The sequence below is a fragment of the Sphaerodactylus townsendi genome, linkage group LG03 (genome assembly GCF_021028975.2).
Source record: "Sphaerodactylus townsendi isolate TG3544 linkage group LG03, MPM_Stown_v2.3, whole genome shotgun sequence".
NCBI classification, from domain to species: domain Eukaryota; kingdom Metazoa; phylum Chordata; class Lepidosauria; order Squamata; family Sphaerodactylidae; genus Sphaerodactylus; species Sphaerodactylus townsendi.
Genome location: NC_059427.1, coordinates 161657088 through 161764899, shown reverse-complemented (window position 1 = coordinate 161764899; position 107812 = coordinate 161657088). Strand labels below are relative to the sequence as shown.

General features: G+C 47.9%; 1 protein-coding gene across 3 annotated transcripts; it reads right to left on the bottom strand.

Moving 5' to 3' along the window:
- Positions 1 to 46284: 46284 nt before the first annotated feature.
- Positions 46285 to 106369, bottom strand: LOC125429351 (ultra-long-chain fatty acid omega-hydroxylase). Of its 3 annotated transcripts, none has more exons than XM_048490401.1 (13): positions 106271 to 106369; positions 88968 to 89190; positions 84267 to 84411; positions 68218 to 68271; positions 63665 to 63792; positions 60108 to 60229; positions 57563 to 57830; positions 56716 to 56782; positions 55557 to 55686; positions 51950 to 52083; positions 49329 to 49393; positions 47164 to 47240; positions 46285 to 46598 (listed from the first exon to the last, which is right to left on the bottom strand). In XM_048490401.1, the coding sequence occupies exons 2-13, from the start codon at positions 89187 to 89189 to the stop codon at positions 46421 to 46423; spliced, it is 1590 nt and encodes a 529-aa protein (XP_048346358.1). In that variant the 5' UTR covers position 89190; positions 106271 to 106369; the 3' UTR covers positions 46285 to 46420. The 3 variants fall into 3 exon arrangements, with proteins under 3 accessions (XP_048346358.1, XP_048346359.1, XP_048346360.1); XM_048490402.1 differs by lacking the exon at positions 106271 to 106369 and adding an exon at positions 94350 to 94452; XM_048490403.1 differs by lacking the exon at positions 68218 to 68271.
- Positions 106370 to 107812: the final 1443 nt, after the last annotated feature.

Genomic DNA, 107812 nt, shown 5'->3' with positions numbered 1-107812 from the left:
AGGAAAGAATGCTGCTAGAACACGGCCATACAGCCCGGAAACCACACAGCACCCACACAATAGAATTATTGACAAATAGATGGATAAGCTAGTTATATAGTGAGCCGTAAAGATGAGCGAGTAGAAATGATTAATGTTAGATACATAAATGTACTTTAGTACTGTCTCTGTTAATCTATGGAAAATGGATCTATTTGTCACACTGTAATATGATTTCATGTGCTTTTATTGCAAATATTTAATAAAAATATATATTTTAAAAAAGTTACAGATACAGGATCTTGGAGGACATGTGATTTTGGTCATGATCATACAGGGTGGGGGTGGGGAGAGAAGATGTTCAGCTCACATTGTATTTCTGGAAGAAGCTGAGGTATCGCATGACACCGACCCAGACCAGGAGAGTAGAGGTACCCAGGAGGATGCTGCACACATCATAGCTGGCCAAGTTCTGTAAACGACAGAAATCAGTCTCTTGAGGCAGCGGTCAAGTGGTTAAGGATAAACAAACTGAAATTTAGTGCAAACGGGACACAGGTTAGGCAGGTGGAAACGGGAGGCTTTTGGCTGGGGTTGCTAAACCAAGTTTAGATAGAACAGGAAGGCATGCACCCTGAACTCTGGGAGGAAGAAGAAGAAGAAGAGTTTGGATTTATATCCCCCCTTTCTCTCCTGCAGGAGACTCAAAGGGGCTGACAATCTCCTTGCCCTTCTCCCCTCACAACAAACACCCTGTGAGGTGGGTGGGGCTGAGAGAGCTCCAAAGAACTGTGACTAGCCCAAGGTCACCCAGCTGGCATGTGTGGGAGTGCACAGGCTAATCTGAATTCCCCAGATAAGCCTCCACAGCTCAAGAGGCAGAGCAGGGAATCAAACCCGGTTCCTCCAGATTAGATACACGAGCTCTTAACCTCCTACGCCACTGCTGCTCACGGAAGCAGAAAAGGAGCAGGCAGAAAGCAAAAAGTGAGCTGTGCTTTTTGGCGGGGGGGTCTGTCGTGGGGAGAGGAAGGGAAAGGAGTTTGTAAGCCACCTTGAGTCTCCTTACAGGAGACAAAGGTGGGGTATAAATCCAAATTCCTCCTCCTCCTTATATTCTTAAGGTCAAATTTTTTAACTGCGTGCATTTTTGGAGGGTTTGCATGTTTGCTTTTTGAGGACTTGGGAAGGCTTTTGTGTGTGTGTGAGGGTTTTTCTTGGTCCTGGCTGTGTGCTTGCCTCAGGCTTCTCAGAGGTGGGGCTTCTGGTGAGTGATTTAACTGCCATTCAGCTGTCTTCAGCACTCTCACTGAAGTAGTGGTACGCACAGTTTTTTGTTTGTCAGTAAGCAGCAATCTTGGGGGAGATAATAGAAAGATTAATTAGTCTGGACATGGGATAGAGGCTTCAGACACTAAGTCTCATTCCCTGGAGCTCAGTCAACAAGTCCTTGGTTAAATAGGCAATACTTTTTGAAGGAAACACTATTGAAGAGTACAAAATATGGAGAGTCAGGGAGTTGCTGCAGTCACCTGCAATAGCTGCGGAATATTTGGTTTTTTTGCTGGGCGATGTATTTACATCTGCAGCAAGTGTAAGCTAGTTGCTCTTTTGGAAGAGGCTGGACGGTCATCTGTCAGGGGTGCTTTGATTGTCTGTTCCTGAATGGCAGGGGGTTGAACTTGATGTTCCTTGTGGTCTCTTCCAACACTTATGATTCTATGACTGGAGTCCAGTACCACTTTTGAGTCCCAACAAAATTTTCACGGTACCAGCTTTCAAGAGTTAAAAGTTTCCTTCATCAGATGCAAGAATGGAGAGCTAATTCCTGTTTGGGGGCATGTTGGAAAGAAGATCACAGGATGCAGAAGCACAATGTACATAGCAAGAAAATTAATTAGAGCAGAAGGGAAATGCCGGGGGACAGAAAAGTAGCATCTGTAGAGATAACAATCCTATGTCCCTAATCAACCCAGAGAGGCATTGTTCTGGACTTGTGAATAACCATCTCATGTTAGCAGACCAGGTGCTCGGGAGCAGCAGCAGCAGAAGGCCATTGCTTTCACATCCTGCATGAGAGCTCCCAAAGGCACCTGGTGGGCCACTGCAAGTAGAAGAATGCTGGACTAGACGGACTCTGGTCTGATCCAGCAGGCTCATTCTTATGTTCTTATGTTGTAATCTCCCCTTAAATCTTCTCTGTTTGAGGACTGTTACTCTTAAGTCAGACATCGAATGACCTGTTTCCCCACTGGTTTCTGAATGTTGTGGGGGTTTTATGTCAGGTTTATGTCTATATATTCTTTTGCATAGGGACTGACCTGTCTCTCCAACGTAGAGAGTGGAAGGGCATTGCTGACATCTTATGGCCATGGTGGTGAACCTTTGGCACTCCAGATGTTAAGGACTACAATTCCCATCCGCCCCTGCCAGCATGGCCAATTGGTCATGCTGGCAGAGGCTGATGGGAATTGTAGTCCATAACATCTGGAATGCCAAAGGTTCGCCACCACTGTCTTATGGCATTGCAAGATTGCCCTGCAAGATGATCAACAGAATGCATCTGAGATAGTATGGCAGCTATTGTCAGGTTCAGTTATTGAGTTGCCAAAATTGATATGGGCACAGCATCGGCAACTTGGTTTATTGCAAAGTTTTGCTCCCAGAGTCCATGTCCATGTTAGAAAGGGCACTGTTGTGAGAAGGTGTTTAAGGTTAGGAGGCCCTTCATGGGTAACAAAGGATTTGCCTCCCAATGCCCGTGAGAGGGAACTATCGCTGTCCAGCATAAGCTGTAGGTTGGTAACGTATGATGAGCTGATTTATGCTGAGAACGGTATGTAACCACCAGTGGTGTTATATTTGGGTCTATTTTGTAGCAGGTTATTGCTTGGCATCGTTTCGGCTTTGTTGATGTTTGTTAATCTGTTTGATCGGTTTCCTTTCTAGAAGAAGAAGAGTTTGGATTTATATCCCCCTGTTCTCTCCTGTAGGAGACTCAATGGAGCTAACAGTCTCCTTTCCCTTCCCCCCTCACAACAAACACCCTGTGAGGGAGGTGGGGCTGAGAGAGCTCAGAACTGTGACTAGCCCAAGGTCACCCAGCTGGCGTGTGTTGGAGTGCACGGGCTAATCTGGTTCACCAGATAAGCCTCCATAGCTCAAGTGGCAGAACAGGGAATCAAACCTGGTTCTCCAGATTAAAGTACACCTGCTCTTAACCACTACACCACTGCTGCTCCCTGAACTACATATCCGTTGTGGATTCTGCAGATGAGAATCTCTGTCTGAAGGATCAGGACAGATGTGGCTGTAGTGCAGAGTCTGGCTGCAGACAATGGATCATTTGGCGTGTTTAGGACAGTGACTGGAAGCATGCAGATATGTTTGGAGATCAGCTGGTTTCCAGTAGAAGGTGGCATCTGTATGATGGCGTCTAGAAAATGCACTTTTTGTGTGGACTGGTTCATGGCCAGTTTGACAGGCTACCCAGAAACAAGCTGCCAAGTCCTTAAGCCCAGCACCAGGGCTTGCTTGGGCAGAACAAGTCAGGCCCAAGGGCAGAAAAGTGCAATCCGGATAGCCTCAGGAACAGAGCAGACTTGCAGTTTGGCCCAGGCAAGTGAGCCAGCCTGGGTGAAAGAACAATGGCTTTCTGGTGCCATGGGTTTTGAAGGCAGGGAAGCAGAGGAGAAGAGAAGCTTAACTGAAGGGCCAGGTATCAAGCTAGTGCTATAAAAAGAGGAAATAGAAGGAGTTTGGCAGGAGGAGAAGGCAGAAGGAGGAAGGCTGCAGTGGTGTGGCTCGTCTATATCAGGGGGTCCAACACTGGCACTTCAGATGTTCATGGACTACAATTTCCATCAACCCCTGCTGGCATGGCCAATTGGGGCTGATGGGAATTGTAGTCCATGAACATCTAAAGCACCAGAGTTGGACATCCCAGTCCTATATAATGCAGTGTAACCCTGAGGTCGGTGAAATGAACCACACTTTCATGGGTGTAATAAAGTTTAAGAAAGCAGCAATTGGGCTCATGAGCTCAAGATCCCCTGAACTCCAGGCACTATGTTTCCCTGTCCCCAGAAGGGCAGGTTGATGGTGAGGTGGAAGTCGATGAAGACCTGGTGAAATGTCTCCATCAGTGTTTCTCTCCCATTCTTTACCCCTGCATCCTAAGTTCCCTTTCTGCAACATCCCTCCCACTTTCTGCATGGGATCTAAGGACTGAGAGATCTCCATTCTGACTTCTACTTGGTGAAGGGAGCTTTGACTCTTGAAAGCTGATACCCTGAGAATCCTGCTGCGCTCAGAGATGCGACTGGACTCGAATCTAGCTGGGCTACCCTCTGATTGAGATCGGGCGCTCCAGGACCCAGCCTTGTCAATGGATAAAACTGGTCACACCTCGAATTGAGAGCCACGCCCCATTCCAATTCAGCCTAGCTTGGTTAACTTAGATATGCTGATCCATGCTGCAGTCACCTCCAGACTGGACTAGTACGGAAAGCAGTCTCATTCCACAAAGGGTTAACCACTTTCGGCAAATTTGGCAGTGAATGTTCTAGTCCTTGCATTAGTTAACCCTGTGCATTGCTAGCTGTCTCGTATCTGAGGAAATAAGGCAAGATAGAACTGTTTCAAGTAAAGAAAGTAATAATTTGGAGCTACTCCTTTTGCAGAAGAAGCTACGACTGGATAGGGCAGTGATGGCGAACCTATGGCACGGGTGCCAGAGGTGGCACTCGGAGCCCTCTCTGTGGGCACGCACACACAGAGTTCGTCATGTGGGGAGGCAGAAAATCACCCACCCACCCACATCTTGGTTGGCCTGGGCCACTGAGCATGACATGTGTGCACGTACCGCGGTGATCAGGAAGGACTCGGCTGGCGGGCCTGGTGCCTGTGCTCCAGGTGGCTGCTGCCCGGGGGGGGGGGGTGGCGCAGAGGAGGCAGAGATGCTAGAGAGGCACAGAGTGGTATGCGTGGGACTTGCTGGAGGCTAGAGCAGGGTGATCCCTGCTCGAGCGGGTGGGGTGGAGGAAGAGGGAGCCAACCGTTTTTTTCTAAACTGAAACCTTAGCATTCAGGTTAAATTGCCAGGTTGGCACTTTGCGATAAATAAATGGGGTTTGGGTTGCAATTTGGGCACTCGGTCTCAAAAAGGTTTGCAATCACTGGGATAGGGGGTTTTGGCAGCTGAGACGGCAGATCAGAATTCAAAGCATCGGGAGTGTACCCCAGTCTGCCAAGCCAGCTGCTTACCTTGGACTCAATTCCAATCTTCATGATGGTTCCAGAGACGGTAAGGATGTCACTCACAACAAGCAGTATGTACCAGCCATTCACAAACTCCATGCGGTCTGACAGGCAGACGCCCTGGTTGTAATGCTGCTGGAAGAACTGGCTGAACTCCTGAAAACAGAAAAGGAAATGCAGGCTTACCCAAGGGTGCAGAGCCTCTCTCATTTTAGCCTCAAGTTCTTCCTCTTGGTCCACTGGGGAGCTTGGATTTACTTCCATGACCTGCCTGAAGAGTACAGTGAACTAACATGGTAATCATCTCATGTTTTCTTTTCTGTAATGTCATTTTAGTGTTGCTAAATGTATACTACAAACTGAGAGTCCTGAATGTTGTTGTTCTGGTTTCTTTTTTATGCTATAGGTTTTGGAGCGTTCAGCCCCAAAATTATAGCTTAAGGGGGGCGTGTGGAGAAATTGAGTCTATCATTTTAAATTTCAGAAAGGAAAAATAAAGGGGCTTACAATCTCCTCCCCTCCCCCCCACAACAAACACCCTGTGAGGTGGGTGAGGCAGAGAGAGCTCCGAAGAACTGTGACTAGCCCAAGGTCACCCAGCTGGCGTGTGTGGGAATGCACAAGCTAATCTGGTTCCCCAGATAAGCTTCCACAGCTCAAGTGGCCAAGTGGGGAATCAAACCCGGTTCTCCAGATTAGAGTGCACCCGCTCAATAACCACTACGCCACTGTGTATCTTTGAAAGGATGTGAACTTTATAGTTATTTTCTTGGCCTGATCTTCCATATCCGTTTGAAAAGTGCTGATGGACACAATTGAACCCACAGGCACCACACTGGGGACCCCTGAACTAGATGGATCAATGACAGGACTGAGTATTCGGCACCTCATGTTCCAATCTTGGCTCTACGTGGCATCCCGACGTGGCTCTGCAGCCTCATGGATTGCCACCGGAGCGTGGGCTTGCTATCATCGCAGTGCTTACGTGCTGCAGCCAAAGACCTCTGACGACGGAGCGGGTGCACAAGATGAAGGACAGAATGCAGATGAGGAGCACAACCACATCAAAGAACATCCGCAAACCATTGTCTCCTGCAAGGAAGGAGGGAGGCACAGCAACTCATTATCCAAAAAATTCAGAACTATTCAGCGCTCTGTATTGCCAAAGGCTTTCATGGCCAGAATCACTGGGGTGCTGTGTGGTTTCCGGGCTGTATGGCCATGTTTTAGCAGCACTCTCTTGTGATGTTTCACCTGCATCTGTGGCTGGCATCTTCAGAGGCTCTGATAGTGGGAAAGGAAAGCAAGTGGAGTATATATACTGTGAGGTCAATAGGTGAGGCCTATTGGGCAATACAGACAATGCTACAGACAATGAAGTCTGTAGCATGTGAGTAACAATGAAGATAGAAAGGTCAATAAGTGAGGCCATATGAATAGCAGTAGCTGGGTCTTTGTTCCCTTGATAGTATTACTGTCTATAGTCATTCTGTGTTTGTGTGGAACTGATTAGTCACTGTCTTGATTCTAGTGTTTTTCAAAACTGGCAGCCAAATTCTGTTCATTTTCATGGTTTCTTCCTTCCTGTTGAAATTGTCCATGTACTTGTGGATTTCAATGGCTTCTCTGTGTAGTCTGACGTAGTGGTTGTCAGAGTGGTCCAGAATTTCTGTGTTTTCAAATAATATTCTGTGTCCAGGTTGGTAACTTTATCGTGTGTTCTGCTATTGCTGATTTTTCTGGCTGAAATAGTCTGCAGTGCCTTTCATGTTCAACACTATTGAACACTATTGCGATTCACTTGCTTTGCTTTCCTACTATCAGATCCTCTGAAGATGCCAGCCACAGATGCAGGCGAAACGTCACGAGAGAATGCTGCTAGAACACGGCCATACAGCCCGGAAACCACACAGCACCCCACTATTCAGCATGTCCCACACCCTACTTACCCCATGGCTGTTTCCTCTGTGGTAGGGCTTCTCTGGGGTCTTCTGTGCACCCCTGGGCTGAGCCCAGACAGGAACCACCCGCAGACGGCAGCAGTCCCTTGAGCCACCACCTCCCCCTTCTCTGGGCGAGGCAGCCAGCTCTCCGCCTTCTCCAGACCAGCTGACTCCTATCAGTCTCTCTCGTGTCTGCCCCAGCCCTGGCAAGCCTTAGCCCCTATAAGAACAAGCCTGCTGGATCAGACCAGAGTCCGTCTAGTCCAGCACTCTGCTACTCGCAGTGGCCCACCAGGTGCCTTTGGGAGCTCACCTGCAGGATGTGAAAGCAATGGCCTTCTGCTGCTGCTGCTGCTCCGGAGCATCTGGTCTGCTAAGGCATTTGCAATCTCAGATCAAGGAGGATAAAGATTGGTAGCCATATAGACCAACTTCTCCTCCATAAATCTGTCCAAGCCCCTTTTAAAGCTATCCAGGTTAGTGGCCATCACCACCTCCTGTGGCAGCATATTCCAAACACCAATCACACTTTGCGTGAAGAAATGTTTCCTTTTATTAGTTCTAATTCTTCCCCCTAATTCAGCCCCTGTCTTGGAGGCTCCTTGGCTGGCCCTTTTGGGCTCCTCCACCCTGCTCTGCAATGCCTTTTTAGGCAGCACCTTCTGATCTGGACTTGGCTTGGACAGATTTATGGAGGAGAAGTCAATTTATGGCTACCAATCTTGATCCTCTTTGATCTGAGATTGCAAATGCCTTAACAGTCCAGGTGCTCGGGAGCAACAGCTGCAGAAGGCCATTGCTTTCACCTCCTGCATGTGAGCTCCCAAAGGCACCTGGTGGGCCACTGCGAGTAGCAGAGAGCTGGACTAGATGGACTCTGGCCTGATCCAGATGGCTTGTTCTTATGTTCTTATGATCAGTAGCCCAATGAGTGGAAAGAGGAGTGGAAGAACTGCTGTGGGGGCAGGGAAAGGTGGGGGAGGAGCAAGAAAGCCTGAAGAAAGCAAGAAAAAACAGCGTTGCATTCACCTGTAGCTGTCTGTTCATTGAACAGTCCTCAGTGCAGGCACACACGGGACTGTGCGGGCCAACTGCGGAGATTTCCCTTCAGCTTTTCTCTTCAGAAAGTGCACAGTTTTTCCTGCTCAGAGACACATGACCAGGGTGGGGCAGCACTCTCCCTCCAGTTCATCCTTCGCCGCTACGAGAGGCCACCATTTATACCAGGTGACAGCCCACAGCGGGGAAGGGGAGAGGGAGGTGTGCCTGCCCAGAGGACCATTCAATGAAGCTAACCGTTACGGGTGAGTGCAACACTGTTTTTCAACTTCATGACCTCTGTGCAGTCCCACATGGGAGAGTTCTCACACCACTCTGCACCTGAAAGCTAAAGGGTTAAAAAAAATTCCAAAAATAAATTGTTGGAAGCTGTTCCCATGAAGGCCACTGCAGTAACATTGTCCACGGCGTGGACTGGCAGTTGTAGCGGCAGGATCATGTCACCATCACCATCTCCACTGCCACCAGGCAGGTTGGGGAGTTCCACGACATCGTCAAAGGAGGAGTCCGACAACGCATTTGCCAGCGATCGAGATGGAGTGTGAGGCTTTGACAGTAGCGGGGACAACCCCTCAGCAGACCACTGGTGGCATGTAGAGGAGAGACCCCTCAAGTTTAGATGATGACGGTGCAGTGAATACGAGCACCAATGTTGAGCCAGCAAGGCTGAAGTCATTACGTTCGGCGCAAGGAATAGGCAGGACGCAGCGATATCAGGGTCCGGTGGAGAGAAGCCAGCGGCAGGTCAATCTAGCTAATCTGCCGAGCTCTGGTCCCTGGCACCTTTTATTAGGGTTTTCAAGAGGCGGGTTGGGAGGCGGGAGAGTGGGAGAATGTTGCGCAATTCATGGCCTGTGGGGGCAGTGTACGTGCAGGAAGAAACATCTCCGTCTGGGTCAATTCCACATCTGGGTCTTGTGACCCTTTGTCTGGGGCATCTTGTGACCCATGAGTCAGGCATCTACTGACCTGTGAGTCATGGGGGTCTTGTGACAGGTGAGCTCACTTGCCCAGAGGGCAACAGATGGCGCAGGCATTCCTGTGCTCTGTCTGAGGCTCTGCTGGGTTAAGCTGGCTCACCCCTACATGGGCTCCGCACTTTGGTGGCAAAATAGAATGGTAGCGTTGTTCTTGACATCGAGCCGGTGTCGGAGACCACAGGGCGTCCAGTGTTTGCCCGGGTGAAGGCAAGGGGTGGAGATTGTACCCCTTTCAGCAGAGGGGAGCGAGAGTCCACCTTCTCCAAATGCTTGGTCTTTCTTTTGGCTTTTTTTCAGTGTGGGTTCTGAAAATGCCTGTGGTAGCTGAGCCACGGCCTCCGAAGGCCCAGGCAGCTCAATGACTGAATCTGCAGACGATAAAAGTTCTCCCACGTCTCCCTGCTTGAGGGTCGTGCCGGGGCAGTGCTTTTTCGTAGAGGGACAACTTCCATCAGGAAACCCTTTCCTGTTGTGCCTTAGGAGTAAGAAGGCGACATGCCTTACAGGAAGTCACGACACGCCCCGCACCTAAGCATAAGAGGCAGTGGGAGCTTTCATCCTTCTTGCGCCATCTTGGCACCACAAGTGCGACACTTTTTGAAGAGAGTCAACCAACCAATGCAATGTTCAAGCTAAGTCAATATCCCCCCCAGAGGGGGATAGGCAGGAATGTGAAAGTCTCACCAAGAAATGTTTACCCCAATTATGGCTGACATCTGAAAACCTGATCTGAAGAAGTCGATTCGAAAACGGCTAAGGTAGCACATTCCGTTCATCTTACACAGACAGGAGTCTGCACAGACGAGTCCGTCCATCTCTCAAGTGTAGCGTTTACTGATTCAACTTGGGAGGGCAGAGTTTTATCAAATTGAAAGTGCAGTATGCTCATGCATGCATCTCGATAACTAAGAACCTTGTCCTGGAAATATCAAAGATATAAGGAATCGCTGAATATATTAAATGAGAGGACACTGTTGTGAGAAACCGGAAGTGCTGCGTGCGAATACGGACACTTTAACAGTTAAGAATTCTAATAGTTAAGAGCTTTGTCCCCCAGAATACTTGGCACATAGAGTGCAGTTGTATAGATTATTGCACTTGTTTTCACTGTATATATGCATTTTATTGTTTGTTATGCACTTTTAGCACATAAAGCGGTTGATGCAACGCGCGCTGTTGGATGTTTGTGTACTGACTTTTTGAAGAGAGCCATAACGAGAACTGACAAAAAACCAAAACGCAACGTAATACTAACTATATAACTATTACTACACAAAACTAACTACAACTACACTAGTAACTATGGAAATCAATCGCCAAACTTCCCTTAACCAAGAAGAAGAGCTCTTGCCGAAGACGTCTGACTCCCGTAGCGGCAAAGAGGGAACTGGAGGGAGAGACCAGCCCCACCCCCATCACATGTCTCTGAGCGAGGGGAAAAACGTTGCTCGACTACGTGACGGAGGAGGGGAGCACTTACTAGTTGCCTAGGGCTCTACAAAAATGCTGAAGAGAAATCTCTGTGGTTGGCCTGTGGGACTGCATAGAGGCCATGAAGATGGAAAAGCACCTTTCCTGCAAAGGCAGAGGAAAAGTCATGGCTTCCAAGGTTTCGGAAACAGTGGAAATTTGTTTGATGTGAGGTCCAGTGAGTTTGGGAGAGGTGAAAACATGTGTAACTGAGACTCCAACCCAAAGAGAAAGTATGCTAACTGCAAGGGAGACCAACAGCGCACAAATGGCTCTTCTAGACTGATCTTGTGTGAGCAGAAAGCACTACACATTATTATGACAATAACACTGTTTAAGCAATCCTAAAATGTATTCACTAGCCATTGCCAGCAAAGCAGAAGCTGGGAAACAGAGTCCCATGTGCTAAGTAATACTCAAAAATGTCTAACCTAAGGGTATCCCCCCGTTACAATGATTCTAGGTAAGGAGAATGCAGGAAGAAGAGTTGGATTTATATCCTCCCTTTCTCTCCTGCAGGAGACTCAAAGGGGCTTACAAACTCCTTTACCTTCCTCTCCCCACAACAGACACCCTGTGAGGTGGGTGGGGCTGAGAGAGCTCAGAAGAACTGTGACTAGCCCAACATCACCCAGCTGGCATGTGTTGGAGTTCACAGGCTAATCTGAATTCCCCAGATAAGCCTCCACAGCTCAGGCGGCAGAGCGGGGAATCAAACCTGGTCCCTCCAGATTAGAGTACACCTGCTCTTATGCCACTGCTGAAAATTCTGGCATGGAACACAAAGCCTTACTGACATCTTTTTAACATTTTCAAATGCTACAGCTTCACAAAGGAGTCAAATGCCCTCTGATGTTCTAGCACCGACCACCCTGGACATCAAATTTACATTTTTCCAGCACCAAAGCACCTGCCCTCTCCCAAAGACAGCTTCCGCTTTTGGTGAGCAATCCATTCCGCCTCTCATCTGTACCTTTGCCAGATACGCTGGGGTCTTTACATTCCTGGATGTCCACTTTGTTGTCCAAGCGAATCTTCATTCGGCCACTATGTGCTTTATTGTCAAATACAATCTAGAGAACGGGTAGAGAAGAGAAGAATTACAATCTACCTCTCATCCAGACACTGAAGAAAATTTCAGTGTGGAACACAAGAGAAACCTTTAGTTAGATCTTGAACTCTTCCAGATCCCCGCATGGTGGTGGGTCCTTAAATAACAACGAAAGGACTGTGGTGACTCACTGTTATAGAAAAGGTGTAGCAGTCTGGAATTTCGTTGTTGATGATTGTCTGGATGTTGATGGCTTTCAGCTTGAACTGGATAGTGACATTAATCAGCCTGCCAGAAAAAAAGATTTGATTTGGAGGATCAACTCTAGAGATGTTAACTCTAGAGCCTTGGGTTAAAAAAAAAACTAGAAAAATTCAGGAAACACACATTATACCAACAGAAACATTGGAAATTTTGGGAAGCACAAAACATTTTGAATGAGTGGAAGGTTTTTTAAGGATTTATCCACTCACAGTGTTTTGTTCGAAGATTTTGATGCAAGGTCATCATAATTTCTGTAGACTCTGTCTACAAGAAGGAAACAAGAAGGAAAAGAAGAGTTTGGATTTATATCCCCCCTTTCTCTCCTGTTGGAGACTCAAAGGGCTGACAATCTCCTTGCCCTTCCCCCCTCACCACAAACACCCTGTGAGGTGGGTGGGGCTGAGAGAGCTCTGAAAAGCTGTGACTAGCCCCAGGTCACCCAGCTGGCATGTGTGGGAGTGCACAGGCTAATCTGAACTCCCCAGATAAGCCTGCACAGCTCAGGCAGCAGAGCTGGGAATCAAACCCGGTTCCTCCAGATTAGAATGCACCTGCTCTTAGCCACTACGCCACTGCTGCTCCTGGGGAAAGATATATTTATCATTTAATTGTGAACAAAAGTTTCACATTTAATATTCTATAATGTATATTAATGAAATAACCCACTGTATAGTTCAGTTTTTCCATATAACAAAGTTCAACTTGATATCTAAATAAGCTGCTAGTATCATGAATGCATAAAACTGATTTGATTAAAATAAGGTATTTTTTCAAACATTTTTTTCTTTTTTCAACTTTTATTGTTTGTCTCAGGTTGCAACACATACATGCCAAGGGAACAAAGCATGCAGGAAATTTGCTCCCCCTTCCAATGAAGACTGATGCCTATTTAATTGAATGCTTTTCTCTCTGAGAGCTTCAGTAGGACTCTCATATTGCTATAGGATTCAAAATGTGCCAATTCTCATTTGTTATCCTGTGTCATTTGTGCATGTGTCTTGAATGAATGAGCCACTTGCCAACAGAACACAAATTATCCAAGTTTAGGGAGAGAAACCTCTCCTCTGCTGTCTTTTGAACCAAGAATGGTCTAGCACCCTGGTGCAATTTCCTGTCCCCAGCTCCCGTTTCCTGCCAGCACTCTGAGCAACAGCAGGAGAAAAATAAAATTTAAAAAAATGGCTATCAGGCCTGTCATCAGAAGTGAATCACTGCAAACTCTATGATAAAGGTGATTTCTAGAGAGAACTGACTTCACTTCCAGGGTTTTCCCAGATTTGACATAAACAGTCATCCCACCCCCCCCACCCGTTTCCTGTTGGCTGGCAGCTCAGCCCTGGCCATCTTAGATGCATTCTATCCTAAAAGGAGTTTGTTTGTTTGTTTCTGTTTGCTTCATTTATCCCCTTCTTTTCTCACCTGTGGTGACCCAAAGCCCACAGTACCTCATCCCCTCACCTCCATTTTATTCCCAAAACAACCCTGTGAGATGGGTTAGGCTGTGTGTGTGACTGCCCCAATATCACCCAGCAAAGTTCTACTGGAGAAGCGGCAATTCCCAGATCCTATTCCAGCAATCTAACCACCATGTATCACTGGTTTTAAAAGCTAGCTAAAAAAGACTACTGCCCTGCCCTCTCCCCCAGAACTTAGACCTTTAAAATAGAACAGTGGAGCAGGAGGTTAAGAGCTCGTGTATCTAATCTGGAGGAACCGGGTTTGATTCCCAGCTCTGTCGCCTGAGCTGTGGAGGCTTATCTGGGGAATTCAGATTAGCCTGTACACTCCCACACACGCCAGCTGGGTGACCTGGGGCTAGTCACAGCTTCTCGGAGCTCTCTCAGCCCCACCTACCTCACAGGGTGTTTGTTGTGAGGGGGGAAGGGCAAGGAGATTGTCAGCCCCTTTGAGTCTCTTGCAGGAGAGAAAGGGGGGATATAAATCCAAACTCTTCTTCTTCTTCCTGGCAACGTGCAAAGCCGAATGAAGATGAAGGAAAGGATTTAGTGAGAGAAGTAAATGTCAAAAGCACTTGGCAACATGAGCTCCACAAACAATTACTTGGTAGCTGTAGCCAAAACAGTCCAAAGTACTGTGTTTAGGCTGAAACTGCCAAATGCAAAAAAAACACAGCTAGAGTAAGTTTTACAACTGGGAACTCATAGGGGCTTTTAACTTCTATTTTATTAAATTTATACCCCACCCAAGTGCTGGCCAAGGCCGGGCTCAGGGTGGCTTACAATCAATTTCTGTGCCAGTTCTAAAACGTAATTAATATGTACACGGCACGCCAGTTAATAAATCTAGGCCTAAGTATAACCCCCTCGCTTTGTTCTTTATTTACTGAGTGGGGAAGGGGGGAGGGAAGGCAAACACATGAGATGTAAAAAGCACAGAATGTTATGGGTTTTTTTATTTGGGAGGCTGGCTATTTCAGATGTAATATCTCAGGTTCATGGAATGTCCTCAACCAAAAGCCAGATGGAACATCGCTGTTTTGCAGGCCTAGAGGAACTATCAAAGGTCCCACAGAGCCCTGGTGTCACCGGACAGAGAGTTCCACTAGGCTAGAACCAGGGCCGAAAAAGTCCTGGTTCCGGTTGAGGCTGGTGACCACCAGGTTACTGTGAGAGGGAAAAAAATGTCCTCTGTGCACTATATGGGGAGATGTGGTTTTGCATATGGCTCCGGACCGCTCAAGGCCTTTAAAGGTCAAAACCAACACTTTGAACATCATCCGGGATTCAACCGGTAACCAGTGCAGCTGGAGCAAGATAGGTGTAATACGCTCTCTCACTGGTGTCCCAGTGAGGAGCCGCACCACTGTGTTCTGGACCTAACTTCTGAGTCAGTCTCAAAGGCATTCTTAATACCTCCCTCTTTATGGAGGTTCAGGCCTCACAGGCAGCCAGACTAGCATTTTTGTCACCTACACCAGGCTAGGCGACTGGTACCCTACCAGACTTCACCACAGTAATCCAGACTAGGCTTCTGTAACTAGCTCTATGCCGTTGTGACTGTTCTGGAAGGTCCAATTGGTTCAAAATGCAGCTGCTTGGGTTCTGACAGGGACACCATTGAGAGCCCACGTCCAGCCGATGTTCTGTCAACTCTAGGTCAGGGGTCTGCAACCTGTGGCTCCGGAGCCACATGCGGCTCTTTCAGCCTTATACTGTGGCTCCCCATGGCCTCGAGGTTGGATGGTAGTGTGGGTGTGTCCCTCCAGAGCAGCCGCCATCCCCACTCTGCCCCACGGAGTAGGCAGAGGGGGTTTTCCTGCCCAGCACTTCCGCCTCCCAGCGCTGGAAGAAAAGGTGAATGAAGGGGCCGAACTAGAGGCGGCTCCACACCGGCTCGGTAGATCCTCTGAACCGTGGAAAATGGGTCCAAATGGCTCTTTGGGTGGTAAAGGTTGCCGACCCCTGCTCTAGGTGGAGCATCAAATTAGGTTCAAGGGGCTGGCACTAACCTTTAAAGCTCTAAATGGTCTGGGGCCAGCGTATCTGTGGGACCACTCCTCCAAATATGTCCACTGGAGAGCGTTACACTCAGGAAGGAACAACCTCCTGGAGATCCCTGGCCCTAAAACAATCTGGCTGTCCTCAACCAGAGATGGGACTTTTCCAACCCCAGCCCTGGCCTGGTGGAATGCTTTGTCAAAAAAGACCCCAGCCTGCAGGATCCAGATTAGTCCCACAGGGCTTGCAAGGCAAGAGTTTTTCCACCATGACTGTGGTTGACACCTATGCCTGGATACTGGCATAGGTGTCAAACTCGCAGCCCTCCAGATGTTATGGACTACAGTTCCCATCATCCCCTGCCAGCATGGCTAATTGCTCAGACCTGGCCCATTCCAAGGATCAGGAGTTTCAGGAAGAAGAAGAGTTTGGATTTATATCCCCCCTTTCTCTCCTGCAGGAGACTCAAAGGGGCTGACAATCTCCTTGCCCTTCCCCCCTCACAACAAACACCCTGTGAGGTAGGTGGGGCTGAGAGAGCTCCGAGAAGCTGTGACTAGCCCCAGGTCACCCAGCTGGCGCGTGTGGGAGTGTACAGGCTAATCTGAATTCCCCAGATAAGCCTCCACAGCTCAGGCGACAGAGCTGGGAATCAAACCCAGTTCCTCCAGATTAGATACACGAGCTCTTAACCTCCTACGCCACTGCTGCAGGTATATGGGCAACACTTCAGCCAAAGGAGGCTAGTAAAGTTGGGAGTGTGTGAAGCAAGACTAACGGGAAGCAAGTCAGCTCAGACGCTCAGGATACAAACATATCTAATAATATGGATGGCATGCCTATTTGTGGCATAAAAAATTAAGGTACACAAATGATTTAATGACCACTATGTGAGAAGAGCAATAGAAAGAGAATGGAGAATTATAAAAGAAAAATAACAAAAAAACCCCATGAGGTCGCTGTTTCAAGATCTAGTGGGAGTTCTGACTATCTGATATTAAAAAAAGGTAAAGTTTCCGCTTCAGTCGTATCCGACCCTGGGGTACCACTGCAAGCAGTGATTTCATAGGCAAGCCGTTTTTGTGGGGTAGTTTGCCATTGCTTTTCCCGACTATTCTTTACCCCCTAGCTATGAGCTAGGTACTCATTTACCGACCAAGGAAAGAAAGGATGGCTGAGTTGACCATGCCCATGAGCCAGCTGCCAGGATATCTGACCCACAGGGGGCTTGAACTCCTGACCGTGTGAGTGGCAGTGCAAGCACTTAACCACTACGCCATGCGGCTCCTTCTGACTATCTAATATACAGAGATATTTTGGAAGATTGGTAGGCCAACCTAAAATGAAAGAAAGGCTGGAAATAAGAATAAACAGAGATCAAAGTCAAGCAGAAAGAGAATACTATCAGGCTTATTGCTGGGTATTTTGCTCAATACTTGCATCTCTCTATTATGATTTTGGATGCTGCACACTGTCTTATCTGTAGTGCTCTGGAAACATCAAGAAAATAGGGCAGTTTACTTGTAAAACTTGAGTGTGAAAGTTCTGTAGCTGTAGTCTTGATCTCGGTAGACTGGAAAATTTTCTGCAGGGTCCAGTGAAACTATCTTCTTTTCAGGGGGATCCACACCCCGGCACTCTACACAGAAAGCAGACATGGATTAAGAACAATTTCTGAGCCCACAACATCCACGGGGGTTCATGTGTCAAAAGTAACTTTACGGTATCTGTCCCCATTTTCTTCATTCTCTTTTCTCCTACAATGTAATAAACAGAAAACAGCATTTCCAAAATGGGACCTACCCTACACACAAAAAAAATGTTGAGTGAAATCTCCATCTTCCCATACGTTGCAAGTCAAAATAAAACTGCTCAGAAATAGGAGTGCAATTCAGAAAGGCCAAGGTGGGGTACACCACACTATACAGTGTTCACCGTCCTGAGCCCCTCGGGGGAGGGTGATCTATAAGCCCAATAAATAAATATAACATGTCAGGGTTGCCTTTCTTTTAAAACATGAATACTGAACCCAGATTGCTGGACTGGGTGCAAGCAAAGGCAGGCAACCCCTCCCACACACTCTGTGTATGCAGGGCAGATAAGACACCTGCGACCATGAGGGAGAAATCGACTCACCAGTGACAATCTTGGGATCAATGTTGAAGGTGTCGTTGGCTGGGTCGATCCTTCCTTTGCGGTAGTATTGCTGGCAGAGCATGAGAGCTGATTGGTTAGCACCAGCTGCACGTACGTAGGCGTAGCGTCCAATCGTCTCATTCGGAATGGCCAAGTACTGAGGGGAAAGTTGCCATCAGCACGCTGGTACCAGTTATTCAAGAAGAAGAAGAGTTTGGATTTATACCCCCACCCCCTTCCCTCCTGTAAGGAGCCTGAAGGGGGTTTACAATCTCCTTTCCCTTCCCCTCCCCCACAACAAACACCCTGTGAGGTGGGTGGGGCTGAGAGACCTCCAAAGAACTGTGACTAGCCCAAGGTCACCCAGCCGGCGTGTGTGGGAGTTCACAAGCTAATCTAGTTCACCAGATAAGCCTCCACAGTTCAAGTGGCAGAGCGGGGAATCACACCCAGTTCTCCAGATTACAGTGCACCTGCTCTTAACCACTACGCCATGCTGGCTCCTCAGCAGTTCCCTGGCATAGTCCCACCACTTCCACGCTAACACGCCCGTGCCCCTTCTCACCTTATCCACCGCGTAGAAGATGCGATCGTACACATCTGCCTGTGTATAAACCGCATAAATGTCCTCTGACCCCTCTGCATAGTCTTTCAGGAAGAGATGCTTGAATGTAATCGTGTTCTCCTCTTTGAAAGCCACCACCATCTGGTTGCTGAGACCAAAGAGAATGAGCTGCAGAAAGGGAAATCAATTAGCCAAGTGAGAATTGAAAAATCTTCACCTTCAGCCGGCTGACTGATCAAGCAGAATTCCTCCTTCAGAATCAGACCTCTCCAGGGATGCAGCCAGACAATGCACTGTCTCCCTCACTCCAGCCGTGCGTATCACGCTTCACGTATATTGACTTCATTTATAGCCAGCCTTTCTTGCTGAGGCTCAAAGCATACAAATACACAGTAAATACTACAACAGACGACAATCCTACAACAGACTGCTTCGATCCCATTCTTTTAGGGGGGGAAACTGTAAGCTGTTCTAGAAATTCAAATCCCCTTTTAATATACTTATTTTACATTATTTATACTTCTCCTTTCTCACAGGGACTCAAGGCAGATTACACAGAGTGAAACAGGCTCAGCCAATCTAATGGGCAGATTTCAAAAAATCCCACGGCATAGGAGATTATGTGCTTGTAACTCAGGGGAAGTGGACTCTGTATTACATATTCTATTGCATTGTGAACTCCATAAAGGGGAAAGGGAGGTTTTAATTCATCCATTGTTCATTCAGTACAGAAATTTAACTATAGTTAATTCCAATTCAGTCCTTGTGAGAATTTAACTGGAAGACCGAGTTTCTTTTATACCTCAGCAGGTAGCTAAATTCTGTATGCTGGCACATAATAAGCGAAGAATCATGTTAGGACCAAGAGCCAGACCACATGAAGGTGACCGTAATAATTCTACAAGCTGATGATATTTTTTGTGTATAGACTTATACCATGGATTTCTGTACAAATTCCATTTTTTCTCTTTTGCTTATTGTTCTTTCTTTTTCTTGTTCTCCTCTTCTCTTTTTTGCTGGCCTAATGGCCGTAATAAAACTGACTGAAAACTGACTGACAGAGTGAAACAGGACAGCTACAAAAAAAGGGGACGTTCCCTAAACAATGCATTAATATCTCAGAAGTCTGGAACTACCAGAAAGAACCGCAGCAGAGAGCAAGTATTCACGGGATGCACCCAACAGTACAAAAGATTATACAACTAGGATCAATAAAGCAAAAAAAAAAAAAAAAAGCAGTACAGACCACAGTTGTAGTAATGCACTGCTGATCCAGCAGCACCGTGGTAGAACGTTGGGACGCCAACGGACCTACGGCCTTGCTGGTCGCACCGCACCCCCACTCCTCATCCCCCCATGAGTCACGGGTCATGAACTGCCTGGCTCAATCACCGGGCGCAGGGACAATGGTCTTGCCCCCAGGTGAGGATTAGGCTCAGGCGGCTTCACGCTCCTCTCATGCGTAGCCAGATGAGATCATGCATCACATGATGATCTCCCGACCTCAGCTCTCCCGGAACTCCCCAGTCCTCCCTCCTACCGCCCCCCAATAGGATAACAATAAAGGTGCCAGGAACCCGGCAGGCGGAGACTTCGCTAGGAACCGCGGACCTCGGTCTCCGCTGGCGATCTCCACGGAATGTTATCTCCGCCTCGTCGTTCTTACAGCTGACAGCGTGGAGTGGAAGGCTACAAGCTGGTGCGAAACCGGGGAATCACCGAACCTCCACCCTGCTCACGTGCGCCTGGGGAAGGGGCAGCGATGCGAAGTCCGGCTGGATCGGCATCCAGGGACCACCACCGTTCGGTATCGCCTGTCCTCTGGATCGGCACATCCAGAGACCTGCAGCGTCCTGGGACCTCGTCCGGCCGGAACACCGGTGAGTATAGAGCTTGCAAAAGCAGGGCTTATGACAAGCCTGCGTTAGCCGAACTGAAAGCGTTAGCGAAATGCGTAGGGTCCCACGTAAAGAAGGGAGCTGCGCATAAGAATTGGGTGAGGAGATTGAAGCTCAGTGTCCATGGTACCCAGAGGGGGGGGACATTGAATCTTAAGGACTGGGAAAACATCCGGGCACTCTTAGCACAGAGCCTCGTAGCCGATATAAGCTGCTACTGGCGGTGGAGACAATGTTTTGTAGCCATCAGCCTCACAGACCCTCTGGCTCCCTTGCTGTAGGCCGCCTCATGCCGATCTTTTCACCTTCAATTTCAACCCGAATTTTCTCTATCCACTAAATTGGACGCCTGTCCTCCTTCTGCCCTGGCTCCTTCACCCAATTCAAACTCTCCAGCGGCCCAGCCGCCCCTCCCCTGCTCGCCTTCATTTTTCCGAAGCCACTGCACCTCCGTCCAGCGCCCGCGTAATGGCAGCGGGTTTCAAACTCGCCAGAACGTATTAGCCACGATCTGCAGAAAAGAAACCCTGGCGGAAGAGCGATGCGAAGATTCTTGCATTGTGCCCGTCCACTTCACAGATACTGAGGGGGAGGGTGGCGTCATTCGGCGAGTTGTCGAGTACCGCCGCTTTAAGCTATAACATCCTCACTGAGCTCCGCCAAAGCAATGCGGGGCGTAGGAGTCACTAGCCCCTCGTGAGAGGCATGCTGGAGGCCATCGCCAAGGAACCACCTAATGGTTCCAGGCGACTGGAAGACCACCTTTAGCATGCTCCCACAGAGCCCTGCACAATTTGTGGTCTGGGAAAGTGAGTTCCGCCAGCAGTGCTTCAACAGAGCAGCCACCTCGGCCTGGCCTACACCGCCAGCTCAGCTTTCACGGCTTCGATGCCTTAGCCAACCTAGCGATCAGGTTGTCCTGCCTGAGGCCACCCCTTACGGTGCGCCTCTGGAGTCGCCCTATAAGGCATTTGTTAAGGTCCCCAGCGGCCAAACTACCCAGAGTTTCTCCTCCATCCGGCAAAAACCCCAAGAGCCCTATGCCGAGTTTGTGAACAGGCTCCAGGAAGCGCTCAAGAGGCAGGTAGATAGCGAGGAGGCCCAAAACGAGCTCCTCATAAGCCACCGCCAAGGAGAAGCGCCTCCCGCAGTGCGCAGAGGCGATCCGCGGGCCTGGGCAAAAAATCCTGAACTGGCGACATGCTAAAGGCTTGCCAGGACATTCCAGTCCTCCGCCCACCAAGCTAGCCTCACCGCGCGGCACTCTCCGCGGCGGGAGGCAGTCTCAGGATGACTGCTTTAACTTTCGCGGCAGATCCGGACACTTCGAAGGGAGTGTAGGCAGCCCGGTGGGGGGCCTACAACCCGATGGAGGAGGTCCTCCCCAGAAGGAGAAGGCCACCTAAAACCGGGTGCCGCGTTGCCAGAAAGGCTTCCACTGGAGAAAGCGACTGCCCGTCGGGAAACTCCCGCCAGGCGTCTCCCCAGCCCAGGACCAAGGAGGAGACTACTAGAGCAGCCCCAAACACCAAGGCCCCTGCCAAAACCACCCCCACCTCTCGTGGCATCTGGCTCGCATGCACCCAGCCCATCTCCTTTAAGTTCCCCACGAGGGTTCTTGTCGCTAACCCGGTATGAAGCGAGCCTATCCCTACCCGGGACTATTGGGCTGGTGCTGCCAAGGCCTCTGCCGCTGAACAGGGACTGTTCATGCCGTCCCGAGGTGTCGACTCCGCGCGCCAAGGACCCATCCATCTCCAGGTCTGGACAAACATCCCACAGGAGTTGCCTGCGGGCCAGCTGCGCTCAGCTGATCCTCTTGCCCCATGCGCTGCCGCTGCCGACCCAATAAAGGCCTCGAGGCCCCAGCAGCCAACATGGCGCCAGCCCTACACCACCGTCGCCCAGCGGTGGAGGCAGCCTATCGAGGAGCTCCGCCCATACCTGGAGCCTTAGCCATGAAGGATGTAAGTTCAAGGGCCTGGTGGACGCACTGGCTGATGTTACACCGTCATCAGAGCAGCCAGTGGCCCGACCAGTGGCCCGACCCGAGGCTTGCCAGCATCCTGATTGGGGAGACAAACCCAGCGAGGCGGAGCATCCGCCAGCTCCGCGGTCAACAGCCCAGGGCTCGGCGGCAGCTCACGAGTCCGCCCATCGTTTACCGAACATCCATGTCAATCTCTGGGAAGGGACCTCATGGAGTCAGGTTAAAAGCGACTCTGGTCTGGGATGGGTAAAGCCGTCACAGATCACTGATCCCAATCGTGCCTTCCAAAGACTACTTGCTAATTTCCGTAAGGAAACTGTTTCCCTCTCCCCTCCTCTTCTCCTTCTGTTTTTCAACCAGTAGAGGCGGGAGGAGCCCAGTGCTGACTGGCCCTCCCTGGATTAAAATCTGGGCCGATCCTGATGCATGGCACTGTCAGGACAGGCCCCAGCTTAGGGGTTGCTGCAAACACAGATCCACTCATGATTTTGGGTGGGTGGTGTTGCCCAGCTGGCGGCTGTGCAAGGCCAGGCTTCGACGGCAGCCCTAAGGGTGGTCGCCGGCGGGGCGGCAACTCCCAAGATTAATTAGGTCCAAAATTTTTAGCACCATCCAGCTTCCTGCATTAGCCACCAAAGGTCCACGGTAAAGTACAACTCCCTTGCAAAGAACCCACCTTTTTTCCTGTGTGTGCGAGGAATTTGCCTCTAATTGCCTGATTGCTTCATTCCCCGGATGCGCCCATCCCCCCAAAAGGCGCCTCCAAAGCCCCCTTTGTGTTGCTTTTAATGCAATCCTCCTGGGGGCCACCAGGGTCGCCTACCTCCTGCCCTCCCTGTCAAACAACTAAAGAAAGAGGAGTAGGCGGCCCCCAGGAGGACTTACTAAAAAGCTTTAACAAAACTGCAAAACAAGCCTTCTTCCTTCTTATACTAAATTCTAAACACTAAGCTTCGATCCCAATCTCCTGCGCCATCCGGCTCACAAACTGAGCCTGGCGGACCATTCCCGTAACCTGGGAAAAGGGGTGTGTTTCAGTCCCTCTTCCTACAGGTCCCTGTGGACTCGATTCCATGACAGGCCAACCCATGGAATGAAGCCAGGAGGAAACCAACCCCATCCGAGATGGAGCGCGTCTCCTAGAGGATCCGCCCAGCGATCTCAACAGGAGCGCGCCCGTGCGCCAAGCCCAAAGACCGAATGACCTGGGGAGGCGTCAAGGCGACCACCAACCAAGCCCTAGAGCTGCTGCGTAAGCAAGACCACCCGAGACACCCGAGAACCTCTGTGCGCTCTCCCTTGCAATCATTACAGCCAACTCAGCGGCCACCATCCTTTGCCTGCTCTACTGCCTCCCTGCCGATGGCGATAGGCCCACCCCTGGCGAGCTTTCACCAGACCAACATCTGGGAGCAGTTTGCTGCCGCTGCCAGCGTCTCATCCTTCTGCCTGGGCCAGTACCCACAGAATTAGGAGCCTGCTAAGCTCCTGCCTGCTCCCCGTCTGCAAAGCGCCGGAGACTTCCTAGCGGAGTCGGGCTAAGCCCTTCATGAATGCCTCATCCATCAGGTACTCTATGGCCGACTGAGGGACCTGTCGTCCAAACCCTCCGGCGGCATCTCTCTCTTGTCACCAAGACTGTAGCTAACCCGCGAATCTAACACTCGCCCGCATCACGGCCGCGGCCAATGAGAACGACCGAGGCCCATTCATCGGCTCGACCAATTGGAACTGCACACACGGAGGACATTCCCCATGTTGGGAAACATCCTGCTCCCCAGGGCTGGTTCTGGACCTGCTTGAGGAGAAGCGTTAATTACATTCCGCCCGACTCTCTGCGGGAACTCTTTGTTGCCTCAGTCGCCTCACCATGCGTCCTACCAGGCTCCACCCGGGGCCGACGCCCGCCGCCGCCCGCTCAGCTCTGCCTTTCGACCTCCTGGCCAGCGGCGAAGTCTCCCTCTCGGCGAGGAGTTCGTCTCCCTCGCCTTCCTAGTGGAGTCCCGGACTCGCTTCTTACAATCGCTAAGACTATTGGCGGCTGGCCTGTGCCCTTCGCGAAGTCCATCAACTCCCACCTCCACGCTCTGGGCCCTGGCCTCCGAGCAACAAGGTTTCGTCCAGCGACCCACAGGCTGTCGTGCAGCTATTGATTACTTGCTTTGTTGTTACACCACCAAGGTTGTGAGAATGTACATAATATGTGTTGTTTTAATCTAACCTGATGAATTCCCAGTTGATTCACATGAAAGTCGTGAGCTGCAAGAAGTTGTATCTAATCCTGAAGTATGATGTTTTGCCCCATTGGTGGTCAGCCCTCTGGAGCTGGCTGCGGGGAGGATGGTTGAGTGCTATTGTACAGCTCTGCATTGGTTTAATTGTATGCTCATTATAGGATCTTGTTTGCGTTCAATCGTGTCTAATATTGCCTGTAGCGTGTGTAGAAGCCCCTAAATTTCCCTTACCCGCTTGGCCAAGTTCTAATGTTACACAAGCAGCTTGGTCAGCTTGACCGGGCGGAGGAGACAAAGCGTCCCTTTAAATGCGTATGGCGTTTTATTTGCCACAAATGTAAAAGGAGGAGTAGTAATGCACTGCTGATCCAGCAGCACTGTGGTAAACGTTGGGGCGCCAGCGGACCTCACGGCCTTGCTGGTCGCACCCGCACCCCCACTCCTCATCCCCCATGAGTCCGCGGGTCATGAACTGCCTGGCTCAATCACCCGGCGAGGGACAATGGTCTGCCCAGGTGAGGATTAGGCTCGAAGGCTTGCAGCTCCTCTCCGCCGCGTAGCCAGATGAGATCATGCATCGCATGATGATCTCCCGACCTCCCAGCTCTCCCGGAACTCCCCAGTCCTCCCTCCTACGCCCCCAATAGGATGCCGTAAAGGTGCCCAGGAACGGCAGGCCGATTTCGCTAGGAACACGGACCTCCGGTCTCCCGCTGCTGGCGATCTCCACCAGATGTTATCTCCGCGTCTCGTCTCGTTCTTACGCTGACCGCGTGGGTCGACTACACACAGTCCCTAGTCATTTATCCCAGCAAGCTCGTCAAATCATTTTGTGTAGCGAAATCCTACTAAAGGTGAAGATCCTGTGCAAACACGCGATTGTTACTGACCCATGGTGATGTCACATCGCAATGTTTACTAACTCTATTACCTGAACAGAAAAGCACCCTTGCACAGGTCCGTTTGCATAGCCCAGTGATGGCGAACTTATGGCACGGGTGCCAGAGGTGGCACTCGGAGCCCTCTCTGTGGGCACGCACACACAGAGTTTGTCATGTGGGGAGGCAGAAAATCACCCATCCACATCTAGGTTGGCCTGGGCCACTGAGCATGACATGTGTGCACGCACCGCGGTGATCAAGAAGGACTCGGCTGGCGGGCCTGGTGCCTGTGCTCCAGGTGGCTGCTGCCCGAGGGGGGGGGCGCAGAGGAGGCAGAGATGCTAGAGAGGCACAGAGTGGTGCGCATGGGACTTGCTGGAGGCTAGAGCAGGCTGGCCCCTGCTCGAGCGGGTGGGGTGGAGGAAGAGGGAGCCAACCGTTTTTTTCTAAACTGAAACCTCAGCATTCAGGTTAAATTGCCAGGTTGGCACTTTGCAATAAATAAATGGGGTTTGGTTTGCAATTTGGGCACTCGGTCTCAAAAAGGTTTGCCATCACTGGCGTAGCCTGTGAAAGGCCATTAGAGTGCGAGCCAACGTGGTATAAGGGTTAAGGGCAGAGGGCCTCTAATCTGGAGAACTAGGTTTGATTCCCCACTCCTGCACAGGAAGCTTGCTGGGTGATCGTGGGCCAGTCACTGTTCTCTGAGAACTTTCTCAAGGTACCTGGTGTGTGTGGAGACCATTGTAAGTCCACCAGGCTTTTGGTGAGGCTGGCGGAGGATTTGCTGCCCCCTCATGAAGCCCTGCCATATTTTGTCATCCCTGGCAGTGCCCTATATTGGTTTTTATCTTGGGCGCTGCCAGCCCCTCCCTGCCTTAAAACTGGGTGCCACCAACATGAGGTTTCAGACTGTTGTTATTTGTTATGCTGCACCTTGAACTTTAAATGTTTAGATGTGTTTTTAAGTATTTTATTGGATGTTACAGTGTATTGTGAACCGCCTAGAGCCCTTTGGGGATGAGGCGGTCTATGAAATCTAATAATAAAATAAAACAATTTATTAAAAGTCACTTGGAGACTCCCTACTGTAGAGAAAAGAAGGGTTTAAAAAACCATCTCTTCTTCCTCTTCTTTCCTGACTTCCTCAGCCAGGCCGTTCCACAATGCCCACCTGAACATCTCCATTTTGCCCTTTTGGCAGGATGATAAAAGCATGAAAGTCTCCCTGATCTCCTCTGGCAGGCCGTTCAACAAAGTGGGAATCACAACACAGAATGTTCCCTATTTGCAGAGTGGTATTTTCAGAAGGTCTTGTTCAAGGACAGAAACTGTTGCAGGACGGGCAATCTCACAAGAATGTACATATCCAACGTTTGAAGGGCTTTGCAGGTGACATGCAGAGCCCTGAACTGCACCTGTTAACTGTACTGGTAACCAATGGGCATGAGAAGCCTGTTCTGTTCTGTACAGCACTGTAGACAGGATGTGGCATTTTGCACCAACTGGAGTTTCCAAGCTCACTTTAAGGGAAGAAGACTGATATTGACTGCATTATAGTAGTCTAGCCTCCAGGTAACCACAGCACATGGTCAGATCAGGTACGGTGTAGTGGTTAAGAACAAATGGATTCTAATCTGGAGAACCGGGTTTGATTCCCCACTCCTCCACCTGAGTGGCAGAGGCTTATCTGGTGAACCAGATGTGTCTCCGCACTCCTACATTCCTGCTAGCTGACCTTGGGCTAGTCACGGTTCTTCGGAGCTCTCTCAGCCCCACCTACCTCACCAGGTGTCTGTGGTGGGGAGAGGAAGGGAAAGGAGCTTGTAAGCCACCTTGAGTCTCCTTACAAGAGAGAAAGGTGGGGTATAAATCCAAACACTTTTTCTCCTTCATCATCTTCCAGCCTAAACGACACTAGAAAAATAACATTTGGCAGCAGCACTGCCTTCCTTCTTCAACAGAACTGTTGAATCAAGTATAAAGCCTAAACTCCCAAACCCGTCAATACTATTAATTTTGAAGAATTAATCTAAGTCTTTCTAACATTTATCCACTATATCAGTGGTTCTCAACCTTCCTAATGCTGCGACTCTTTAATACAGTTCCTCATGTTGTGGTGACCCCCAACTCTAACATTTATCCATTTTACAGATGGGGAACACTGATGCAGAGTCTTAGGCGACCCCTGTGAAAGGGTCGTTCGACCTCCAAAAGGGTCACGACCCACAGGTTGAGAACCACTGCACTATATCTTCTTGTATTTTTGTTGAAACTGTCCCAGAGTATCTGGATTTCAGTAGCTTCCCTGTGCAATCTTGACATAGCAGCTGTTGGAATTATCAAGAATTTCGGTGTCTTCACATAAGATCCTACGTCCATTTTGCTTTGGAGCATGTTCAGCTACTGCTGATTTCTCAGGTTGTCTTAGTCAACAGTGTCTTTCACTAACACTGTCAATGAGTATATGCAGGCCTACACCTGAAACAGATATAATAATTTTGTAACTTCTGGTCTATATTTGAGCCTAAATGTGCAGTCCCCAAGCCTGAAAAGAAATATTTAAAGGGTTCCCCAGAGTCAGAAGGGGGAGATTAAAGCCACCAGAACTATATCTGTCCTGCAGCCAGACATCTTGCCCAGGACGGACATATTACAGCCAGAGAGATAACTGGCCAAATTATTATTTGATAGGGATTTTTTAAGTAGCAGCCAGATGACCACCTGTTTTAGATCAAGGAAAAGTGCCCTGAATCAATCAGTCAGTTTGGTTCATAATGGAAATTTGGGGCCTCACCGATTTCTGTAACCAGGACAAGGATCCAGACTGTGTGGTGGCCTTCATAAATCTCAGCATCCTGTCAGAATCCATCACAGAAACTAGATTTAAATGATTTATAAATAGACTAGTGTATACTGTAAACTGCTAGTGCCTCAACTACAACCTGTGCCTAATTCAAACAGTACATGACAGATTTTCTCAGCAAATATATATTTGTTGACAACAAAGTCTGAGCCCCTGAAGTCCCTGGAACTGATAATCGGTTGTGATGATTTTGATTGTTTAAAGGGTTCGCCAGTTGTCAACACTTTGTTGTCAACACTTTGTTGTTTGAAATACTTTATTGTTTGAAATACTTTGCAAACGCTGAGCCAGCCATGAACTAGTTGTCACAGCAGCAGCAGCAGCAGCAGAGGAATTTATTTGCCTCACTGCTCTGTAGCACATTCAGACAGATTCAATTTGGTTTTTCAACCAAGTATACTCTAGATCAGGGGTCTTCAAACTATGGCTCTCCAGATGTTCATGGACTACAGTTCCCATCAGCCCCTGCCAGCATGGCCAAGTGGTAGGGCTCATGGGAATTGTAGTCTATGAACATCTGGAGGGACATAGTTTGAAGACCCCTGCTCTAGATCAAGGATGTATAACTCTGGCGCTTCAGATGTTCATGAACTACATGGTGCCAATTGGCCATGGCTGATGGGAATTGTAGTCCATGAACATCTGAAGCGCCAGAGTTGGACACCTCTGCTCTAGATGTTTGTCAGTCCTCTTCAGGTCACTTGATACCCACTAAGCCAAAGTGCTGGATGCTCCCTTGAGGTTGGTAGAGGTCAGCAGAACACTGCATTGGACTTATTGAGAAGGTGTAATCTCTTCCAGTGGGCGAAGTCATCCAGGTTGGTCAGGCCAGGCCTTCATCTGTTCAGGCAGGGCTTTGCAGATCTTTTGCAAGCTCTCCTGGATTACAGTGGGCCACCCCTTTTCAGTGATATACAAACCCTGCTCTCCATACTGTGTACCGAGAACCAAGGCTTCCTGGGCCAATGAGGAGCCACCAGGAGAACTCTTGCCTTTTCCTCCCTGGCTTTTGGTACCACCTTCCCCAGAATGGATATTGAAGGGAATGCAAACAGCGTCCCCCTGAGGCCACCTGCACCTCAGGCCGTCCATTCCCTCTGCTTGTGCATCCTTGAAATGAGAGAACACACACTCGACTTTACAACTGTGTCTCGTAGCAAAAAAGTCCAAGGGGGGCTCCCCAAACCTGTTCACGATGCATAGGAACATTGCGGGATGAAGAGCCTACCTCCTCTGGTTTATCTCTGTGCTGCTGAGCCAGTCTGAGTGACGCTTAAAACACCACTCAGGTGCTCTACCCTAAGAGACGAACATTATTCTCTGCCCACATCAACAGAGATGAGACTTCCGGTTGAAGAAGGCCACCCTTTCAATTGATGTGTACTTTTACTGTGGTGTTCTCTGTCTGCATGATTATTTGATGACCTTTGATCAGGTCGCTGAACGCCAACATCTGACAGCATGTAGCTCTAACCCAGTGGCTCTCAACCTTCCTAATGCCGTGACCCTTTAATACAGTTCCTCATGTTGTGGTGACCCCCCAACCCCAACATTTATCCATTTTACAGATGGAGAACACTGATGCAGAGAGTCTTAGGCAGTGGTTCTCAACCTTCCTAATGCCGCGACCCTTTAATACAGTTCCTCATGTTGTGGTGACCCCCCCAACCCTAACATTTATCATTTTACAGATGGAGAACGCTGATGCAGAGTCTTAGGCGACCCCTCTGAAAAGGTCGTTCGAACCCCAAAGGGGTCCCGACCCCCAGGTTGAGAACTACTGCTCTAACCAACTTATGCTGTTTTTGGCCTCCTGTGCTGCCAATCTGCCTTGAGCCACCTGTCCCAGACAATGTCCCAGCCACCTGTCCCCCCAACTGCCTTTACCTGCATCAGTTGTCACCATTATGTGGTTTACCTGTATGAAAGGGACACCCTTGTTCAGCTGACAGATCTGAGTCTACCACCTCAGCTGACTCTCAAAGTGAGGAGTCAGCAACACTGTTTTTTTTTTGTCATTTCTTTGTCCCTCTAAAAGGGTAACAGTCCACTGCAGTGACCTGGCGTGAAATCAGGCCCAAGTCACAAAGTCTATCGTTGACTTGGTAATGCAGTAATGCAGACCCAGCAATACAGTTGAATCCATTAGAAGTTCTGCAGTTGAATCCATTAGAAGTTCTGCAGTTGAATCCATTAGAAGTTCTGCAGTTGAATCCATTAGAAGTTCTGCAGTTGAATCCATTAGAAGTTCTGCAGTTGAATCCATTAGAAGTTGAATCCATTAGAAGTGCCTACTTCTAATGGAGCAGCAGTGGCGTAGGAGGTTAAGCACTCGTGTATCTAATCTGGAGGAACCGGGTTTGATTCCCAGCTCTGCCACCTGAGCTGTGGAGGCTTATCTGGGGAATTCAGATTAGCCTGTGCACTCCCACACACGCCAGCTGGGTGACCTTGGGCTAGTCACAGCTTCTTGGAGCTCTCTCAGCCTCACCTACCTCACAGGATGTTTGTTGTGAGGGGGGAAGGGCAAGGAGATTGTAACCCCCTTTGAGTCTCCTGCAGGAGAGAAAGGGGGGATATAAATCCAAACTCTTCTTCTTCTTCTACTGGCACACATTTTGTCAGATCCACGGTCTTTAGCTGCTTGTCTGCCAGTAGGTAGACCTTATCCCTGGCAGTGTGTATTTTGGCTTCTAGGTGTAAGATGGACCAGGCAACATTTCTCCCTGTTCACAATGAATCCATGTTCGCCTAGACCAGCGGTTCTCAACCTGTGGGTCGCAACCCTTGTGGGGGTTGAACAACCCTCTCACAGGGGTCGCCTAAGACCATCGGGAAACGGTCTTTTTATATTTTATATATACCAATTATGTGGTGGGGGGGGGGGTCACCACAACATAAGGAACTGTATAAAAGGGTCGCAGTATTAGGAAGGTTGAGAACCACTGGCCTAGACAGTCCAGGGCATGTGGATGGATAGTACTTCCCGCAAGTATGTTCTGATTAATAAATCATCCAGGTATGGGTGAACGTGGATTCCCTGTAAGTGAAGAGGAGCCACCACCTCAACCAACACCTTGGTATAAACACAGGTATAAACACATGCTGATGAAAGGCCAAAGGGGAGGGTGTTGTACTGATAAGTGGAATTCTTTATACAAAAATGAAGGATCTTGACTAAAACCGGGTGGATAGGACCACGGAAGTATGCTTCCTTCAAGTGCAAGGACATCAGGAAATCTGAAGTGCCTGAAGAATTAAGCAGAGGGATTTCATCTTGAATTTTTTTTCTTTTGAACGCACCAGTTCAGTCTTCTTAGGTTATGGATGGCCCTTCACTTCTTACGGCTTTTTCAGCCCCACAGAGAGGTAAGTATACCCCTTTACTGAGGTCCTCTTTTGGCACTTCTTCTATACCCCCTATCTGTCAGCGTGTGCTTAATGTCTGGGGCCTCTCCATTCATTTCTTCTTTCTCACAGCGCTTGCAATGTAGCTAACAGTGGCATCTCTGGGCCTCTCTGCAATGGGAGGGGTAGCCAGATGGCTCTCTATCTTTCCCTAGACCAGTGTTTCCCAACCTTTTCGACGTCAGGGTACCCTTGACCTCACTCTTCATATCTCACGGTACCCCTGCCGCCACCTTCCACCTTCCCCTCCCATTGCCCCTGCTTGCCACACCCCCCCCACCTTCCCCTCCCAGGGTGAAGGGAAGCACTGGGGGTGGTGGTGGCGGCTGCTGACCTTGTGGCAGGCCCTGCCCCATGGGCCAGCTTCATGTCCTTGCTGGCGCCGGTGGGAGACACCACAAAAATGAGGGGGGCGGGCGGTAGTGTTGCCGCGGTACCCCTGGGACATGCTCACGGCACCCCAGGGTACCAGGGAACCCTGGTTGAGAATGGCTGCCCTAGACCTTGGGAAGAGACTTTCGCTTTCCTCTACTTTTCCCGCTTTTACTTTGCGTTGTTGGGGGCAGGAGTTCAATGTTCGTTCCAATAAAGGCTTCTGGTTGATGAAATCCAGAGTCTGTCATTGAAGGAATCACAGACCTGACACTATCTTTATTAAGTAACCCCTATCTTTATTACGCTTCTTGAAGAATGGTCACCCTCAGGTCTTTTGGGTGGGTGGGACGACTGGAGAAATTGTGGGGGATGAGAATTCAATTTGTATCCCCCTTTCACAATGTTCAGAATCCCGCTGTCTGAGACCATCCTCTTCCAAGCCTGAGAGAAGAGGGCCAGGTGGCTCCTGATCTGGCAGTCAGGTGGAGGATGGCTTGTTGGAGCTTCTGTCAGACTTCTCAGAGGTGAAGGATGTTCCTTGGTTTCTGCTCCTGAAAGACTAGTTTTTTGAAGCCTCGAACCCTTTTTGGTCTTGTGAAGGGAAGAGGCAAAAGGATGATTTCCCCTCCCCTTTTGTTTCCATAAGGACTTTGTCTAAAGCTGCCTCACTGAAGAGCAGCCCGGAACTTCTCAGAGCCATGAAAAATGTTCAGGCTGGAAAAGCTGCACCATTTCACTTCAGGGTTCTCTTCCCCTCTGCACCAGTCCCCCTCTTCCTTCTCTTAAGTCGGCTCTAAAGAGCAGCCTGATGCTGCATCAGCTGAGTCTCTGCCTGTTTCAAGTAATCTGAGCGCCATCTCCCGGCCGCTGTTAGGATTGCACCTGCATGGCAGAGACTGTAAGGCACAGGTGTCAAACTTGAGATCCCTCCAGATGTTCATGCACTACAATTCCCATCAGCCCTTGCCAGTATAGCCAATGCTAATGTTGGGAGGGACTGATGGGAATTGTAGTTCCTGAACATCTGGAGGGCCGCAGGTTTGAGGCTTGGGCTTCCTTCTCCTCCTTTCAGAGGTGGGATCCAGCAGGTTCTCACAGGTTCCCGAGAGTAGGTTACTAATTATTTGTGTGTGCCGACAGGGGGTTACTAATTGGTGATTTTGCAACATGATTTTTGCCTTAGTTACGCCCCTCCTCTCAGCAGTAGCGTGCAGAACTTGAAGCAGTCAAGCAGGAGGTGCACCGGCGTGCGTGGCAGCCTGCGCCTGCGTGCATTCGTTTCCCGCCCGAGGACTGGCGCAGCAGCTGCGTCCTTGAAACAGCCCCGCCCAGGAATGCCCCGCCCCCAGAATGCCCAGCCACACCCACGTTGTGCCCAGCCCAGCCCCATTGGCGCTACGCCACAGTTTGAATCCCACCACCATGGGAACCTGTTACTAAAATTTTTGGATCCCACCACTGCCTCCTTTGTATTTGAACCTGAAGGGTGGGGACAAACACTCATGTTGTTACTATGTAACAGACTTCTCTCTGCGATACGTCTCTGAAGATGCCAGCCACAGATGCAGGCAAAACGTTAGGAACAAGACCTACCAGACCACAGACAAGAAAACCTGGAAAACCCACCACAACCTATTTTGAACGTATTTATGAGCATTATTAAAAGAGGCTAAGGAGGCTATGGATACACAGAACAAATTCTTTGTTTTCAGTATGGAAAATACTGGAGAGAACTGCATCTGAACAAAGATCTTCACAGATTCTGTCTGAAAATTAAGTCAAAGAGACCGTTTAAGAATAACTGTCTACCTAATTGTCTAGCAGCAGTGGCTTAGGAGGTTAAGACCTCGTATATCTAATTTGGAGGAACCGGGTTTGATTCCCAGCTCTGCCACCTGAGCTGTGGAGGCTTATCTGGGGAATTCAGATTAGCCTGTACACTCCCACACACGCCAGCTGGGTGACCTTGGGCTAGTCCAGGGGTAGGGAACCTGCGGCTCTCCAGATGCTCAGGAACTACAATTGGCCATGCTGACAGAGGCTGATGGGAATTGTAGTTCCTGAACATCTGGAGCCGCACTTGGGTTCCCCTACCCCTGGAGCTAGTCACAACTTCTCAAAGCTCTCTCAGCCCCACCTACCTCTTTTGAGTTGCTTGTTGTGAGGGGAAGGACAAGAGTTGTATGGAGCCCTTTGGAGTCTCATAAGAAGGAGAGAAAGGGGGGATATAAATCCAAACTCTTCTAACTTAAATATGAAAAAAATTACCAAATCTGGCCAGAATACAGCAAAGAGTTCTTAAAGGAAAAAGAACTCCACAACTTCTAATCAAAATAAACAAGTTTTCACTACTCTCAGCCTTTATGCCAGAGCACTGGAAAATAGCCCATGTTGTGCTGATTTTTTTAAAAAAGGTCTACCTACCTGCCAGCTTAACAGCTGCCCCACGTCAATGGGTAAAAATTAAAGGTGCTCTGTAGCACTTTAAACACTAACAGAGCTTAATCAAGCAAGCTTTCATGAGACACGAGTTCATTCATAAAATGCATGAGGTATCGATCTGTTATGCAGCCGCATCTTTACTAAAAGCTGCAATAATACAAAGACTGGGGAGTTGAAGGAATAAAGAGGCCAATCTAAAACAAGTCCACATTGGTGTGCATGTAAAATTAAAGGGTACCTTCATCGTCAAACACAACAAACCTCCAAAACCCAGGGCTAGCAGGCAGCATAAGGGCAGGCCTTGATTTCTATGTCCTGTTTGCTCTGTAGGGCAACTGGCAGGAGAAAGGAGGATGGATTAAATCAGTGGTTCTCAACCTGTGGGTCGCGACCCCTTTGGGGATCGAACAACCCTTTCACAGGGGTCGCCTAAGACTCTCTGCATCAGTGTTCTCCATCTGTAAAATGGATAAATGTTAGGGTTGGGAGTCACCACAACATGAGGAACTGTATTAAAGAGAATTGACATTAGGAAGGTTTGAGAACCACTGCCTAAGAACTCTCTGCATCAGTGTTCTCCATCTGCTTAAAATGAAGTAAATGGTAGGGTTGAAGTCACCACAACATGAGGAATTGTAGTAAAGGAGGGTGGCAGCATTAGGAAGGGTTGAGAACCACTGCCCTGAAGACTCTCTGCATCAGTGTTTCTCCATCTGTAAAAAAATGGATAAATGTTAGGGTTAGGAGTCTACCACAACATGAGGGAATTGTAAGCATTAAAGGGATGCTTGACATTAGGAAGGTTGAGAACCACTGCCTAAGACTCTCTGCATCAGTGTTCTCCATCTGTAAAATGGATAAATGTTAGGGTTGGCAGTCACCTCAACATGAGGAACTGTATTAAAGGGTCGCGGCATTAGGAAGGTTGAGAACCACTGGATTAGATGGACCACCAGTCTGGCCCAACAGGGCTCCTTAAGTATTACTTAATACAACTGAGCAAGTGACAGGCGGAACTCACTGCAATTAAAAAGTACTGACAGCCAGTACCTGAAACAGAATTTAAGGGGGTTGGGAAACCTATGTAGAATAGATCCATCTTTGGCTCTGAAAGTGAAAGAGGACCTCTGAATTCAGATGTGGCTTAAAGAGACTATTTTTTTTAAAGTCTTCAGGATAAACCAAGAGCCAATGCTGCCAGCTATTCCTCCCAGATTCACACTTTCTTCCATACCTGGATGGTAACTATTAGTATCTTCACACCAGCTGGAGCATCAACTTATAAGGCTTGCGGCCTTTGGCACGAAACTTGTCACAGGGACTCATGAAATAGTATTTGAGGCGCCTGCGGAGTTCCTCCTCTTCTGGTTGTAGTGAAGCAGTCCCTAAGCTCGTTGTGATTTCCCCATCCTGAGACCCGTAGCTGGTGACAGGGGTAAGCAACTTCTGTGTCTCTGTAAAGAAAGAAAAGAACACAGGTCAGTCTGTAAGGCTGAACACACTCAAACAAAGCAGCTTAAAAAAGAAGAACTTTATTGATTTATGTTGCCCTAGGTACAGGGTGCTGGAACTGAGGATTCATGTCCTCAGTTCCAGTAATTAAACTATTTACTAAAACAGACAGGAACCAATCAGCTTTTCCCCTCCTCCCAGTTCCTGGTCTCCCATTGGCTCTGAAGCTCTGGTGGAATGTAGCTTCTCAGTTTGTTTTCCCGCACATTTTCCAAAAAGGCGGGAATTGGTGCATGTTGGGAGTTGCAGTCCTGACACAGTCCCTGTTCCATGCTAAAAGAACAAAATTAACTCCCCAAAATGATTTGTATTAAATGGCTCAGTCCATTCTAACAAACAATGATCTAGGTATAACAGGTAAATTTTAGTGCTTTTATGCCACGGTGTGATTTTACTGTATTTTATTGGTTTGGGTTTTATTCTTATTTTATTGTTGTATTTTATTGTATTTTGTAAGATGCCTTGAATGTGGCTACAGAACTACTTTTAATAAATCCAGACAGCTTCTGATTCTGCCAGTTTTTCGGCAGCCTGCTCCTCCTGGAGCAGGGTACCATTTTTCTTAACACAAGCTTGACATTCCTTTCCATTTTCCAGAATCAAGCAAACAATTAAAAGTTTGACATTTTGGCAAAAGAACTCAGAGAATCTTATTTCCTACTTACCCATCCTGAAGTTTTAGATTCAGCTGCTAGTAGGAAGATCAGCCACTTCACTGAGCCCCTAAAAACAGGAATATAAAAACATGAGTTCATACCTTTGGAGAAATAACATCAATTACGATTGTGCAAAACAGCCAACCACAAGAACTGTGATTACTCTAATTGTGACCAAACTGTAACCAGGTAAAGCAGGCTTTCCACAAAAGGATCCGTTCAGCTGCTTACATGATATAAAGCAGGTCAAACCTGCTGCCACCCAACCCCTACAGCATGGTGGCGAACCTTTGGCACTCCAGATGTTATGGACTACAATTCCCATCAGCCCCTGCCAGCATGGCCAATTGACCATGCTGGCAGGGGCTGATGGGAATTGTAGTCCATAACATCTGGAGTACCAAAGGTTCGCCACCACGGCCCTACAGAGAGGAGTGAAAAGTATCATTACTAAGGAACTGTTTTCAGCCAGACAACCCTCTATTTCTGGTTGCCAGCCCAAGAAGGAAGTTTGACATGCTTTTATCTTCAGATCCTCTGAAGATGCCAGCCACAGATGCAGGTGAAACGTCAGGAGAAAATGCTACTGGAGCCCGGACATACAGCCCGGAAACCCACAACACTCCAGAAACAGTTACTGATGATAGAATTATTAAGCATAAGGCATTAAGTAAAAACAGAGCCTCCAGAGGGGAAATCCACTTGGCTTGCATCATGTGAAAACCTGCCTCACCAACCCTTCGGAATTCTTTGATCAGTCTAATGGGTGCTTCTGCATGGGGGTGGGACAAGAGGGTTGTCACGCATCCAATCCAGACCAGGGCCTTGAGGCAATTTTTACAGAACTACACTTGCTTCTAAAGTGGTGATAGCAGACACAGGATGAACTCTTAATCACCATCATGTTATGTTTGGTTCTTGGTCTTTCAAAAGGCTCTGACAAAAACCAAAGACTTCTGAGCAAGATGACGCAATGGATTAAACACTGTTTGAAATGAACAGTTCTCACAATTAACGGGCCGGAGCAGTGGGTTCCCACAAGAATCAGTACTGCAACTGCTCCTATTTAATTGACTTCTAGATTAGTTGGAATTAGCGGTCAGCAGTGTGACAGCCAAATCTACACATGACAAATGAGTCCCAAGAGGAAAGACAGTCTATAAATAACAATGATGAAAATTTAATAGCCAGTGTGGTGTGGGGGGAGAAGAGAATAGGACTAGTCATACAGGATGGGTGACACCTGGCTTGACAACACTACATGCGAAAGGGATCTGGGAGTCTTAGTAGACCACAAACTGAACCTGAGTCAGCAGAGTGATGCGGCAGCCAAGGTTCAGATTTCCACTTTGTGCCATGGAAACTCCTGGGGTGACCTTAGGTTAGTCACACTCTCTCAGCCTAATCTGGGGGTTCTCAACCTGGGGGTTGAATGACCCTTTCACAGGGGTCGCCGAAGACTCTCTGCATCAGTGTTCTCCATCTGTAAAATAGCTAAATGTTAGGGTTGGGGGGTCACCACAAAATGAGGAACTGTATTAAAGGGTCGCGGCATTAGGAAGGTTGAGAACCACTGCCCTAATCTATCTCATAGGGTTGCGGTGAGTTCAAATGAAAACGAGAATAATGTGGGCCGCCTTGTCTTCCCATTGAGAAGAAAGGTAAAGTATAAATGAATTAAACCAAAACAAAATACGCTGCAAAGTGCTGGAGAATCTCTTTGAACTGGAGGAGTAGGCAACAAGGAAAATGAAGTTTGGTGTTATTCAAGTGGTGATGCACACTGAGACAAAAAATCTTCATTTTAAATATAGAATAGATCTGAATTGGCTGAGACCAAATAGTGCTTGGGGTTGTAGTGGAAAGTTTATATTTTTTATTAGACTTGATGATATGCCTCCCCTCTCCTTTTGAGTTCAGAATGCTGTACAACTACTATAACATACCATAAACAATACAGAATAAGCATCCAATAAAAACATGACAGCTATTAACACGGTGTTATATAACTACAATTCCCAAACTACAACATAACTACAATTCCCATCAGTCCCAACATGAGCATTGGCTATACTGGCAAGAGCTGATGGGAACTGTAGTTCATAAACATCTGGAGGGCCACTGAGTTTGACACCTGTGGTTAAAGGGGTCACTAACTGACAGCACTTTACACACATATAGAAAGAAGGGTATTTTGATGATGATGAACTGCAGCTATCCCACCGAAGGATAAAGAGGTCATAAGTCTCTGATCACATTTTTAGCTGACATTGTGAGGTCCTGTTACCTAAGTGGATATGTGGACAGCGCTGGAAGCGGTCTGTAAGCAAGCCAAGACCCCTCTCCCAAGGTCCATGAGAAAAGAGTATAACTGCCAAGGAGAGACTCTAGATCACTGATACTATAGGGATGAACAAGAACTGTGGTATCATTTTGTGAAAACAAAGTCCTATAGAATTTGTCTCCAGCTATCAGTCTGGCAGTGGCAATCCCTTTTTCCACTTTGGTCTGTCGATATCAACAGTTTTTAAAATGCATGACATAAACCTTTCCAAGTAAGACTTTGCCTAAAGAACAGGCAGGGCTTCATCACCCATAGCTCACATGGCTCTGAAGGGTAAGTGGAAGGCACAGGTAAAAACACGAAGATGCACAGCAGCCAGTAGGCTTCGATACAGAATAGTTCACTGTGGTTTGTTGCTTTGTTTTATTGGGTTTTAATGATTTCTTACATTGAAATGTTTTATTGTATTCAATAGGGTTTGATTATACTCTGCCCTGAGCCCTTCCAGGAACGGGCGGCCTAGAAATCCAAAGTAAATAAATATGAGACTACTGACGTAGCATTTATACTGGTCTGTCACCACTGCCTGCTAGCGAGGAGGAATTGCACTCACATTGAGCAGATCCTGTTTGGATACTACGTTCCCTGGCATTCCACAAAGTAACATAGCATGCTACCTTGCATAGCTCTTTCCACTGCGGGGGGGGGGGGGGTTCCTTCTTTATTTGGCTGCGTCCCCCAAAAGATCTTCCTGCAATTTATGCTTTTAACTGTTTGTTGTCATCAGCCATGCATAAGTACATCCCTGCTGCAACTCGTGAGAGAAAGATCAAGTTTTCCCCATTGGGCTCACATTCTCCATTTGTTTCTACAGGGCTGCAAGGGGCCTGCATTGACCCTGGACGCTGGCAGGGCTTGAGGACTCAGCCAGGCAGGACGCCCGGCTGTGTGTCTGAGTGACACGTTTATTTTGCCGCGGGAACATGCAGGATACAGGCAGCCACATCCCGTGATACTCACGCGCTCCTGGCGGACGACTGGATCACAGGAGCTCCGCTGAGAGTGCCCGCGCCGCCCGAAATCCCAGGACCCCTCCCCCCCCCCGGACGGGGCTGTTTTGAACGGGGCCCCTCACGTGGCGGGCGCGGGGCCACCGGTGTGTGCGTGTGTGAAGGAAGCCCTGCAGCCCCCACCGAGGGCAGTCGACGCCTGGACGCTATCGAGCGTCCCACGTGGGGCCCCCAGCGGGACTCCTTCCCCTTTCTTCCCCCATCTAGAAACCCTCCGGAAGCGGGGATGACGCAGGAGCGCCCCCCTTCCGGAAACGCCGAGGCCGCCCCCCCCCCCCGGCTTGCCCCCGGCGGCCTCTCCTCCCCTCTCAGGCCCTCCACGGACGCCTCGGCTGGGGGCAAGCGGAGCTCAGGGAGACGCCGCCGTGGATTCTCAAGCGGGTCTCTGCTGCCAAACCTCACTTCCGGGCACCGGACCGGAAGGGGCGGGGTTGCCTACCTGCCAATCATGCGCCTTGCCGCCCCCTCGGAGCATCCGCGCCCCTAGAGCGTCCGTCCATGCCTTTGGTTCAATACTTCCGCCTCACGCCCCTTCAAACGTGACGTTACTCTCGCGCGACAGGGAGTGGGGCAAGTGGGGGTCCTTGCAGGGGCCAGAGCCGGCAAACGCGGGCCGGCTCTGAAAGGGCCCTTCCCGGGTCTGCCCCGGAAGCTGCGAAGAGCCCCCAGAGGCGCCGAGACTCTGCGGTTGGAATGGGGTCACGAAGCGGGGCTCCCATCTCAGGCACCGAGTGCAAGTCATAGAATCCTAGAGTTGGAAGAGACCCCAAAAACTCCCTTTTCATAGAAAGCTAGAACATCAGGAAGAAAGCTAGGCGGAACTTTGACAGCCTGGTTTACTGTATGGTAGAAAGTCCCCTTGGCCTCATGGGCTGCTTCTTGCCAAGCGAAGAAGTCTAAATCCAGAAACAGCTTTGCCATTTGGCTGTCCTGAGTAGAGAACCTGGCCCTAAAATGACGGTGCTCAAAAAATACAGGCATTTGTTGAAGTCCTAGGGAATTCCCCTACAGGGTGTGTGGTCCTCTTCATCTTGTTTGGTCCAGTACGACCTTGTACATCAGCGGCTATCAGGCTGGCAAATGGAGGAAGTGGTTGCACTTGCCAACTTTGGGTTCAAAATTCCTGGAGATAAGTGGGTGGATCTTTGGAAGGGTGAGGTTTGGGGAGGGGAAGGGAAGGGAAGGGAAGGAATTCAATGGGGTATAATGCCATAGGACCCATGCTCCAAATCAGCAATTTTTCCCCAGGGAAGTTGGTTTCTGGAATCTAGAGAACATCTGTAATTCCAAGAGCTCTCTGGGCCTTATCTAGAGTTCCTGTCATGCTCAGATGTGTGCAGAAAATAACTGGTATTCGGTGGCATTTGAAGCCAGAGGAATATAGTACTGTGTTCAGTTCTGGGCACCACAATAGAAGAAGGATATTGACAAGTTGGAATGTGTCCAGAGGAGGGCGACTAAAATGGTAAAAGGTCTGGAGTCCATGCCCTACGACAGTGATGGCGAACCTTTTTGAGACCGAGTGCCCAGATTGCAACCCAAACCCCAAACCTGGCAATTTAACCTGAATGCTAAGGTTTCAGTTTAGAAAAAAAAACGGTTGGCTCCCTCTTCCTCCACCCCACCCGCTTGATCAGGGGCCAGCCTGCTCTAGCCTCCAGTAAGTCCCGCGCGCACCACTCTGTGCCTCTAGCATCTCTGCCTCCTCTGTGCCCCCCTCCCTCTCGGGCAGCAGCCACCTGGAACACAGGCACCAGGCCCACCAGCCGAATCCTTCCTGATCACCGTGGTGTGTGCCCACATGTCATGCTCAGTGGCCCAGGCCAACCTAGATGTGGGTGGGTGGGTGATTTTCCGCCTCCCCACATGACGAACTCTGTGTGTGTGCCCGCAGAGAGGACTCCGAGTGCCACCTCTGGCACCCGTGCCATAGGTTCACCATCACTGCCCTACCAGGAGAGACTTAGGGAGCTGGGGATGTTTAGTCTGGAGAAGAAAAGGTTAAGGGGGGACATGATAGCCATGTTTAGATATTTGAAGGGATGCCATGTTGAAGAGGGAGCAAGCTAGTTTTCTGCTGCTCCAGGGACTAGGACAAGGAATATAATGGATACAAGGTGCAGGAAAAGAGATTCCACCTAAACATTAGGAAAAACTTCCTGACCGTCAGGGCTGTTCAACAGTAGAATGCACTACCTCAAAGTGTGGCGGAGTCTCCTTTGGAGGTTTTTAAAGAGAGGCTTGATGGCCATCTGTCAGGAGTGTTTTGATTGATTGTGTTCTTGCATTTGCAGGGCAATTGGACTGGCTGGCCCTTGGGGCCTCTTCCGACTCTAGGATTCTATAACTTGCAAAGTAGCTTGCAAAACTTCTGAGAAATGCTGGAGAGGGGGGCTATTTCTATTCTGGTCCAGAGGGGTAGGATATTGAGCCTTTTGGGGGGTTTAGAAGCAAGGTGTCCAGATACAGAGAAACAATAACACAAAAAGCTTTGCCAGCCTCCAGGTGAGGCCTGAAAATCTCCTGGAATTACAGCTCATCTCTGGACTATGGAAGTCAGTTCCCCTGGGGAAATGGCTGCTTTGGGTGTAGATTCTATGACACTATACCCAGTGGTGGGATCCAAAAATTTTAATAACAGGTTCCGATGGTGGTGGGATTCAAACAGTGGCGCCGCCGCACACACGCGCCTCCAGTCCCTATTGGGCAGGGAGGTTGCTTTAGTAACCCCTTCTCGGCACTCAGAAAAAATTAGTAACCACTTCTGGAGAAGTGGTGAGAACTGGTTGGATCCCACCTCTGACTATACCCCACCGAGGTCTTTCCCTATCCCAAACGTTTCCCTTCACTCTCAAAATCTCCACAAATTTCCCAACCCTAGACTGACCCCAGAGGAAAAGCCTCCACTGGTAATTAGAGGTAGACTGCTGTTGCACATGGAGGTTCTTGTTAGTTGACTTCACACATCATTGTTGAGCTATCTCTTGTCTTCTACCTTTGCGTTGAATTTGGATGATGAAACCATGCAAGAACAACAGGTTCTCAGTGGTTGCTCTACCTCCTTGCTCTCGAGGTAATGCCTGGTTGGAACCCAACAGAGCATTTTTGATGAGGCAAACTCAGTTTTAAAGGTATGATAAACTGAACTGACGTTGGTGGTGAAAGTTGGCTTTGTAACCAACAGCAGAACTGTGACTCTCCCCTCAAAGAACTTTATCTTGCTTTTTGTCATATTCATTGAGAAAGAAGGAAAGAAAGAAAAGAAAGAAAGAAAAGTCTCTTCTAATTTAGAACTACTCTCTCTGGTGGCCTGAAACCAATTGTTATTTGTCATAGGGGAGCAAGTGAGTAGTTATTTACAAGTCTGGTTCAGAGTTTCATTCTCCCAATAGATACTGTACTTTATACTGTCAGGTACAAACATGATTTTTCCTTGCTATTGTGGCATTATTGGAGTGTAGCCTCAGTTGAGGAGTCTTAGAAAGAAAGTCTGTAAAGGTGTGGGGGGAAAGATATTCCAAGAGTTACGAGTTGGCAAGAGGGTTGAAAGATGCCGGATTTGCGGGGCCAAAAGCCCTGCCAGTGGGGTAGGGTCAGTGGCTGAGTGGAAGAGCCTTGGCTTGGCACACAGAAGGCCCCATGTTCAGTCCCCAGTATCTTCTGTTAAAACAGCAGTTCTCAACCTGTGGGTCGCGACCCCTTTGGGGGTCGAACGACCCTTTCACAGGGGTTGCCTAAGACTCTCTGCATCAGTGTTCTCCATCTGTAAAATGGATAAATGTTAGGGTTGGGAGTCACCACAACATGAGGAACCATATCAAATGGTCGTGGCATTAGGAAGGTTGATAACCACTGCGTTAAAAGGACCAGACAGGCCTTGATAGACAGCTGGTTTGGCTCAGTATCAGGCAGCTTCACACGTTCATGTAAGATGAGAACTATAATAAGGGTCAGAACAAGACAAGAACAAGCAACCAAACTGGCTGGATCCAACTGAGAGTACAGAAGCATGTAGAGGGAACCCCTCTTTCTGCCTTCACCATGCTAACCCTCATCTCCCCCCCCCCCCTGATTTTTTCTCTAGTCCAACATTCTCAGACCTTTGGCAAAGTCCCGAGCGCAGACCATATTTGGGGGGCGGATGCCAACCAAGCCACCGTGCAACGTAGAGCAAAAGAAAGGTAAGCAGATGGTACACAAAAAGAGCACCCTGCAGTATGTTCTGCATCAGTCTTCAAATCCTCTGGAGTCCGTTCTTTTTGTCCGATCAATAAATCAATTTCCCGAGCTGGTTCACATCCCCACCACTACTGGTGCTGTTGCAATGCAAGTAAATCAAATGCAGCAGTAAAACAGAGTTCTGTTCTTGTTTCTTTATTTAAAACATTAATTGGCTGCCTTTCCCTTTTAAAAAAATGCAATAAAATGCTCACGGTTTGGCTGCTACTGTTTTGGTGCTGAGCCGTGTTCAAATACATCTTGTTAAACCTCCAACTGCTAAACAGCAGCAGATTATGCATACCCTTTGTGCACTTACAGTTTTCGGTGTGGCTGTGTGCTTCACAGTGGGGTCTCCCGGTGTTTACACACGAGGAGGCCTGATTTGTCCCGGAAATGCTGCATGGGTGGATGGGAGACAGGGAGGAATGGAAAAGCCGAACGGAGCAAAAGGCACACTGGTATGCTTCGCTTTCCCTGTGGAGGGAGGGACAAAAGCCACACTCTGCCTGCTCTCAGAAACTGCAGGGCTTCTCTGATCTGTGGCACACTGAGTTCTGAAGAGGAGGAGACACGTGTGCAATTAAGAAACTGACCCGAAGGTCATGTATGCTTGACCCAAAAAAGACCAAATGTATGCAAAAGGCCAGAGTTTTCTAGTCAAAGCAGCCAGTAACAAAATCAGATTACCTTTGGCCTTTTACTAAAAAGCCCAGAAGCCTTTGCTGCTTAGCTTAAAATTCCAGTTTAGATCAGCAGCCTACAACTGCTTGTTTAGTAATACAGCATGCGAACCAAGGTTGATGGAAGTCTGGAATGTGGGAAGCTGGTTTGCACAAACAGGCAGACACTGTATCTGCTTTTGTAAGCTAGCTCCATGCAAACTGCTATCCAAAATGTTAGAACTGAGGCAAACATAAAATAATGATGTTTAACAAAACATGCAAATCAGTATGAAACAGCATACTTTAGATGAATATTTATTTATTTATTTATTTATATATCAAATTTATAAACCGCCCACCCCTGAAGGGCTCTGATGTATAACAAATCAATCATTAGAGTCTCTGTGCAATTTCTGTATTGTTACAAATTATATAAATGCATTAAGATTTAAGTTCAAATGCATTGCCCAATTCTTGAAATCGTGAGCTAAGAAAACTGAAATGGAGACATTGTTCATGAGCAGCATTTTGTATTTTGGAGAGAACAGTTAGCTCTTTCAATGATTCCACGGTTGTATTGTTCTTTTGTGGATAACCTAAACCAAAGAAATATTTTGCTGACTGAAATGTGGCTCTCAGGATTGTATGACGTATGCCTCCACCGTTTTCAATGTATTGAAAATCTTTTGATTCCTATAGTTTGATTATAAAAAGAGTAAGATTTCTCTGTTAGCCAGTCCTCCCTCTCTGCTACTATGAATGCGGTCTGATTGAATAAAATTAATTAAATTTATTCAAATGCCTCTTGTGTCCTGGAATTCCTCCTTCCCCCCCTTTCCCAGCTGGGAGCCAGCCCACCTTGCCCTTCTGGGATCACAATAGAACGTATGTGTCTACCCTCTAAAGCTGCCTTGTCCAGGTCATTGATCTCTGTAATGTGTAAGGAAGAATCTCTGTAAGGAAGAGAAGATCCTTATGAGAAGAGGCTGCAGCATTTGGGACTCTTTAGTTTGGAGAGGGGACGTCTGAGGGGGGATATGATTGAAGTCTATAAAATTATGCATGGGATAGAAAATGTCAACAGAGAGAATGTTTTTCTCTCCTTCTCACAATACCAGAACCAGGGGGCATTCATTGAAAATGCTGGGGGAAAGAATTAGGACTAATTAGGAAACACTTCTTCACGCAATGTGTGATTGGTGTTTGGAATATGCTGCCACAGGAGGTGGTGATGGCCGCTAACCTGGATAGCTTTAAAAGGGGCTTGGACAGATTTATGGAGGAGAATTTGATCTATGGCTACCCATCTGGATCCTCCTTGATCTGAGGTTGCAAATGCCTTAGCAGACCAGGTGCTCGGGAGCAGCAGCAGAAGGCCATTGCTTTCACATCCTGCATGTGAGCTCCCCAAGGCATCTGGTGGGCCACTGCGAGTAGCAGAATGCTGGACTAGATGGACTCTGGTCTGATCCAGCAGACTCTTTCTTATATTCTTAATGTGGAGGTCAGCTGCAATTCTGAAAGAACTCCAGACCCCACCTGGAGGATCTGTGCTTGGTGTCAGAGAGTGGCTCCAGGTAGGTTCTAGCCTGCCATAGTGAAAACAGGAAGAGTCCTGTGGTGCTTACAGATTGAAAAATTTATTGTTAAATTTAATGTGCCCCTGCTGATCTGTTTTGTGCCCTGCAACTTAGGCTATTGGCTAGGACCAGAGACGTTCAGTCTTAGTGCACTTTGCATCATTTCTTTCTTTCTGATCACAGTCCTGCATGCAGCGGCTCCACCCACAGCCATAGGCCATTCTCTGCACGCATGATTAATTCTGGCTTCCGCCGCACTGGTTGGCTCTTGTCCAGCCGCACTCTGAATCGCAGCAGAGTCAGCGCCAGGACCGCTTTCATCTCTGCCATGGCAAAGTTCTGCCCAATGCAGTTCCTGCAAAGCAAGAGAGGGCAGCTCAGTGGGAGGAAGATGGCTGATATTCCTTGCCCACATCACTGCTCTTCCACCGGGAAGAAGAAGAAGAGTTTGAAGAGTTTGGATTTACATCCCCCCTTTCTCTCCTGCAGGAGACTCAAAGGGCCTTACAATCTCCTTGCCCTTCCCCCCTCACAACAAACACTCTGTGAGGTAGGTGGGGTTGAGAGAGCTCCGAGAAGCTGTGACTAGCCCAAGGTCACCCAGCTGGCATGTATGGGAGTGTACAGGCTAATCTGAATTCTCCAGATAAGCCTCCACAGCTCTAGCGGCAGAGCTGGGAATCAAACCCGGTTCCTCCAGATTAGATTAGATACCCGGTTCCTCCAGATTAGATACATGAGCTCTTAACCTCCTACGCCACTGCTGCTCCAAGAGAGGCACGTGCTGCTTGTAATCCCCAAAGGAAGGCAATGCCTGGATGTCAGAGGTTCCTGTGCAGGAACCCTCAGTGCTCACAGTCATCAAAGAGCCCCAGCATTGAGACCCCCAGAGATTTGGGTCGTTGTGGAATCCTGCTTACCTGGGTCCTGCTGAAAAGGGCACAAAGGACAGCGGTAACTGGCTGGTCCCCGAATCAAAGCGGTATGGGTCATAGACCTACAAGAATAAACACAAATGGTCAAGCCGGACACTGGGAGGACACAGAGGGTGCAGAAATGGGCCTGGCTATTGCTGGACACAACATGGGACCTTGTAAGTCTCCCAATACTTCTCATTCCATTTCAGCGTTGGCAAATTCTGCTTGGCTGGTTGCTGGGAGCAGAGCAGTCCTTGCAGCCTGAGAAATCACTGGTGCCAGTGACTTGGAAGAGCTCCTTCTCAGGTAGTAGTGTGGGAACTGGGAGCTGCGTGGCGTAGTGGTTAAGTGCTTGCACTGCCACTCACATGGTCATGAGTTCAAGCCCCCTGTGGGTCAGATATCCTGGCAGCTGGCTCATGGTCAACTCAGCCAGCCAGCCATTCTTGGTCGGTAAATGAATACCTAGCTCATAGCTAGGGGGTAAAGAATACACGGGGAAAACAATGGCAAACTACCCCACAAAAGCGGCTTGCCTATGAAATCACTGCTTGCAGTGGTACCCCAAGGTCGGATACGACTGAAGGGGAAACTTTACCTTTAGTGTGGGAACTAGGCAGGCAAACTTTAGAGGGGAGGGGAAAGGATAGCAGTTTCATTCATCGGTCAGATTGCCTGTTTTCCGAATTTCAGAGGTCTGGATGTCGTTGTGCCTGAAAAGGCGCTCTGATTGTGGCCAGAGACACTCTTCTCCTCAGCCAAGCAGTGATGGATGTAGGGAGGACGCTCATGCAGGGCGTGTGAAAATGTCTGAAACGTATTTTGTGACCTTGCGCCAGCTCAGCTCAGTTTGAGCCATGAGTCTGATTCTTCCGTTGCTCTAGCTAGGAATGTTTCCTGGACACATTAATCTTGCAGCTCTGTTCCCAAATTTAAAGAACATAAACATCATGAAAACATCATGAGAAAAACTCCATGAGTATTTACTTTGGAGAAATATATCCAAGTATGATTTCATGGCTGGTATTTCGAAGATTTGCACTTTTTGCTATGTTTATTTGTATTGCTGTTGTCTGAGGACCTTCTTCAGACTGTCAGTGACACTTAAGCCCAATTGTGAATGCTTCCCTCAGCTCTGTCCCCTAGATGTATGGTCTCTACTTCTTGACCGCTTTGTATTTCTTTGTATTGCTATTTTGTGGAAAGTGCTTTATTATGTTTTGATGGGTGTCCAGGCCGAAGCCTTTCATACACAGCAATATCCTGTTTTGGGGGGTTTAAGCATCTAAGTCAGTGGTTCTAAACCTTCCTAATATCGTGACCCTTTAATACAGTTCCTCATGTTTTGGTGACCCCCCAACCCTAACATTTATCCATTTTATAGATGGGAGACACTGATGCAGAGAGTCTTAGGTGACCCCTGTGAAAGGGTCATTCAACCCCCAAAGGCAGGGGTGGGCAATTTTTTTTCCCATGGGGCCGCATAAGAAACAGAAAATATTGTGGAGGGCCAGGCCAAAAGGCTGAACTCAATTCTGCATAATAGGGGCTGATAAGTGACAGACAGGTGCACAGATCAACTTGGAATCAGTGGCAACAGTTCTGCATACAACACTATTTGGCACAAAGAATCACAGGCTTAACCTACTTGCATAGTTGTCCACTGTGACAATCAAGCAAGTGGGGTATGACTTAAGTCCCTTGACCTACTTTTTTAATCGACTGGTGCTTTTGAAAGCCCCGCAGAAGCCGGCAACCAGCTTCTGCGGGGCTTTCAAAGTCGCCTCACTCCCCAGCAAGGCAGGCGAGGCGCTTTTGAAAGCCCCGCAGAAGCAGGCAGCCAAGGCATCCAACTTCTGCGGGGCTTTCAAAGGCGCCTCACTCCCCAGCAAGGCAGGGGGGCCAGTCAGGGTCATCCGGCAGGCCGGATGTGGCCCGCGGGCCGTATAATGCCCAGGTCTGCCCAACAGGGTCCCGACCCCCAGGTTGAGAACCACTGATCCAAGTGAACAAAATGCAGAACATGAATGTGGAAATAAAGCAAGCAGGGGTGAGTGTAACTATAAAAGGAGCGGTCCTGCAGGAGCCCCTCTAGGTCTGTGCCCCTCAAATCCCCATGGTGGATCAGGCAAGTCAGTGAAGATAGAGGAATAGAGAGAGGGCTGTACTTCAGGCTCTGGCCAGACAGTGGGGTTATGATGGATCCCAAAAATGCTGAGGAGGCAGATAGTTCCTGTGGAAGAAAAAAAAAGCTCTAATGAATGTAGAAATGCCCACAAGAAAAAAATACAAGGGGTGCCGACTCAAAGGCAAGAATATCCCAAGAATACAGTGGAACCTCGGTTTTCATTGGTAATCCGTCTGAAAAGAATCGATGAAAATCGAAACCGATGAAAACCGAGGCAAACTTTTCCGTAGGAATCAATGTAAATCCAATTAATCCGTTCTAGGCACTCCAGAAAACATACCAAAACACATTTTTTGGTGAATAAACATAGTGTTTAATGCTGAAAACAGTAACAAACAATAACACTAGGACCAGCTTCAGAGCCAGTGGACCAAGGTCGCACCAGAAAGCTGTCCAAAGAGGTCTGGTTCTGACGCCTCTTTAAGATTTGTCTGAAATGGGGCAAGACATTGTCATTAAGCAAGTTGCAGACACAGCCTGCGACAGCTTTGTCTGGGTGATTTTTCTCCACAAACCCTTGCACCTAACTGCAAATTGATGAAAACCGAGGCAAATCGATGAAAACCGAGACAAATTTTTCACTGAAAAAATCGATGAAAACCGAAGGCAATGAAAACCGAGGTTCCACTGTACGGCATTGTCTGAGGATTACCTTCAGACTAAGTGACACTTAAAGCCAACTGTGAATGCTTCCCTCAGCTCTGTCCCCTAGATGTATGGTCTCTACTTCTTGACTGTACAGACACTGCTCCTACATGGAAGAGCCTTCGTTGGGCTCCATCCCTTGCCGGATTTGTTCCTCCCAAGAGCTGGCACTTTATGGAGATGTGTGAGAGTGCTGCTGACTCGCATCCTTCTGTGACATGTGGTTACAAATGTGCTGGTGTTTTCCTGTACCTGCTGTAGAGCAGAGCAAGTGGGCAAGGGAAAGTTAAGTAAAACCAGGTTGTACTCATCATAACTGGTGTCCATCTAGGTCAGTGGTGGGGAACCTATGGCACGCGTGCCAGAGATGGCAGTCAGAGCCCACTCTGTGGGCACGCACGCACAGAGTTCATCATGTGGGGCGGGGGGGGGCAGAAAATCACACACACACATACACATACATCTAGGCTTGTCTGGGCCACTGGGCATGACATGCGTGCACCGCAGCAAGCAGGGAGGACTCGACTGGCGAACCTGGTGCCTGTGGTCCGGGTGGCTGCTGCCCGAGGTGGGGGCAGAGGCAGACGAGGCAGAGATGCTAGAGAGGTGCAGAGCGGAGCCAACCGTTTTTTTAAAACTAAAACCTCAGTATTCAGGTTAAATTGCTGTGTTGGCACTTTGCGATAAATAAGTGGGTTTTGGGTTGCTGTTTGGGCACTCGGTCTCGGTCTCGAAAAGGTTCACTATCACTGTGGTGGTGAACCTTTGGCACTCCAGATGCTATGGACTACAGTTCCCATCAGCCCCTGCCAGTATGGCCAATTGACCATGCTGGCAGGGGCTGATGGGAATTGTGCCATCTGGAGTGCCAAAGGTTCGCCACCACTGATCTAGGTCTTCAATGCTGACACGCATTGGGGATTGTGCCTGCACAAACCAACTGACTTGGCAGATTTCTTTTATCCCTTAGCAACAATAGGGGGGGGTCACCCATGACAGTTCCCTCCCTCCCAAACTGTGACATGACCCAGGGAGGCATGCCTTCCTTTTCTCCAGTTCCCACTTGCCCTGTGCTCTTTGCTCTTTTCCTTTCCTTTCCCTCCTGTCTGCTTGGTACTTAGATAACAGAGGCATCTCTGGTCGTCACGGCCAGATGGCTGCTATCTCCGTCCGGCCTTGGGGATTACTTTGGCTTTCCCACACTTTTCCTGCTTTCGCATTACGTGGGAAGGGAGCAGGTTGGGGGTTGGATTCAGAGGGGTTATGCTGGGGGTGTTTGAATGTTGAATCAGAACTGGCTTCTGTAAAGCCAGGCGCGTGATGTTCAATTCAATAAAGGCTCCTGATTCATGAAATGTAATGTGCTGCCATCAGCTCTGCTGGAGGGAAGATTTAAGAATATGGAACGTTCTAAAATAGTTTGTTCATGTGATATGACTACGGTTGAAACACTTGACCATTCTTTGTTTGTATGCCCTAAATACAATAAGATACGCATGAAATACATGAATTCCATTTTCTTGCAATGTTCTCAGTGGCATGAGTGTTATAAGATACCCAATCTCCTGAACAGCTCTGATGTACTCTTTTGTGAAACTGTTGCAAATTTTATACTGGAAATTAGTAGTTTTAACTGCATTTCTTAACCTTGTTTTGTTTTAAATTTTTGTCCTGTTTTATATGCCAATAAAGATTTGTGTTGTTGTGTTGTGAGTGGATTCATAGGTCTGACATTAAGCCAGTTCTGATCCGACTTCCACATGAATGTGGGAAGCTGCCTCTAAGCCAAACCATTGGGCAATATTGTCTACTTTGGCAGGAGGTCACTCTGATTTTCTGATCCTTTTAATTGGAGATGGTGCCCGGGGACTGAATCCGTCATCCCCTCCATTCAGATCAGATGCTTTATCATAGAGTCAAGGCTGCAAAGAATTTGCCGGAGGATGAGATAGATACCTTTCGGGATCACCTTTCCGTCAGGCAGCTTCACATCCTCAGTGCAGCGGCGAGACAGGACCGTTGCTGGTGGATGGAGACGCAAGCTTTCCTTAATGCACATGGTGGAGAACGGCATCTTTGATAAGTCTTCCCTGAAAACAGGAAGGGTTCTAAACATCACACTACTGGTCACATCTGACTGGTACAGGACTCTTGCTGTATATTATCCTAGTGTAGAGCCTCTCTTCTCTCTTCTTTCCCCAGTTACAAGGAATTTACTGGTATGCCAGGCACACACTGCACAGTGGCAGGGTCATTTTAACAGATTTTGTCACTCCAATCAAGGTACAATCTGCTCCTCCCACCCACCCACCCCCATCCCCATGGGTAGGTCTTGAACAGCAAAACACAACCAACAGTAATACTTATCCTGCTATAGCAGGTGTGAGGTTGGGAGCGGCTTGTCATGCAGAGGTATGAAATTTGAACTGGAGTCTTCTCAAGTCATGGCCAGCTACTATAACAGATCAATCACGTAGATTACCAGGATCCCACAATTTGAGGAAACAGTTAAAAGTGTACTCGACATTGCAAAAGTTCATTCAACCTGATTTTGAACCAAAGCCAACTAGCAAGCTAGTTACTCTTTGGCCGATTATGCACAAGGTGTCCGCTGAGTGGTGGAGGCGAATGTCCGCCACAGCAAGATTTCTTGCACGGACATATTTCCTTCAGCCCACTTTCAATTTCTACTCTCTCCGCGGCAAGTAAATCCACTTACAGCACGACCCTAATCCAGGGGTGGCCAACCTATGGCGCTCCAGATGTTCGTGGACTACAATTCCCATCAGCCCCTGCCAGCATGGCCAATTGTAGTCCATGAATTGCAGCCCATGAACATCTGGAGTGCCATAAGTTGGCCACCCTTGCCCTAACCCCACTCCCTTGAGCTGCTTTACCTGACCTAACAGCTTCCCCCTTGCCCTCTTCCTTGTTGCCGACTTCCCACTTCTTGTCTTGCTGTATCATTTCTATTGCCCATGACCTCTCTGCTCCTGCCTACCTTTAAATCATTAGATTTTTATTTAAAAAATGAAATAACCATATCAATAGATCTTACAGCCTGGAACTACCTGGCAAAACACTATCCCCATTCCCAAAGCCTCCCACACAAGCTGTGGCAGGCAAGCTTGTCTATGACAGGAATGGTTAGTGCTGTAAGTCTTGGTGGGAAGACTGGGCCCAAATACTCTGTAAAATACATGTTCATGCTTCATCTCATTTGCATGTTCATCTGGGTTGGTCTGTGGAGTTTAAGAATTTTTAGTGAATATTTATAAGCCAGTGTGCAGTATGTTTTCCTGTATGCAACAGGCACAGGCAGATTTAAACAGATCAGAGAGATCTATCGCTGGCTACTAGCCATGGTGACCAAAGGGAACCTCTGCATTCAAGGACAGTGAACCTCCGCATCCTAATGCCAGGAGGCATCATCGGGGGGAGGCCTTGGCCTCTGGGCTCTTCTGGGTGCAGTCGGTTTTAAGTCCCCTCCTTGAAATCACTGAAGACTTGCATGTGCGTGCCTGCGTATCCCTCCTCTTCCAAGCCCCATATGCGATACTGGCCAATTACACACAAGGCACCTGCTGCGTGAAGGGAGCAAACATCTGTCACAGCGGGATTTCTTGCACGTACGTATTTCTCAAGCCCCGCTTTCCTTTTCTAGTCTCCCTATGGCAAGCGGGACCACTTGTAGCATGAATTTAATTTTGCATCACCACCAGAGCAGGGGAGTTTCCCAGTGAGCACAGCTTTGCCCCAAACCTCTTCCCTTCGCCCCCGGCCAGCTTGCCTAGCTCACCCTTCCCACTCCTTGCACTGCCGTCCATGTCTTTCTCTTCCATGTTGCCGGCTCCTTCCTGCTTCTCTAATACTCATTTCGATGTATCAGTGTATTGATATAACAGAGTTGGCTTTTGCAAGGAACAGCACAAGCAGGGGCTGTTTCTGGCTCCAGCCCACCTCCCCGCCTCTGCTTCTGCCCTCCCTGATGATCGGGAGGGCTTTTAAAAACTTTTTTCCAGACAAGCTTCTTTTTTTAAAACAACCCTCTGTTCCATGGCAACGGTGAGAGGGAGGCTGGGAGAGACAGAGAGAGAAAGAGAGAAGAGCGGAAAGAATGGTGGTGGTGGGGAGAATATCCGCTCTATAGTATTGGGACTATTGAGTGTTATCAGATCTGTGCCTTGAAGAAGAAGAAGAGTTTGGATTTATACCCCCACCTTTCTCTCCTGTAAAGAGACTCAAGGTGTCTTACAAGTTCCTTTCCCTTCCTATCCCCACAACAGACACCCTGTGAGGCAGGTGGGGCTGAGCGAGTTCTGAGAGAACTGACTGGCCCAAGGTCACCCTGCAGAAATGTAGAAGTGTGGAAACACATCTGGTTCATCAGAGAAGCCCCTGCCACCCAGGTGGAGAAGTGGGGGATCAAACCTGGTTCTCCAGATTAGAATCCACCTGCTGTTAATCACCACACTGGCTCTGAGAGGGGTGAACTGGGAAACAGAGGCCCATTGAGACAAGCTGCAGGGAAGGACTGGGCATGTAAACAGGGAAACAGATCTCTTGCATGTAAACAGAGAAACACATGGAGACCACACTTCAGCCCTAATGCACAGCTAAAAGGCCTGAGGTCAGCATTCCATAAGTAATGGGCCACTGTCTTCCACGTGATAAAATCAGAACCCTGAATTCAGCCTCGATCTCTCTGTGGCATTTTAACTAGTTACGTAAGACTAGCGGCAGAGTCCTTTGCAGGGGAGAGGAAATGGGCCCCAGCAAAGGGTGGGAGAGGAAGCATTTTCCCCTACAGTGGGCTTTACTGAAACAATAGCGGCTCTCCCCTCTCCTGATGTGATGCTTGCCACCTACCTGGTTCTGAGTCTGTGGCTTGGGGGTGGGAGAGGTCAGAAAGGTGTGACTTGGGGTAGGTGGGAAGGTTCTGGATTGGGAATAGTGGCTTGGGGCAGGGGGAGGTCGGAAAAGTGAGGATTGTGGTGGAGGGAGTGTTGAAAGGTGTGGCTTGAGATGGGGAGGGTTGGAAGGTCTCAGAAAAGGGAGGGTTGTGGGGGGAAGGTGGAATGGGGATGCTTGGACAGGAGGGCTTTGCCAGACCAGTGGAGCAGTGGGCACCAAGGTACCCCTGCTCTGCCAGCCAGGATGGCCTTCTGAGGGTGGGGGTTGGGGGGAAGTGGAAGGGCTTTACCAGGTTTGTGTGTGGGGCAAGGGGAATGGTGAGGCGGACAGGAGGCCTGGTAGGAGGGCAGCTTGGTGCCACATCTCCACCGGGCCGAGGTTTGTGTATGGGGGAGGGTGGCTGGGGAATGAGGAGGCGGGCAGCTGGCACCACTTCTCCGCTGGGCCCTTTTGAGCGCAACTGTGTCCCCTCAGCCAACGGGTGCTGAAGAGAGTATCCTGCATGCCTATTGACTGAGGGTTCACTGTTGCGATATTAGCCAATTATACAGGGTAAGATTGTGGAGCTGCAATGTGCAAAACTACAGAATTTGCGGGGGGGGGGGGGGGGGGGGGGGTTGGACGGGTTCCTTTGCTTCCAGGCCATCACCATTCAATCTCTTCTGTCTCTCGGCCTTGCAGCAGATTCTGAATCTCCTCCCGGCACTGGTCTTGATATTCAGGGTGTCGAGCCAGGTTGTACAGCACCCATGACAACCCACTCGCAGTGGTATCATGTCCTGCAGTGAGAGAGATGCCACGTGAAAGCATGCCCCCCCCCCCGTCCTTGCAGAGGCCCAATGCAGCCAGGGCCCTCTGTCATCGCCTACTCGTCCACACCACACACTAATTCTGCAAACGGAACAGCAGATACTTATACCTCATTTGCATGTTCTTCTGGGTTTGTTTTGTGGAGTATTTTAGTGACATTTATAAGTGGGACTTTCCATCAAATATAGGTGCAGAATGATCCAGTCACATATAAGGAGCAGGAATTTGTTCTTTAAACATTCCATAAACTGTTTTGCATAAAAGAAGGCTTTTATGGCCAGATTCAGCTGGTTGCTGTGGGTTTTCCGGGCTGTGGTCTGGTAGATCTTGTTCCTAACATTTTGCTTGCATCTGTGGCTGGCATCTTCAGAGGTGTATCACAGAGAGAAGGATGTTACACAACACACTTCTCTCTGTGATACACCTCTGAAGATGCCAGCCACAGATGCAGGCGAAACGTTAGGAACAAGATCTACCAGACCATGGCCACATAGCCCGAAAAACCCACAACAACCAATTGCATAAACTATTAAAATGGGCCACCCAGTCAGAAACTTCCTGTTCTCAGATTGGAGAACGGTCAACCTGAAAGCCCCACCACCTTAGGAAAGCACGATCCTTTTCCTCCTCCTCCATCATGATCCGTGTGTGAGTGATGCACATCCAAGCACAACTCAGAGCAACTCCTTATCCTCATCCTGATGAGCAGCCAGCAGAGGTGTAGCTAGGTAAAATGGAGCCCGGTGCAAAATCTGAGTTTAGCGTGCGCGCCCCCCATGTCTGCTTGTGTTTTTTGTTTCAGTTTTTAGGCTAGCAGCACCACAATTTCAGTGTATCTTTAGGAGACTCCTCTGATGATACCACCCAGGTTTGGTGAAGTTTGGTTCAGGTGGTCCAAAGTTATGGACCCTCTTTAGCCCCCATCTCCTATTAGCTCTCATTGGAAACAGCCCTGTTCCCACAGTCTTCGTCGCCCAAATCAAGCCACCGTGTCTTACCTCCAAACATGAAGGTCTCAGCCTCAGCTGCAATGTCTTCATCGGACAGGTATTGTCCCTTTTCATCCTGCAAACACAAAGCAAGGTGACATCCAAGGCTGAATATGAGAAAAACTGTGCTGGATCAGACCAATGAGTTACCCAGTCTAGCATCCTACCTCACTCAGTTGCCAACCGATTCCTCTGGAGAGCCAATAGCAGGATATAGAAACTGATAAAAACATCAGAAGATCCCTGCTGGATCAGACCAGTGAGGGTCCGTCCAGCCCAGCATCCCATCTCACACAGTGGCCAACCAGTTCCTCTGTTGGGTCAAGAACAGGGCATAGTGGCTGAGGCCTTCTCCTGATAGGAACATCAGAAGACCCTGCCAGATCAGACCAGTGAGAGTCCATCTAGTTCAGCAACCTGCCTCACACAGTGGCCAAGTAATTCCTCTGGAGGGCCAACAACAGGGCATAGAGGCCAAGGTCTCCCTCTGATGTTGTCTCCTGGCAGAGGGTTGTAGATGTTCACTGCCGCTGAATGTGGAGGTTCCCTTTAGTCAGAGAAGCTGGATTTCACTAGGTGAGACTAGCACCAGCCCCTGTTAGTGATGGTCACCTTTTGCATGGGCAAGAATCTCACATATCTTTAGCCTTCACCACCCATACTGTCCACAGATAACCTGACCCCAACGTGTGTCATTTCGCAAAGACAGGGCCTCTGTTTATGGGCCTTATCTGTGCACTTGGGATGATTTCCTTAACCATGGTCTCCACAGGTAGCCCCTAAAGTGATGGCCCCCACTGCCACAGAGCAGCCAGACCCCAAACGGTGACTACTCCCTCGCTCTCACATCTAGTACCTTGGCTAGCAGTAGAATATCAATGAAATCCATGGTCTTCCCCAGTTTGGAGCGGAGCCAGGCGTCGTGCCCCATTTGCCTCACCACTGCTTGCCGCCGCTGGACCACATCAGCTGTGAAGCTGTGCACGATATCACAAGCACGACGAAAGCGGCGACCGTCTGCTGTCAGGTAGTAAATGCAATCAAAGTGGTGGAGTAGACGATTCTGCCGGCGCACTACAAGAGAACTGAGCTCCACGATGGCTGAGATGTAGTCACTTGGCCTCCTGGAATGTAACAAGTTCACTTGTCAACTGAAAAAATAAAAGATGGCTAAAAGCAGGGGCGTAACTGCCCTGGGACAAACCAGGGCTTTTGCCCTGGGTTCTAATGGCATGGGGTGCACTGACCATCACCCCCACACACACACTGCTGCTTCCACCAGCAGTTTTGTTTTCCCTCTCCTTCATTGCAGCAAGCCAGCCAGAGGACATGTCAGACACATGAAGCACCCCTCCTGCTTCCCTTCCCACACACCCCCCACACCCCCAGCCTGGGCACTTCACTTTCTTTCTCCTCCAGAGCAGCAGGCAGGGTGAGCAAGTTGGAACAGTGCTGCCTCCCTGGCCTGACCCCAGTCTGCGTCTTGCAACCAGCTTGGCTGCTTTCACTTTCCCTCTCCTCAGTCACAGAGCAAACAAACACAAGCCACTGGCCAGAAGCCACCAGCTGGGAGGGAGCTTCAGAGACATAAGGTAGCCTTGCCTCCCGGGCCTCCCGGGGGCATACATTGAAAATGCTGGGGGGAAGAATTAGGACTAATAAAAGGAAACATTTCTTCACGTAAAGCGTGATTGGTGTTTGGAAGATGCTGCCACAGGAGGTGGTGATGGCCACTAACCTGGATAGCTTTAAAAGGAACTTGGACAGATTTATGGAGGAGAAGTCGATCTATGGCTACCAATCTTGATCCTCCTTGATCTGAGGCTGCAAGTGTCATAGCAGACCAGGTGCCCAGCAGCAGCAGCAGCGGAAGGCCATTGCTTTCACATCCTGCATGTGAGCTCCCAAAGGCACCTGGTGGGCCACTGCAAGTAGCAGAGAGCTGGACTAGATGGACTCTGGTCTGATCCAGCTGGCTCTTTCTTATGTTCTTATATAAAATTTGCAAAGCTGGTAAACCATTGAAACTCCCATGCGAAAGTCTTGGAACAAAAATACAGTTCCCAAAGCTTTTTTAGAGCAGCGGACCTTTTTGAGCATGCAGGCACATTTGGAATTCTGACACAGCATGGTGGGAGCAGCAACAAAATGGCTGCCACAAAATGGCAGCCACGTGAGGAGGAGCTCGCCACAAAATGATTCCAACAGCTTAAATTCAGTAACACAGTGTACTGTGGCAGCAGCTGCTGTCAAAGCAACATTTTTAAAAAATCAGCACAGCCAATCAGATCTTCAACAATCAAATCAGAAGCCTTGGTGGGCAAAAGCCCTGCCTGGCCCCGCCCACTTGCTGAAAACATTTGGTGGGTGCCAGAAAAGCCATTGTGCCCAGAGGAACCCCTCTGTCATTCCCTGTTTTAGAGGATTCTATGAGGACAGAACTTTGCAAAAATTGAGCCCCCGTGTGTCATTCAAAGGACCAGATGCACACATAGCTGGTGTGAGCGTAGTGGCTCTTCCTCCATCCCAGTCTGAGGAGGGGTTGTGTACAAATGGTTGCTCTCCCATGAGGGAGAAGACATTCGTCTTGTGAATCTGCCAACAAGCCAGCAAGTTCTCCTTGTCCTGGGTATTTTATTTATTTATTTATTTCTTAGGCTTTTATACCGCCCCATCTCCGAAGGGCTCCGGGCGGTGTACAACATATAGAAGTAACAATATAAGATAGTTAAAACATTTAAAAGCAGCGATAAAACCATAAGAATTAATTCTAATAATTGTACAATAAATCTCAGTAAAATGAAAATATGAGTGGCGTCCAGCATTCTAGTTTTAAAATTCCCTCCCCCCAAAAGGGAGGAATGGTGAGTCTCGTTGGATGACAGATGGCCCAGATGTCAAGGGCCAAAGGAGGGGGTGCACCATCAGCGGCCGGTTCCTCCAAAGGCCCGGCGGAACAGCTCCGTCTTACAGGCCCTGCAGAACTCACCAAGGTCCCGCAGGGCCCGGACAGCTGGGTGGAGAGCGTTCCACCAGGCTGGGGCCAGAGTCGTAAAGGCCCTGGCCCGCGTGAAGGCCAGCCGCATCGCTGAGGGGCCAGGGACCACTAGTAGATTGGCCTCAACTGATCGAAGAGGCCATACAGGGACATATGGGGTGATGCAGTCTTGAAGATACGATGGTCCCAGGCCGCCTAAGGCCTTAAAGGTCAACACCAACACCTTGAAGATGATCCGGAATTCTTGTGAATATGTCCCTGGTTTTGTGAGTCACTACAATGTGGGGCTGAACTTAGGTCACCTGCTCCAAAAGCAGTGAAGAGAAGTCAACCTCACAGTGCAGCAATAGACATCCTGGAAATGAGCGAGCCATGCAGGGCTCTCCCCCGCTGCCATACTCACTCCTGGCAGTTGCTGTTATAGCTGAAGACACATTTCTGCAAACTGTCCAGGGTCATGAGGCTGAGCTGCTCAAACATGTCCAATGAGGCTGCACCACCTGTAGTGAGCTTGCGCCACTTGGCCTGCAAAGGACAAAAGAGACCAGAGTCGTGGCTGCTGGCAAGAAACAAGCAGAACAGAGGACAGAATTTCCAGGTTGTGAACAAAACAAAGGGGGGTATAGATGCCATTGATGCAAAGAGATCAGGGACAGAGAGCAAGTACATAGATCAGCTGGAAACTATTTCTCGTACAGGCATTTCAGTCTGAATATGGATGGATGCAAGTTTGGTTTTATGATTCTCTGCCCCCCCCCACCCCCCAATGTGATGTATTTGTATGCTGTCCTACTTCTGAATACAGAGGTGTACTGCCTAGGGACCTTGGGCACCACCTATCCAGTGATGTGGGGCGGGGCCCCTCAAAATCGCCCCCCTTTGCCCAGCTCTGCAATAGGAAGACGCTGAAGACCAGATAGGTAGGGAGGCCGATGGAGTTTGAGCAAGCGGGGGGGAGCTCCCACAGGTCTGCCTGCAGAGGATGGTGTGGGTTTGGATTTTTTACATTATGTTTTCCTTTATTAATTTTTTTAATTTAAACTTATTAAATTACCAGTTTGCAACCAACACATGCCTGCCCCTCCCCTTTCCCCCCTCTTCTCAGATAATTATGCCATCAAAATTATCTACAGAAAAGTAATCAGTCATTAGGCTGATTTCACCTTACTTCAATTATGCTTCAAAATTTCCTTTTTGGCACAGTCATTAGGTTTAAGCTTATTCCAGTAGTCACCAAAAGGTTGCCAGTTTTCAATAAACTTCTGTACAAATCTTTTCCCTTCTCATCTTAACAGTCCAGGTGCTCGGGAGCAACAGCCGCAGAAGGCCATTGCTTTCACATCCTGCATGTGAGCTCCCAATGGCACCTGGTGGGCCACTGCGAGTAGCAGAGAGCTGGACTAGATGGACTCTGGTCTGATCCAGCAAGCTTGTTCTTATGTTCTTATGTTCTTTTCTTATTTGCAGAGATTTTTTTCCCTTAAGTATACTATACCACATATATATCAGATGCCTTGAATCATGAGAAAAGGGAGGATATGTTTAATTAATTAATTGATATATTATGGATCCATATCAGTTTGGGCTGCTTCTGGTGACTTGTGCCGCTAATATCCTTGCAGCTGTGTGGAAATGCTTGGCTAGATGTACAATCCTACCCAGTATACTATCAGGAAAAATGTTCCAGAGCAGTATTCTAGGCTCACAGGGTGTCCTGGTCTGCAAACTTTGCTTCAATATACTAACTATTTTAGACAACTATTTTCTTATGACTGGGAGTTGTCACCGTTTGTGCAAAAAATGCCCCATGTGCTTGTTGTGGTGCTGGCACTTGCTGCAGGTTGTAGGCATCCTTTTCGCCTCTGTGTCCTGAGTTAGTCACTATCTGTACAAGAACTTCAGTGCAGTCTCTCTGATACTCATGTTAGCAGATATTTTTATAACCTCATCTACTGGATCGGGGTTACAAATAATCCACAGATCTACTGGATTATTAATCTTACATCTGCCTTTTAAAATGCACTTTTGTTATCAGAATTTGCTTATAATGTCTATATTGTTCTGCTTAGCTGGTTGGACTAACACCACCTCGAATTTACCGATTGGATTAAAAATATCTATTTAATTTGCCGACAATCCCTAATTGTAAGTACAGAAAGAAGGGGAATCTAATCTTCCTCCTTTCCCACTGTATGTCAGAAAACATCTTGATCACATGAGCTTCTATAAAAAAAGCCATCATTCTACTAAGGTCCAAGTTAGTTCGAGCTTCTGCCAGTTCCTCATATCTTGTGACTAGCGGGGATGGAAAGGGCTGTCATCCCAATTTCCCAGTATTATTATCCCACCCTCAAACCAGAGGTATTCATTGTCTGAAATATTCATTAGTAGCAATCGTTGTCTACTCTACCCATATAAGGCGCATGTGAATTACCACGAGGCGGAGTTGCTGATCAGGGTGGGGGATTGGAACGAGCCCAGCTGACACTGCCCAGACAAGGGCGGAACTGGAAAGGAAGCCACTATGGGAAGGGGCAGCGTCACAAGAAGTGATCCACCCTCGGGCAGCAACAAACCAGACACATTATTGAAATACATCTCTTGCAGGAATTAAATGATCTGATATCAGAAAACTTAGTACATACCGAAGGCTTCTTAAAGTACACATCTGTATCTGAACCAGGCCCAACTGGAGTTATCCAGATTGTTAGAATAATAACAAAAATGGCAGCCTGTTCCTGGCCGCTTGGGGGCCCTGTTGCAATTCAGGTGTAATCAGGAAGAGGTGGCTTCCTCTGGCAGGAAGGCATCCCAGTGGCTGTTCATCTCACCCAAACACTTCCAAGCCATCAGCAACCACTCGGTCCTGGGATGCTCAAGTGCGCAATCAAGGCCCAATATATAAAAATATATTGAGATTCCAATTGTAAAGTTTGGACAGAGAAGAACATGCAGCTTCTAAACAACATGAAAATAATTTCAAAAAAAAGGTGCTGCATATTTGAACAGGTGTTGGAGCAAGTAATCAGTTGGAACAAGTAATCAGATGGGGCAAGAGGATTGTGTTGTTCTCTGTCACAAACCATGCCAGAAATGACCGCCACAAAACATCCGCAGGCTACAATCACAAAGGTTTTGAATAGTATTTGCTGCTAAATGAGATGTCTTTTTCCAAGTACAAAACTACAACTGGAGCACCTTCCTTATGAGGAGAGGCTGCAGCGTTTGGGACTCTTTAGTTTGGAGAGGAGACATCTGAGGGGGGATATGATTGAAGACTATAAAATTATGCATTGGGTAGAAAATGTTGACAGAGATAATTTTTTCTCTCTCACAATACTAGAACCAGGGGGCATCCATTGAAAATGCTGCGGGGAAGAATAAGGACTAATAAAAGGAAACACTTCTTCACGCAATGTGTGATTGGTGTTTGGAATATGCTGCCACAGGAGGTGGTGATGGCCACTAACCTGGATAGCTTTAAAAGGGGCTTGGACAGATTTATGGAGGAGAAGTTGATTTATGGCTACCAATCTTGATCCTCTTTGATCTGAGATTGCAAATGCCTTAACGTCCAGGTGCTCGGGAGCAACAGCCGCAGAAGGCCATTGCTTTCACATCCTGCATGTGAGCTCCCAATGGCACCTGGTGGGCCACTGCGAGTAGCAAAGTGCTGGACTAGATGGACTCTGGTCTGATCCAGCTGGCTTGTTCTTATGTTCTTATGTTTTTACAACTCTTTGTTCAGAATGTGCCACTTCATTAAAAAAAAGCGTTGCCTGGACAGAGTCTCTCCAAACCATGTCCTTTCAAACAGCACACAATAACCATCACATAGAAAGACTTTTCAGATTCCTCTTCTAATTAATTTCAGTTCTAATATAGATGGAGCGCAGGTGAGGCAATAAACAAGGGAGGAAGGGGACATTTGCAGAGAGTTGGCATACTGAAGGCACTTACATGCATGATATTTGAGCTCTGATTGAAGATTTTCAGGTAGGGCTTCAGGACGTCAACATGAAAGGCTGGGGTAAGCATGCGCCGGTGGCGTCCCCATTTCTTTCCACTACTCAGAAGTAGCCCCTCCCCTAGGACACAAAAAGGTCAGTTAATTGAAGGAGGTACCAAGGAGGTAAAACTGCTGTTAGTCAGCCAAACTCTCAGAAATGTTCATTGTTTAGAATTCACATTGTATTGTCAAAGGCTTTCACGGCCAGAATCACTAGGGTGTTGTGGGTTTTTCAAGATGGCATTTCTCAGAATATTTTCTCCTGACGTTATCACCGTAGGAGCCTGAGCTGACATCTTCAGAGGATCTGATGATAGTAAAGCAAGTGGAGTATATATACCTGTGGAATGTCCATTCCACAAGTATATATACTCCACTTGCGTTACTACCATCAGACCTCTGAAGATGTCAGCCACAGATGCTGGCAAAATGTCAGGAGAAAATGCTACTGGAACACGGCCATACAGCCCAGAAACCCCACAACACCCCAGAATTCACACTGTTTAGAATTCAGCCCATGCCATCCTCACATCTAGTAACCACAGTAACCAGGTTCAGGTTTTCCTCAATCTGAGAAGATTCCACTCACTGTGCCACTGTGGGAGTATTCCAGAAGTTACATATGAAGGATACCCAGAAAAACATCAGTGGGGGTGAAAAATGTCTACTCTGTGTAGTCCTTCATCCAGTTCAATCAGTGACTATTGGCTTTTATAGCCAAGAGGTAGTCATAAGACACCTGGACTGTCAGATCAGTAGACTGCAATAGTGGCATAGGAGGTTAAGAGCTCGTGTATCTAATCTGGAGGAACCGGGTTTGATTCCCAGCTCTTCCGCCTGACCTGTGGAGGCTTATCTGGGGAATTCAGATTAGCCTGTACACTCCCACACATGCCAGCTGGGTGACCTTGGGCTAGTCACAGCTTCTCGGAGCTCTCTCAGCCCCACCTACCTCACAGGGTGTTTGTTGTGAGGGGGGAAGGGCAAGGAGATTGTCAGCCCTTTTGAGTCTCCTGCAGGAGAGAAAGGGGGAATATAAATCCAAACTGTTCTTCTTCTTCTTCTAAATGTTACAAATCACCCGGAGAACATCTGAGTGGCTCCTTTTGCTACGAATCCTGAACCGGATGCCCAAAGGACAACAATATGGTTGGATTTTCTATGAAGATGCCAGTCTCTTTACAGGAGAGAATGGTGGGGTATAAATCCAAACTCCTCCTCCTCCTCTTCTTGTTCTTCTTCTCCTCCTCTTCCTCTCACGGCCTGAGTAACTGTGACCTGGACAACTAGTTGCAGGGGGATGTGCCCCCCCCCACAATGTGGAGCCGCTGCCCCAGATGATCTGTACTTAAGACCACTTATTTTGCACAGAAGGGCAGACTCTCTCTTCTGCTTGGGCACAACCTGTGCGATGCTTTTGCTTCACAATTCTAACTCTTTCTTCGCTATTCTTTGTTCCTCTCCACACATCACTTTCCTGTACTGTTATAGTTTGATTTGTGGGGATATGTTTCACTTCAAACAGGCCTCCGTGATTCCGGGTGCCAGGTCACCCGCTGTTGTAAGCTCAAGTTGTAACCTTGGCCCTCAGCCTGGGAAGTCCAGGACAGGGATCAAAAGGAAGAAGAGGAAAGGGGGTGGGGGGGATGTAGCACCCTTAGATAAAAGGCCATGCAGAACTTCTAGCATGTAGCTAATTTGTTGCTGGGATAAAGGCTCTGCTGCAAACAGAGGTCAGTGGCTGCTGGCTGCCCTTTGCTCTTTCCTGTGCGCAGGGGAGGGGGAAAGCTGCCTGAGTGGAGGTCATATAATCTCTTTTTAAGTAATAGATGCTGCCTCCGATTGCCCAGTCAAAAAGAGGCAAGTGTATATAAGTCTTAACTAAGTTTTGTTCCCTACAAATTCGTTCAGGTTAATGAGGGTTGCACAAATAACACTGGGCTATGTAGACCTGACTCAGAAGTTGCCCCAGTCCAGAACACAGCAACTAGGCTCCTCACCGGAGTGTTAGTGAGAGAGCATATAACACCTGTGGGATTCTGGTTTTGGTTCCAACCTTTAAGGTTCTGAATGGTCTGGGACCCTCTTATCTGTGGAACCACATCCCCCCCTATTGCCCGCAGAGGAAACTTTGGTCCTTTGACAAAAATTGGCTGGTGGTCCCTGGCCCCAGGGATGTTCGACTGGGCTCGACCAGAGCCAGGGCCTTTTCCACCCTGGCTCCAGCCTGGTGGAACTCTCTGTCAGCTGACACCTGGGCCCTGCAGGACCTTAAACACCTCCACAGGGACTGTAAGACAGAGATATTCCAAAGGGATTTTGGTTGTGGCCACTCCTCTAGTTCAATTTTGTCTGCTGGCCTCCAACAACGCATGATCGTTGTTCTGTGCTGACCCTCTTATCAAAAGGAAAGCGTTCTGCCCGCACTCAAACAGTTCCTTGACTAGGGAGCTGCACTGGGGCAAGATGAACAGTTTTTGCATAGGTTTAGGCATGCCATCTGAGTTTTACTATTTTAACTGTTAATTGGTTTTATGTTATTGTTTATGGAATGTTCCAAATATGTCTGTGCATGGCACTAAGCCTGATCTTGGCCAGGAAGGGCAGGATATAAATTTAATACATACATCTATATGTAAATAATAAATAGTGACTAGAAATTGAAATACTTTGCATAAAGACCTAAGGAAAGAATCTATCTCGTTGAAGCATGGAAGGAGAAGACTTTGATGAAACTCGAAATTCTAAACATCAGTATTTTTATAACAAGATGAACTTTTTAAAAAAATGTTCATGCTCTTTTTATTTTTTCCCCTAAACTTTTTTCTCTGATACCTCTCTTTTTTCTTTCTTTTCTATTTTTTGTTTTTATGTTTTAATATTCTGTTACCCACAGCCAGGGGTAACTAGACAGTGATTTCAGAGTGATTTCAGCTTTGTCAGCAATGAGCGATAGTGATTTCAGAGTGATTTCAGCTTCGGCAGCAGTGAGCAGAGGCAGAGGCAGGCTGCCTTCAGAGCAGAGGTTCTTTATTGTGATTTCAAGCTCTTTCCAGGTCAGACTGCCCAGTACAGAACGAAACACAGCCCTTTTTATACAGTTTTTCACCAAAGAGGAGGAAGACAGTCTTTTGTTTTTGCTGATGGGATTAAGTCCCAGAAGAAAAGGCTGCCAATGAATCTTGAGATCCTGGAAGTGGAAACTTCAATAGTCCAATGGGTCTTGAGATCCTAGAAGTGGAAACTTCAACAGTCCAATGGGTCTTGAGATCCTCTTCAGTGAAAATTCAAATAGTCCAATGGGAAGTAGGATGATGTCCTAGGCAAACGCCCAAGGCACTCCTCTTGTAAGATCCAAAAAGGTCTTTTGTTGAGGTTGACAAACTTATCAGGATTGTAAGAAGGAGTTGTCCTTACTTGCATTTTCTGACCTACTTCCTTGTTACCTAGCTAAAAAATAAAACTACTAAAATCCTAAGAGGCTTCTTCTATTAATACAATAAAAGTAAGAAGAATATTTCTAATCCATTTCTACTCTTCTTGTCTATCACTTTAAAAGTAACTTCTATATAATCTCTTAACCTTAGCAGAACATGCTTATATATTGGGGAGAGATAACACCAGCAATACATTTTTACTACATACACGCATGGGTAACAAGCAAAACAATATCAGTATAATATCAAAGGAAACTACAACATAACTTTCAAGCTATATCACACATCATAGAAATGGGATGAAAGCTCTATCTAGGATACATGCAAGGGTTTATATTCAAGAATTAACACAATCTTTATTCTAAAGGAGGTTCACAAACAGTTTGAGGGGGATAAGAAGGGGAATTATAAACTTTACACATTCTTTATTGATACCAACATATATCTCTATTTAAGGCTTAGCCAGGCATATTCCATAGGAAAATGGATTTCTGGGAATCCATGGGTAACAATTCTATATATTGTTTTATTATTGGATTATATCCCTGTACAATAGGAAATGATATTGTTATTTTTATTGCTTTTGGTATAAATTTAATAAAATTAAAATACATACATACATACATACATACATACATACATACATACATACATACATACATACATACATACATACATACATACATACATACATACATACATGCTAACATGTAAATCACATTCTCTATCCTTAAATATGTGTTCTGGGCTACAATGTTGTTTATTTTATGAGATATTAGATTTTAAAGTTTTTTTTGTTTTCAATGTTATCTGGTTACTAGCCTTACTGTAGCCTACACTTCAGTTTCGTGAAGTACCTCAACCATTTTCACATTCCCTGTCTCTACCAAGATGTGAGAGAAGACCTTATTTCCAGGGTCGCAGGGCAGAGGACACTCCTGACAAGCAATCTACCCATTCTTTCTCTGTGCATTCAATCCCCAGTCAAGACTTGATGGAACCATAATAATCATAATATGATTACGGGAGCAACACAGTTCAATGCATCCGGCACTACCAGGGCTTACCAAGCCAGGGCTTCAGGAAGCCATAGAAGAGGTCATCCTTTGGAGCTCTGTCAACTGCAGGAAATAGAGAAACAGCACATTTGCCTTGGCTCTCTCCTCTTTTTAAAAAACCCATTCTGAATCCCCTAAAAACGTAAATCCCTTTAATGCCTTAATCAAACTCGTGGCCCTCCAGATGTTATGGACTACAGTTCCATAACTGTATGCTGGCATGATGCTGGCAGGGGATGATGGGAACTGTAGTCCATAACATCTGGAGGGCTGCGAGTTTGACACCTGTGCCTTAATGGAACACCTAAACTTTGAGCACACTACATCCAAAAGCCTGGGAGAAGGGAAGATCGTTTTCCACTGGAGATTAGAGATCCTCAATGACACACTGGGGAACATCTGTCCAGCTTTCAATTGCCAATTACCCACAGGGCAACTGCCACGCACTGGCAGCTGGAGCGCGTCGGGGCAAGAAATCTTGTCTCGACGTGCTTCCTCCCTGGTGCACTCCAGGAAAGGGAAGCATGGCAGGGCAAAAAATCTTGTCCCGATGCTCTTCCTCCCAACGCGGTTCCTCTTGCCCCACCTCCCTGTGGAAAACGAGAGCACTTCTGGCACGACTTTTGACCCAGAGCGGGGCGATAACAGGGCAGAGTCTGTTCTGTCATTTTCCCTCCTCTATCTGCAAGAGAACAAATGGGTACACACAGTGGTGGGATCCAAAAAATTTTAGAAACAGGTTCCCTCGCCAGCCCCCCCTCAGCAAAGGGGGCAGAGGCGTTCCTCGGCAAACCTGAGCCCTGGGCAAAACCTCAGTTGGATGCCCCCCCATGGGCAGCCGGCCCACCACGACCCCAAAAAATTTTTTTGCACCAGGTCATTTCTAAATCATCATCACATTATAGAAAATGCCCCAACTCACACATCTGAACACAGCAATGGTGAAACACACAGGTTCTTTGATAGAGACTGGTGAGATAAAAGGCACGAAAGGCTGAGAATCCATGAATTGCAGTACCTGAAAGGGATTAACCCAGTTCAGGGAGTGACATTATTAGTCGCAATTGCTATATGGAACCTTCACGTTCAAAGGCAGGATGCCTCTCGGGGAGGCGAGGGCGTGGAGACGGAAAAGCAGACCCAATTAGTAACCCCCTCTCGGCACACACAAATAATTAGTAACCCACTCTGGGGAACTGGTGAGAACCTGCTGGATCCCACCTCTGGGAAATGAAGGTAAAAGTGAAGCTAAAAGTGAAGAAACTAAGCATAGCAGCCTCCCTCTGGACATTAATAGACTTAAATGTTCCAACAGTTCAGCAGATAGGTTCAGGTCAATAGCCATGCTTATCTGCAGTAGAACAGGAAGATTCAAGTCCAGTATCAACTTAGAGACCCACAAGATTAACGCTGTGGGTCTTCGAAGTGCTTCTGGACTCAACTACTGCCCTTCTAAGTGTTGGAATTTCCAGCCTTGCTTTCATGCAGCAGAAGCAGGAGGGAATTCTGGGAAGCTGCATGAACATTCCAAAGGTGACAGTTAAAATCCGTTGATACTGTTCTGTTCCCACACATTCTAGAAGACTCCCTGACTGACTGAATAACTAAGATGTGCTCGGTATACTGTTGTAAACCAAATGATATAGAAATGTGCTCTGATTATAATAAGATACTGTGACACAACCAAATTGTAACAAACCATTAGCCGTGCATGTAACTATTATGTGATACTGTGTATACAATGTAAATATCTCTCAGGTTAAGTAAAGTTCTGCTTACCTTTTCATGAACTTCTGAGGTAAAATGGCTGGTCTTTTGACAGATAACTATTCTGATTTGATGTGCCGCACAATCCACATTTCCGCCCGCAACTTTGCTTGACAGGATTGTATATTCCAAATATACCTGTTGCCCTTCACTAAGTTGGAATTAATGATTTGATTTGACACTACCAGGCTTGGAATCGACAGGGATTAGGAGTGAAGTGAAGTCTTTATTTACGGTCAATGACCAAACACGGGATTAGGAGTGGATAGTTCACTATAGAAGGCAGACATTTTATATTCTGAAAGCTGTACAATATATAACATTTAAAGGGCTTGGACAGATTTATGGAGGAGAAGTTGATCTATGGCTACCAATCTTGATCCTCCTTAATCTGAGATTGCAAATGCCTTAGCAGACCAGGTGCTCAGGAGCAGCAGCAGCAGAAGGCCATTGCTTTCACATCCTGCATGTGAGCTCCCAAAGGCACCTGGTGGGCCACTGTGAGTAGCACAGTGCTGGACTACAAGCCAGCTGGATCAGACCAGAGTCCATCTAGTCCAGCTCTCTGCTACTCGCAGTGGCCCACCAGGTGCCTTTGGGAGCTCACATGCAGGATCTCACATAAAGAACAGAGAGGGATTTATGAATGAAGACTATATGAATACAGATGTAAGTATTTTAAGGTAATAAATATGATAAATATGAATTAAAATATTAATGGAATAATAGTTAACATACTAATGATAAGTACTGTGATAAAAAAACTCATGTGTTAATATATCTGTAATCCATGATGAAATGTAAATATGTAAAATTTATTATTGTGTGAAACACTTCTGAAGATGCCAGCCACAGATGCAGGTGAAACATTAGGGACAAGATCTACCAGACCACAGTCATGCAGCCCAGAAAACCCACAACAACACTGAAAGTGATGCTGTTTGGGTTGTGGGTGGATCCCCCCTTTCAGGTGGATTTGAAAGAAGAATATGGGCTCTCTAGTCCAGGGGTAGGGAACCTGCGGCTCGAGAGCCGCATGCGGCTCTTCTGCCCTTGCACTGTGGCTCCACGAGCCGAGCTGCCGGCCCCATCCTTGCCCGCCCTGCAGGCAGCAGGGCGGGCGCACCAACTGCCCACAGTCGGCTGCGCTGCGCTGTGGGCTTCCCCTCTCGCCCGCCCCGTTGGAGCGGGGTGGGCGCTTTCCTGGCAGCCGGCGAGGCAGAGCCACTGGCTTCATCCTTGCCCGCCCTGCAGGCAACAGGGCGGGTGCATCCATGCGCTTCTCAGAATGAGCGGAGTAAAAGGTAAAAAAAACCTATATACATAGTGTTATCTTTATTTTAAATGTCAAAAATTATTTGCGGCTCCAAGTGTTTTCTTTTCCCGTGGAAAACGGGTCCAAATGGCTCTTTGAGTGTTAAAGGTTCCCTACCCCTGCTCTAGTCTAAACAACATTAAAAGAGATGCTGTTTCAGGGTGGTCCCCCCCCCCCAAAAAAAACCCAGCATCACTTTCAATGTTGTTTAAACTTGGGAACCCTGGGTGTGTTCAGATTTGTGAGTTTGGGCATGTTCTATAATGTGATGGTGACTTTGAGATGACCTGGTGCAAAAAATTGTTCCTTGGTTGTAGTGGGGGAGGGCGGCCTTGTGTCGTAGGGAGGCTGCCCATACGGGGAGGGCGCAGGAGGGGTGGGGCGCAAAACTTAGATTTTGCACCAGGCTCCATATCCCTAGCTACACCTCTGCTTCCAAGAGCTAATCTTGGTATACATTGGTATTAAAGATTCCCTACCCAGCCTCTTGCAATACTAATAAGCAGTCTGCTCTGAGCTAATTTTCCCCACATTATTGAGAGACTGCATCTCCATCCTGGGTAACACCATGAGGACTTGGGATCAGATGTGGACCTAATTCTATCTTGGGAACTTAATCTTAAGGTGTGCAAGGACCTGATTCAACATAAAGAAGTTAAATCCCACTCCCCACCACATGAACTGTTTTCCTGACCTGAAATGGCCTCTGTTTGTCCTGCTGTAGAAACTTACATGTACCATCAGTGTGTGTGTGCTGTGAAGTCACAGCTGACTTATGGCAACTCTATAGGATTTTCAAGGCAAGAGATGTTTACAGGTGGTTTGCCATTACCTGCTTCTGCGTCACAGCCCTGGTAGTTTTGGAGGTCTCCCAGCCAAATTCTGACCAGGCCAACCCTTCTTAGCTTCTGAGATCTGATGAGGGCCCTTTCCCCACTTACCTTAAGCCCCGCGCTACTCTCCTCAAGTAGCGTGGGGTCCCCCGGCACTCCCCACTACAGGGGCGGCGACAACGCAGCCGCCCCGACGCTGCCGTTCTCGCACCCCCTCAGCGCACGGCATCCCTGGCGCTCCTCGAAATGGTGCCTTTTGATGACCCCACGCTCTGGGGATGCCCGGGCATGCGCCAGAGATGCCGCGCGCTGAGAGTAGCGCGCAGCAAAGGGCAGCAAAGGTAAGGGGGGAAACGCCCGAGATCAGGTTAACCTGGGGCTGTCAATACACAGACATTTCTCTATCTATACTACACTTCAACTGAGCAGGATTTCTGCCTTGCTCCAAGCTTGTGAAGGTTTACAAAGCAGGAAAGTTGCTTGGAGCCCGTTTTTTTTCAGAGGCATTACAGCAGTGTTAAATAGTAGTTTGTGTTTGGTCTTTGTTATGTTTCTGCAACATTATTCAGTTGTTGTTGATTTAGATTACGAACGCTTTTGGTGCTGAGGTATGCTTTGATTACACCACTGTTGCTTTAAGCAGTGTCACAGATGGCAACAGAAGGGAACTGCCCTGTCACTTTTTTATTTAGCAGAGTATTTGATGTTAGCTCACTAGGCACAATTAGTGCCAGTAGCACTTCCTTGTATTTTGAGTTCTAAAAAATGTTGTTTTCAGCTCATTATGATTGCTTTTTAAACATGCAGTCTTTAAACTTGATAACTGAGGTACAGTTTTTGTCGGTTTGATTACAATATGTATTAAGGCACAATACATTCATTGATCTCTTTTAATTTACCGTCAGAGTAATTTCCCACAGGGTAACATGCAAAGCAGTTCAGCCACAGAATGCAGGTAGCCTTTGGAAGGGGCATTGTGGGTGCCAGGCAGCAGCGTAACTACCTAGGGACAAGGGGTACCCCTTGTCCCCAGGCGCTACTCTTCTGGCCACATGGGGGCACAACATCAGCCCCCCACGTGACCAGGAAGTCCTGCTGCCTTGTCGTTTTTTGTGCGCCTCAACCCCGTCCATGTGTCACTGACATGGGCAGGGTCAGGGCACTTGAACACCACGAGGCAGCGGGAAGTCCTGCTGCCTCATTGTCTCTGAGAACCCCTGACCCCGCCCATGTCAGTGACACATGGGCAGGCCAGAAGAGACTGCAGTCCCTGGCCTTGGAGACCTGCTTTTATAAGCACTGAGGCCGGGGGGTGGGACTTGGGGAGCAGGAAGGTCAGAAGAGACTTCAGGCTGCAGGCAGAAGAGAGGGGAAGTCAGAAGAGACTGCAGGGGGAGTCTGGAGGTGACGGAGTTGGGCACCCTAAACCTTGCCCATGTCCATGGTAACATGGGTGGGGTCGAGGGCACCAGTCAGCAGTGGGGGGCGGAGCCTGGGGGCAGAGCTTGGGGGTGTCCTGGAGACAATTTGTCTCAGGGCGCCATTTACCCCTGGTATGCCTCTGCAGGCAGGTTGACCAGCATTCTGTGGTGAACTGGGGGGTAAAGTGACAGAATCAGAAACAAAATCAGATTACCTTTGGCCTTTTACTAGAAAGCCCAGAAGCCTTTGCTCCTTTCCTGCTTAGCTAAAAATTCCAGTTGAGATCACAGACCTAAAAACTGTTTGTTTAGTAACACAGCATGTGAACCAAACCAAGGACAAACAGACACTGTAGCTGTTTTTGCAAGCTAACTCCATGCAAACTGCTGTCCAGAATGTTAGAACAGGGTCAGACATAAAGAAATGATGTTGTTTTAACAAAACATGCAAATCAGTATTATAACCACCAGCCCCTGTCCCGGTATTTTGATCACAGAGCAGGTGACAGGACCCGAACAAAAATCATTTTCTGTAAACAGCCCATGTCTGCCATAAAGCTGTAAGCTGTCAGCACATAGCTAACACTCAGCAGAATAGAAAAGAGAACTCCATTGTATTAGGTCATAGAAGTAACAAAACAAAGGTCTTTCTCTAACCAGCTTCTTTGGCAACAGTAGTTTGCAAGATAGGAGCCTGCTACATGTTCCCTTTGTTTCACTATACCAACTGTGTGAGAATGAAGAAGATTCTGACATGTTGAATGTATCCATAAATGTTTTTGCTTGGTACGCATTTTTATTCTTGGCTCGCATCCTGAAAAATGCTTTAAGAAGCCCTGATACTTGTCATTCAGTGTGATTTTTCTCTTGGTGCTGATCGGACTTTGATTGATTTAAATAAATTCTTTAATTTTAAATTGGTTTTGATTTTTGCTTTGACTATCTTATTGTATATGATCTAAATTTGGTATCCTGGTTGTTCACAAGTTTCCTGTCTTACACAGAGACTGATTGGAAACTGAAAGATTCCTGTCTTGCATAGGGACTGATTGGAGCCGAGGTCCTGTCTCCTACTAAGATTGATTGGAATCTGAAATAATTTTTAAACAAAAAAAAGATTCCTGTCTTCCGGTAAAGACTGATTGGAATCTAGGGTCTGTACTAACAGTTTGAAACAGCATACATTTATATGAATGTGAGTTATGAGAAATCAATCTTAGAGTCTCTGTGCAGTTTCTGTATTGTCATGATTTCATATGTATTTAAGTTTACATGCATTGTTTTCCAAAGCTTTTGAAAACATGTAAGCTAAGAACACTGGAATCGAAACATTGTAAGAGCTTTGGGTCAGCGTTTTATGTCTCAGAGGGAACTATTGTTGATGATTTAAACCAAAGAAATATTTTGCTGACTGAAACAGAGTTCACAGGGTATCAATCATGGTAATGACGTAGGCCTGTACTGTTTGCAATGTATCGAAAAAGCTTTTTCCCCATTGCCTTGATTATTAAGGAAGAGTATGATTTCTCTGCTAGCCAGTCCTCCTTCTTTGCTACTAGAATATGCTGTTAAATTGAATAAAATTAATTTATTAATTCAAAGCCTCTCGTCTCCTGGAATTTCTCCCGCCCTCCAGCCAGGACCCTGGATAGCCAGCCTAAGTTGCCCTTCTGGGGTAGCAGGGGTAGCGACCAGCTCACGGCAGGAGAAGGCAACTCCCTTTTCCAATGGACCTATTGCCTTCAAGGTTGGCTAAATGGCCCCAGTCCACCCTTGATTCCTTCAAAACAGACGGCTGCCACCAACAGGACCCAAATATTGCTTCCCAGAAAGGGACCTGCACACTTCTAGATAAAAAAAAAAAGAGGGAGTGGCTGTCTTATGGTTCTTGCCAAGTACGTGAGAAACACACCCCGCCTCCTTTTTATATTCGCATGTCCAAGATAGTGGCCGACTTGAGAAAGTTGAAGGACTACAATCCTCACAAATTTAACAAAAAGAAAGCCAAAGTAGGCAGATTTTATTCAAACAATCAACTTAGAAACTTTATAAGATATTCCCCCTTCAGGCAGAACCCAAATAAATGTGACAAAACCACAAGAGAAACCATCAGTACAGTGTGTTCTTCATGAATTCTTCCATCTTAAAACCCGTTATCTTTTTCCCATCCGCCAGATTCTCCTCAGACAGCAACTGCCAACAACCTGAGCTAACTGACGTCAATCTCCCCATGATGGGAGAGAGAACCACTGGTGGAAGAATTCTGAGTGGGTGCTGTAAATCTGTCACATGTGCACCAAAGAATTCTTGGAGTCTATGACCTTACAGTATCTCTCCTTTGGGTGGGAAAAGGCTTAGACAGCGGCAATCAGACACAGGTTAATTTAGGTGCCCTTATTAAAGGCTGTTAAGCTTCCGGATGTAGGACATCCTCCAAAATACATCTTTCTGGATGACACATCTCTGCTCTAAACCCCCTTCAGTCTCTATTCACGGGGAACTATGAGGTGAATATGGTGCTGTTGGCTTTAGCTGATTATCTCTGTTTGAATGTGGACAACGGCCATGGTGGACCATGCACTGTTACTGAGAGATCTAGAGGTAGAAGGAGATATCGGAGGATGTTCTGTGGAATGGTTTAAATAAGAACATAAGAAAGAGCCTGCTGGATCAGACCAGAGTCCATCTAGTCCAGCACTCTGCTACTCACAGTGGCCCACCAGATGCCTTTGGGAGCTCACATGCAGACTGTGAAAGCAATAGCCTTCTGCTGCTGCTGCTGCTCCCGAGCACCTGAGGCATTTGCAATCTCAGATCAAAGAGGATCAAGATTGGTAGCCATAGATCAACTTCTCCATAAATCTGTCCAAGCCCCTTTTAAAGCTATCCAGGTTAGTGGCCATCACCACCTCCTGTGGCAGCACATTACAAACACCAATCACACGTTGTGTGAAGAACTGTTTCCTTTTATTTGTCCTAATTCTTTCCCCCAGCATTTTCAATGTGTGCCCCCTGGTTCTAGTATTGTGAGAAAGAGAGAAAAATGTCTCTCTGTCAACATTTTCTACCTCATGTATAATTTTATAAACTTCAATCATATGCCCCCTCAGACGTCTCCTCTCCAAACTAAAGAGTCCCAAACGCTGCAGCCTCTCCTCATAAGGAGGGTGCTCCAATCCCTCAATCATCCTTGTTGCCCTTCTCTGCACATTTTCCATCTCTTCGATATCCTTTTTGAGATGTGGCAATCAGAACTGAACACAGTACTTCAAGTGCCGTTGTACCACTGCTTTATATAAGGGCATGACAATCTTTGCAGTTTTATTATCAGTTCCTTTCCTAATTATCCCCAGCATAGTGCCATGCATTGAGTTGACATTCCCATGGAACTTTCAACTAAGACACCCAAATCCCTTTCCTGGTCTGTGACTGATAGCACTGACCCCTGTAGCGTATATGTGAAGTTTGGATTTTTTGCCCCATGCGCATCATTTTACATTTTGCTACATTGAACTGCATTTGCCATTTCTTAGCCCACTCACCTAATTTATCAAGGTCTGCTTGGAGCTCTTCGCAATCCTTTGCAGTTCTCACCACCCTACATAATTTGGTATCATCTGCAAATTTGGCCACCACGCTACCCACCCCTACTTCCAGGTCATTTATGAATAGGTTAAAGAGCACTGGTCCCAAAACTGATCCTTGGGGGACGCCACTCCTTACATCTCTCCATTGCGAGAATTTCCCATTTACACCCACTCTTTGCTTCCTGTTTCTCAACCACCACACTCCACGGCGGGAAAGGAAACCCTGTCCCTCCCCTCGGATCTGTCTCTGAACTGTGCCAATGAGGTTTGTCCCACTTGCAAGCAGGTTCTGCCGGGAAGCGAGATAAGGGGGAGAACGAGTGCCAGAAACGAGAAGAATCCATGTCTGTCACACAAGCAATGGGGAGGTCATCCCTGAAACCTGGTTACTTTGCATCCTGAAACCTGGCTAAGAAGGTAGTGGGGATTTGACCTGTGATTCTGGGCATGGACTGAATTAGGGCCTTTTTATTCAGAAAATTACAAGATGTCTCATTTAGGGAATGACAAGTTTCTCTAATAGTGAGGCAACATGTAATACAGTGCTATCTCTGATCAACAATAACAATCAAGCTTAATGGAAAGCCTAACAGTATGACCATCATTCAAATTCATGCCCCAATTATAGATGCTAAAGAAGAAAAAATTGAAAGTTTTTTTTCCAAGCATCCAGGAAGAAATTGATCACACACCTTAAGAAGTTGTGCTGATAATCAGAGGTGCTGGAATCCAAAAACAGGAAACAGACAGAACCAAATTTTGTTGGCAGATTTGGGCTAGCAGCATGAAATGAAGCAGGAGAGCCACTCATAGAATTCAGTGAAGGCACTGAATACACATTTCAGGCAACCCAACAGACATGCGGATATGTGGACATCACTGGATGGCCAATTACATCATCTGAAGGGGAAGACAGAGTTCCACTTTTCTGTAACTGTTGTTCATTGAGTGGTTTTCTATGCAGGGGTATACAGACCTCTATTGTGTATATGAATGCCAGATTCAGCAATACCTGGAGTGTACCAGTTTGTACTTTGATTCAATAATCTGATTTCTGCAACCATGAGTCTGGTTATTGGGAGGAAGTCAACAGACATGACATTTTGCTGAATCTCTTACTGTGAAGGGCAGCCACAATGTGCTCCACTGTGGATGGCAAGGGACCACCTACCATTCTATACTAGGGTGGTGACATAGGGGATGCTGAGAACAAATGGAATGAGCCACATGACGAAGCCTTGGAGGAGGAGCTACCCCAAGGTAGGATGCTGACAGTGGATGGCCCTACAGGATGGCAAGGGCCGATGAGTGGCTGGAACCTGACCCCAGTTGGAGGCAACTCTGACAGGACATGAGATGGCAACGGGAAGCAAGACACTGGGTGCTCTATGACTTTGGCATAGCAGAGACAAGTCTGTGCTGGAGAGGTTCAGAAATGCTGCCGGGGGAGAAGGAGGCCGTGGCCGGGACTGTTTCCCTAGTGTAGCACAAGCAAAGTGGAGCAGAGTTCGAACTTCTGACTCTGTGACATGAGTTACAAGAGCTCAATGAGTTCATCAGGCCATGATTCACTGCAGAAGACACTCGCAAACTTTTGAGAGAGTCAATGGAGAACAAACAGGCGCTGACACTGGGGCTCCAGCGTAGGCAGTTGCCCAAGGAAGTGATGCAGTGGTGGGATCCAAAAATTTTAGTAACAGGTTCCCAGGGTGGTGGGATTCAAACTATGGCGTAGCGCCAATGGGGCTGGGCGGGGCATGACAGGGGCACGGCTGGGCATACCAGGGATGGGGCATTCCTGGGTGGGGCTGTGGCAAGGACGCAGCCGCTGCGCCGGTCCTTGGGCGGAAACGAATGCACGCAGGCGCAGGCTGCCACGCACGCCGGTGCACCTCCTGCTAGACTGCTTCAAGTTCTGCACACTACTGCTGAGAGGAGGGGCAAAACTAAGGAAAAATCCCGTGGCAAAATCACCAATTAGTAACCCCCTCTCGGCACACACAAATAATTAGTAACCTACTCTCGGGAACCTGTGAGAACCTGCAGGATCCCACCTCTGGGAGATGGTATTGAAACCCGGGGCCTGCCACCAGTGGGGCGGTAAACCACGGCACCACCACAGGTCACCCAGCAGGAACCCGCAAGCTAGAAGTCACCTTCGATGGAACCCTGGGGAAACTCCTATGCTTCCTATCACAGGTGTCAGAATTCATGCAGGAGTGGGGCTGAACTTTCCTGTCTGATACAAGCTGGGTGTTAGAGGAGAGCTTTGGCTACTGCAAGATGTAATGTGTTGCCATCAGCTCTCCTGGAGGGAAGAATTAAGAATATAGAACGTTCTAAAAGGGTTTGTTTTTGTGATCTGGTTACGGTTGAAACACTTGACCATTCTCTGTATGCCCTGAATATAAGATACGCATGAAATATATGAATTCTATTTTCTTGCAGTGTTCTCAGTGGCAAGAGTGTTACAAGATACCCAACTCTTTAATGTGCTCTTTTGTAAGACTGTTGCAAATTTTAGACTGGAAATTAGTAATTTTAACTGTGTTTTTTAATCTTGTGTTACTTTGAAATTTTGTCCTGTTTTGTATGCCAATAAAGGCTTCTTGTTGTACAAGCTGGGGGTGCTACATAGGTACACTGAGGAGGCTGCCTAGTTGGTGGACCTGTTTGATTTGGGGCAGAGGAGCACCATGAAAGCAGAGGCTCACAGTGGGAGAAAGAGCAATGCAACAACAGAGGAAGACACGAGGCCTGGATCTTTGGGAACCCAGCAAGGGAAGACATGAAGCAGCCTAGTCAAGGGTGGACCCAAAGCTGTCCCGCACCAGGGCATGACTGCCCTAAAAGTGGAGTAATGGGAGCCTCCTGAAAAGAACTGGGCTTTTGCCAAGAACTTATTGGGTGAGTGACAAAGCGGCCAGCGGAAAACGATCCCTAAACTGCACTAATGTGCAGGACGCATGAGGAGGTACACCATGCTCGGTGAGTGGTCCAATGGGACCCTGGTGCCTCCTCTTATTTCTTTATAAATAAATATAATAGGTACAAAACAATATTTATTCCTTTCCTTCTCCCTCTATATTTTGCTCTCTCCCAGAATTTAACTTCAAACCGCTTTATACTTTTCCCTGAAATAGTGTGTCAGAACTTTAAAGTAGATTTGAAGGGCTACATGGTCCTGAGGAAACTACTAGTGTTGGATTATAAATAACATAAAATATTATTTATACATGTTCTTTGGTTTAAATGTTTCAAGAAATAATTTACAAAAAATAAAACAGAGGCAACAACTGCTGAGGTGACCTTCACCCCACATCAGTGGCGTAGCGCCCACGAGGCATAGCGTGGCAGTGACGTTCTGGGGCAGCAGAGGGCCAGGGGGCGCGTGTGCGCCGGTGCAGTTTCCCCTTGCTCCACCCCTGCCCCACATCAATCCACACTCTCCTTTCAGTGCAGCATCCCACAGACTGATTGACTCTCAGTTCAGCATAGAATATTTTGTCTCTCTCTCAAGTTCTGCACAGTCTTTGATTCAGTTTAGCCCTTAAGTATCCCATTACCTTCTCCAGGTACCTGTTCAGAATTTGCACACACACCTGTCACAACCTCAGACTTGTCCAATAAACGAATCAGTACTTTTAAAAGCAGAATTTTTTATTTATTGATTACAAGCATAGAAAAGTTGGTGACTTCTTATAGTCAGAACTGAATACAACGAAACCAGCAAATCATTATATCCCCCACAGTAGCAACGTCATTCCCACACACACCCTATTCCACCTTGGAGTAGGAAGACACACTCACACACATTCCTTGGACAGTGAGAAACAGACATCCAAAACCTACCCCGCTCCCAGCTGCAAAAGTCATTACAGAGATAAAAGACAGACTGGTACAAGCTGGAATCATTGCGAACTATTGCCAAGGCTGCCCTGTAAGAGTGTCCCAAATGAAATATGGCAGGGCTCTGGCAGGGCCATAACACCACCTTGCTTAGCTGTTAAAGAGAAATAGAGCTGGGTATCATTTACCTACTGGTAGCACCTCACTCCAAATCCTACAAAAAATCTTGTTTAACAATGGCCTTATGTTATACCTGCTCCCTACGCCTTCTCCCACCTCTAGCTACTTGAACACCGCCCAGAGCCCTCCGGGGGTGGGCGGTATAAAAGTCAAAAAAATAAATAAGCAAACAAACAAACAGTGAATGGACATTCTGTGCGTCATGCAATGCAAACTCAAGAAAGCTCACCCTAGAGTAAATTTAGTTAGGTCTTTAGGAACCTACTGAACTCCTGTTTAATGCTGAGGCAACAGATGAATACACCTTTTCCATGGCAGTTCTGCCCTCTGTTGTAGCAGGAAGAAGTCACTGAATAACGCAAAGGGGCCATAACACAAGCCATCTTGGAAGCCTCCCACTGGAATATGTGAAACACAGATACATTTACTACTACTGCTGCTGCCACTACTACTATATTAACACTATGTCTCCTCAACAATAGTTATCTATATATATAAAAAGTTAACAGTGTTTTTGTTGATGATAGTATAACTCAGTAACTGCTGGGCCAATTCCTCTGAAAATTCCCAGCCACTATAGTCAGCCAGGCGAGAGTGTTTTTAGATGTTCACATACCTGAAATTTCACACCTGGCCCAGGTAAAACACCTTTTTCCTGGCACTCAATGATGAAGGACATGCAGCTGCCTGTGTGTAACTGTCACCCTTAGAATGTTCATGATGCTTAGAATGTTCGCTCAGATGTACAGATATGAGCAGTGGAAACAGTTCATAGGCAGTCACTCGAGTGGAAGTGAAACATATACACATGAGGGAGAGGGGAGGGAGGGAGAGGAAAGTAACGGAGGGGGATTCTGACAGAGGGGTGGCATGCAAGGGAAGAGAGGGAGGGAGAGGAAAGTAACGGAGGGGGAGGCATGCAAGGGAAGAGAAGTGAGAGGGGAGAGAGTGAGGGGTGGCATGCAAGGGAGGGGAGGCAGGGGGCCCAACATCTTGATATGACTCACCCCCCTAGCGGAGGGGAAGGGAGGGAGGGGGAGGGGTGGCATGCAAGGGAAGAGTAGTGAGAGAGGGAAGAGAGTAAGGGGCGATATACAAGGGATGGGAGGGAGGGGCCAGGCACCCTAGATTCCCTGAATATTGCGGTTACAGTTAAGAAAACCAGGCATGCATTACTCAGGAGTAAGCTCGGTACAGCAACCGTGACATACTTTGAATGGCTGTGTCGCGCCCCTCAGAGGGTTTCCTCAGAAGCGACACCCATTGCCACCAACCAAACTTACTCCCAGGTAAAGGATCATAACCAGCCAGCCTAGATGTGTGTGAGGAGTACCTTTCCATCCCCCCCCCCCCAAGGAATGCGGGCACACACATCAATGACATCGCACAGTATCAGGCTGCGTGTTTGCATGAGCATGTACTGCTGGCCTCTGCAATTGATTTGCTGCTACTGTTCCTTTCCCATTTCACCACAATAAGCCACAGCAACGTGTGGCCGGGCCCCGCTAGTCTATATATATAAAAAGCTAACAGTGTTTTTGTTGATGATAGTATAACTCAGTAACTGCTGGGCCAATTCCTCTGAAAATTCCCAGCCACTATAGTCAGCCAGGCGAGAGTGTTTTTAGATGTTCACATACCTGAAATTTCACACCTGGCCCAGGTAAAACGCCTTTTCCCTGGCGCTCCATGGTGAAGGACATGCAGCTGCCTGTGTGTAACTGTCACCCTTAGAATGTTCATGCTGCTTAGAATGTTCGCTCAGATGGCCAGATATGAGCAGTGGAAACAGTACATAGGCAGTAACTTGAGTGGAAGTGAAACATATACACACGAGGGAGAGGGAAGGGAGGGAGAGGGAGGGGTGGCATGTAAGGGAAGAGAGGGAGGGTGAGGAAAGGGACAGAGGGGGAGGCATGCAAGGGAAGAGAAGTGAGAGGGGAGAGAGTGAGGGGTGGCATGCAAGGGAGGGGAGGCAGGGGGCCCAGCATCTTGATATGACCCACCCACCCTAGCGGAGGGGAAGGGAAGGGAGGGGGAGGGGTGGCATGCAAGGGAAGAGAAGTGAGGGAGGGAAGAGAGTGAGGGGCAACATGCAAAGGATGGGAAGGAGGAGCCAGGCACCCTAGATTCCCTGAATACTGCGGTTACAGTTAAGAAAACCAGGCACGCATTACTCAGGAGTAAGCTCGGTACAGCAACCATGACATACTTTGAATGGGTGCATCACGCCCATCAGAGGGTTTCCTCAGAAGCGACACCCAAACTTACTCCCAGGTAAAGAATCATGACCAACCAGCCTATATGTGTGGGAGGGGTGCCTTTCCATTCCTCCCCCCCCCACCCCGGAATGCGGGCACACACATCAATGACATCGCACAGTATCAGGCTGCGTGTTTGCATGAGCACGTACTGCTGGCCTCTGCAATTGATTTGCTGCTACTCCCATTTCACCACAATAAGCCACAGCAACGCGTGGCCGGGCCCCGCTAGTTTATTATAATAAAACAGAAACACTTTTTCCTTTGGGTTCTTTACCTCTGGTGTTTCTGTCTTCATCTATGTAGCTAGGATTATTGGCTGCTACTACAATTAGTAGTTGTAGTAGTGGTACTAATAGTAGTATTACCATGGAAAAGTTATATTTCTGAGTTAGCACCTTCTGTTTGAGCCTCAGGACTATTCTCCACCTCCTCCCCAGCACTCTTCCTCCCAGTCAGTTTTCTTCCTATGCTGAGACTCCAAGCTTGGGAAAAAGCTCTATGTCAGTATGAAATATTGAGGTGGATCCAAAAATAGATTAGGTGAATGTCCTTTCCATTCTGGGAAATATGATTCCAAGGGTTTCAGGATCCGTGTGGATGAACAACCATGCAACTGCCCTTTCTGTCTCTTCCAGTTTTGCCCCCTTCTCAGTGCGGCTCCCTGCTTAGGAATCATCTTTCCCAGGATCAGAAAGGGAGGAGAACACAGGAATGCTCCCTAGTCCTTCTACTCAAGGATTGCTTGACCCAACCCACACAATCATCCAAGGTCTGTTGTGCATGCCAGAGAGGGTTCTTACATCTTCTGCTCCCCATCTCGCCATGATTCATTGCCACAGTACCTGAGACAGTTGCAACAGGTTTGATGTAATCAGGATGTACCAAGGCCACGACTGGCAAGAAGGGCCCCATCCATACCACGTAGGCCTGTGAAAAGGTGGAGACGAGCTGGGATACTAGGACCATGCCCTCCTCATTGGGCAAGATCTACAAGGGACATGAAAGAAAAAGTGAGTGCTGATACTAGCAGGAGAAAGTAAAAGGAGTCTGATGGGCATGGTGAAACGAGCAGGCTGAAGCCTGGGTAGAAGAGATGCCATCTGGCCAGGAGCTCAGGCTCTGGTGGATAAATGTCACAACCGGGAACCTCATGGTCTGCCAAGATCCCCATTTGTTTGGGGTGGTGAGTGGGGTGCTCACAGGAAATGTTCCCAGAGTATAAGTGGGTAACTAGCACATGGGAGAATTTCTGCTACTAGCTAATCCAGCAACTTCTTCGCCTCTCCAAAGAGGCAGGGTTACAAGGTGCAGGTTCTGCCACCACTTGCAACCAACTCTCCTTTTAGTCAAGAGCAGAATACAGCCAAGATTTGCAGAGGCAAGGCCTTCAGTACAGTACAGTACAGGCTTTATTGTGAAGCCATAGGCCATTGCAATATCAAAACATAAATTAACATAAGATACAGTGGACGTTTTCCCAACTAAAAATAAAAATATGGACCCTCAGACCCTCAATTCACCCTTCCAATGTATCTGAGCTAAAATCGGACATGTCTTATGCAAAATTTGATCATGGTGTTTCCTTCCATATAGTCTTAGATAGAATCTTTGAGGCTGCCAATGCAAAAAGGCCAACCCTATAGAACATGAAAGGATCCGAATCTGAAAGGAGAAGGTACAGTGGAACCTCGGTTTTCATCGATTTGCAGTAAGGTGCAGGGGTTTGTGGAGAAAAATCACTTGGATAAAGCTGTTGCAGGCCGTGTCTGCGTTTAATGACAATATCTTGCCCCATTTCAGACAAATCTTAAAGGGGCGTCAGAAACAGACCTCTTTGGACAGCTTTCTGGTGCAACATTGGTCCACTGGCTCTGAAGCTGGTCCTAGTGCTATTGTTTGTTACTGTTTTCAGCATTAAACACTATGTTTATTCCAGTGGTGGGATCCAAAAATTTTAGTAACAGGTTCCCTCGCCAGCCCCCCTCAGCAAAGGGGGCAGAGGCATACCTAGGCAAACCTGAGCCTTGGGCAAAACCTGAGTTGGATGCCCCCCCCACCATGGGCAGCCACCACACCATGACCCCCCCAAATTTTTTTGCACCAGGTCATTTCTAAATCATCATCACATTATAGAAAATGCCCCAACTCACAAATCTGAACACAGCAATGGTGAAACACACAGGTTCTTTGATAGAGACTGGTGAGATAAAAGGCACGAAAGGCTGAGAATCCATGAATTGCAGTACCTGAAAGGGATTAACCCAGTTCAGGGAGTGACATTATTAGTTGCAATTGCTATATGGAACCTTCACGTTCAAAGGCAGTATGCCTCTCGGGGAGGCGAGGGCGTGGAGACGGAAAAGCGGACCCAATTAGTAACCCCCTCTTGGCACACACAAATAATTAGTATCCCACTCTCGGGAACTGGTGAGAACCTGCTGGATCCCACCTCTGGTTTATTCACCAAAAATGTGTTTTTGGTATGTTTTTTGGAGTACCTAAAACAGATTAATTGGATTTACATTGATTCCTATGGAAAAGTTTGCCTTGGTTTTCATCGGTTTCGGTTTTCATCTATTCTTTTCGGACGGATTACCAACGAAAACCGAGGTTTCACTGTATCTTTTATCTACATCAGAATACATCTGGGGCATAGTTGTAAACCTGAGAAGGAACTTGGCTCATCATACAAGGGGCAGTTCAACACATAAGTGAGATAGATCCTCTGTTTCACGCTTGCAATTTACTGTTCCAATAGTATTTTGGTGTATCTGCCTTCTAGATACTTTGTTGGCATTGATTGAAAGTATAACTCTGTCAGACCCTTTCTTATATTGTATTGATTTATGCCAACAAGATAAGAGGCTCTGTAATGGTCTTTTTTAAAGAGGTTATACCAGGGGCAAACTTAGAATGTAGAATTGTATCTGTGTCCATGGAATTATCTCCTCTAAAGATCCAATCCCAAAGATCGGGATTAGTATTTTGCAAGAGCATTAAATCATCTGGAACAGTAAAACTATGCAGGATATTATTTAGAGAAGTATCATGTAACTTAGAATACTTTAATAAAGTCTGACTTTGGCTACCAAGCGAAGTAGGCCTTATGGAACTCTTTCTTCACATTTTAAAATTGTCAGTTAAGCGTGGGCTTTAATAGAAGACAAGCAGAGTTCTTCCCTAAGAAGAGCCACTGGTGTTTCCTTGGGAAGCACCAAAATTTGTCTAAGGAAGGAATTTTGGATGGTTTCCATTTATGCAAGACTTGTACATTCTACCCCAGATCTCTGCCGCATAGAGTAGCATAGATATAACTCTAGTTTTAAAGATTTTTAAAGCTGGATCTACTAAGAGACCACCCCTTGTATGACAGAATCTCAGGATTGCCCCAATTGATTTTTGAGTGGCAGATTTAACTACCGCTATATGGGCATTCCAATTTAATGAGGGACTAAATGTTACACCTAAGTATTTAAAATAATTACATGGCTGTCAGGCTGGAGCCTGGCATCAAGCAGAAAGACACGGTGGGGGGTGGGGATGGGGAACTCCAGATGCTGTCAAAATACATTAGTTTTTCCCTAGGTAACCAAGTAGAGGCTCTCAGAGTTATAGACTTTATCTCAGCCTTCTGACCCTGAGTCCATCCTGCATTCCTGTCTTTTGCACCTTCTGTGGTATGGGATAGTATTATGGGTTAAAGAGGGGGGAGGAGGAATGGGGTTTGATATATTGGGGTTGTTTGGATGTTCTGACAGAACCAGCTATCCCCCTCCAGCCTGCGTATTTACCAAGAAAGACTTCTAAATGTTCAAGTTGAAGCGTCTGAATTGCGCTAGAGGTCCGGTGCTCGACATTAAGCTGGTTCTCTCTCTAATCCGCTCTGGCTTCCATGACATTCATCAGTGGAGCTACAGGCGGGACCAACGGGACCGGGTGTAAGGGCCTGTTACCCCAGTCAATAATTAAGACTCAAGATAGGCTCAAGAGCTTTATTGAACTGTGTCAAGACCTGGGCCGCAAAAAGCACTCAACCTTTTGCAGCTAGTATAGTGATGGCGAACCTTTTTCGAGACCGAGTGCCCAAATTCCAACCCAAAACCCACTTATTTATTGCAGAGTGCCAACATGGCAATTTAACCTGAATACTGAAGTTTTAGTTTAGAAAAAGTGGTTGGTGCCGAGGTGTGTGTTACTCGTGAGTAAGCTTGGTGGTAGTCGGTGGTTTTGCTTTGAAGCAATCGTGCAACTCTTCCAATGGGTGAATCACGACCCTAGGAGGGTTTACTCAGAAGCAAGCCCCATTGCCAGCAACCAAGCTTACTCCCAGGTAAAGAATCGTGCTTTAGTTCTTTGCATGAAAATCAGTGGGGTTTAACAGTGCTTAACAGGGTTACCTACACTGTTTCCCCAAAACTAGGTCTTAGGTTTAATGCTAATAATCAAGCCCAGTGGCCCAGGCCAGTCTAGAGGGGGGGGGGGAGGACTCTGTTTGTGCGTGCCCACAGAGAGGGCTCTGAGTGCCACCTCTGGCACCCGTGCCATAGGTTCGCCACCACTGAGCTAGTATATATCTTCAAACATTGCCCATTTGGGTGTTCCCCCTGCCAATTGATTCCCACAATTGCCCAATGAGAAAAGAATAGTGTGAAGACAGCATTGTTAAGGGTTTGCTCATTACCCAAGGCCCACAGCAGGCATCCTCCCTTCTCCAGGAAATGGGAGAGAGGGGGAAGGTTTGCATACTGCACTAGTTACATCAAGCCATAGAAAAACAAAAAGGCCCTTGGGCCACAGGCAACAGCAAGTGCAGGTGTGACCTTGGCTCCAGCCCTGTGATGCCAGCCCGGGCGGGAGCCAGACCTAACACCGGGGATCAGGACCAGGAATATCGTGGATGCTCCATCTATATTTTTCTGGTCTTTTCTTGAACACCATTACCTTGGTTTAGAACAATTAAAAGTGAAGTCCTCCTCTCTACAGTACTCGCCCAGGCTGTATAGAAGTCTTTATAAACCATTCCTTGTAAGTGAGACCAAGACCATGTTGTCAGCCTATAGCAAAACTGAAATGTTCTGCTTTCCTAAGGAGGGGGTAACAAATTCAGGAGGGAAAAGCCTAGGAATTATATCATTGATAAGCAAGTTAAATAGTGTAGGGCAGGGGTCTGCAACCTGCGGTTCTCCAAATGTTCATGAACTTCAATTCCCATCAGCCCCTGTCAGCATGGCCAATTGGCCATGCTGGCAGGGGCTGATGGGAATTGTAGTTCATGAACATCTGGAGAGCCGCAAGTTGCAGAGCCCTGGTGTAGGGGCAAGGAAACAGCCCTGCTTAACTCCTTGCTTTGCCTAACTCATTGTAGGTTGCTCTTCTTCATACTGGCATCTATGCTGTGGAATGGGGTGGCAGCTGAGAACTGTTCTCCCACCCCAGAAACAACAGCTGTTTCTCCATCCCAGGTGTTCCCTCTCTCCCCTGAGCAAGACCAGATACTACCCTCCCATTACATACTAGGCCTTATGCCCATGAATGGCGCTTACCATGCCCAGGTGTCCCAAGAACCAGTGATGACGGGGAGGCTCTGGGAAGCACCTCAGCTTCTGCCAACTGGCATAATAGTGGCGGCAAAAGCCAAAGGCCTTAAGGAGGAGACGGAAGAGCAGAACCAGAAGAGAAAGCAACAGAGTGGAGGCAGCCGCAGCCTGGAAAGTTGTTTTGTCCCGCATCAGACTCTCCAGTGTCCAGTCTGTGAGGAGCAGCATCCTGAAAGGAAAGAGAACACAGAGGAACAGGATTCTTCAGGATGTACACAGACACTTTCCCACCAAAAGATCTAAGTGTGGTCTGTCGTGGTGCGCTGGAGAAAATACAGTAGCATGTTTTCACAGTAGAAAATAGTCCCAATAAGTGTAAGCATTCATCTACAGATCAAAGCAGCACATGCAACAATAGCTTTTGGCTGGAAAGAAAAGAAAAAATGGACAATCCAGAAATGGCTGGAATATATCTGGGAACAAGTGACGCTGGACATTTTCGATATGATAACAAAAAATAAACTGTGGCAAGATAAACAGAGCGAAATTTTGAAGATATGGACAATATATGCGGACTGGATGAAAGAAGCTGGAGTCACTGAGGAGATATGGGAGAAGAGATTACAAAGAATGAACTTACTGCTGTTTGTTTGATAAAACTATGAAGAAAATACAGGGGGGAGGGAAAAAGGAGAAAACGTATTGTTTGAAAAGGAATGAAGAAGAGTATTAATATGAAAAGGAATATTCAAATGATACAATAAAAATTATATATTTTTTTTAAAAGCATTCATTTACAGGCAGGTCTGCACAAAAGGGACGGGCTTCATCTTAACCAAAAAGGAACCAGGCTGCTGGCGCTCAACATTAAAAAGGTGGCAGAACAGGGTAACCCTCATATTGAGGGGCCCGCTGTCCTCCCTCTTTGGGGAAGGTTTTAAATGTGGATTTTCTGGATGCCTCTTATTTAATTATTTAATTATTTAATTTAATTTAATCATTTAATTTAATTATTTAATTATTTAACTGTTTAATTATTTAACTGTATTAACTGCTGTCTATATGGAGTTTTAGTGAGTTTTATTGATTAGTAGTAGTTTTTATCTGATACTGTATGGTTTTTATGCTGTACACCGCCCAGAGCCCTTCGGGGATGGGGTGGTATAGAAATTTAATAAATAAATAAATAAATAAATAAATAAAATAAACTGATCCCTGGGGAAAGCCGACAGGAGCAGAGGTGACTTCGGTTTGGAATACAGTATCCATGGGGATGCAGACAGAGAGGGAGATTTTTCTAAATCAACCACATACAAGCAAGGAACATAGCAATGTGATAAGTGATAGTGTCTACAAAGGTTCCCCAGTTCCTGACAAATCTGAAACCCTCTGCCTTACACCACCTTCTCATCCACGCATTGAGACCCTGTATCTCCACTTGCCTAGCTCGTCCTGCGTATGGAACAGGTAGCATTTCTGAGAATGCCACCTTGGGGATCCTGGACTTTAACCTGTAACAAGCAGCCTAAATTTAGCTTCCAGAACCTCCCGGCTACATTTCCCAATGTCGTTGGTGCCAATGTGGACCACAACTGCTGACTGCACCCCAGCACTGTCTAACAGCCTATTCAGACGAAACGTAACTTCCACAACCTTCGCACCAGGCAGGCGTGATGTGATCATCACGCCTCTCACAAACCCAACTCTCTACATTCCTAATGACCGAATTGCCTACTATGAGGAGCCCCCCCTCGAGGGGTATCCTCAGTGTGAGAGGATAGCTGACCACCAGGTAAAGAAGGGGTCCCTTCTAAGGGAGAATCTTCCACCACGTCAGACTGGCACCCTCCATCCCCCAGACCCTCATTCTCCATGACATCTGAAGAGATGTCACCCTGGGAGTGAGACCCAGCTGTTAGGTCCCTGAAAGCCCTGTCTGTCACCCTCTCTGCCTCTCTCAGCTTCTCCAGGTCTGCCATCTTAGCTTCAAGAGAACGCACATGTTTTCTGAGTGCCAGAAGCTCATTTTCTGAATGCCAGAAGCAGCGAGGGCACACCCATGACTTCTGTCCTAGTGGCAGATAGTCATATATGTGACACTCACTGCAAAACACTGGAAAGCCCCCATCCCCTTGCTGACTTCCTGGCTTCAGATATAATTGTGTTTAGATATTCAAATATTGACTTTAAATGAGTGCCTCCCCCTTAAGCTTTCTATACCCTTTACTATCCCTTAAGATATGTTCTTATTTAGTAAAAACAACTGCGCGTGCCTAATGGCGGTGCAACTGCACTTGGAGTACTGTGTTCAGTTCTGGTCGCCACATCTCATAAAGGATGTCGAAGAGATAGAAAAAGTGCATATAGGGCAACGAGGATGATAGAGGGACTGGAGCACCTTCCTTATGAGGAGAGGCTGCAGCGTTTGGGACACTTTAGTTTGGAAAGGAGCCGTCTGAGGGGGGATATGATTGAAGTCTATACAATTACACATGGGATAGAAAATGTTGACAGAGAGAAATGTTTCTCTCTTTCTCACAATACTAGAACCAGGGGGCATTTATTGAAAATGCTTGGGGGGGGGGGGTAGGACTAATAAAAGGAAACATTTCTTCACGCAACGTGTGATTGGTGTTTGGAATATGCTGCCACAGGAGGTGGTGATGGCCACTAACCTGGATAGCTTTAAAAGGGGCTTGGACAGATTTATGGAGGAGAAGTCGATCTATGGCTACCAATCTTGATCCTCCATGGTCTGAGATTGCAAATGCCTTAGCAGACCAGGTGCTCGGGAGCAGCAGCAGCAGAAGGCCTTTGCTTTCACATCCCGCATGTGAGCTCCCCAAGGCCTCTGATGGGCCACTGGGAGTAGCAGAGTGCTGGACTAGATGGACTCTGGTCTGATCAGCAGGCTCTTTCTTATATTCTTGTATCACGTATTGGAAGTGACTTGACAGCACTCAACACACGTAAAGTTCTAGGGCTAAATCCTGGAATTCTGCCCAAAGTCCCAGAATCACTGCTCCATTGCACATCACTTCATTTCTGTGGTGATTGCGTAAGAAATTCCTGGGTTTTTTAGCAAGAATTATTTCTTTGTTCCTTTGTTTCTTTGATGTGTTTATAGCCTGCCTTTCTCACGGTGGGTTCCACAGATTAAGACAACACATGTAAATAGCACGAGACAACGAACCAGAATTGAAAAAAAATCCAGAACTGTGCAGAAAGTATCAAATGGGGTACGTCAAAGAAAGCCGAGCATGGAATCGCAGAAGCAGAAAACACTGCAGTAAAAGCAGGACAGCGAATATAATAGTATCTATTGAAAGAGTCGGGTTACCCCATTCCAGTTCCTCCCTTCTAGAAGCCTCATTTGCATATTAATCAAGTTGCTTGTTCATCCATTGGGCAAACTGAGCACATTCATTAGGGAGGGGACAGTGCGCTTCACTGCCAGAGAGCCCGGGGCTTCTCTGTGAAGACTTTCATGTTGTATATAGAGGAGGAAGCAGGATTAACTTGTTACAGTATTTATTTGTTTGTTTGTTTGTTTATTATTTTATTTGATATACCCGAAGGGCTCAGGGCGGTGAACAATATACTATTATATATAAAAACATATAAAAAGTTTAAAAGTTTGCATTCTAAAACAGTACCCCACGAAACCCATATGCGACCCTCCCAAGAGAATATTGGGTCCCGATGGTGTTAGGGACCTTATACAGCGGGGGGGGGGGGGCAGAGCAGGGCACCCTCAGCGGCTGGTCTCTCCAAAGGCCCGGTGGAACAATGCGGTCTTGCAGGCCCTGCGGAACTCTCCAAGGTTCCGCAGGGCCCGGACAGCTGGTGGTAGAGTGTTCCACCAGGCAGGGGCCAGAGCCGTGAAGGCTCTGGCTCTAGTGGAGGCCAGCCGCATCATTGAGGGGCCAGGGATCTCCAGTAAATTGGCCTCTGCTGAGCGCAGAGGTCGGCTCGGGACATATGGGGTAATGTGGTCCCGAAGGTACGAAGTAGAAACAAGTAGTAGTAGAAACAAGCCAGATAATCTGGTCCTGTTCTGGGCCGATCCTGTCATGTCTCCCAGCTAGGATGCTGGATCCTCTCTCTAGGATTGTGATCTCTTACATTCCTCTCACTTTTAGGCCTGGGCTAATCTGCTCATGAGGCATCTGCTGGCTTCTACACTTCAAAGTGTTGGGAAGTCAGGGTTGTTTTGCTCTGGTGAAGGCTGTGCCTTTTCCCCATGAGAACGGAGGGGTGAGAGCCAGCGTGGTGTAGTGGTTAAGAGCAGGTGCACTCTAATCTGGAGAACTGGGTTTGATTCCCCGCTCTGCCACTTGAGCTGTGGAGGCTTATCTGGGGAACCAGCTTAGCTTGTGCGCTCCAGCACATGCCAGCTGGGTGACCTTGGGCTAGTCACAGTTCTCTCTGGACTCTCTCAGCCCCACCTACCTCACAGGGTGTTTGTTGTGAGGGAGGAAGAGAAAGGAGTTTGTAAGCCCATTTGAGACTCCTTACAGGAAAGGGGGATATAAATCCAACTCTTCTTCTGTTCCCTCCTTAGGAACTGGGGCTGAAAGGTGGTGATATAGAAGCGGGGTGGGGATGGATTAGGGTATAATCTAAGATGATTTGGAACTTAATCCTTAGTCCTGCCAATGGAAGTCTGAATGCTCAATCCCAGAGGCGTATGGGGAAGGGGGGGAATGGTGTCCAGGGGCAACGCCAGCTCCGGGCGCCCCACCCCCACGCCCCCCGTGGGGCACCTGGAGTGGTGGGGGTGCCCCCCCCTGCAGCAGGCTGCCAGACCCCCTGTCTCTATTGGAGGCTGGCTTCTGATAGAGGTGGGGAGGCCGGCAGAAGCCGATGCAAGGCCAGCAGCCTGCCACAAGCCCAACTCAAGGGGGGCCCGGCGGATCCATGGCAGGCTTTGGAATGTTGTGGGCAATTTTGACCAGATGGGCCATGCCCGGGGACAGGTAATACCCCCTTTCCGTCTGGCAGGTACGCCCCTGCTCAATCCTGATGCTATCTATCTATATATATAAAAATCTAACAGTTCGTTTTTCTCCTGACAAGTGAACTCCCAAACTACTGGACCGATTGCTTTGAAATTTTCACACAACGTCGCACTCACGTGCGACCAGGTTTGCATACTGTTTCCACACATCCTGTTGTGTACATGTCACAACTGTGGCCGTTATTGTGACTCTGCCACAACTGTGACAGTTGGAACCACAGTTCTGTTCCGCAACAGCGCCATCTGCTGGCTGTCAAAGCAACACCCTCTGATACAAGGGAAACAAACATGCCTTCTATTCCAGACTATTCCAGACTATTCCAGCCTTTCTCAAAGCAAAAAGGACTTTCAAATCCCCACAGGCTCACCGTATATATGACCGCCTGGAGTGTGCATTAGTATGTGAGAGAATTCACACCACCCGCAAAGAACTTGCAGCCATAGACAAGGTGTTACTACTTCTCCACATCCACATCAGTCAAAAAAATGAGTAGCCATAGACTGGGACAAAATTGACAACGTCACCTACAGAAAAATGGAGAAAGACATTGCCAGCCACACAAACAGCAGAGGAATTAAGAGGAGAAACAGCAAGAATATTGCGAAAAGCAAAACTTCCCCTAATAATATTGCCACAATACAAAAGCAGCAAAGAAATGCTATTAAGAATCTCTTAAAGCTCAGATCCAGAAATCATCATAATTCCAGCAGACAAGGGAAATGCAACAGTAATCATGAAGACTGAACAATATAAAGAAAAAAAATCAGAGAACTCCTGGATCCCACAACATACAAAAAACTGAAACAAGCACCTGGAACTAAGAAACTCACTACTAAACCATCACATTGATTAAGAGCTCCTCCATTCAACCAGACATTATGCTAACGACTCTGCAAGTCAGAAGCGCTTCCACTTCGGTTATATGGACTCTTAAAATTCATTAAGGAATCCATCCCACCTGTGACCTATTGTGAGTGCTGATTGGTTCCCCCACATATGAACTGGCAAAATTCTTGACTTCACAGTTACAAAGCCACATTGGACAACACACAGCGCACATGTTAAAGACTCAGACCACTTCATCGAAAAAATTAGCAATCTCCATCTCAACCCTAGCTTACAGACTTATCAGCTTTAATGTTGTCTCACTGTTCACCAAAGTTCCAGTGAAAGACACACTTGCACTCATCAGCCAAATGTTTCCAGATGACATCACTGCTTTATTTCAACACGCCTAACAACCAGCTACTTCTAAGGGGACAATGATTATTATGAGCAGACTCCATGGGGTGGCCATGGGAAGCCCCCTCAGCCCAGTGCGTGATAGCCAATTTTACATGGAACATTTTGAGAAAGAAGTCCTCAACACAGCACCCAGGAAATCTGCAACTTGGTTCTGATTTGTGGATGACACTTTTACAATCTGGGAGCCATGGTGAGAGAGGAGGAGCTGCTGGAATTTCCCTGAACCACCTTAACAGCATCCACCCAAACATGCAATTCTACCATAGAAACTGAAAGAAGGTTGAAACTGTCTTTTTTAGATGTCTTGGTTCTTCGCAGACCCAACCACCAACTGGGCCACAGAGTATACAGAAAACTGACACCACAGAGAGACTTGGTATCTAAGCATAAAAACTCCAACCATCATCCACAACAACAGAAAAAGGGCATAACTCAAAACTCTGACAGATTGTGCAAAACTGAATCTGTGAACTCCTATCTCCTCCCTGATGAAATCAACCATCTAGGACTACTGGGCTCTGCAGTGGCTAATGGCTACTCCACAACAGAAATCAGGAAGAGCTTTAAGACTAAGAGAAACCAAGAGGACTAAGGAGAAACAGTTCACCGCGAGAGGGGAAAAATATTTCTACCCATACATCATCAAGGGGAATCACAGATCAAATAGGGAAACTGATAAAAGAAGCATTATCTACAAAACCATTTTCAAACCCACTCAGGGAAAATACAGCAGATGCTACGCCTTCAGCAAAGGACAAGAGAGACTCCCTCACTTCTTGCAGGAGTATATTACATACCCTGTAGCTGTGGAAAGGTTCTACATAGGAACCACAAAACACAGTGCATTCAAACCTTGTATTAAGGAACACTAAAAGACACTGTTGGCTTAACCTATCCTGAAAGATCTGCAGTTGCAGAACATGTGTTAAGCAATTCTAAATTCTGACAATTCAGGAAGCCTACAATGTATGTCAGGACTGCACAGGTGGGAGGCCATTGGAAATTCACAAACACTCAGGACAATTTCTAATAAGAAAGAAGAGGATCTCTTTGAAGATTAGCAGGGCCTGGCTCCCAGTACTGTACCTCTAAAAAAAATGGACTGATAACCCCACCTGCAATACAATGCACTCCAACCACACCTTGTTGCACAGCAAGTTCCACCCAAACAGTTAATGATTGGTTCCCCACCTCTGGGACATGGACAATATACCACACTAAACCTTCTTCCTCCCTTCCTACCTCACTTAGGACCCAGTAAGTGAAACAAACTTTTCTCTCTGTGATACATCTCTTGAAGATGCTAAATACAGATGCAGGCTTAAACGTTAGGAACAAAATCTACCAGACCACAGCCACACAGCCCGGAAAAACAGGGCGACGAGGCAGCCCTGGGCAAACTGTAGCCCTGGGCAAAACCTGAGTTGGATGCCCCCCCCATGGGCAGCCACTCCACCACTAACCAATTTATTTTGCACCAGGACATTGCGCCTGCAGGGGTGCATTTTGTGACATATCAGCACCAAAATTTCAGCATATCATCAGGAGACTGTCTCATGCTACTCCCCGTTTGCGAGGTTGTTCAAGGTCCAGTTATGGACTCTGAAAGGAGGTGCCCCATCCCCTATTGTTTCCAATGGAGCCAATAGATGGGGCTGTTTTGAGGGTCCATAACTATCATCTGAAACTATCCTAATGGGATCCCCAAGTTTGGTGCAGTAGCTTATTTCTAGGGGTCCAAAGTTATGGACCTCAATGGGGTACCCCATCCCACATTCTTTACAGGAAGAATTTCTTTGAGGGTCCAAAGTTGGGGACCCTCAAAGGGTAGTGTAAGGAATTCCATAGAAGCAGAAATAAAAGGCTCTTTGGTGTAAAAGACCGCTTATTCAGACATCTTAGAAAGCTCAAGTACACGAGTGGCGGAATAAGACTCCGCCAGAAACACAGGTTATAACCCTGTCCATCCCATCCCTCCCGATTCCTATGGGGAACGAAGGTCTCATCTCCTTGCAGAGATAAGGTTCCTCGCCGGAGAAGCTGGCCCATCGCCTGGCTGTGGAATAACAGTTGGCAACAGGCGGCTGCCCCTTCATCAACACCATTGAATCCTTTTACACTCTGCCTCCCTTAAAGAAGACCCTCCCCCCCCAGGTTTGCGCGAGTTGCCGTGGAAAGCAGGAAATAAGGGCGGGCCATTATTTTCGAATAAACCGCATTGATTATACCCAGAGGAATACCCCACCCAAGAGACTAAATATTGTGTTGCCATGCATTAAAGCTGCAGAGTCCAGGATGGCGCCAATTTCGTAATGCTTGTGGCCATCAATAATAGTCGGTGGGGCCCTCCGTGGGTTGTGCCAGGCATCGGAAACGGAGCCTCCCTTTGAGCAAACTGGAATGGAAGACAGGATGAATGTTACTAAGAGAGTTAGGCAACCAATCGGCAGTGACCATTAATCACTTTAGTAATCTGGAAAGGTCCCAATCTTTTGCCTAGTTTGTAACAAATTTTATGCATGTCTCTGAGATTTCTTGGTAGACAAATACACCCAGGCCTACACCTAGAGGGAAACTGAAATGCGCTTATCCGCTTGCAGTTTTTGGGAGTCTTAGCCTGTTGTATGTCTTCCTGGACCGCTTTCCACCCCGGCCAGAGATGAAATCCATTGTTGAAACTCTGAAAATCCAATGCTTCCGCAGGTAGCTGGGCGGCACCTGCCAGTTTCTACTCAGACACACCAAGGGGTTTTTTTTTTGTACTGCTATGAACCGCATTGTTATAGGCGCATTCGCGAACGAATTAGCTCGCACTAATTGTCTTGGCGTAGTTGGTGTAACAACGTGAATACTGCTCTAGGGTTCTGTTCGCTCTCTCCCACTCACCGCCACTTTGAACGGTAGGGCGGTAACCGGGCGGCCCCTAACAACCCTAGAAAAGCTTTCCAGAACTTTGAAATGCAATTGGGGGTCATGGTCGGAGACCACCTTAACGGGGCGGAGGCAGACGGTAAACATGCTGAATGAACAGACGAAGCTAACTTAGGAGCTGAGGGGATGGAAGCACATGGAATAAAATGGGCTTGTTTAGAAAATAAGTCCACCACCACCCACAAGACCGTATTAAGGACTTTCTGGCAAATCTGTAATAAAATCCATGGAGATGACTTCCCCAGGGCGGAGGCCACCGAGAGGTTTCAACAGACCATGGGCTTCCTCGAACGGTCTTTGGCTTCTGCACAAATAGAGCAACCTTTAATATACGTCTCTAATGTCCTGGCGATCGGGCAAGTGGCCACTCAGAATTGGACGGCGGCCAAATGCAGAGTTTTGTGCCAAAATGTCCAGCCGAAAGGGTATCACGGTAGGCCTCGAACCTGGCTTGGCGGAGGGGAGGCACGCACTAACAATCCTACCGCCAAACGCCATTCTCCAAACGCATCTGGGAGGTCGCCGAGGCTCGCCGCCTCAAGTTCCTGTAGGAAAGGAGAGACTGCTGGGAATGGGCGGAGAATAGAGTGATGTCTGAGGATCGGGTGACAGCCAGCCCCTAATTGGGAGGGGAGAGAACAGCGCTGAATGTCCCGTAAGCTGGCTCCACCCTCCCGGTATGAGAGCCGCGACGCCAGTTTATTGGTTTTTCCGGGAAAATGGACCGAAAGAGAAACGAAAAGAAATCGGCCCAACGGTTGCTTCATGACATCTTGAGGGGGTGGAGAGGGCGCCGTTCTTGTGGATCCCACCAACTTGAAAGTGTTTAGCCCTCCAGCCAGTGGCTTAAGTGAGAGGCATTTTAATGGCCGCAGTCTCTTTATCCCCACAGTCCAGTTGAGTTCAGCACCGAGAATTTCCTTGATAAATAACATTAACGGAACCAGCCTATCATCTTTATTTCTCTGGCAACAGGGCTGCCCAAGCGCTTTGTCCGAGGTGGCATCCACGGAACCACAAACGGAGATCTGGGTCAGGGTGCTTTAGGATAGGTTCGGTGGTAAAGCAGACTTTAAAGTTGAAAGGCTGGTCTGACACTCCTCGACCAGGAAAAGGGGCCCCGGCTTACGGATAGTGGATCTTTACCCTTAGTGCGCGTAAGAGAGGTCTGTGAGAGGGAGAGAGTCAGTTCAGCCGGTTCGGGGTATAAAAGTCACGAGAAGTTAAAACCTAGAAAGATTGGAGTTCTTTATACAGGAATGGCCATTGAGGACCGCGATCAATCTTTAGCAGGATCCATTTTAGTCTCGGCGAGATCCGTAACCCAAATAGTCAATAGAGGTTTGGTGGAAACAGCACTTGAAAGTTTGGCAAAGAGGAGTTGTTGAGCAAGCGCTTTCAATACTCCAACCAATAATGCCTACTATGCCCTCCATGGTTTGTGAATAAATTAAAACGCCATCTAAGTACACCACTACTCCCCTTGTACAATAAATCATGAGAACTTCGCTGATAAGGGCCATAAAGTCTGGGCCCCACTTAACCCGAATGGCATTATTAAGCATTCAAACTGACCAAACTTTGTGTTAAATGCAGTCATGTTCTATAGCCTTCAGCAATTCTGGACCCTGTAGTAAGCTCTCAAGTCCAACTTAGTAAAGATGCTGCCCTGCCCACGCGCCTAAAAGGTCCTGTGATCAAAGGCAAGGGCATTTATTGGACAACAGGGAGACTGCATTGAGACCTCCTCGGTAATCTGTGCAGACAGAAGACCCATCTTTTACAAAATACAGGAGCAGCATGTGTGCGTTTGGTAGCTCCGTCAGATGAACTCCGCCAGCGAGTTTAGGTTCTTGTCTAAGAAGGCACGGTTCTCCTCATTGGGACTCATACGGTAGATTCTACCTTTGGGCAGTTACTCGGCCATTACGATTTTGCAGTCAGTGTCTCTATGGGTGGTAACCAACGTGATTCTTGCTCCTGAAATTTGGCTAGATCTTGTACCGTGGATGCTGGTAGAATCGGAGCACCGCTGATGAAGCCAGGGGTGGGTCAGGGAGAAGTCGAGTTTTCCCCCAATTCATGTTCCCGCAGGGAGGGTCAGTGAATTCCAAGATCCTTTCTTTCCAAAGAATTTTGGTTCATGTAACAACAACCATGGCATGCCTTGTGAACTATGGAGGTTTAATACTGGCCGAATAAAACTAATTTCTCCTAAATGGTCGGGCGAGCGGAGGAGAACCGGGTTACGCTTTGAATCAATGTCCTTCGCTTCCCCGAGACTGCCGCCCATTTGCGAAAGGTATGGGCTTTAGCCAGGGGGACTTGGTCAAGACTCAGTCTTCTACCACCTGCTGGGGCCGATTAAACAACGGGAGCAGCTTTCAGAATCCACAAGGGTTGAGGCTATAATATTTGTGCATGTTTAGCGGGTTGGCCAGGAAACGCTTTGATTGTAATGGAGCTACTTTGCCCTTCACTCACCGCCTGGAGTCGAACCCATGTCCATCGTTGAAGAAAGGCAACAGCCGTTTCCCCTCTCCTCCGGTCGCCTTCAATGACTGCTTTAGACGAGCTAGCGGCCCTACTTGTATGGTGTTGGCGATGGGCGCGTCAGGAGTGGTTGGCTTCTGTTTTTCGGGCAGTTACGGCTAGATGACCGACCTCCTCGCAGTAAAGACATAATCCCAGTCGGGCGACGGCCGGAGGGTCTCGGAATGTACATTGGCTTGGTGGACGAGGGTCAAGGTTGGCGTATGGCCTCCGGCACGGTAGCCGCATTCGCTTAGACGCCACTTGGGATCCTAATTCAATCCAATCAGCAATAGTGCGTAGAACTAATTAAAATACCGCTTCAATGAAGCCGCCGACAGCATCCGAGAAGTATTCGTGATTTCATGCTTTGTACACTCAGGAGGATTTCCAGGTACGCGACGCAAATTCACGGGCAAATTCTGCAACGAAGCGGTTGCCTGCTGAATAGTTTTGATGGTGCGGATAGCTTCATTTTCCGCGACCGATCTTGGAAGCGAGCCCTCAAGGCTTGAGGAATGCGGTACCGCATGCAGTATCTTCATCTTGCAGGTTCAAAAGAGTCGGCTAAACCAGTCGGTTGCTGCCCCATCCAGGACTGAGCCGATGTCCCGTGATTTTTCGCCAGACCGCATATATAAAATCATAGTCCTCCATGTGTACTGAGCTGTGCATGCGAAGCTTTGAAGGTCCCATCAAAACGTGGGCAGGTATTGGAGGTCTGTAGTAACCCCTCTCCATCGCTCCCGCACTGAAGGGCGGTTAAAGCAGGGTGAGCGGCTTGAGGCAGCGGGTTGCGCAGGGGGCCGGAATCGGGTGGAGGTATCAACGCCGGTGCCGCTGGTGTTCCGGGTGGGGAGCCTGTCCCCTGAAGGTTGACCCAGCAGCTGCCGCCTCTCTGGCCAAGGCTGTAAATTCGGGTGATACAGCTTAGGATTCCAACTTGGGCGCTGTCCTGGTCTGCTGCTTCTTCAGTTCTCCGCAGCCAGCTTCTCCTTGCAGTCAATGCATCCCTGCGCGACGCTGCTTTCTCCGCTCCAATTCTTAGCCAGTTCGTCCCGCTGGAACAGCCGCAGTGTTCCCTTTGTGCACGTTAGCGGCCTGAACACTTTCGCCGACGCTTGTAGTTCAGTTTGGAGTGTTCCAGGACGCATCGTTGACTGATAGATTCTGGCGATATTGCCGCGTAATTTCTTTGGCACGGTCCACCCGAAGTTGGACTTCTTTGGCGCCTGCTGTTCCCCGGCCCTTCAGCAGAGGTTTTCACGCTCTTGCTGCAGCTGTTCCTGCCTCTTCCCATAGCTGGCGCTCACGGCCCATGCTTCTGGCATTCCTCGCAGTCGCCCACTTCCTCATCCCAGCTCTCTTCGGGATGGGAGAGGAACAGATCCGGCTGGGAGTGCAGGCTTTCTCCGACTCCTCGCCGCCTGGACGCTGGACATCGCCCACCGGGTGGCTCACGGGCACCCTGCGTGCAGCCACGGTCCGGGATCAGGGTCCATCGAAGACGGCACGGATACCCTCCCAATCCCCGGTTTAGTCCCAGTGTCGGTCTTCCTGGATGGCCCCAGTGCTGTGCCACGGTGGTTCTTGGGAGCATCACCAAAATACGAAGTCCAGGAATCGCTCAATGGACTCCTGGGTTGCCGATGAAAGGTGGTCAGGCCCGCCTCCGTGACAGGTTGCATCTGAGGTTTGTAATCCATAATTTAAAACGGTAGATATCCGGACCACAGGCCGATCCATAGACAGCTCCAAATCCATGTAAGTCCCTATGGTCGCCTTTCACGCCTCGCTCCAACGTGAGTAGCGAAGACTCGTATTGATACGAGGACGGGAAAGAGTCACCAGCGAGACCCGCTCTCCCGCCGTTCCTCCAGATCCAGAAGCGAGGTCGGAGCCCTTTGGGGCTACCGCGACCTTCCCCAGAAATATCCAAGCTCTATGCCGGTGGATACCAGAGGTCCACTGCACTAGAATATAGATGAATTAAGATTCCTGCCACAATGTGGGTAAATTCAGAAGCAGAAATAAAAGGCTCTTTTAAAAGACCGCTGGATATTCGCATACATCTTAGAAAGCTCAAGTATTAATGCGAGTGGCAGGAATAAGATCTCCCGCCAGAAACACAGGTTATAACTTCTGTCCATCCCATCCCTCCCCCGATTCCCATGGGAACGGTTGGTCTCATCTCCCTCGCAGAGATAAGGTCTCCGCCGGAGAAGCTGGCCCATTGCCCGGCTGTGGAATGTAGTCACAATTGTATGGCTGCCCTCTCATCAATTCATTGAATCCTTTACAGGTAGCCCCCATCCCCTTAGCAAAGAATGTGGGATGGGGTACCCCTGAACCCTGAACCAAACTGCACCAAACCTTGGGGTTGTTATCATGACAGTCTCCAGATGACACCCTGACATTTTGGTGCTGATACATCCAAGAATGCCCTCCCTGCAAGAACATCCCGAAATTTGCCCAGGAATCTTTGTTCTGCATTGAGTTTTCTGCATTGCTGTCAATGGGGGTTGCAGGCTGGGGGGCACATTTCTGAAGGCACAGTCTCAAATCCTTTGTTCATCAGGAGACTGTTCATCGATGTTTCCCCAGGATTTGGTGCAGTTTGTCTCAGGGGCCAAAGCTATGGACTATCAAAACTGTATTCCCATCTTCCCATTAGCTCCCATTGGAAACAATGGGGATAGGCACCCCTTGGGGAGTCCATAACTGGGACTCCCTGAACCAAACTCACCAAACTTGGGGCAGCATAAGGACAGTCTCCTGATGATACGTTGAAATTTTGGTGCCAAGCAGCCTAAAGCTGCGCCCCCTGCAGGCCAAAAATGGAAAACCACTAAAATACCCAAAAACGAACCTAGCATTTTGATGCCCCCCACAAGGTGATGCCCTGGGCAGCTGCCCACCTTGCCCAATGGGCATTACGCCAGTGCCGGAAAACCCTCCAGAACCAACCATGCCTTCCTTGAAAATTGCTGCCATCTGGAATGAAAGGGATGGGGCCCGCAAGAATTGACATGACTCCACCCCAATTCTAGCTGGAGAAAGTTGAGAAGGTGAGGGAGGGTCTGGGATTTGCCGGACCAAACGCTTCTGATAAACGTGAGTTCATGCCTCCCAGTGTGTTTTAAGTTAGGGGTAATTCTCTGCAAGGGAAGGGGAGGAAAGGGACAGGGTCAGCCACCAGACATGGCCTACCCACCCTAGCAGAGGAAGGGAAACGTTAGGGGAGGGATGGGGCGGGGTGCCATGCAAGGGAACGGGAGAGAGGGAGGGGAGCCAGAGGCCCCTTTGCCCCTCCCTCCCCGCAAGCATTGTGCACTATACATGTACTGCCGCTCGGGCTTCCCCTTTTCTCTCTTTTCCACCTCACCAGACTGAGTTATTGCAGCAACGCCGCGGCAGGCCCCGCTTAGTCTATATATATAAATCATATCAGTGCGCTTTTCTGCTTGACAGGTAATCTCCCAAACTACTGAACCGTATTGCTTTGAAATTTTCACACAACATCGTGATTCTCAAGATGCCAGGTTTCCATACTGTTTCCAATAATCTCCTGTTGTGTAGTTACGTCACAACTGTGCATCGTTATTGTGTAAGCATGCCACACACTCAGACAGTTGGAACCACAGTTCTGTTCCGGGCACAACAGCCATCTTCTGCCCGGCCAAAGCAAATAACACCTCTTATACAAGGGAACCAACCAAGCCTTCCTTGAAAACCACCTCGCTCTTATGGAGTGAAAGGGATGGGGCGGCACATCTGCACACGTATTCCAACGCAATTCTAGCGGAGGAAGAGGAAGATGAGAGAGGGTCCAGGGGTTTGCTGGATCAAACGTTCTGAAATTTGAACACAACATAGCTCATGCCTCCCAGCATGTTTTATGCTACATAATTTGCCTGCAAGGGAAGGGAGTGAAAGGGACAGAACCAGCCACCTGCACATGGCCCACCCGCCCTAGCAGAGGAAGGGGAACATTAGGGAGGGACCGGCCAGGTTGCCATGCAAGGGAACGGGAAAGAGGGAGGGGAGCAAGAAGCCCCTTGCCCTTCCCCTCCCTTGCAATCATTGTGCAATGACACATGTTCGAACTGTTCGCTTCCCCTTTTCTTTCTTTTCCTCTTCACCAGACTCAGCCACAGCAACGCGTGGCCAGGCCCACTAGTTTACAATAAAGGAAATCATTTAATCACAGTCTTGTTATTGAACAGTCCAGGGGCACAACAGCAGAGTCTGAAGGCACCTTAAATACTAATAAGATTTTTTTCCCTGTATGTTTTCATGTACTGTTCACCCAATGCAGGCAGTGGGTCTTCAGCAGGTGGACAAACATATCTGAAATTATTTAAAAAAATCAACCCAATCCAAGTGCCACAAGTGGCAGGGAAACAAGACAAGTACAAAGTACGAGTACAAAAGCATTCCTTAGCGGTTGCTCTTGTTTTGCCAAGCTCACTAGCACAGGTAATGAGGCCTGTTTCCTCGGCAACCTCACCCCACCCATTTTATGGCTCCTGGGCTGAGCTGCTGATTACCTTTTCGCACACAAATACCTGCCAATGGTGGAAAAAGTCCCTGGCATAAAAACTGGTTATTCCTTCAGCTGCTTGTTTTTGCAACTACTTCCAGAAGATTTTTAAACACAGATTTCCGTTCTGGCAAGGGTAGGTGGTAGTAATTTTTTAGCCTCATGCTGCCAAAAATTACGCCCCACCCCAGGCTACTCTTACCCATGCGGTGGGGGGGGGGGGAAAATAAGCCTCTTGGTCCCTCCCCTGAAGCTGCTCTTGGTAATTCAGTGTCACCGTTTGTTTTGTCCCGAAGTAGGGCTCTGGCTTAGCTGCCTATTATGGTGCTAGTTTGCAATTAATCCTAGCCCAGAGGAGAGACCACACAGCTCTGAGAAACCCACACTAGATTTGTCAAGCGATAGCTGAGAAGGTCTTCTGTTGGTTTTTTACCTGAAGCACCTGAGTGCATGTTTGATTGGCTCAAGGCAAGGTCCCGCTTTACATTGGCCCCAGGGACATAGGCAAGGGGGGGAGATTCTCGGGTTCAAGCCCCTCCCATTACATGTCCGGCTTGCTTGAAACAATGCCTGGAATGGAACAGCTGGAAAGCCCTCAGTCACCGAACCCACACCATAAGAAATCTGTACCTACGTCACTTGGCCCTCATTCTGCTGCCCCCAGGCCGCCGACCAGGGTCAGGCATTTGTTCCCGTGATTGCTTTTTTAAATTCAGCATTGTCACTTGGCCTTGGGGACAGCAAAGTGGTGGTTCGGGAATCCCCCTGGGGACAGGGGAATGCCACTCATTTGATTAGCCCACAAGTACCTGTAGCCTGCGGGGAAAACGTAATCCCATTATGAGACCCACAAGAAAATGGCTCAGGGCAGCCACACAGACTGAAGCCGGGTGGTGCATGAGGAATGAGGAAGAGAACACTTTTGCCTGTAGCTCAGCAGCAACCTAGACCGTTTAAGGCAAGACACAGAAACCTCCTGCATCCCGCTTCAGCCTCAAAGTGGCCAGGTCTGGCGGCTAGAAGTTGTTCTTCCTTACCCGAAGCACCGTGTCCAGTCTCGCCGCTTCTCTGCTGATTCCAGCTGGTGAGCATGCTCAGAATCACAAGTGCATGTAGGACCGAATGCCCTCCCAAAGTGCCACCATGTAGTTCAAAGATTAAGCGAGTTTGCCCTCTTGTGGCCACTCTCCCTCACATGCTTTAGTGTGCCTTTGGCTCCAAAGCTACTTTGAAAATCCCTGCACTGTAGTTAAAATGTCCATAGATTGTATTGCCCTCAAAGGTTCTTTTTACCGCAGAGCTCCTGATCTCCTAAATTGCTATGGCAAAATGACTTCAGAAGAAGAAGAAGAGTTGGATTTATATTCCCCCTGTCTCTCATGTGGGAGCCTCAAAGGGGCTTACAAACTCCTTCCCCTTCCCCACTCACAACACCCTGTGAGGTAGGTGGGGCTGAGAGAGCTCAGAAGAACTGTGACTAGCCCAAGGTCACCCAGCTGGCGCGTGTGGGAGTGCACAGGCTAATCTGAATTCTCCAGATAAGCCTCCACAGCTCAAGCAGCAGAGCAGGAAATCAAACCTGGTTCCTCCAGATTAGAGTGCTCCTGCTCTTAACCACTACGCCACTGCTGCCACTGCTGCTCCAGAGAGCATTGTGGGTGTGACCAAGTGATCATCACAGTTTTATAAACATTTTAATGTGTATATTTAGAACGGATGCAAAATTCTATTGCTGGGGATTGCAAGCGAAAAGTGAGGAAAACCTGCAAGGGCTTATGGGGTGTGTGTGTGTGTCATAATCCTCTAGTATCTTAACCAGGGCCCTGCCATGTTTCTATCCCCTGATTGCTTATTGTCCTTATCTTTGCAGCTGCAGCTGCGGGGAAGGGGTTGTGGTGAAAGTTTCATTCCCATTCTCACTGGATGAGGAACGTGCGTGCATGTGGGTGTCAAATAGAACCTTCCCGCTTGAGGGGAGGGAAGACGGGGTTGTAGGCTTGATGTATCTATGATGGGGGATATAATTTGCCTATTTTAATGTTCTCCATTCTGACAATACAAGCCAGTGATGGCAAACCTTTTTGAGACCGAGTGCCCAAATTGCAACCCAAAATCCACTTATTTATCACAAAGTGCCAACGTGGCAATTTAACCCGAATAATTCCCTCAAGCAGGATCCAGCCTGCTGTAGCCTCCAGCAAGTCCCACATGTGCCACTCTGCACCTCTCTAGCATCTCTGCTGCCTCACTTCCCCCACCCCACCCCCCCGGGACAGCAGCCACCTGGAGCACAGGCACCAGGCCCGCCAACCGAGTCCTCCCTGCTCGCTGAGGTGCACGCACATTAAGTCCAGTGGCCCAGGCCAGCCTAGATGTGTGTGTGTGTGGGGGGGGGGATCTCATGATGAACTCTGTGCGCGCGTGCCCACAGAAAGGGCTCTGAGTGCCACCTCTGGCACCCGTGCCATAGGTTCGCCACCACTGATATAAGTCAACACCTTCCCTACGCTTGCCACCAATAAATGAGCATTCTGATTTTGAAGTATTGATTCCTTCATTGATCAGGATTGTGAGGGGAA

What these genes read in the sequence shown, in the direction of transcription:
- LOC125429351 (XM_048490401.1), bottom strand. Translation starts at nt 89,189, where the DNA reads ATGCTGCTCCTCACAGACTGGACACTGGAGAGTCTGATGCGGGACAAA. An exon ending in CTTCCTGAAGCCCTGGCTTG is followed by an intron (nt 63,793 to 68,217) that starts GTAAGCCCTGGT and finishes TTTGTGTCCTAG; the next exon opens with GGGAGGGGCTACTTCTGAGT. An exon ending in AGAGCTCAAATATCATGCAT is followed by an intron (nt 60,230 to 63,664) that starts GTAAGTGCCTTC and finishes TGTCCTTTGCAG; the next exon opens with GCCAAGTGGCGCAAGCTCAC.